Raw genomic sequence first — 144,179 nt, 5'->3', positions numbered from 1 at the left:
ATATAAATAACTTTTTTTTAACAAGCTTCTTAGTTATGCATGATGAACAATTGACTCTTCTGAAATGGGTATTTATTTGTTAGGGAAATGTATGTCAATCACATTCCTCTGTCGAAATGTTGCACTATTTGTTAAGAAATTCAATATTGCTAAACAGGTTAAAAATCGTCATTAATAGGAGATGAGGTGAACTTTAGAAGATGAACATTTTCTAATTTGATTAACAACTGCATAATAGTTGTAGATGAGCATCATTTGACATAATGGTCAATTTGTCAATATTACATAAAGAAACCACAAGAAGTTATTTAGAAACTATCACTATGTAATACAATATGCCATTCATTCTAACATTCAAGTACTAGTCATCTGTAACACCACCCTCATCCACGTACCTACAACACACCCTTGCTTCTTGAAAGAGACATAGTGCATAGAGTATCTCGCAATACCCCACACACACATTGTTCAGTATTAACTCCTTACACATGATTAGCTCAAACCTAGGAGCATTCACCTTTTGGATACTGGCATACAAGTCCTCCTGGTGGCTTCAACATATGTTCGACGTTTCTGTGGAAGGGGCAAATGAACTATTCACCACCATTGGTCTATAATCACAAACCACAAAGAGCATAATGGTCGCATTAAACTTCTGGGATCCAAGCACAAATTGGGCACCTATCTATTCCCCTAACACCCACCACCTAGGGCAAGTGAAGGCATGAGCACTAACTGGACATCACCACCATTAATTAGCTTAGCAAGGCCATGCTTCTCCTCTAAGCTCTCGAATTTGCTATAATGCAAAGTAAGTCAGTTATTTCCTCTTCGTAATGGATGTGAAGAATATTTAACCATTGAATATTAATACAATGTTTCGCCTATCAACTAACACATGGACCAGTCAGCTCCTACAAGTGCAACAATGCACACAAGCCTAGAAAATAGGGTGCAAGTTTATATGCTCACACAATTTATGGCCCTATTTCGGTCTTGGACTAATACCATTTTGATACTATCAACTAAAATTGAACAAAGAGAAAAAAGAGAAATCGATCAATCGCGTCTTAGCCTAGTGATTAAGGCTAAAGTCCCATAAATCACTTTAAGGGCATGGATTCAAGTTCCTCTAGATAAGTCAGTATTTATCTTACTTTATGTAAGTTTATTGTTATTTAGCCATAGTTCTTTGTTATATCAATAAATTGATTGAACCGATATATTATTCAATTACTAAGATTATTAAAATATTGATGTAAACATAGAATTATTTTCTCTCAAAAGAGAAAAAAGTAGAATTGAATATATAGGTATATTAACAGGGTTGCAACAAAAGAAAAAAAAAACTGACCAAATAAAATATATAAACTTCTTATTGACATGATGTTAATAAAACTTGACTCCGTTAATATGTATATAAATTGCATCACAGATCAAGAAAGATGTAATTACATAAATTTTTTATTTTTTATATTTCACATACTAATGCTTTCCAACTCTGTTACAAGCGATGGGGCGAAAAGAAAAGAAACACTAGTGTACACAGCACATACATAACTAGAGACTATCCTATTTTCCTTCTGCTACTACCTTGGTACTTCTTTGAGATAAATCAAATATCCAACACACTTCTCCTAATACACACCAAAAGCAAGAAAAAGCAAAAAATATGAAATGGTGATTTCAGTATTGCATGGATGCCTACCAGAACATCAGGAGGAGAAGTAGTTGGTACTACCTGAGCTTCCAGTTGCACTCGGCACATCACGAACAAGGAACTTCACGGTGTGAGTGCCGAGAAAATCTAATATTTCAAGGCATTCATGAAGATCCGAATCGTTCACCAGCATCACCCATTCCTCATCATCGTCTCGATACTTGAGTTGAAACTGCCCTCGCTCGAGTCTGAACCTTTTCCCCACTTCTTCATACAATTCAAAACACCCACGAGATGGCTCAAACTTGAACCGAATCGTATCATCTCTGTACACGGCTTTTACAGTAATTTTAGTCCCACTATCACCACAGCTCACCTCATTCTTTGGAGGCGCCTTTTCATCGCAACTTCTTGTGCTGCATGAATTGGACGAGTCTGTCATGACTGACGTTGGATGGCTATGTTCAACGACTACGTCGTCCCCATCAACTATCGTGCTTCCTTTCAACCTCGTATCAATCTCATTGGTAGCAAAAATGGCACTTGAGCATCCAGAAATGAGACGAGATTCATAACCCTCTGCACCGATATTGCCACCACATACTTCCCAACCGTTATGTTCTTTCGAAAGGAAAAATTCTACCGGACCCATCGATGAAGTCGTCCAAGGCACAGTATTTAGACTGGCTGGCCATGATGGTCCTGTATCTAATGCAGCCAATCTGGAATTGTCAAAAGTTTCCACGAGATTATCTTTGGGTTTACATTTCTCGTTCAAAGAACAACGAACATGTTGTCCGTATTCTTCTTTGATTTTCACATCAGTTGCTTCAGAGCTAAAGCAAGATGTTGAGGATGTTGATATTGTATTTTGGATAATCGAATGTGGTTGTTTGGAAAGACTACCTGTATTGGTCAAGAGAAAACTTTTACTCGTGTCAAATTCTTGGAGGTACGAGCCAGCAGTTATAAGCCCTCCTGTGTTAGGATCAAACTTGAGTCCTCTTTCTACACCATGAACAGATTCAAGCACACTTTGTATTTTCTTCAATGAACGATGCACCTTATTTATCTTGCGGGAAGGCCATCTAGAGATCCCGTGTTGTCGGCATATCCTCTTGAGAGTAGTTGGGCAGACTGCATAAATGTGATTCACAAAATTAAGGGTGTTGTACGAAGTCTTTAAAAGATTATTTACTCTAATTACCATATGAATAAACTAGAAACAATGACATACGACAGAAGTGCAGAAACATATTTTTAAAGGTAAATATATCATTTCTAGTTAGTTATAAAAATTATTAAGTTTATCATATTATTAATGTTTCGGTCATTGAACCATTAGTACATACAATAATATTTTCAAATAAATTGATAATAATATTTTAATTGATAAGGAAACTAGTTGGTACTAATATATAAAACTAGTAACATTCAAAAATCCAATATTAATAAATAGTAAAAGATCCTTATTTTAGATTTACAAAAACATCCAATTTAATAAAATTGATTAATTTTTATTTGTAGGTTGCATTACACCTGTTTGCTATGTTTTTAATTTTGTTTTACTTTTTGTTATATTATTCTGTGTATGAAATATAATTTCTTTTGCTACTATATCTTGAACGTCATTTATTTTAATTTATTGTCATTATACTATTTCAAACTAATTATTTATTAACTATTGTTAATAAAAATATAATCTAATCGAACCATTATATATTGGTATTGCAAGTTCCTATAAAGTAAGCTAATTATATTTCAATATCAGTTTTAAATATTGTCAAAGTATTGTTTACATGCTTTTATTAATTAAATTTTAAATTTTAAAATATTATTGCATAAAAATTTTATTTTCGGCTTTATATTGCAATTTATAATTTCATATTTTAGTTTGACTTCTTGATCTTATTCATATACATCTACTTATTTCTATATTATTTTACAACTTATCTTTTGTATTATATTTGTTATTGTAATACTTTTATGCTATTAACATAAAAAGAAATAGATGTAAAAGTTATAATATGTATTTAGAATTACTCAATACTAAAATAATTAAATAATAAGAGATTCACTTAATAATTGAATTTTATAAACAATTTCTATTTAATAAGTTGGTGCTTTTACTTTCACATATAAATTTTATTTTTAGTACTGTTAAACTTTTAAGTTATTTTTATAAATATATATATTCCTGAAAAACATATTTCTCTTTGATTTATTTATTTACTATCTTTTATTTCTAGTTTCAACATAATTAACTCATTTTCTATTTATTATTTTGTTGTTACTAAGTTGATTTAGAATTTGTTAACTTACTTAATATAAAAATATAATTATAGAATTAAAATTTAGTCTATAACTATTGTGTTAATATACAATTATCTTAAAGTCTTACTTTTATCGTAATATAAATCATACACCATATATTTCTTTTTTGCTTTTATGAATATTTTTTTGTTTCTAAATATTTTTAAATTTAATTGATATACCACATTAATTATATTTAATAAAAATAATTCAAATTGAATAAACCCTTTAAATTGTTACTTTTTATCGATATCTTTTACTTCTACTTTTTTGCTAATTGATTCATGATGTTATCGAATGGTTTACTTATTTTTTTAATAGAAATTTAATTTAAATTGACTAAACTCTTTCAAAGTGTCACGAGAGCCTATGAATTATGTCAATTGTATTTACTACTCTATAAATTAATTTTAAATTAGTTATTTATAATATTATTGTCTACACTATTCTTCAATCTCAAGGGGGCATGGTATATTTTACCTACTAATATTAAAATAAAATCTATCAGAAGTCACTATTTTTATTTTTTTTAATAGCAATTCTAATTTAATAAGGTTGATATTTTATATTCGCAATCAAATTTTGGTATTTATTCGTTATTATATATAAATTAGATTAGATTTAAGTTTAGATTAATATTTTATATATTAGTTATGCATTATTTATTTTAACTTTTAATGTGCCATAATAAATTATTTTTTCCTAAAATAATTAAAAAAATTAGCAAAGTAATTGCATAGAAATATTATATGCACATTTATTCCTTTTAATTGAATATATTATTCATTTTCGACGTAGTTGGAAGCAATTAGAAATTTCGGACTATTAAACATTTTCTTGTTTTAATAAAATTTTATTTTTATAACTAATTTTATTTATTATTAAAATGAGTGCTTAAGTAAGGGTAATTTAGTATTTTATATATTATTCATATGTTATTTATTTTAAATTTTATTGTGCCTAGTAAATTAATTTTTTCTTAAAACAATCAAGATTTCTTCAAGCAAAGTGATTGTGTTAGAAATATTATTTGCATATTCATTTATTTTAGTTGGATATATTATTAATTCTCTAAGTGGTTTAGAGTAATTAGAACTACTAAATTATTTTCTTTTTTCTTTATATATCAAATTTTTTTATAACTAATTTTTATTAAATATTAAAAGGAGTACTTAAGTAAAAGTATAAATATTTGTGGATTCATACTTTATATATAATATAGATCTATAATAGCTTTCCTCATTTTTAGAAAACTTTTACAACAGATAGGCTTAGTTATATGATTCATATGAAGTACTTTATGGTTTGATTCACATTTTATCTACTAATTTAAGTAAGCAACTTAGTTATATGACTGAGTTACCAATATAGAAAAAATGGTTGGATCAAACTTTGTGGACTATGCAACTACATTAATGACTCACCGCCAAGGCTTTTTGCAGCATCCTTAAGGCTGCCAGAAAAATATTGCTGAAGAACACTTAAGCTAAAGTGTTTCTCAGACGTGCTTCTCTTCTTCTCCACCTGTCTCTTTAATCGAACCATTGTCTGCAAGGAAACAATTCTGTTTAGGGACACCAAGTGGATCAAGTAATCATAGTTGTTAGAAGACCAAAAACAAGAAAGTAACGTTGTAATGTTTTTTGTATTTAATTCAATCATTTATAATGAAATTATTAAAGTTTCAACAACCCAAGACCAGTCGTATAATGTAACTATTTTTGTTTCTTAATTTACAAGAAAAATGCTTATGTTCAAATAGCAAAATATTTTATCAAACATATTATGTTGAAATAACAGGGGTATTGCTAAAAACTAACATCCTTGCAGGTAGAAAGATGTATAAGATTCAATCGTATGTAAATAGAAAAGCAAATTTATAAGTACCTGTTCAGGAGGACCATCGTCTTTTATTTCTTTAGTCTTTGATACAGATATGTGTTCAGGTGCTCTACCAACGGATTTAAGATTATCAATTATGAGAGACGGTTCAGAACTCTTCATGAATGATGCAAAAGTTGACCCATCTTTTGTTGCACCATCAGGTAACCTGACCTTACAATTGTTTGTCCCGAGCAATTCTGCATCCGACACTTTTCTCAAACTCGTGCAAAGCTTCTGCATGGTATTCGAGAGGTTATTAAGTAAGAGCTGTTGTTCTATTCTCCCTTTCATGTTTACGGGAAGAAAGAACTCCAATATGTAGTCATCATCGCCCGTGTAAGTACTTCTTAGCCTAATTGCGACAGCGGCATTTAGTCCAAATCTCCGAGCATGATGAACGAGTGGATATTCAGTTATATGGTATTCCTTTACGTCAGGGTAGAAGAAGGGCTGATTTGATTGAAAAGATTTTCCCACTACACCTTGTCCTTCCTCAAGATAATGCTTCGAACATGCATGCACAAACCCATACATATTTGTGTCACCCCAATAGCAGGCAGTTTCTTCAATGAACAGTACATATTTTTCGCTCGGGCTTGTATTTTGTCCTCTGACACGTACAGTCTCACAACCAGAATCTGCCTTGTAACTACAAGGAATCCATGTTTGCGCAAGTGGCAAACGATGAGCATGGCAAATAGCACGTAAAACAGCTGTTATCTCTGCTAAAGCCGCTTTATGATTCTTTGAGAGACTCTGCTAAGTAACAACATAATTTAAAAAGTAGTTGAATATATGATGATGAAGGAATTCAATTGATCAAACAAAAACCTTTATCAAACCTGGGAAGGGAGTCGAGGAGGTTGAGTGCTGCTCAAATCCACGGCCTAGAAATGTGAACAACTAAGTGTTAAAAAAATTTAAGTGGCATAATATGATTTTAGTTTGATATTAGAAAGAAGAGAATCTAGAATTATTTAAATTGAATCCCCTCTACAGCTGAGAAGCACAAAGTAAATGCAAAACAATTAGACCTAAATTACTTATATAGTTACTATTAGATGCTAAGTTGTTTACAATATCTCCTAGTTCACTTATGCAACCAGACAAAATGATGAGTTATACTCCTATAACCATTACTAAAATTTCAACTAGCCCAAATGACATAGCAAAACTTAAGCATAAAATCAATTATAGTTAGGGCTAGGTGTTCGGGTAGGATAATTCAGGGTTTCGACCCAATTTGATCAAATTTGAATTTTTTATTATATTTTTTAAAAAAAATTAAGTATCGAGTAACCCGATATCCGACTTTAAAAATTCAAGCCGGGGTTCAGGTAGGGGAGTCCTACCTGAATAGCTCAGGTAGTTGACATTAAAAAAACAATCTTTTTTTATCCTTTCAAATCTTCTTCTTTTTCCTTCCTAATAAACAATCCTTTCCAAAAATTCTTTTAATTTCTTTTTGTTCCTATAATTTGTGTTTCAATAAGTCCTAAAATATCTCAAGGAAAAGGTGAAATAAATTTATCAAACCCAAAAGCTAGTCCTTAATATCCAGTTTTGTTATATTTTAGTTTATAATGGTTAAATAAAATTTATTCCAACATTTTATTGTTTAATTTGGTAAATTAGAGTTAAATTTTTCTAGTTTCTACTTCTTCATAATATACTAAATAATTAGAATAGTTGCTAAAATATTTATAATTTATAAAATTTGAAACTAAAATTATAATAAATTAAAAAAAAATGTTTTAGTTCAAAACAAGGCTGTTTGAACGGCCTCTGTCTTAACAGCCAAGGCAGAAAAATGATTTCAGAGGCATATGCACATCTTTGTGCCTCAAAATGCTATTTAGAAAAAAAAAAATATTTTAAAACATTAAATTTAAGAAAAAGAAAAAATGGGTACCCAATCTACCCAACTATCGGGTACCCAAAACTTTTGGGTACCAACAAATTTTGGGTTAGGATTGGGTTGATATTTTAGCTATCCAAAATTATGGGTACCCGACCCGAACCACCCGAACCCGCAATACCCAACCCAATTGAAGTATTGATTACTACGCTAAACTAAGGTTTTATATCTGCCACTGCCACCAATGCCTCTTCCTATCCTAATCATGTCCTCAAACGGTTAAATATACCAATTTATTTGTTCTACTTATTTCCTGTCACGAGGATGGGGGAAGGGGGGGTCCTAAAGGTCCAAACTAAAAGCAAATTCAACATTAACTGAGAAAAAAAATACCTGCAATGCCCGACAAATATGTTCCATCTCCAAGTCAAAATTTGGTTTCTCCTTTGTGGTAACAAGTTCTAAAACAGCACAACATGACCTGTCAAGTGAATCATCTTCAAACACAGGCAACGCAATAGATCCACGGACTTCATGATCAATAGCATATTGTATCCGTAAGTACTCAGCTTTATTGTAGTATATCACATTTGATGTCCACTCTGGAATTTTGGAGGTAAACACACGTCCTGGAAGCCCGGGAAAAGAACCTGGACTAGGTTCTGCAGCAAAGGTAAATAATCTAGACACTTCACGATACCCAGAAAGTTTCTGGTCATGTAAACAAGGTTGTTCACAAGTGGTCAAGATGTAATTGCCACCATTCTTCATTGGAGCCCACACCTGGGCCAAAATACCTCCTCCTGACCACTCTTTAAAAAGATGTAGAGCTCTAAGCATTTTCTCATTCAGTGATGGTCTTAGAGGCCTTGGGATCACACCATTTCCTATATTAGCCGTTGCATTAAGCTTTCTTGAGCTAATATCTCCCATCTCCATAACTTCAATCGTATCATCTGTAGAATCCATTAGAAAAGGGAACTGTCTTTCCATTTGCTGAAACATCATTCTATCTCCACCAGGCAACAAACCTCCTGTAACATCGGAATCCTTTACAAAATTTCTTGAAATATATTGTTCCATGAAGATGAGTCTGTCTAAGGGTCCGGAGTTTGTGGGGGAAGCAGACGGCATGGCAAGACAGGGAAACATTTGATTCGACAAATCACCCGGGCTGTTGTGCCATCCATCACATGACTCATAGTTCATCAGCTCAACGACATTACTCAATGCATCCCCTAAATTCGAGCCTCGTAGACTTTCTTCCATTGAAGTCACAACCATACCATCCATCTGCCTCGATGTTTAGGCGAAATAACCAGTACTCAAGAAGGAGTACTCTATTACAACCTACAAGACAATACATAAATAACATCCAAACAATCCTCAAAACAAATTTTAACGGACTATAGAACAGTTGAATTCATACAGCCGACTTCGTATTTTATTCATCTAAATCAACATATCCCCAAAGTTTCAACCGAGTTTCCCAGTACACCTACTCTTATTCAAACAGAAAAAGTCCAGTAACAACCATAAACTAGAATCACTCTACTTTCTTTTTGATAAACAAATGTAGACATGACATAGTTTTCTACTAGTAGTAATTGAGAAAATGACAAATAACATCTATTCTGGACTCACCTCACTGATTCAGAGATATAGCTGGAAAAGCTGCAAACTTCAACCGACTAATAAAAAGCCAGAAGTCTTAGTTAACCAAGAGAGGGGGTCTCCTGCAATATTCCAAATATTCACCAAGCAAACAACGAATCAAATCACCAAAAGAACCACACACTGAAACCCATCCGAATTCATATCACACTGCAAGCCATATGAGTACAAAGGCCACACATTCATTCAAGTATTAGAATAGCATTAAACAAAAATGAGCACTAGATATTGAGACAATAAATCTTGGATATCCCCCTGCTCCCTGTTCCGGTAAGAAACACCAACTAAATGGTTGTCCAAGTCTTCTTTTCTCTATGAATTAAATAACCTTGTGGAGCATTTATTCCTCAATCAAACCACAAAAAGAGCAAACGGGTTGCCTCAATATTACCTCAACTAATTGACTTACTTGCAACAAGAACTAGAGAAAGACCTCAAATTTTGATACAGTTCTTCTCGGAGTATATTTATTTATGAATGAGAGCATTAGTTTCTGTAAAACCCATTCGAGCCCACAAACTGAAACCTCGTAATCTCATTCTTAACCCCCCCGATATTCAAGAAAATAACTGGAAAAAGAGCAAGAAGGCGGTCGAAACGAATGAGCCCTCCTGTCAGAAATAGAAAAATGACGAATGCATAGCTATAGAGGGAAAGTGGGAGGAGAGTATAGAGATCTAGTTGTCGTCAGTACCTCAGATTTTATTACTATAATTAGAAGCTCTTGAACTGGTTTCCAATTTCAGCTGTAATTCTTTCCCGTGACCAAAACGTCTGACGCCCGCATACAACCAGTCTCTCTCTCTCTCTCCATCCGAGGCTGGGAGAAGGAACGAAACGAGAGTGCATGTTGTGTCTGCGTTATGAGAGAGAGAGAGAGAGAGAGAGAGAGGTCTTGAGTGTGATATTGTGTTGGCTGTGGTTTGAGATCTCAATCTAAACTAGTGATGAAGGGCGTAATATTGGTGTAATAATGGCAAGTGAAGAGATCCTCCTATGTTAATGATGCAAATTAAGGTAATTTATTCATCTCTACTTTGTGCAAACTAAATATACTAATAATATAATATTTCTTATATTTTTATACTATAGAGATTAAAATTATTCGGACACTCGCGAAGCCAACTCGGTTGATTTTATCTATTTCCAGAATGGTCCCATCAGTTCTGATGACATTGGGATCCTACAATTTATCGATTCATATAAGGGATGATAATATTATATGCAAATCTATTAAATGTATCGAAAATGTTGATATTAACAAAAAAATTATGATCATTTTTACACTTTGGTATTTAAACTGTTTTTGTTTGTTAACTTACCATTTCAATTAAACAAAATTTGCACTTTGTCATATATGATGTATTTTTTGTTGATTTTTTTTTGCAGAAAAAACATCACTTGTTATATATATGTGAAAAATACCACATTTATAACCTTTAAGTATCACATGTCCAGTGCATGTGATATTTTTTTGACAAAATATTTGGTGAAAAAACAGTTCCAAATGGCAAAGTGCAAAACTTTCATAAAGTTGAGATGACAAGTTAACACAAAAGAAAAATTTAGATGCCAAATGCAAAAACAATCGTTGTTTGAATGTCAAAATGTAATTAATACCCTATAATTTTTTATCCGGTCTTTAGTTAATATTAACAATTCGATAAATTTCACGGACAAACTTATCTGTTAGATGAAAGCAAACCTTATGGGTATTAACTATAATTTGTCAAATCATAAAATATCTGTGTAATTATATCAAATTTCAGAAAAATATATATATATATATAATTATCCCTATTTTTAATCATTCTACGCTTCAACATTCAAATATTATGCTTAAATATTAATTATTATATACACATCTTGACAATATTGTATCATTGTTTCATGCTATATGTAGGGTCAATAGTGTGTTGCTTGAGTTGATTCCTTCATATATATATATATAAGTAGATCCCTTCATATATATATATATCCTAATTAAGCTAGGTGTAGAGAATATAAGTAGATCCCTCCTCCCTCTACATATATAATTTCTTTCTCATAAGTTTTAACTATATATTATTTATATTTATATGTTAATATAGATACTTTTTGATTAAAAAAAATATATCAATTTCAATTAAAATTATGATATAATAATATTACTAATGACTTCCGGACATTATTTTTGAAAATAATAAAATAATATATAAATGCATTAAACTTTCATGACTTCTTACTTTTAGTCGGAGATTTTATATCATGCGTGTGAACAGTATAAAAACATTAGTTATTAATTACCGGCTCTTCCGATGACTAAAAGAACAAATATCTTATACTTATATACGCGATTTCAATACGAACAAGACATGCAAGTTGAGATACAAATATAAATATATTAATTTAAACAAAAATCTCAAGATATAATATACCTTCTTGATACACGATAATTTTTTCTCACTTATTCTAAAAACTATATGTATATAAAAAAAAGAAAATAAACAAAAATAATTTGAAGGAAGAGTATTACTTTGTTCAAACTCCTTTCTAGTGCTTAATTTGCATTAATATTTTTATAAATCTATTGTGAAAAACATAAATATATGTACACTTATACGTATACGTATATGTACATATACATATTCATATACATATACATGTGAATATATATTCACATAAATATCTACCTAATAAAAAAACATTTATATTGATTCAACTATAGTGTCAAAATCTTACCATATGTTTAGAGTACTTAAAAAAGTATATATATATATATATATATATATATATGCGTCAATTACATACTAATATCGTGTTTGTAGATAATGGGCTGGAGGTGAGTAAATGCGAGTCACTATATAAAGCGACGACGACTTGATTCTGAGAATCTAAAGCACGAGGACAGCATTAGATTCTAAACACGCTATTAGGTTAATTAACACAACTTGGTATCTTACGCCAACCAAACAAACAGCTGTCACTCAAGTACATGTCTCAAAATCTCTCCATCTCCTTATTTTAATCAGTCTGCAGCTGAGTGATGTCAGAGGGCCTTGGAATTCACTACGTGGGTGCCCCTGTGGCCCCCCACCATGACAACATCTGTTTAAGCTTATATAGAAAAAAGTGATTATTTTAAGGTTAATTACAAGTCAATTTTGTGTTGGTTGTCTCGACCTAAATATTAACATATTAATATTGGATCATTATATTTTTCTCTCTTGAAATTCGATATAGTTACATATAGATTTTTTGTCATTTAAAAAAATTACATTTAGCACTTTTAAAATTTGCTTTTGTCTAATACATAGTTTGTTAGTCAAAATTTACTAAATTTATTGATATTAATAAAAGAACTAAATAAAAAATAATATTTACACTCACTTGAACTTATTATAGATCAAAAATAGTTTTTTTCGACTAAACTACCCTTATAACGATGAAAATATACCTGCTCAAATTCATTAACAATTTCAAATAGACCAGATTATAGACCTATCTCTTAAAGGCAGCATTATAGAGTACTAAAATCTCCCTCCGCATTCTGTCTCTGAGTCCTCTGCACCCGCAACTTAGCCATCGCCTCCTTATACTCAACATAGGTGCACTAAGCGTAGTCCGAATGAATTCTGTTCGATGTGCTTTCCAAGATTGAATTCGAACCCCCCCCCCCCCCACAAGTAAAAACCCTCCTATTTCATTAGACATAAAATATATTAGTAATAAGTTGATTAAGGGTAATTAATATATATATATATATTCTCCCATTCTTTTGTTAATATCATTAAATTCGGTGAGTTTTGTTTAACGGATGGACTTACAGAAATGAACTTTAGGGGTGCTAAATGTAATTTTTCAAATTACAGAAAACTACGTGTAATTGCATCAAACCTCAGGGGGAGGGGGATCAATTATCCCTATTAATATTAAATTACTCTTCATTTATAATTAAAATTTAGGGAAATTACACTCCCCTCATCTGAAGTTTGGTGTAATTACATATAGGACCATGTGGTTTGGATAATTACATTTAGCACTCCTGAAATTTATTTCCGTCTAAAAAAAAATGCCTCTATTAGTCAAAATTAATTGAACTTGCTGATATTAAAAAAAATAAATGAAAATTAATATTTAGCCTCGATTGACTTATTACTAACTTATTGCAGGTCAAATAATTTTTTCGGATTAAACTACCTTATAACGATGAAGATGTACCTCCTCACGTGCATTAATGCGTGATGACGAATAAGGGTATAATTTGGTTTTAAAATAATTTATTTGACCTGCAATAAGTTAGTAATAAGTCAATTGGGGTAAATATAGAATTTTTTTTCTATAGTGAATTTTGGCAAATGAAGGGACTAAGTGTAATTACTTCAAACCTTAGGAGATGAGAATGTTTGATTATTTAATATGGTATTAGAGTAATGTGAAGTAAAAAATTTGAATAAGAATATTATTATTGTCACTAATTTACTAGGAAAAATATAGAACTTGCAAGAGAATTGAATATGATAAGATTTAATTAACCCTTAAAATGAGTTAGTCGTCTATCAGATAACGAAGCTTGGGATTGTCTGACTTTAGCTTTAATTTCAATTTGGTGTTGAACTGACCTCCAACATTGACTTTTGGTGATATATTGTAATTTAGTGACAATAATAGAGCTTTGAGGTATTAATTAATGGGTTGGAAATGGATAAAAGCCAAAGTGTGTAGTGTTCTGATGTATACATCTAGAAGTATTAAATTAAAGGATTAATTATATTTATATTTTTTCTTAAATAATTTTTTAAATTACGCTTACACCTTCTCTGAAAATTTACCGTTTACATCTGACCCCGTTTATAGAATTTGAACGAAAAATACTGAAGTTAGCAATAAAAATTGCTTAAATTTTCTATTTTACCCTTCATTTAACATTTTAATGTAATAATTCGAATTTTCAATTGTATAAATGCTCATTAACCTTTGTACTAGATAGTCCTGTACCCAAAATACCTCTTATATGATCACCTCAATAATCAATAAATAATGAAAGCACAATGACATGATATCAGATTACTATGGTGCATCAAACCATACAACGAATCTTAAACTATCTTGTCAGGGAATTCTCGATTTGATGTTGTCGTTCCAATAGAGAGTTTCCTATCGAGTCATTCAATGCGCTTATTCCAAATAAACATCCTCACACACGAGCCAATATCTCTACACCTATATCCATGAAATGAGACATTCTCCTCATCTCAAAGATTCTTGTCATGGATATTATGACAACCCAAATTTCGTACATCCATGTCAAATGAGTAAGAAGATATCTGGACTAGTCATAGGTAACACATCACACGTAACTTGAGCAGAGTAGTCAACCATTTAGATAGAAACAAAGCAACACGTAGGTACGGGCAACGATGTTTCTCCAATTGCTATAATTTTATAATGATAATATTTTATTATAATTATACTTTTTTTATTATATATATATATATTATATTTACCCTCTTACATGTTTATTTGTTACTTTCAAGGAACAAGCGACCCCCTCCCTCACTACTAACTGATCCTCCGGCTGCAAACTTGTTTGTAAGCCAAGACCAAATCCGATCTGCCTATTCCGAACAGAGAGAGGAATAGAATAGCAGCTCTACTGCTCTATTACCCTGGAGTTATCCCTACACTCTCAAACCGAACCCTTGGGCCATGACGCTTTTGGCAAGGTTTCATACATATGGTCTAGAAATCGTGGCAGGCAGTTTCGTCATAGACGGAGTGGTGGAGTCGAAATTACTATGAGAAAATATGCTAAAGTGGGGGTTATCCTGCACTTGGAAGAAGAAGTAGAAAAAGGAATAAAATTTTAAATAAGGAGTAAAATTAAAAATTTATATATATATATTTTGTTAAAATTAATCTGGAGAAAAGTGTTATTTTTTATTTTAAAAAGGAATTTAAGTATAATTAACTCTATATTTTCGGTTTGTTTTTATCTATAGAGTTGAAAAATATAATTTAGATAAATATTATGTTTTAATTGAATTTCAAAAACTATTTAGGTACGTGAGATGTGTCACAACTTACTAAAGAGTTATATGATTGACTAATCCGCAATGCTCTTCGCTGCTTAGAGTGATGTGGATTTTGTGAAGTGTCTCTGTTAATGACCAAACTCACTACATAAATAGTGATAAGTTAATTGGGGGTAAATATAATTTTTTTTTTTGAATTTTTTGTTAATATATGCGAATTCAGTGAATATTGATTAACGGGGAACTTATTTTATTTGTTAGACAAAAACAAACTTTAGGAGTGCTAGATGTAATTTTCCAAGCTATAGTATAAAACTGAAATAAGTTATTTATTTTGAAAAGAGAGAAAAAAAAAATAATTTATCAATTAACGTAAATTTTGAAAAGTGAAATAAGTTAATTATTTTGTCGTAAAAGGGCCTTTTTGACTTCATAAAAAATTGGTGCGGCGATTTAATTAGTATGCTAAATTAATTTAATCACTCTATTTATTTGTTAACTTTCTATCCCCCACTCGTTTACATCCCCAAACCACTCTTCTAAACTCCTACATTCAATGTTTTCAGAATTAGATCGGAGATCGAACCCGTCAAGTTACTGGATCACTGTATCACTGGTCTGACCGGTCGGATCGAATTCTAAAAATCAATTTACCCGAAACCTATTATATATATGTATATATACATACATAATACAAAAATACATCGTATATCAATTAGTTAACCAAAAAGATGAGAAAAATAAAACTAAACTTAAAACAAATAACATTCAATTCAATACAATAAATGCATAAGCTCAAAAATAGTACTAACAATTATTAACATAATTAAATATTATATCAATGGTAGTGATCCTCTCTCAACAATTCTTATCTCTCTCTCTCTTGAGATTGAAATCATCGGGAAAAGAATTCTGATATGCCAAAAACCGCTTCGCACATCCCCAGATACTTCTCACTTTCAGCTCTACTTTCCTTTTCCAAGGCCTACTGAAGGTCGGTCGATGCCGTCATTATCTATTTTTTCACATGAATTAGACGTCATTATTTAATTATTTTTATCATTTCAAAAGGAAAATATACTTTTGGTGAATATCTGTAAGGGAGCAGTACTCCTTTTTTTTACAGTTTTTTAGAAATGATAGAGAGTCAGTACTCCCCTTTGTAAATTTGCTTGTTTTCTGATCTTAATAAAGAAGGGTTGGGGACTCCGGAAAAGCCTGTCTTTATTAAATATTAATATTTGATCAAAATAATTATAATTTATTTATTTTAATTAATCGTAGTGGAAAATCATATTTTCTCTAGTGAACTCTTTCCAGAATATTATTCAAATTATTATAAAATTTTTACTTCATACTCTTTACATAATTGTTTAAAAACTTACATATGTTGCATAGGTAAACACTTACATGGGTACAATGGTTCATAAAATATTGTCAATACAACTTTCAAACAAAGTCATATATAAGTAATCTATAATATTTCACAATAATATGAAATATTTTAAATATTTCTTCTGAAATTGAATATAAAATATATAATTATACAATAACATACAAATTTATATTTATAAAATTATATGCATGATATATATGCTCACATCACAAATTATACATAGTTAATTATGAGTATTTTTATATAAATAATTTTTAAAACATAATTGCAGATATTGAGCTTATAATTAATTCTATACTATACAATTTATGAAACTATGATGTATAAAATTCTAAAAATCATCCTTCTTAGATGAAAATTTTAATAAAACTTGGAAATAATTAAAACCTAAAGATACTTTAGAAAGATAAATGAAAAGCTTATATATAGGTGGTAAGTCGAAAAACTATTTTTTTGGTCCTATCAATGTCATTTTGTTTGGGAACTTTTTGTTATTTTTCATACTTTTAGGGGGTGGAATGCAATTATAACCTCTACAAAATTATGAAATTTTATTGTTTTGAGATGCTCTAATATTTTTAAATTAAAGTGATGCTATATATGATACTATTAATTTTTAGTTATTATTTTGGAAAACATAAAAAGAATGTACTTTTCAGGTTTTCATATGAGATTCGGTATTCGGTGTTTGTGAGAATTTCTACTTTTAGTGAAATGCTTACTTCGGAATAGTTGAAAGTTACGATAGAATCAAAAGTTGGAAGTGTTTAAAAAACTAGCAAGAAATAGATAAACGATAAATTAGGAGCATTTGGGAAAAAACGTTTTCGGAAAGAGATTTAATGGTTAAAGATTTTTTGTCTTGTGTGTTTTAAATGATATTGTTATTGTGATATATTGCGAATATAATATAGTTGTCTAATAAGTAATAAAATTTATTTCCATTTTCATATTTCATATTGAATTATTTACAAATAACTATCATTTATATTATTAGGATATTAAATAATAATTATAAAAGAACTAATTCATATTTGATTAAATAATATTCCAACCAACTAATATGACTGTTAAATAAGTAAATTTACATGGTTCTAAAACAACAATTTAATTTATATTTTCTGTAATATAGTAATAATATTAAATAATATAGAGAAAGAATATAAAAATTCAAAAATATAAAACTGTGAAACCCTCAAAATTTGAATAATTTTAAATCATGATTACAATTATTTGAATTAGAACTCAATATCAATTCTACATGTGCAAATTCGAAAATAATTTGAAGAATGGTAAGTTTTTATTAAGATAATTATCAGCTAATTATTGAAAATACGTTGAAATTTTTTTAATATAACTTTATTTTTAAACTACTTAAATTAAACCGAGTTAAAAACCAAAAGTTATCAACTTTTTTACAAATACCTCATCTAAAGTACTTGTTAATTTGAAGTCAGAGGTTAAGACACTCTCTAAAAACTGCTTCAAATATTCACAAAATATAGAACAAAAATTATACTTTTAATCACATAGAATACGAGATTTAATATTTTGAGCTTCTGCTTTATGAAATTCTTGAAATGGTTCAAAATTGAAAAAACTCAATACGTTTAGTCATGTATCCAAGTTTTCGTAAATAAAAAAAAAAATAGACGATAAGAATACGTGCAATGCGTGTGTTCGTTAGCTTAGTTGCTCATACAACTGATGGCCGCGCATATTGCACGAGCCCTCATCATCTATTTTTTTTTTTTAAGACTTGGACATGGTATTAAATCTATTGAATTTTTTTCAATCTTGGGATCATTTTAAAAATTCAATAAAGTATAGGACTAAATACGTTTAATTTGTTTTTTAAAATTTAGGTACCATTTTAAAAAGGGCAATAAAAATGCCTTGTAGGCTACACAATATTTTTATTTATTTTTTAACTGTTTTATAAAAAAAAATTATAGACTAAAAGGGCAAGAAAAAAAATTCACCTCGTCAGCTTTTTTCTAAAAGAAAAGCAAGAGCAAAGTGAAAATTTCCAGACCCCCGTCTAAAATATTATATAATATTATTAAATATCATAACAGCATTAAATATTTTTCAAAAAATAAGATCAAAATATTTATAATTATATCGAATCTAACGAGAATTTATCTTTATTTATTCAAAATAAAACAATATATGCATTAATACCAATGTATTGAATCCTAAGTTGCCTAGAAAACGTAGAACAAGCGGACCCCATCAATTATTTGAATACAATTATTAGGTAAAGTGATCACATAACAGTAGAAAGAATGATAACAGGAATCATATCAGATACTCCGAATCAATAGAGATTCAGTTCTCACACGCAGAATCAAGAACGGAATATGTTGGAATTTGCAATGATTATGACACAGTTTCCGACCAACACTGCATGTGATTCACCACTTCACATCAATCATTTAATTATTACGGTAAAATATAAATTGTCGTCTGAATTATTCTTAATGTAATGTTACTTTATTAAATTAATAAATGTAATACTTATCTCTTAAAATTAGATTTTCAGACAATATTTGTTCAAAAAATTTCTTCTTTTTAAAATAATTTTACTTTTAAGTGTAAGTAAAAAAATTTAATTGCAGAAGATATCTTCTAATTATAATGAAGTAAAATACAATCAGTGAATTAAATAGTTTGAATTTTGTTATATTTTACAAATTTAAAAGTAAGTAATGAACGAGTACAAAAACTACATAAAAAAAATTGATAAAAACTTTTTATTAATTTGGTTATAGAATTAGGTTATTAACTTTATTCTTTTAGATAAAAATAAGTAATTACATATCAATTGTTTTGGACATATTTTCTTTAAAAATTATGATAAAGTATATATATAGATATATATTTAATTTTATTAAAAAAATATGGAAGTCTTGATTAAGTGCATATATTTGTCAATTTCTTTTAAAAAGCGTATATGTTTTGTTGCTTATATTATATTTGTTGAGTATCTACACATAGATTAATTATACTCCACATTAATTTAAATTTTTTATTTATTAAAAAATAATTTGATAATAATTTAATATAAAAATACTAAAATATATTAAAAATAATATAAGTGTTCAAGATATGAGGGGTATTTTTGTCCAACTAAAATGATAAGTGCTACATTTATTAATTTAGGGGTAGATATTACATTAAGAATAGTTCATGAGGGTAAAGTGTATTTGACCCTAATAATTGTGAGGTATTTTTTTCATTCTAGTAAATAAATCTAGATATAATTATGAAAACAATGATTAATGAGAATTGATACTATAATGTAAAAGAATAATTAATATGAATTAATAAGCATATGATTTTTATATAATCATTTATAGAAAAAAATAATATGATGAGATTAAATTAGGCGGATAATTAATATAATAATAATAATAAAGAAATCTTAATGGGGATTGATATTTATATATATAGATATAGAAAAACAGTATTTTTTTTATAGTTTAAATAATACAAATACTATATTAGAGTTATGATATTCATTAGGAATAATTAGTGATAAAAAATTACACATAAAAGTATAATTATGAACAATTATTGACATATTCTAGCAACACTCAATAGCGAGAAATATAATTATCACTGTATTGTATTGTCTTTTATATTTGTATTCTCACAAATTAACACTATATATTTATTCTTAAGTATCAACAGTGATAACTTACACAAGATTCTACCAACTATATTGAGGTAGAATCAAAATTATTCTACTTAATGAATAAATTTAATAACAATTTTGAGACGAATTAATTATATGACAAGTGCAATATACTTATTGTGATGTAGAGTTCAAAAAGAATGACCAATCACATGGAAGATTTTGTATGTAGTTTGTCTAACATACATTTCAAACTTTTTCCAACCTATTGTGTCTTGCAGGACCTAAAAATTGACAAAATTCTGGCATAAAAGATTAGGTATTTCTTAAAATTATTGCATCATATTCCATTGTTACAAAATAAAAGGACTGGTTTGTAACTTTGAGAAATTTGCCCAAAAGCCAAACAACATTGCATGTTTTTTCCCTCCATTAGTACCTGTTCTAATGACCTCTTTGATGTTATTAATGTAGATATATGGCGCCATATAACCAATATTCATTATCCAATTGCACATTTATTTTGACAGTGGCAAATGACCATAGCCTTCTTAATGAAGCACAAGTCTCAGACAACATCTATTTTAGTTGCATTTCATAAGATGATCCTTACACAAATTGAGAAAAGAATTAAAGTAATTAGGCCAGATACTGGATTAAAATTTATGAGTGAACAATGTTAAGAATTCTTTAGAAATGAGCCATAACTCATCATAACACTTGCACCTACGTGCCTCAATAAAATGGGATGGTAGAAAGAAAACACCAACATCTCTTGCAAGTAGTAGGTGCATTAATGTTCCAAGCCCTTCCTAGTATGTTTTTGGCAGAACATACTTGCTACTACTTATATCTTGAATAGGCTCCCTACATCAGTTCTTAAATGGAAAACGCCTTATGAGGTGTTATATAAAATATCTTTAGTTGTTTGTATTTTTGCAACCTATACCTTTCCATATAAGACTAGGTTTGATGCTAGAGCTATAAATTGCATATTGATTGGATATGCGCATGGTCAAAAAGGTTACAGATTATTTGATTTAAACAAGAATAAAGTGATAGTTTCTAGAGATGTAGTGTTTCATAAAGACAACATTCCTTATTTAGGACAAAAACTTGATCCTATTACTTGTCCTCTTCCAGTTGATGATCATAACGTTGATACTGGTTCATCTCAATAAGAAAGTCCTAAGCATATCAGGCCTTCCGTTACAGAAGTGAGTAATGCATATATAGAATCTTTGAGAAGGTCTACTAGAATCATTTCTAAACCAATATGGATGCAAGATTTTGTGTGTGGTTTATCTCATGAAAGGCAATTAAGCTGGAGTTTCCCATCACCTTCTCCCAAACATACCATATATTGCACTCATACTACATAGATAAGTACCTCATAGACTACAAGCCATAATATTTATCAAATGGTATTGTGGTGATTGAATTAAGGATAACATACTACAATCATACGACCAGTTTCAGGTAACACTCGAATTCCACGTAAAACTACTCATGTCAGATAGTATACTCTGACACCTTTTACGCCTCATTGGAAGAACCCCATAATAGATGGCCACCAGTATACACTTCAACATTATATAGGGCTCCAGTTTTGTAAGATAAAGACAGTGATGAAGTTCAAACCCCCCTCCCCCCCCAACAAAAAACAAAATAAAAGTGTAGCAGACAAACACTATTCAAAACACCAAAAATCAAGATACTTAGTATTAAGTACTGGACATCATATGTGCTGGTGTGACATGTGACACAACCAACCAACAAAGTACCTAATTAACATAATGTCCATAAAAAACAAAATCTAGTCTGGTAAGAGCTACAATTATAGGCCCAAGACAATGTAATGACTTGGACAGCAACAACTCAATAACCAGCATGGACCTTGATGATAAAGGCCCATCAATTCCATATCACAAATGTTCATATTTTCTCTTAAACAAGAAGAAATTGAGTACATAGTAGAGGCAACTTCTAAAGTAATATCCAAGATGTAGGGCATATTTGGGCCGAAGCCCATTATTTATTTTTTATTTATTAATTTATTTTAGGCCTATTGTGTAATCATTTATTAATATAATATTCAATGGGTGCCAATGTGTAGGGCCCAATATTTAGGGTTTAGGTATAAGACATATTTTTCAATGATATCCACGTGTCTTTAGATTTAAACTTACAATTATGTAAATACTTATTTTAACAAGCGTCTCCATTATGTATGATGAATATTGTCTACTCTGAAATGAAAATTTATTTGTTAAGAATATGCATGCAGATCACATTCCTCTATTGAAATGTTGCAGTATTTGTTACGATATTCAATATTGCTAAATTGGTTAAGCATCATCATTAATATATGATTAGGTAACTTTAGCAGATGAACACTTTCCAGTATGATTGCTACCTGCATAATAGTTGTAGGTGAGCATCACATTGACATAATGCACAATCTGTTAATATTGCAGAAAGGAAACTATAAGAAGTTTTTACAAAATTATCCTAATACAAGATGCAATTCGTCCCAACATCCGAGTATTGATCATCTGTAACACCAATCTCATCCATTAACCTATAATAAACACTTATTTCTTGAATGAGACATAGGTACTGAGCTTCTCGCAATGCCTAACACACATGTTCTATATGAACTCCTTATGTAAGATTAGCTCAAACCTCCGGCCATTCACCTTTTGGGTACTAGCAATATGTCATTCGAACGGCTTCCACATATGCAAACACATCCCTAAAATTGGGCAATGAAAATTCACCACTATTGACCTATTCATAAACTATATAGACCATAATGGTCCCATTATACTCCTTAGATTCAAGCACAAATGGGCTACCACCCATAAGAAGATGCGCCTATTAAATTGTAGACTATCTAAACAAATGATGCTTTGTGCCGCTACATCCACTACCTACTCCAAGTGAAGGCATGAGCATATAACTAGCCAATACCTTACGAACATTGATTGACTTGCCAACTCTATGCTTTCATGTAAGCGTCGGATTTACTATACCGCGGTGTATGCCAGCTATTTTCCCTTCGTACTTGATGTAAATTAATATTCAAATTTTAAATAGACGTGTGGGCATGTCGAGTTACATGTGGACTAATTAGCTCCTGCATTGTGCACAATACAAATAAAACTTGAAAAATAGAGTGCAAGTTTAAATGCTCACAATATTTTCATAAGCCCTATATCGGTCTTGGACCATTACCATTTCAATTCTATACTATCAACTAAAATTGATCATAGAAAAAAGAGAAAATTATAAATCAAATCTTAGCCTAGTTGTTAAGGCTAATATCTCATGAATAAATTTGAGATTATTGGTTTTAGTCCTACCAAATGTGTGGGTATTTGTTTTACTTTATGTGAGTTTATTGTAATTTATCCATAGTTTTTTGTCATATTAATATACTGATTGAACTGATGTAGTGTTCAATTGCTTAGTTTATTAAAAGATTGATGTAATCATGTAAATACCTTTCTATCAAAAAGAAGAAAAAAAGAAAGAAATTGAATATATAGTTTTCCAATAGGGTTGGAGGAAAAAGAACTGAATGAATAAAAAATATGGAACTTCTTATTTACATGAAGTTAATAGAACTTTATCAAAATGAAGGAAGATAAAATTACCCAAATATTTATTTTTAATATTTTACATATTAATGCTTTCCAACTCTTGTTACAAGAGGGGGCCGGAGATGGGCAACAAGAAAAGAAACACTAGTGCACATATAACCAAAGATTATCCTATTTTTCTTAGCTACTAATATATCTTTGAAATAAATCAAATACCCAACACACTTATCCTAATACACACCAAAAGCTAGAAAAAAAATAGAATGAAATGGTGATTTCAATATTGCATATACGCCTAACAAAAGGTATCAGGAGTAGTTGGTGCTACTTGAACTCCTCGTCACACTTGGCACACCACAGATAAGGAACTTCGTGGTATGAGTGCCCAAAAAATCCAATATCTCAAGGCATTCATGAAGATCTGAATCATTCACCAACATCACCCATTCCTCGTTGTCGTTGAGATACTTAAGTTGGAACTATCTTCTCTCCAGTCTAAACATTTTTCCACTTCTTCATACAGTTCAAAACATCCGTTAGACGACTGAAACTTGAACCAAATTGTATCATCTCTATATACAACTTTGATTGTAATCTTAATCTAATTGTCACCAAAGTTCCCTTGCATTTTACTGCATCTTCTTGTTTCATGAATTGGATGAGTCTATCATGATTGAGGATATTGGTTGGTTACGTTCGATGACTATGTCATCCCCATTATCCATCGTGCTTTCTTTCAACCTTGTCTCAATCTCATCCATAGCAAATGTGGTACCTGAGCATTTAGAAATAACACGAGATTCATGAGCCTCTGTATTGATATTGCCACCACATACCTCCCATTTGTTATGTCCTTTGAAAAAGAAAGAATCTTTTAGGCGTGCAAGACACAATATTCAGATTGACTAGCCATGATTGCCTTATATCTAATGCAACCAGTCTAGAATCATAGAACCTTCCCAACAGAATAACTTTAGGTTTACACTTTTCGTTCAAAGAATGTCAAACATGTTGCCCATATCCTTCTTTGATTTTCACATCAGTTACCTCAGAGCTGAAGGACGATGTTGAGGTTCTAAAATTGCTATTTTAGATAATTGAATTTGATTGTTTAATTAGAAACATCACTTGTATTGGTCAAGAGAAAATGTTTACTAATGTCATTCTTAGAGGAATGAGCCAGCAGTTATAAGCCTCCTACGTTAGGATCACACTTTTTTCCAAACAGACTTTGTATTTTCTTAAATGAATAGTGCACCTTACTTATCTTGCGAGATGGCTATCTAGAGATTCTATTTGCCAACATATCTTCTTTAGCGTAGTTGGGCAGACTACAAGAATGAGATGCACAAAACTAAGGGCGTCATCTAAAGTCTTGAAGAGATATTTACTGTAATTTAACCATATAAATAAGTTTATAATAGCTTTCCTCATTTTCAGAAAACTTCTACAAGACTACAACATATAGGCGTGCATGATCTGTATAAAGTATTCTATGGTTTGACAATATATCTACTAATTTAAATATGCAACTTAGTTATATGATGAGTTACTAATTTGGAAAAAATAACTGGATTAAACTTTTGGACTATGCAACTGTGATGACTTACTGCCGAGGCTTTTGCAGCATCCTTAAGGCTCCTTGAGAAGTATTGCTAAAGAACACTTAACCTGAAGTACTTCATTCGCCTCCATTTGTCTCTTTAATCCAACTATTGTTTGTAGAAATCAATTCTATTCAAAGATACCAACTGGGTCAAGTAATCACGATTTTTAGAAGTCTAAAAATAAGAAAGTAAAGTTGTAATGTTATTTGTCTTTATGAGATCATTTCTCATAGTATCATCAAATTTCAAGCAGAGCAAGATTAGTTGTATAATGTAACTATTATTATTTCTAATTTACATGGAAAATGCCTATGTTCGAATAACAGAATAATTTGTCAAACATAATATGTTGAAAACACAAGGGTGTTTCTAAAAGCTAACATTCTCGCAGGGAGGGAGGTGCACAGGATCAACCATATCTAAGTAAACAAAAACACAAATTTATAAGTACCTTTGTGGGAAGCCGTTGTTTTTTATTTCTTTAGTCCTTGATCTAGCTGTTTCAGGGACTCTACCACTGAGTAAAGATAAAGATTATCATTTAGGAGAGACTGTTCAAAACTCATTATGGATGATGCAAAATTGATCCATGTTTTACTGCTCTACAGTAACATGACCTTGCAAGCATTTTTCCCGAGCAATTCCACCTCCGACACTTTCTCGAACTCGTGCAGAATTTTTATGTGGTACTCGGGAGGTTATTAAGAAAGAGTTGTTTTATACTCCCTTTCATGTTTACGGGAAGAAAGAACTCCAATACGTAGTCATTGTTGTACATGTAAGTACTTCTTAGCTTGATTGCAACAACAACATTTGGTACGAATCTCGGAGCATGATGAAGGAGTTGATATTCAATTCTATAGTATTCCTCCACATTAGGGTAGAAGAAGGGGCTAATTTGATTGAAAATATTTTCCCACTACACTTAGTTAGTCTTCAAGATAATGTTTCAAATATGCATGCACAAACAATACATGTTTGTGTCACTCTAATAGCAGCTAGTTTCTTCATAATACAAGTTTTTCGCTCAGGCTTGCATTTTATCCTCTGACATGTATAGTCGTACAACCAAAATCCTTCCTCAACTATAAGAAATCCAAGTTTGGGCAAATGGTGGTCGATGGGCATGGCAAATAGCACGTAAAACAATTGTTAACTCTGCTAAAGCCGCTTTATGATTCTTTGAGAGGCTCTGCAAAGTAACACTAGAATTTAGAACGTAGTTGAATACATCATGATGAATGAATTTAGATCATCAAATAAAAACTTTTATCAAAATATGAGGATGGAGTGGAGGAGGTCGACCGCTGCTCAATCCATGGCCTGGAAATGTCAACAACTAAGTGTTAAAAAGATCTAAGTGTAATATCCTTTTAGTCTGATTTTAGAAAAAAGAGTGACCAAAATAATTCAAATTGAATCTCCTCTATAGCTGAGAAGCAAGATGGGATTGGGGAGAAATTGGACCTACACTATGCTGATGTAGTTACTATTAGATGCTAAGATATTTAGAATATCTCCTCGTTTAGTTCTACGAACAAACAAAGTTATACCTTATACTCTTGTCACCATTACTAAAATTTAAGCATAAATCAGTTATAGTTACTTATGCTAATTCAAACGCAACTCTGATTGAAGTATGATTACTAAGCCAAACTAATATTTTATACCCATTACCACAACCAATGTCTCTTCCTACTCTAACCATGAACTCAAGTTGCTAAATATATCGACTTATTTGTTCTACTTATCCTTGTCTCAGGTGGGGGAAGTGGGCGAAGGGCGGTTGAAGATCCAAACTAAAAAAAAAATTAAACATTAACTGAGAAACAAACCTGTAATACCTGACAGCTATTTGCCACCTCCAAAATTGTGTTTCTCCTTTCTAGTAACAAGTTCTAAAACAACACAACTTGACCTTTCTAGTGAATTATCTTCAAACAAAGCAATGCAATAGATACCCCGACTTAGCGATCAACAGAGTATTGTATCCGTAAGTACTCAACTTTATTATAGTACATCACATTTAAGGTTCACTCTGGAACCTCGAAGGTAAACACACGCCTTGGAAGCTCCGAAAAATAATCTGGATTGGACTCTACAGCAAAGGTAAATAATCTAGACACTTTACAACATCCAGAAAGTTGCTAGTTCTTAAATTTAAAGTTAACTAAGTTAAATTAGTTTAGTTGAAGACTTTAACTTGAGAGTTAACCAAGATAAATTAGTTTAGTTAAAGATTTTAACTTGAGAGTTAACTAAATTAGTTTATTTACAGATTTTAACTAAAAGTTTCCTCAGTACGGCTAAAATTCATTTTAGTTTCCAATTTTATTTCAACTTTAAAATATTTTTTATTTTTTAATTTAAAAAATTTGGAGGATATTGTATTTTTTATTTTAATTTATTTTATATTTGGTTATAGCACTTTTTTATTTCAAATGCTGTAATTTTTTAGCCTGTCCGTAACAAAAAATGCAGCATTCTTTATTGTGTGGTACCAAAAATGCAATTTCTTCTTTTCAAATTAGTTCCTTCAGTTAACATTTTTACAAAGTAAATTATTTTAGCCATTTTCAATTTACAATTTTGTCCCTCCTCATAAATTTGAAAAGATATAACTGTTTTAATTGTGTACATATCCTACGTACACAATCACTCTACAAATACCATACTAATCCATATCTACCTTAATCAACAATTATGTCCAATCCCATGTTATTAATTATTTGAAAATCTTAGAAAAATCAAATTATGTTGAAAGGGAAAAAAAATCAACAAATTAATTATGGAAATTAGACATCTCAAATACGAACCATGGTTTTGTATATTTTAAAAAATCCCAAAATATTAAAATAATTACTCCAAAATACCCAATTAATCAAAAGTAATTGCTCTGAGATTACAAAATTATATATTATTTCTTTAATTAATTAGTTATATTGACATATCTCTATTTATGTACATTCAAGATTAGTTAATTTTATCAATTTTGAGTCAACAATTTATTTTATATTTTGTCTATTTCATTTAATTATTTTATTATGCATTCGCAAATCGGATATGTTTCGATTGCGAGTACTAATTATTAGAACGAGGGATCCGTAACGATGAATGAGTATATTGATTCACAAAATGTATATTCACATGAATACTTTTTCTCCCCAACAATCAAGTTTGAAGATTTAAATTTATCACTCAAAAAAGAGATAAAAATACACATTTTCAACTTTATATTTTCTGAAAAAGTTAGGTTAACTGTCATTCCTGTTGATGAACTGAGTTAATGGTATTCTTCTCTTTGTATGCTGTCTGTTATTATCAATTACTTTTATGCTTTTGTTAAATGTTTCAACTAAGAGACACTGCTAATAAGATCAAAGTTTAATGATTGTTATAATGGTGAGACTGTTTTTCTACTGTAGGAATTAGACCTAATACTTAGGGGTCAGCACGATGCAGATTCTGTCTCTATCTGCAATACCAGAATATAGAGTTATGACTTATTCTTGCTACAACATCTTGTAATGATACCCGTGCAAGCTGTTCCGATGGGGACGCTTCGTATGATGTACAAGGCTTCTGAACACACTGGGGGCGGGGGCATGAAAAGAATCAACATGATTGATCCATGGGTGGATGTATGAGTATGACTGACTACAGGCCATATGGTTAGTAATGTAACCTGCAAGAACCACGGTCTCATTCTAATATCATTTTGGAATATTCATGTGAATTCGTCGGGCATGCAACACCTTACACATCTATTTTTTATCTCTGCAAATCCATTTGGATTTATTTCGTGTTCATAGGTGTTAATCATTCGTGGTCTTGGAACCTCTCGCTCCTGCATCAGCTTTGCAAATGGGTTACCTGTGATTATATACACATTATTTGATCTAATTTATGGATCATGCCAACATTAGCTATATCAAAAATCACCTAGAGGTATAATCACGTAACAATTTGGCTGCTTTTAAAATTTAAGCTATGATGTTTCATCTCCTATCTACCTTCTGAGGTATAATCATTCCAAACATTTTAATCGTTGCTTATTTTACCTAATGTCAATTTCAGTCATTCTTGCATTTTCATGTTATCTTTTGGTGTTTTGCTATCCTAATTTATATACCTTGCACGCTTCGCACTGCTCTAGCCTGCTATGCACATTTGTTGAATCCTCCTCGAAAGGTGTGGATTTTTATTCCTCTAAATTCCATTTACTTTTCTTTCTTATGTCATGTTAGATTTCTGAAAGTAAGGGGTTCCTCTTTCTCGCCAAAACCTTAAAAATGGCACCGGGCTTCTTTGATTGCATCAGCTGCTCATGCGGCTGAAACTAGCCAAGTTTAAAGGCTTAAATTCTTGTCATCCCCACAGGGAAAGGTAAATTGGCTTTCACTTCACATCTATCTTCTCGTTCTTGTTTTTAGATGTAATGTTATGAGTTGTATAGTTGTTGCTTGATGTGCCTTGCGATATTTTTTGAAGCCTTGATTCAATCTGCATTTTATTCTCTATTTAGGATGAATATGCTCACTGGATTGTGGGCAATCTGAGAAGTCTCCTGGATAATTTTTTTATAATTTTTAAAATTTTTTCATCCATTCCGTTTGATTTTTTATAATTTTTTATAATAATGGTAAAATTAATAATTCCATACCTCCATCCAAGGATATTACATAATTTCATTAAACATCAGGAAAGTATTTAAAATTTTTCAAACAACAAGAAAATATTCATAATTATGTCAAACCCCGGGGAAGGCCGTTGTAATTTACCCTTTGAAAAATGCATTCATTTGGTAGAAAATATTGCTAGTCATGCGTTTACACAGCAAAATCATACCACTCTACCATTAATGACAACAGATTGCTCGATTTTGCAATGATGAACAATTAAATAAGCCCGTCTTTCTCCAACATGCAGTGCAAATTTCTGCACCTGCAACAGTTTCTCATTTCAATCAACATTTATGGCGGTAAACTCATGAGTGCACGCAGGGTTTCATTAAATTACAAGAACACCAAGCGCAAATATCAAGCTCACGGAACCATTTTCTGAGGATACCATGAGACTCAGGAGAACACCCCTCAGATGCCAATGCTCCATGATATGAAAATATAATGAATTTCAACGAATATCCATCTATAGTCCCTTGTTTTCTTTCCCATTTTTCATTCTGGCGTGCTGACGAGGACTTCCAAGGGATGGAGTGCATACCTCGATGTTAATTGACTCATTGGGCTGATCTGAGTTCCTCTCTTTCAGCTGATTATTACTCGTCAAAGTAGAGCGCATCGCTCTTGGTAACTTCAAAGGAATATCAATTTCTCCATTAGTTTTTGCTTGCTCCGGGACGTCAACATTCTGGGTTTGAGACTCAATTGGCGTGGCAGGTACCAACTGAATGACTGATTTGCGCCATTTTTTCCTCAGATTAGGTTTTGGGACACTAGCATTTGCCTGAGACATAATAAAAGTAGTCACAGGATAGTATTTCAATGTTTATATAATCTTGTCAAGCTACAATATAGATTTCAAAACCAGAAACTTTGAGATCAAGATACACATGATCATCTATACGTCACTTTGGTAGGTTTAAAGTCAAATAAATCTTCCAAATCATTGTCAGACACCTTGCCAACACTTACCAGGTTATTCCCAATGTCAGATAATGGTTTCCTTGTGACTCCATCATTTGCGTTGACAGGCTTCTCAGACAAAGCAGTTTGAAGTAGCATTGCACCATGAGAAGCAAGGTTTTTACTTCTTTCTTTTTCATCTATGTCTAACATATTTCCAGCAGTCTCTGGCTGCAATAAGTCCTTTGCACTAACTTCTCCCCTGTTGCTGCATTTGGTTGGTCCGCAGCTACAGGACGGAGTACAATTACCACTTGCAGCTCGGCATTCGCATCTTGATGTCTTGCATGAAGAACTTTTGCTGCACGAGCAACATACTCGCTCAGTTGAGGTCGCCACAACTAAGTGTTCTAAATCAACAGCCGTTCCAACATGGCTACCCGTTTTTGAGTTCCTTTTCCTAGCTTGGCGTTTTTTTCTCTCTCTTGTGCGTACCCACTCGCCGTCCATATCATCTGATAGCCTTGGATGTTCTCGTTGATCATCATCAGATGTGTCCATGTCTTCTAGCTCAAATGCATATACTCCACTATTGAGAACACTGGAGTTTTGGGAACTCTGAAGTGAAAAACCAAGTGCATGAGCTGTTGAAAATAAATAATCTCCGTACATTTGCAAAATATACTCCACTATTAAAAACACTGGAGCATTGGGATCCCTAAAGTATGGAAAACCAAGCGCCTGAGCTATTGAAATCAATAATCTCCGTACATTTGCAAAATATATGGCATCATAAGTTTACACAATGGACCTATGTTAGTAGAAAACAATACTAAGATCTGATAGTATTAGTTGCAACACAAATTATGTCATAATATACCTTGGGTTGTAAGTCATAAGCATGCCCGTCGCTGTTGTTCATCACACGAGCTCCATAGGCTTCATTCATTTCGTTGGTATGTCTCTCCAAAGCCAACTTCTGTAAAAAATCCCAACTGAATTCAAGAACAGCTTTGCACAAAAAACATCAATATCCCATAAATGAGTAAATCAAAGAACTAAATAAAACAAAGATCACCTTAATAGCAACAACTAGGTGTAGTTACTAGAATTAGCATATTACATCTAATTACTCCATGATATCCAAGTATTAGACGTTACAAGACTATGAATTAAGTTTCCCTTTAATACTTTTCCACATAAGTCCACAAAGAACAAAAGGAAATTCTCAACCCACATTAGAACATTGCAAACAAATGCAAGGAACGTAACAAAATTTGATACAAGTTATTTTTTAAAAGTGCCGTGCTAAATAGTGCTCATCTTGCAAGGAAAATATCCTGTACTGATTAGTTACAGAACCAATAGCTTAAACTAATGATTCAACCAGTAGAAATACCTTTAATTAATGACAGTTACATAGTCATGCACCAACACTTCAGAGTTAATGACATGACCGAGGAGGCTTCACAACAAAGTGGTATAACCATGAAACAATAAAGTATGCCACTAAAAAATAGTGTGTTCACCACTAAATTTTCCTGACGGCTGAGTTCAGACTTTTGAAGCTCTACTTGTCTAATCAAGTTGACTACTTTCTCCTTCAAATCTCTAATTTCTGCATCCTTCTCTCTGCAGTCAACTTCTCTATCCCTTAGCTGGCACCTGTTGGGTGGAGTGGGTGGGAATTGTGAGACTAACTACAGAAGTCAAATGTGACTACCAGAAAGGCTATACCACTTAAGAGCCAGTTACCGGGAGGATGCTGCCAGGTTAAAGAGGAAGTTCATGATATTTTTTGCTTCAGCAACAGAGCGAACTTGGTTCCATCTCCCTCTACCACTAAATGCTCGTTCACGCTCCTCTGCTTCTGATAATTGAGATGCCATGGAAACAAGGGTACTTGAGGAAGTGGCAAGCATATTCTCAAGAGCAAAAATCCTCGAATTTCTAGCACCAGGAGACATCGACTGTGGGAATTCACTACAATGGAGTAAACCGTTAAGTGCTTAGTTAATTAGTTAATAATACTCAACTATTCTGTAAAAAATAAACTGAAAAGCATACAACTCAAAACAATTCGGCTGTCACTTCAGACCTTAAGTTCTGCTGCTTTCCTATAAGCGCTTCCTCTTTCAATCTTGCAACTTCTTCACCCATTTTAGCCCTCCTACACATAGATAGAGATTGAAATTACAAATAGCAAGGGAGTCTTTTAACTTCAATCATCACTTCATCACAATTCATGAGGTCATTATTGTTTCTGTTTAGCTGTCAATTTATATATACCCAACTGACAAGCAAAAATAGAGGTAACCAATTACAAGAGTCCCTAAACACCATCATATTACCATCCGAGTTCGACATATTATAACAGATGGAAAACAAACATAAGGGTATAAAGGTTCCTCGTATAATAAATCAAAAGGGAGTTTGAAGTTATAGTCCTTAGGTAGAAACTTCAGTGAAATGTGTCCACCACCATCAGCACATGATCAAGCAATTTCTTTTGCCACAACTGGACAGCATACATTGGAGAAATAGCAAACATAATGATACATACTAGGTATCTTTGTTTTTTGTTATTTCACTTTCCATGGATCACAACTTCCCCGACATGCAACTGATTTACGAATGTGAAAGACCTCAGTAGCCAATTCAAGGGACAGAAAACCTAGTCGCACACAACATTTCTTTGATTATTTTCTAGATAATTGAGATTAGTAAGCTATGGTATGTCAACATTCAATATGTTAAGGAAAATATATAGATATTATGCTTGATTTTCCCAAGGACAAAAGGATTCAAAGAAAGCAATTTGTAAAAATCTGTACAAAGAAAGAAATTTGTAAACATATATAGATATTTATTAAAGAGTGAGCGTCATTTACTCTTTCATTTGCCTCTCATACTCTGACCGCACTTCATGTACTCCTACAGTAACCTCAAGTTCATGCTCAATAGTCTGCACTAATGCCTTGGAAACAACAGAAAAGATGTTAATAATATTAAAGATACTGATGGACAAATCCTTTACCGGATGCAATTACAGTGTACGCTAAGTTATATGCATAGTGGAAACACAAAAACTCTAGCAAGCACACAGAGTAGCAGCGGGTACCTGAATTCCAGGACCTTTGTTACTTCCTCCACCTGCGTTCATGCAAAAGAATCAATACATCACGGAAAGTATCTGTTAGTATTCATCAAAGCAACAATCCGGTCTATTCTAACCAGGTGTTTCACGTGAAGCTTTCCGAGTATCTAACAACTCCTTCAGTCGTTTTGTAGCCATAGCAGCTTCTTCAGTCTTCCGCTGTAATACCTGATATGCCACATATATTGTATGATTCAAATCGCCATAATTATAGAAAACAAAGGATTAATCCAAGACAAGAAATTACCAGCTTTTGCCTCTGGTTGAGTGCCAACAGCTTATGCATCTCATATTCATTTCTTCTTCCCTCTTTTTTTAGCTATAGATAAGACATCCCCAGAAAGTTATTATTTTCAGACTGTAAGACATAATAAAGCCATTTGATGCTGTATTTGTAGTTTTATGCTTTTTCAGGATGAGATAGCAAGACTGAAGCATCGCGGTGCTGGACTTATTGACATAAACATTTAAAAGGAAACACAATGAAACGCAAAAGGAGTTTAGTTGAGTGGAGACTCAGTATGTTACTGAGTAAAGTAAATATTAAATAATATGCAACTACCTGAAGCACTTCTTTTTCTCGAGATGCTTTCCATAGCCTGAACTGCTCAGATTCTTGTTTTATCTTTTGTTGTAATTGAACCTTTACACAAAAAGTATGATAAATGACACAGCAAAGATAAACACTTATGTTTTCAAGTTTTAAGATACCAGAAAGTAGCACCTTTTGTGTCTTTATTCTCTGGATCTCATCCTGCAGTCTTCTTGCAGCTTCATCACTTTTCTGTTTTTGTCTTAGGAGTTGAGCTTGAGCATCTTGTTTTTTCTTCAATTCAGCAACCTGTATGGAGAATGAGGTTATAACAACAATATTAATTGGAAAGACAACTTTTTACAATGAGTTACCTGTGTCTCGAGGACATTGAGTTTTTTAAGATACTCTTCCTTCAGCTTTTGAGCACTATCATCAGAATGGGAAGAGATATTGGCAAGATTATGCTTAAGGGCTTCAATCTCCTTCTACAGAAACAGGAAGAAAAAAAAAACCAAAAACAAAAAAAAAGGGGGAAGAAAAAGAAGAAGATACTTAAAGAAAGACATTTCAATAGAACACCATAGATACAAGTATCATAAATGAAAATCTACCTGTAAAGCACTCTTTTCCAATTCCAAGTCTTGAACCTTCTTCTCATAGTGCTGCTTAAGAACTGAAGTATCAACACTTGCAAACCGCTTCATTTCAGCCTTCAAGAAGAGATAAAAATAGTTACACCCAAATGTTGTCCGTCCAAGAGATTAAAATTCATATATTAAGATGCTTTAATCAAGCATGCTATTCAGGTTCATCGACTCCATGCTTTACACCAACTAAAATATATCCCGAGTTTCATGTCGCTAGTTTCTTTAGATAATAATTTCATGATAAAATTTTAACTCCAATGAATATACAAGAAAAGGCATTCATATGTACTCAAGTTCTTTTGAAGCTTGTTCATATGACATGTTACTATGAGCAAACAGACGAAAGATGTTCAGACGTTCATATGCATAAGTGGAGTGAAAATTGTAACATCATTACATTATGCTCCTGGTATAAGCAGATTTACTAATATTTTAAAAGCATAGAAAAGTGAGGATCAACATTTCTGAAACATTGAGAAAATCCAGAGGGTTTTTGGTGTGTGCAGTCTGATAGGTAATTTTCTTTTGTCAAATCAGAGACCAAAAACATAAGAAAATGAAAAGTAGATGGCAATTTAATGGTCAATGCCATTAAATAGACAGAACTCTGCAATCCATCGAATAACACAGAGTTGGCATATTAAGGAATATAATTCCCAATTTCTGGAAATATCACATCCACTTAAACAAAAACTTCAGATGAAAATGCCTTCAGAACAACTAATATTCAAAAACTAGGAAAACATACATGCAAATAAATGAAAATAACTTCAGATATGATAAATTCCTACAAAGAGTATTATTTTGACTAAGTCTGATCACTTCATTCATTAATTTTCTTTGTTTATAAGCTCCTTGGGAACCTGGATGCTACTTTGTTCAGCATCAAAGCAACAAGTAGATGACACAACCCTAAACTTTGGATTTAAATACTACAGGAAGATAGTTACCTCTTTCTGTTCAAGTTTTTTGTCTAACTCTTTCAGTTCCTTGTCCAATTTTTCTTGAAAAGAAGAATGCTCAAGCTCTTTTTCCACATCTTCAACCACACCTACAAGATGTCAAGAGTTATGTTATGCACCTATAATCCCTAACATGATATATGTATACAAAAACCAGTAGGGTACACCAAAACCTCATGCAGAATTACTTCAACATTAATACACATCATTATGAAGCATCAGCCAAAGAGCAAGCTGCCACAAACTTTGAACTGCCCACAAGCTGGTGGTAGCTTACCATCTGTTTCTACAGTTTTTATGTCAGAATCCATGATATTCAAATTTCTTGAGTGACTCCCATCATCTTCCGAATCGAGATAATCATCAGAATTCTCACGTCTTAAACGATTCAAATTTCGTATTCTGATCAGTTCATTCTCTAGTTCTTGAATCTTGGTAATATAACTTTTCACAATATCGAAATCCTGAAGAACAAAGAAAAGCAAATTTTAGAAGAGAGCTAGAGAGAGGAAAAACAAAATCAATCTTCAACCACAATAGTTCACAAAATAATCTGTGATTGGACAGTTCAAGCAATCAAACCTTATCTGATTTGGTGTCAGTCTCATCCCAAGGTTTTCCATTTTGTACTGATTCAATTTTCATAATCAGTCTATCCCTTTCCACCTGAGACATAACCAATTAGATTGATAAGGCAGACTAAGCATTTCCTCAAACTCTGCCATTTTCCTTTTATTTCTGGGGTCAACAGTAAGTCAATTCCAGACCAAATAGGACCAACCTGAGCTTCGATAGCCCGCTGTGTCAAATGCTCATAACTGATTCGACATTCTTGAAGCGCCTCCTGTAGTTCCATTTTACTTGCTTCAAGCAAAGATATTTTATGCTTCAGGATCTGTAACCAAGAAATATGGAGTAAATACCAAAACTAGAACCATATTGTTGTATAATCACCTATATTAACATATACACATACAATATATACATGTATATGTAACAAAAATGTAGTGAACAAATATACACAGCTTCATTTAGAAATCCACATTTCTTGGAAATGACCGGAAAACAGAACTTTTTTTTTTTGTGGAAATAGGTTGATACTGTATGTACACTCAATATTGATGCTTGGAAGAAACTAGCATAGTTAGTTTGCATGATTATACTTTAATTTCTTCAGATGGTGCATTGGAGTCTCCACGGAAGTAAAGCAACTCAGCTTGCAATTGTTCAATTTCACTCCGCATCCTTTGCATCTGAGCTGTCATTGGATCACGATTGATCTACAAATATAAAGAAATATAAGAAGGAAATACCTCAGTAATTTATTTTTCATGAAAATGGTAACATATTTTGATAACGAAATACTAATTACTTATATAGGAGGAAACATACAATAGCTTTATTCTGAATGTTCCGCGCACGATTTGCATATTTCAGCGTGTTAAGTGTCTCCTCAGCATTTGTATCAGCAGGGCTAACACAAGCTGTAAACATGAAAGTTAATTACTAGATAATAATGAAGAATAGTCTATACCATTTCTTAGAAAATGGAGATGTTTTGTCGTCAATCTTAAGCCAATGCTGATAAGGATTACACAGATAAACTAGTGTCTTCTAGTAAGAAAATGAGGAATGCATGCAAAAGCATACCGATCATAATTGTTTTGCTATTTCCACCGAGTGAATCCTGTAAAGAATGAAGTACTAATTAGCATGATAAGCATATCTATGAAAAATATATACTATTTGTGGAAGACTTAAAGGAAGCAATATACATCTTAAATATGAAATCTCTTGATGAATGAAAGACGAGTAGTGTTAATGTTAAGGATTTTATAGCAAAAGATGAAATCAACTCTTACATAGTTTCCATTATGATTCAATGGGCTTAACTAGCAAAGGCCAAAGAATTCAAGATGCTATCCAAATTATCTTTTCCGAGCCATAGCTCTGAAGCTACTTAGGAATCAACTAGTCAAAGTTAATGTTGATACAAATAATTAGCCAAACAACATCATTTTCATTTTAAATGCAAAAGTTAAGACTCTGGCAATTCATCTCCATACAAGTATCTTGCCCCTCATTAGAGGACATCAATAAATCAAAATATATCCTTGCCTGTAATATGCGTGTTAACTTGCTGTCACGGTAAGGAACATGACCTCCTTCTTTCCGCTTCTTTTCATCTCCCAACGCACTGATAACATTACCAAGAGCCAACAACCCCTTATTGATGTGAATACCTAAGCCACATGGAATTAAAAGATAAAAAGTCATTCAGTCTTCCAACCAAATAGAAAAAACTAGGATTTGCATAAATATAGGCAGCTCTCATTTGGTAAAACAACAACTTAAGCATTGAAAATCACTCCATTAATCAGACACAGAAAAATAAGAACAAAACAAAATTCCATAGCTCAAGCAATGACCGTGAGAGCAACCGTTCATTAACTAAAAACAACTCAGAATCCTGACATCTTTGTGGTGAATCAAGAATTATATTGCTATATACAATAAATAGGTAAACAACTCTCAAAGGCCACATAAGTTGGACCAATGCATAAAATATTAACAAACCACCTTACCTTCCTGCATGCGTGTCCCATCTGCACCTGTTCGTTTTGCACGCTCAGAACCTGCAAGGTCCACCAGGTGAAGCTTCGCATGCAAAACATCGTCGCCAACTTCATCTCGAGCCAAATTATTAGATATTCTCCTTTGTTCCATAGATATTGTAAAAATGGCATGTGAACGACTGGAGAAACAGGAAAAATATATGTGAGAAGGTTATTATGCATATTGAGGTCAAAATTAAGAAACCCCTATTCAAACACTAAGGTTTACCAAATAAAATGAGTTAATTCCATACATAACTTGATGTAAGTGTAACTTCAAAACCACATTGTGGCAACCTAGTTTACTGCTTCAACTAAACACCACCAAGAAGTTGATAATACCTTGATTGACTATTCATATTTGTGCTCCCTGTGGCACGAGCAAATGAACCTTGCAGCAGGTATGAAGCCATCTCTTCTTTAGTCCTGACCTCTGCCTCTGTAACCCCAGCGAGTGTAATCCCTCCACTCACTCTTTCTCTGATTTGAATGGGGACTCTTGCAGGCCCTGTCGTTCTTTGATCAAGCAAATCAAAGACCTCTTCCTTGAAAATCTACAACATGAAGATTGGAGAATAAGCAAATTGAAAATTGGGAATTCCCATATTCAAAGTGAAACTTGCAATTTATATTTGATACCTCAATAAAAGATACTCTAATCAAATATTCTGTACACTCCTTCATAGCCTCCACTTTTGAAAAAATAGTATCCATTACTTTGGGGATGACACCGCTCTTTTGCTCTTCGCCATTATAATTGGTACCCATGGTATAAGTTTTCCCAGACCCAGTCTAGAAACGAATTATCAAATATAACAAATGAGTTTGCATGTTATTTCGGTTTTCCAAAAGCATGAGCCTTAAATAAGAACAGTACCAATAATGTAGACTAATAACAATAGTTGGAAACACCTTATGATTAAGATGACAAAACATTGTAAATCTTGATCAAGCAGTTAAACTGAATACCTGGCCATATGCAAGTACAGTGCCATTATAGCCATGAAACAAGGCATCAACTAAAGGAGCAACACATTCATCAAATATTGATGAACACGGGCTTCCCCTACTACCAAAGATGTTGTCAAATGTGAAGGCATGAGATCCAATTTGAACCTGTTTCATGCACCAATTGCAACAATACCAACAAAAACCAGTCAACACAAAAGCTTCTTCCTTAATTCAATTTTAAGTGAGAACAAATATAGTTGCACGTGTACAATAAAAAATTCCGCTAACTTAAACTAGTAAGGAAACAATATAGTCAAACATCAATACCCGCACGCTTCATACTATCTTTATTCATCAAAAACAACATGAAAATATTAATCTAAAATGAAGAAAGTAGTCATGGTTGAAATGAAAACCTGCTTTTCAGCGGGATAGACAGTAATGCAGTCAGTACAGCCCACAAGAAGCTCAGAAGTAACAAGCGGCCTAATATTGACTGCAACCCTCACACTCTGCGACGACTCAGAATTATCCATCTTCCCCAGATCAGAAGCCGCCCACCAACAACAATAAAATGATATCTGAAGAAAGAAAAAATCAAAATGATATCTCAACAAAACATTATCCCACCATCTGCAACCCACATTTCAGTTACATTCATAGAACCCCCCACCCGAACCAAAAAAAAGAAAACAGAAAACCATCAGAGCACGAAAAGGGACTAAGAGATAGCGCTACGTACATTTCTTAGCTGATGAAGGAAGAGTAATTCTGAACTGAAAGAGAGGGAAATGGAGGTTGAAGGAGAGAGAGAGAGAGAGAGAACGGCTATTTCATTTGAATCTGGAAAGGAAAAGAGGCGAAAAAAGAAAGAGAGAAGGGACTTGGCACCAAAGGGGGCAAAGCAATTAGTTTAGGAGCTATTTAATTTTTTATTATTAAAAAAAACTATATTATTATAATTTTTTTAATTATATAATAAAAATATGACGAGTCGCGATTTAACGTTGATAAAATACGCTGGAAAAATGCAAAAGTTTCAAGTCGGGATATAAAATCCCGACTCGAAAATAATGACTCCAAAAAATAATTTTTTTTTTTAAAAAAAACATGCCCAAGTCGTGATTATGAACATCACATTTGATATAAACAATTAAACATCACATTTGCTATAAAAATGATATAGTTGGTTAATTAAATTATTAAATTTGTTATATTTAACCAAATACGTAATTTTATGTATTGTTGTTTAATTAAATTATATAGTAATGACAAATTGATAAAAAATTCGTAGAAATATTTCAAAAATTCTTCTATACAATCAGATGTGCCGGTATCTGGTTGTCAAGAATAATTGTATACTTCATTGTATTTTTTACAACAGTACAAAAAAATATACATTATTACATTTGTAACTTAATTATAATTTTTTAAATTAATATAATTTTAATTAATTATATATAATTAAATAAAATTATAATTTTAATATGTTAATTAATACAACTGTAATTTTAATATGTTATATTATAATTAAACAAAATTATATAATTAAATTATTCAAAATTTAATTAAATGAAAAAAAAAAACGAAAAACAAGCCCAAGTCGTGATTATGAACACGACTTGGGCTTTTCTTTAAAAAAAAATTTTGCCCAAGTCGTGATTCATAATACGACTTGGGCATGTTTTTTAAAAAAAAAGAAAAAATTATTTTTTGGAGTCATTATTTTGGAGTCGGGATTTTATATCCCGACTTGAAACTTTTGCATTTTTCGGTATATTTTATTGACGAGTCGTGATTTGAAATCGGGACTCGTCATATTTTTATTATATAATTAAAAAAAATATAATAATATAATTTTTTTTAATAATAAAAAATTAAATAACTCATTAGTTTAGCCCTATGGCAATAGATAATGAGAAGACTGAATTCATTCACCTTAAATGTGAGAAGTGAGAGGTTTGGATGCAATTGAAAGAGATAGTGTTGGTTGCCTTAATTTTTAGAACATGTATTTGTGATACAGAGTCCGTTAGATCAAGATGTTTCAGTTATGTATTTTAAATAAATACTCATATCCTTTCCTAACCTCCTTTCATCCTTCCTAACAGGAACGAGTTGTGAGGTCAAACTCTTTTAAGAATTAACTCAAACCAGCTACGAAAGCCCTAAGAGATTGAAGAGTAAATTCACAAGAAAAAGTCTTATGAAAGACGTATCTTAGATATTTTATCCAACCGTTCGTAACCTCACTCCTTTGGCTTGCCCTTGGGTGTCCTAATAACAAAACTCTTCAATAGACGAGGATATAACGAAACTAAAAAAGACCACATAATTGAATTGGAGAAAGGGCGGTTGGGTCCAAAATTCAAATTTTCAAACGTCACGTGCACTCCACGTGCGCTTAGCCTCAATGTCAATTGGGACAAGTCAAATTTATTTATTTATTACACACCTCTGCCACAACATCCAAATTTTAAAATATTATTTTATTCTTATTTTAAGTAATATAATTGTTTTAATTGATAGAATTTTTTGTTTCCTTATTATTTCTTTTTATTAAGAGTGCAGTCCAAAACAAGTAGTATTTAAAGTTTAAAAAAAGAGAAAAAGAATCCTAAAAAATGATCATTTCTACTAAAAAAATTAAAACTGTGAATCATTCATGAAGATCTGAACCATTCACCAGCATCACCCATTCCTCGTTATCGATGAGATACTTAAGTTGGAACTATCTTCTCTCCAGTCTAAACATTTTCGCACTTCTTCATACAGTTCAAAACACTCGTTAGACGACTGAAACTTGAACCAAATTGTATCATCTCTATACACAACTTTGATTGTAATCTTAATCTAATTGTCACCAAAGCTCACTTGCATTTTACTGCAACTTCTTGTTGCATGAATTGGATGAGTCTATCATGATTGAGGCTATTGGTTGGTTGCATTCGATGACTATGTCATCCCCATTAACCATCGTGCTTTCTTTCAACCTCGTCTCAATCTCATCCACAGCAAATGTGGTACCTAAGCATTTAGAAAAAACATGAGATTCATGAGCCTCTGCATTGACATTGCCACTACATACCTCCCATTTGTTATGTCCTTTGGGAAAGAAAGAATCTTCTAGGTGTGCAAGACACAATATTCAGATTGACTAGCCATGATTGCCTTATATCTAATGCAACCAGTCTAGAATCATCGAACCTTCCCAAGAGAATAACTTTAGGTCTACACTTTTCGTTCAAAGAATGTCGAACATGTTTCCCATATCCTTCTTTGATTTTCACATCAGTTGCCTCAGAGCTGAAGGACGATGTTGAGGCTCTAAAATTGCAATTTTAGATAATTGAATTTGATTGTTTAATTAGAAAGATTACTTGTACTCGTCAAGAGAAAATGTTAACTCATGTCAAATTCTTGGAGAAATGAGCCAGCAGCTATAAGCCTCCTATGTTAGAATCACACTTTTTTCCACACCATGAATAGATTCAAGACACTTTGTATTTTCTCAAATGAATGGCGCACATTACTTATCTTGTGAGATGGCTATCTGGAGATTCTATTTGCCAACATATCCTCTTTAGCGTAGTTGGGCAAACTACAAGAATGAGATGCACAAAACTAAGGATGTCATCTAAAGTCTTGAAAAGATTATTTACTGTAATTTAACCATTAAATAAATTTACAATAGCTTTCCTCATTTTCAGAAAACTTCTACAAGATATAGGCATGCATGATCTGTATGAAGTATTCTATGGTTTGACAATGTATCTACCAATTTAAATATCCAACTTAGTTATATGACTGAGTTATTGATTTTAAAAAAAATAATTGGATCAAACTTTTGGACTATGCAACTATGATGACTTACTGCCGAGGCTTTTTGCAGCATCCTTAAGACTCCCTTAGAAGTATTGCTAAAGAACACTTAAGTTGAAGTACCTCATTCGCCTCCATTTGTCTCTTTAATCCAACTATTATTTGTAGAAATCAATTCTATTCAAAGATACCAACTAGGTCAAGTAATCATTATTGTTAGAAGTCTAAAATTAAGGAAGTGAAGTTGTAATGTTATTTGTCCTTATGAGATCATTTCTCATGGTATCGACAAATTTCAAGCGGAGCAAGATTAGTTGTATAATGTAACTATTATTGTTTTTAATTTACATTAAAAATGCTTATGTTCAAATTAAAGAATAATTTGTCAAACATTATATGTTGAAATCACAAGGGTTTTTCTAAACGCTAACATTCTCGCAGGGAGGGAGGTGCACAGGATTCAACCATATCTAAGTAAATAAAAGCACAAATTTATAAGTACCTTTATGGGAGGCCGTTGTTTTTTATTTCTTTAGTCCTTGATCTAGCTGTTTCAGGGACTCTACCACTAAGTAAAGATAAAGATTATCATTTATGAGAGAGTGCTCAAAACTCATTATGGATGATGCAAAATTGATCCATCTTTTATTGCTCTACAGTAACATGACCTTGCAAGCATTTTTCCCGAGCAATTCCACATCCGACACTTTCTCAAACTCATGTAGAACTTTTATGTGATACTCGGGAGGTTATTAAGAAAAAGTTGTTTTATACTCCCTTTCATGTTTACAGGAAGAAAGAACTCCAATACGTAGTCATTGCCGTACATGTAAGTATTTCTTAGCTTGATTGCAACAACAACATTTGGTATGAATCTCGGAGCATGATGAAGGAGTTGATATTCAATTCTATAGTATTCCTCCACATTAGGGTAGAAGAAGGGGCTAATTTGATTGAAAATATTTTTCCATTACACTTAGTCCATCTTCAAGATAATGTTTCAAATATGCATGCACAAATAATACATATTTATGTCACTCTAATAGCAACTAGTTTTTTCACAATACAAATTTTTCGCTCAGGCTTGTATTTTATGCTCTGACATGTATAGTCGTACAACCAGAATCCACCTTCAACTATAAGGAATCCAAGTTTGGGCAAATGGCGGTCGATGGGCATGGCAAATAGCACCTAAAACAATTGTTAACTCTACTAAAGCCGCTCTATGATTCTTTGAGAGACTCTGTAAAGTAACAATAGAATTTAGAAGGTAGTTGAATATATCATGAATGAATTTAGATTATCAAACAAAAATCTTTATCAAAACATGGGGATGGAGTGGAGGAGGTCGAGTGTTGCTCAGATCCATGGCCTGGAAGTGTCAACAACTAAGTGTTAAAAAGATTTGAGTGTAATATCCTTTTAGTCTGATTTTAGAAAAAAAAAAGTAACCAAAATAATTCAAATTGAATCTCCTTTATAGTTGAGAAGCAAGAAGGAATTAGGGAGCAATTGGACCTACACTATGTTGACGTAGTTACTATTAGATGCTAAGATATTTAGAATGTCTCATCGTTTAGTTCTACGAACAAACAAAGTTATAGCTTATACTCTTGTAACCATCACTAAAATTTAAGCATAAAATCAGTTATAGTTACTTATGCTAATTCAAGAGCAACTCTGATTGAAGTATGATTACTAAGCCAAACTAATGTTTTATACCCATTACTACGACCAATGTCTCTTCCTACTCTAACCATGAACTCAAGTTGCTAAATATATCAACTTATTTGTTCTATTTATTCTTGTTGTGAGGGTGGGGGAAGGGGGATTGAAGATCCAAACTAAAAGAAAATTAAACATTAACTGAGAAACAAACCTGTAATACCTGACAGATATTTGCCACCTCCAAGATTATGTTTCTCCTTTCTAGTAACAAGCTCTAAAACAAAATTTGATAATGAAGGATCCTAAAGGTTAAATGATCTAAAAGAGAACAAAATTTTGCGGAAGTAAATAGTATCTTTATGCTTAAGGAACTAGACAATAGCAAAGAACTCAATCATAAGTAGATTATTCCATTTAGCATCATTGCTCTTTTAATAAAGAAAGCAAGAGGATGATCCTCTTGGCTTAAACTTTGCCAATGCCAGTACCAAATGTATCACAAATGGTCTCATACTTTGGAGACATTAAGATGGTGTTGAGTTGGATTGTGCTAGGTAACATAGTGGAAATTTGATTTTTTAACTCTAAATTAAACATGCATAACAATTATACATAAATCTTTCTCCTAAACGACAATAGAACATGTGCAGGATACAAAATATATCCACACTTTGGTTGTTGCAGCTAAATTTAAACATGTAAATCGTTATCGTACCATGAAAAAATCATTCCAAGATTTGCGTTAATTCCTATACTAATAAGTGATTATCCCTTAAGCCTAATTCACCCAAGAAACAAACAATGCCTAGCACAATCTAATTATGTATGATTTTGGAATAGAATATCCATGCAATTAAGGCCCCGACATGAATTGTTAGAGTCCTTGTTGACTCAATAACTTTGCATACTTCCTTTATTGACTTAATCAAACGGTCACCTTAAGAAACACCATACTGAATGACTCAATTAATAACTTTGCCCACTTCCTTTATTGACTTAATCAAACGGTTACCTTAAGAAACCCCATACCAAGTCATTGTGATGCCTTGGCCAAGAATGTTGTAATCAAAAAATAATAAAGAGCATAACAGATCTCCTGTTCATCTAGTAAGTTGATGAATCATTTGAATGCCACTCATTAACCTTCATTGTAGATAGTCTTGTGCCAAAGTATCTCTTATATGATCATTTCGATAACTAAAAAATAAATCAAAGCACAATGAGGCCTAATATAATATTGTTGCGGTGCCTCAATTCGAATGACTAAGCACTATCATGTTAGGAAATTCTTAATTCAGCATTATCATTTCAATAGAGAGTTTCCTCTAAATTCATTCAATGTGCTTTTTCCAAATAAATATTCTCACATGAATTAGTGTCTCTACAACAATTTTTATGAAATGAGTCATTATCCTTACGAACATGTGTTGTGTGAGAAAACTCTATGAGATATTTGATAACTCCATCCCAAAGATCCTTAATTTGAGAACATTTAAAGCAAGGGCCTTTGACATATATTTCATAATCACCATCATATACATTACCATGTGCCATAGACATGTGTGGCTTAAGGATTTCATTTTATGTTATAGTTTTGCAAATAAATATGAATGGAGAATGTCAAATTTTAGAACAGGATATTATATAATGCAATCTAACTAGCATCCTACAACCTTGTTGGCATACTTGGCACAATCCTAACAGATAAAGTAGGACATGCGCTTGAGATAAACGTAATTTATTTTTATCAAAGGCTTTAGAATAAGGTTATCACCACTCAAAATTTTCTTGTTTCATGTACTTAGTAATAAGAGTCATAATGTGACTAAACTTTTGGAAGAAATATGGGTAAAAGGTAACTAAATATGAAAATCACAAATCTCAGTAGCATATATATATATATATATATATATATAAGTGTAAGTCAAGTGTCATAATTTTTACTTTTATGGAATTTTATGGGATTGATAGATATAGCTTCAACTGAAGTTTTGTATCCTAAAAAGACTACACATGATAGTAGAAATCAATACGTCTTACTATTAATCTAAAATTTGGCATTGCTAAGTTTTAAGAAAATTTTACAAAAGTGATCTAAATCTCATTCCATACATGGCTCACTATATAAGATGTCATCGAAGCAAACAACAAAGGTGCCCAAACAAGAATGCAACAATTCAATCATGACATAGGTGAAGGTATTAGGAGCATTGAAAAATCCAAAAGGCATGACTAACTACTTAAAATAGACATTCACGGTACTGAATGAGGCTTTCGATTCATTATGAGGATGAATCTTGATTTGGTGATAACCCTCTTGAAGGTCGAGTCTGAAGAAATAACAAGACCGGCGAATCAATATGATATATCATCAAGTCTAAGAATATGAAATCCATAATTGACAATAAGCCTGTTTACATCACGACTATTTACACACAATTTTTAAAACCTGTCTTTCTTAGGTATTAAGAGTGCAGTACAATAAAGGGACTATAACTCAGTTGAATATGCCTTTTTAAGCAAGCCTTCCACCTATCATTATATTTTAAGCGTTTTTTGGGGTAAAATCTATAATGAGTGAGGTTTGGGGAGTTAGGAACTAGAAGCGAGACTAATAACATGTCGAATATTACTCAAATATTCAAGTTTAAAAAAAAATCTCAAGTACAAATAAGATTAATTTGTTCATAGCAACCCAAATAAATCATAACAGTTTTCAAATTGAAACAATTCATATTAATTAAACATTCGTAACAACTTCTTCATCTTTCTACTCATCGAGTTTTGTGTGCATACAAACTTTTAAATATATATATATATATATATATATATTAAATTAGTTCTAGCAAAATGGGTCCTTATAGACCCGAGACCCCTACCGAGAGAGTCCTAATATGTAGGATATGCTATCACTCCGGTCTCTTCTAGCTTTGGAAGTTCGTGCAATCAATCGAGGGTAGATATTAATTATCATTCAATTTTTTTATTAATATTAATAAATTCAACAAATTTTAACTAAAGAAGGAACTTATTTGTTAGATAGAAACAAACCTTAGAAATACTAGATATAATTTTTCAAACCATAAAAATTTTACATATAATTACACCAAATCTCAAGATTGAAAAATGTAACTATCCCTATAAACAATAAAGTTGATATCTTATAAAGTCTGACTGCAGAAGATATTTTCCTATATTAACACTCATATTAAAATGATTGCCTTTTATACCAGCACAGACAAGATTCGTCCTGCTACATGTATGATTCAATTTTATTACTAGAAGTAAATTAATTTATTTTACTCTATATATGTTACGATATTAAATATTAAATGATTATATTTTTTAAAAATTTAAATTTTTAAATAAAGTATTGATCATTTGAATGTGAAGAGACATGTCAAAATATTATATAGTAAATTTTTTCTTTATTAATTTAAACTTTTGATGAGTTGATCAATTAATAGTATAATACGATCAAAAGAAAAAAAAAAGCATGAAAAGATCGTCCTTGAATAAATAGACACTACATATAAATGACCATAACTTAAAAAGTATGCATAGTAAATCAATACTATTAACCACGGTAAAATAAAATTAATACAAAAATTTATTAAATTTTTTACAATAGTTGATTGGTATTTACCATGATTTTGAACTATAGCAAAAATATTTCTTCTGATTTTAGCCATGTTAATGTTTTTGTTTCGCTTATCGAAACAACATTGGCTAATAGCCGTGTGGAGCCGTGATTAATTTGAATTGAACACATTTTTTTTTTACCATAATGATTAATTGTATAAAAATATACACTTTTTCTAGTCAGATTAACCGTGCTAAGTGAAAAAAATATTAAACAAATTATTATCTTATGGAAATTTAGAAAAAAATGTATTTATTTGTATGGTTAATCACTATGGCTATAAAGTATCTTGCAGAATATAAAAACTTAACTATGAGATACTGTTAGGCTGCATGATTATGAAAACTTACATGAAAACTACAACCACCTCCTCTAAAGTTTAACATAATTATAAAATTTTTTTTATTATTTGAAAAATTATAAATACTACCCTGATATCTGATGAAATTATACAATCCTAAAATGAAGGTATGAAATTATCAATTTTGCTTTTACTGTAATTTTTTCTTTTTTAAAAAGAATTAAAATTTTGTAAAAAAATCGAATGGGGTGATTGAAAACTTTGAAAAATTATCCACTTAATCCATAAAAAAATTAATAATTTTTAAAAAAATAAATAAAATTTATAGTGTCAGTCCAAAAGTATTTTGGTCAGTTCATTACAAAATATAAAGCGGAGACTAACGGATTAGGCTGATTGTTAGACGGCCGTAAAAATCAGGTAATTTTTCAAACAACGAGTGGCATTCGTAATTATATCAAACTTCAAGAGATGTTGTTGTATTAATTTTTTTTTTGTTAATATTTTCCTAGTGAAAATAAGGGATTAGCATACACTTGGGACGATCTAACGTCTTCTTTTTGTTTTGTATATAACACCTATTATCAGCTAAATCTCTGCATAATACTAACATATTTCCAGCGGGCTTGGGCTTTATTTACTGCTATATTCCAAGAGATGGGCCCGAGTCAGATACTTTATATCAATTTAGGTCTCGTTTATTTTGAGTGAGAGAATTAAGTTGAAATAAATTAGCGATGGATAATAAAATGTGGGATGAGATTAAATTATCACATTATATACCCCCTTTCACTTGTGCTAATAAATTTTGGATAAAAAAATTTAAATTTCTGCTACTCCTTTTTTTTTTTTTTTGGGTAAATATAAGTTTCATTAATAAAACAAGATCGTAAGTACAACATTGCTCAATTGGTGGTTTCTCCCTCGACAGGCCAAGGGATACGCCATAATCTATATAAAGCACATGAACTAACAGAACGAGATAAATCAACACTGATAATCCTCTGTCTAATATCTTCCACAATGATAGTGGCTATGATGCTCGGTGATCGCTCTGCATGCTCAAAGCGTCTCAAATTTTGTTCCTTCTAAATGTGGTAAATGCAAGCAGCAAAGATTCTGCTACGCCTTCCGTCCCATATCTAATCTAACAACATTTAAGTAGATAAATTTATGTCTATTTATCTTTATAAAAATATTAACCACATCTTTTTGATAAAGTATGTTTTTTTATTTAAATTTAAATAAGCATGATTGACTATCTTTATTAAAAAAATTACAGATTTTAAGAGATAAATTTTAAATTATTTAGTAACATTATTTAAATTTATTTTAAATCTACAACACTTGGTGTTATATTTTTATATTAAAATTTAAATTATTTACCAATTACTTTCTTATATACTATAAAATTTAAATTATTTATATATATTTTTTTACTTATTAATTTGTACAAAAATATCATACTAACTAGAAAAACTCAGTAAAATACAAAAGGAATTTTTACCCAAATATTTAAAACAAATCTCCATTTTAGGTAGAGTATAAATATAGATTATTAGCTTATCTAAAATCTTTATTTACCCTATTTCCTGATCTGCCCTCTTTTCATACTGTAACTTGTTGAAATCACATCTGACCCACCAAATTCCAGGGTACAAATTAAGATCGGTTTCCAAATATAAATTTATATTTGATTTTGGTGAAATAAATAAAAGAAAAAAAATCAAGAAAAGAAACAATCTTTGCGTGTTAATGGCGTCTCAGGTCATACGCACGACCTCCTCTGATCTCTGTTCGTCAGAGGTATTTCAGTTTTCACATTTTTGTCCTTCAGGTAAATTTCTGTATACCGTCAGTGTCACCCCTCTTGGATGTACGTACACTGATCCCATGAAGTGGTTTGTGGTTGTGTGATAGCAGTTTTTGTTTCTGGTGATTTATTTGTATTTTGTGAACAAGAAAACTGGAGGGTTTTCTTTTCTGCCAGTGATGTTAATGTTAGTGTATTTTGTGCTTTTCTTTTATTGGAAATTGGATCTGATGTTGGGAAGCAGTTGAGCCTGATGGGAAAGTCTCATTGTTTTGCTTTTGTTTATCGTATGATTGATTAGTGGATATTCATGTCTCATTCTACTGTGATTAGTATTAGTTTTGGACGAAATTGTACTTTTTTGCTTATTTGCAAGATTTTTCGGTTTTCATGTGATTTATGAGTTGGATGATGGATTAATTGATGATTATGAATGTTGATAGAGAGTGAGAGCTGAGGAGTTAAGTACATACGAATAGAAGGGACTGGTGTTTGTGTGATGTCTTTTGACGGAGTTGAGAAGCAATGGAAATGTGCAATGGGAGGTCCGGTGAATTTTCAGAAAGTAAGTTCCATTGTTCGCGATATTGGGGAGCCTTGTCTTCATCAATCACCAATAAAGGTTGTTATAGCTGTAAGAATCTCAGTACTCCTTTTCTTTTCCTGTCATATTTTATCTGTCTGTCTGATGTGGCTTTAAATTCTGTTCGATTATTCATATGTTTTAAGTACGTCATTTGCTTGTTTGTTTTGGAATGGGAGGACTGGTGTATTTTAATTATTCCTTACTTCATAAACATCTAGAATATATAGTCTTGATGACAATGTTGTATGTATAGATTCTACCGACTGCAATACTGGTTCAAACTTGTTGTTTTGCCAGTTCTTGTTGGTGGCTTATGAATGTTAGCTTCTAGGATAACATGAACCCATAGTTTTTTTAACGAAAATGGTCTATATTTTCAATTTTGCAAGGAATATGTGAGTAATGGAGCAGGTAATTAGTAGTGCCTGGTTAAAGCTTGTCGTAATAAATGTGTGCCTCTTTGATATTAGATGTAAATCTATGGGCTCTGCTATTTTGTTGGATTCGCTCAGTGTTTGTGTGTGTGCATGCTTGCAGTGTCTATATGAACTCCAGACCCAGGATAAATTATCTGGATCATGATTAGGAAACAAATGAATGCACAAGGCTGAAAGTTTATTGCCTTCACCTCATGTTCACATGAATAGTTGTATTTCTAGGAGTACAGAGAAGTTAGTAAAAATGAATCTTCCATTTTATCCACAGTCCAGCTAAATTAATATAACCTGACATCTCTTACAGTGTGGATATGAATCAGTAGCAATATGGCCACATATCTCTCGGTTCTAATTTCATTGGTTGTATAATCTGTGAAAAGATTTGCAATTGTTATGTGATTTGAAACATTTAATCTTCAGTGAACAAGTGAATAATAAAGATGAATTGATATAATTCATAGCTTTCACAAATTGGTGGATGAGGCTTAGGAGTTGGCAATGCATCTTTCTTCCTTTTTATTTATTGATTTTTTTTTTTTGGGGGGGGGGTTCCAATTACATGAACGTGAGTTTGGGCCCACTTTTATAGATGCCTTACAGAACTACAGTTTGCATCTAGCTGGACGAAAGCAATCATCTGGCTGATAGTGTATCTATTTTTTCCAGGGGGGGGGGACTAGCTTTAGTATAACTTTGGTCTTATGCTATAGATGCTTAAATTGGGATAATTTATGTGTGCTTATATGAGATTGAATGATGTTATGGATATTTCTTGACGTGTTTGGGTTTAAACTATACAACTATAGAAGCAAGAAGAAAAGATGAAGTAATTTTTGGATTACCAAGTGCAGATGATTTGATGTACTTAAATTTATTCTTCAGATTAAGGCATTAAAAATGTTCTAGATTTTGATGTGTCTAATGATCAAGTTTTTTTATAGTAATGCAGTGGGGTTTTGTTGTTCTAAAAACTAAATTTTTAAAGAAGACAGACTAGTTCTCAAAAATTGTTTTCATTTATTCAAGGGGAGAAAAAGGAAGTGATTTGTTTGCATAAGATAAAAAGATCAGAAGAAGAATCCAGATACATCCTTAATGATGTGAATACTGATCAATGTAGATTCTTGAAGTTTCTTTAACAGTGAAAACCGGAGACCTCTTTCACGACAGCAAAAGCTAACTGTTCATGGAACATTTCTTTTTTCTCTTAGATATTTTTTTCCATCTCATCTTTCGCGTTTAATTTTTTCTAAACAATGTTATCTAAATTATGTAGTTTGCAGCTGCTATAACACCTTTTAATATTAGCTGGAAAAATTGTTTCATTTATTTGATTGATACTTCTGTTGAAAGTTGATCCTTGCGGAAGTTACTGGGTCAATTTGGAAATGCTACAAGATGGGCTGATTGGTAATTCAAATGATAGAAAATGCTGTTGAATTAGAATCCAGAACTGTAATCATGTTTTGAGTCTTTTGACTTTGGCACGGAAATGAAATAGTTAAAGTTTAGTTTTTCACTGTGCAAGTATGAGTGAAATTTATTTTGAAGATTGTTATGATACTTATGTAGGGCTTGTTCCTTTTTGGCTTTTCAAATCATACAGGTAAGCAAAATGCTTAAGCCAGATAAGTGGCAGGCGACCTTTGACAATGATGGAAAGATTTTTGGTTTCCAGAAAGCGCTGAAATTGATAATTCTGGGTGTAAGTGCTTTTATAGGAGGTCGCAATCTTTTATTCTGATTGTCTTATTTCATGCTACAGAGTTAAGACTTGGCTAAATGCAAACTTAGGGTACCAATGATAATGACTTTGTGGCATTATTTTAATAAATTCTTTATCTCTTTATGGTCCTATCCTATATAATATCTTAGAGGTTAATGCATATTGTTTCCCGTATTTTTTGTGTGTATCTCAGGATACAGGGTTTTTTTTCCCATAAAGTGGTGGTTAAAATGTGATGCAGCCTGTGTCCAACATCAATGTTATTATAATGTTGAGGCTATTTTTGTTATATTAATTTGATAGACCTGAGACTAGAAATTGATTTTACCCCTTTTCTTGGCAGCCCTATATTGATTTTAAGTAGAGAAAATTAGGTAGGACGAAATTGTACATGTGAATGAATAGTTGGAAAATTGTAGAAGATTTATCATGCTTCTTATGTTTATTTCCACGTATCTTTGCTATTATATTGACGAGCTAATAATATGAATTACTAGATAGGGTTGGCAGTTGGCACCAAACATAAAAGCCTCAGACCCTACCTGACTAATTGGTTTCAGCTCACTAGTTATTCAGATATGGAGGAGTTTTCTGGTTGGTTTTGTGGATTTTTCATGTGAACTGTCAAAAACCTCTCCATTTTAAACTCTGTGTTAAATCCTCTTAGAACCCAAAAGTTTATCATAACTATTGATGGAAAGGCAAATGGTCTTACATTAAAGTCCCTAATTTCCAAATAAGGAAATTTGTTATTACCTGATGCTCCAGCTTATGTAGTTTTATTCCAGTCCTCAAGATTCTTTCAAACCTCAAACTCTAAATAGAGAGGTGCTTTCGTCACTGCCTAAAGGTGCTAGCTATGACTCTTATTTGCTCTCTTTTATTGGTAAGAGTGGCCCAGGCGAAGTACTTGGATGATTGCTGAAGTGTCCAAGATTTCATATCGAACACTTAACAAACAACACAAGTTGCTTTCTGGGAGTTTCCTGGGCTTGTTTGATACGTCCTGTGAATATTAAACTTTTGGAGCCTGAGAACAAGTCTGACCTTAGTATTGACCCTGAAGCCTAAGCTATCTGAATTTTTGACATAACAAATATGTATTTCCTCTTAAGCTGATCTCAAACGTATGTTTGACCAGCAGAATTTATTTATAACTCGAGAAACAATTCCTATGCCCATTATTGTTTTTTCATCTCAATTTATTCAACTATCAGTATTATTGCGGATGGGAGTTTGGGTAAGCGCTAAGTTTTGGTTTTAGCTTTTAGATATCTATTATGTAGTTGATTTTTCTTTTTATTTAGTTGATAGCTGGTTTGGAGGTTGCTAAAATTAAAGGTTCCGAGTTCTTGACAACCTCTGTGTTTGACTATATTGGCCTGTGCTTGTTAATATCTACAGAAAAGATGGGATAAAGTTTGTCTCCGAGCCATTGTTCAAACTGTAACCTTACATTCAGTGCTAAAATCACCAATTTGACATACAGGGCGTGGATCCATCTATAAGACCTGAAGTCTGGGAATTTCTTTTGGGGTGTTACTCTTTGAGCAGTACTGCTGAATATCGCAGGCAACTAAGGACAGCAAGGAGGTAATGGCCTTACTAGTTACTGCTTTAGTTGGATCCCTTCTTATTGACTGTTTCGGTCTCTGCTTGCTCATAATCTTTAGAGAATCTTTATCTTAACTTCCCAGTTCTTCCGTATACAAAGTTTGTATCATAATGATATGGTTTAGTTAATGATTTTGTGAGGTTAGATGATCCATCTATTTGCCTATCTAATGCAGGCAGAATTTAAATGTCTGAGATGGAAATCATTTTCTTGCCTATTTATTTGCAATCATAAGTTTCTTGCTTTAATTTCTAGTCTAATTGAAAGCTCGCTCAGTAGATTTGTTTTCTTCGTGATGTTGATGGGGTAAAAAGTAGCAGTTGATATGTGTTAGTGGTGTGCGCAGTATCTGCATCTGGAAAATAAAATTTATTATTCTTTGGTACTTTGACTTTTTGGTCCATGTTGTGGAAATATTCCTTTTTTTCTTCCTTTTTGAGAAAGTTCATTTCCTTTCTCTATCCCTTTTAGGTTTAGGAGATAAATTTTGCTATTGAATGAAATTAAATATCCACTTACTTCACTGACACTTGATGTTACGTAGAAAAATAGATGTTGATAGCTATTATATCACTTACGACTTTAGTGGATTTCAAATGAACATTTTGGCTGGCAAGTGTTTAAAATTTTTCATGGTATTACATGGTTCTGCATTATTATGGATTCAAATTTTAGGCAAATCTTTGTTAATTCTTTAGGCCATTCTAAATGTGAATTCTTTCTAATTGGAGTAATATGAATTTCTCTCTGGTGCTATGTCTGTGTATTGTTTCAAAAGAATGCATCTATAGAATCTATGGCAAAAACTAGTGGATTTGAAATACTTTTAAGCTCCATCTATTGTCCATGCCCAATGCCTTAAAATTCAATTGCAATCTTAGTGTCTACATTCTTTGGTTACTCAGTTTGAATACATTTTAATATGTGAGAGGGATGGTTTTAAGCTACATGAGAAGTGTCCAATATATGTGCTTCAGTAACTAGCCAATAACCCATCAGGAAAGACGAAGATTTTAGCTGATGAAAATATGAGGTCGAGGTCATTAGTGAAGTGGTCAGATGCTGTTGTAACACTTTACACATTCAATTGGTTTTAATGAGTTTGAACCTGAAGATATGTGACTGTAGACCTCTAAGGGTCTGTTTCAGTCAGCAGGGGGTTCTTTGATTTCATTTTTCTGTTATCTTTTTTTCTTTTTTTTTTTTTTTCAAATTTTCATGTAAGTTGTTTTGAACCCATAAATATTTGGATCTGACATTTTTCAAGGAAAAGTTTTTGTTTTCATTCATCAATCCATTTTCACTCCTACATATAGAAGGTCCCCATCACACTGTATGTTGTGTTCTCGCTCATCGAGAACTGGGCCGGAAGAAAATACTCAAAGAGTAGGTGTAAGGTATATTGTCTACTGGATTTGCTTTCATGGTAATTTTCAACCCCACAACAAATAAAGTCATATTGGTCCATATTAACAGTGCCTTTTGCTGCTACACGATTCGTATGGGTTATATGTACCATAGTCTGGTATTTTGTACTTAGCAAAGTGTCACTGTTTTCCCTCAAGCTGCAAATATTAAGCCAAAATGTTTTCACATTTTTGTGGGGTTCAAAACAACAAAGCACATTTTAATTTTTCAACTAATGCATCATGCAGATGAAAATGTTTAGACCAATGGATTCACTGCATGACGCGTCAGGTTAAAAAAGGTGAAATGTGTTTCTTATTTTGAAGCCAATGCAGTTTGTGAAAATGCCTTTGGTCTTACTGTTTCCAACTCAAGGGAAAAGTAACAAACTTAATTAAAGTACAAAATGTTGGGCTATGGCGAGGAATCCACTTCGACTATGTAGTCTGACTGCAATGTGGTGTTTGGAGGCTGTTCTTCTGTCAAACTTGGTGGGATCAGTACTCAGCAGTTCGAGCTATGTAATATGTACCTGGAAACGAATAAATCTGATATGGTTGCAGCATGGGTCTATATTCTGATTGTATGGGCCGTCATTTGAGCCCCAATTAGACACGTTCTGCATTTTCTATATGTTTGGGAGGATTAGGCGCTTCTGGTGTAACTACTGCCCCACCGTCTCCGACATGGACAGTGAAATTGAATTCTCTCTCTGGTTTGGAGTACAGCTTCAACTCCGTTTTCTGTATTGTGTTGTCCTTTATAGCGTACAGAGGAAATACAAGCTTTCTTGTAGCATGCATGAGTTCAGAAACCACTTTCGCTTAAAGTTCACCAAGATCTTTCCTGCCTAGTAGTTCTCACTGGTAGGCCATAGGGAAACTCGGTGAAATTGCTGGTGGTTCCTTTTTTGGCCTTTGTCCGTACCGTAGGTGACCTCTTTTCTTATCCAATCCACATTCCACTTTCTGTATAGTAGAGACGACTCTGTGTCTCGGACTTTTCAGCCTTTGGTGGAACTATTATGTGATAGAATAGTACCTATCAGAGGCATAACAGTGTGACAAGTCCTGTGCGCTAAAAGTATGGCGGTTTACTGTTGGTCAGGAAATTGACATTGCAACCCTTTACTATACACCTCCGTTTATATGAGTACACAACAGCATCTCTCTTCGAACCTAACAATTGGGCAATGGTGGTGCTATCCATTTTTATGGTTGGCTGTATTTATTCGTCGTTGGCTTCAGCTTTTAAGGTGGTGTAATGGCAAGAAATAGTGAAGCTGCAAAATGCACGGATTTTGCATCTGCCAGAGAGGCCACTGATTGGGATGATGGGGTTTAAGGTAGAGATAAGACGGTTTGCTAATTGAGAGCACAACATAGCACATGTTTGTTATTTTTTTCCATTTTTGTCAATTTTGATTTTTTTCATTTTGCCATTGCCTTATTAAGGTATTTTTTTTGGTTATCTGATTTACCTGGAATTTTTTACATTTCTGCTTATGTTCGCTGCCTTTTCTTTACTGTTCCAGTATTTGAAGTTAATGAAACTAACAATAGAATTTAGCTGCAAATTATTTTCCAATCCTGTATGCTACTAGGTGCTGCAAATTGATTAACTGCAAACCTTTACAGGGAACGTTATAGAGATCTTGTGAAGCAATGTCAGATGATGCACCCAAGCATTGGGACTGGTTCCTTGGCCTATGTTGTAGGGTCTAAAGTCATGGACATGAGGATGAGTTCCAAAGAGGATGGGAGAAAGGATGCTGAAGTCCAAAGTGGACGGATTTCGGAAGCCAGTACTAACAAAATGGATAACAACTGTGTTCGAGATAGCAAATGTACAGATAAACATTATGCATCTCAAAGGGAAAGTTCTAGTGATTTTGGTGATCTTGTAAGTGTAAGAGGAAGCACTGTGGATGGAGCATATGATTCCTCTGGTCTTGGGCCTTTTCCTGATCCATGCAACTGCAGTTCCGCAACTGATCATGACACACATGAGCCAAGTTATGAAGTTGAACATTATTTGGATTTCCCTCCTTTACCTGTTACAAATTTGTTTGAAGAGAATAATGAAGATAAGAAAGTACTTAGGTCACATGAGGACAAATGCTCAACACAACGTAAAATGAGATATGAAGATGGGCATATGCACAGTTTTCGTATTAACAACAATGCAGATCTTGTTGTGGAATCAAATAGTTTCCCATCTAATGATGTCTCTCAATGTGCTAACTCCAAAAGTGAAATACTCCGTCCTGGTGTTCATGAGTCTCTTTCTCGGTCAAATAATTTCGATTATGAAGCAGAAATACACAATAGGATTATAATATCAGATGCACCAGAAACACCAACCAAATATGCAACCACGTCACAGGGAGGAGCTTCTAGTGAAGACAGAGTTTCTGAATGGCTTTGGACGCTGCACCGAATAGGTAAACAAGTCCATTTGTTCTGCCCCTTGTCTTCTTAGCTAAACCAAGGTCCAACAACCTAAAAATGCCTTTATTACCATTTACTTGGGGGTAAAATAGGTCCTTTTTTCAGTTGTTGATGTAGTAAGAACAGATAGTCATCTGGAGTTTTATCAGGACGCCAAAAATTTGGCTCGGATGTCAGATATTCTTGCTGTCTATGCATGGGTTGATCCTGCAACAGGATATTGCCAAGGTTGTGCCTTTCTTTTATTAATCTTACTGATTTATTGTAATACCAATCCTGGTAATGAACATTGGCCTTGACTTCATATTCTTGCTGATCTGCAGGCATGAGTGATTTATTATCCCCCTTTGTTGTTCTTTTTGAGGATAATGCTGATGCATTTTGGTGCTTTGAGATGCTTTTAAGGAGAATGGTAAGTATGTAACAAATTGTTGTTTAATTGACCTCTTTTCTGCTTTATGCTTTTGGTTTGTTTACTAAAATGCAATGTGCATAATTTTTTAGCGGGAAAACTTTAGGATGGAAGGGCCGACTGGTGTCATGAAGCAGTTGCAAGCGCTATGGCATATATTAGAACTTACAGACAGGGAAATATTTTCTCACTTGTCCCGTATAGGTGCTGAAAGCCTTCACTTTGCTTTCCGTATGCTGCTGGTGCTCTTCCGTCGGGAGCTATCTTTCAATGAAGCTCTTTGTATGTGGGAGGTTTGTTCTTAAAATTGTACACCTTCATCCCTCCTCGTTAGTCTATATACCCCGATAACATGCCAATAGCTTCAGTTTAGCATCTGGCATTTCAGAAAAGCCACTGCTCTTAGACTACAGTGTTGGGCTCTAAGGCGAACATATGGCTATGTTTATGACTTCGCCCAATCATGAAAATGTTGCTACGCTTTGATTAATAAAGATTGATTCATAGCATGGTTGATATATCCAAGGGTGTTACTTGAGGATGTTCTGTTAAAAAAAAAAATGAAAAGATAATGACTCCTGAAGAAGCATTGGAGTTTCTGATTTGATTTTCATTGTCATAGTACCTTGTGGTTGCTACCAATGGTATATGTTCTCCATTGGTGGATGAAGATTAGCAGGGTTGCATGAGTTATAATTCGATGTTTTCAATATGGTTATTTTACAATGTGACGCTGAAAATCAAGATGTTTTCTTTGATGTTTTGCAGTCACCCAAACATGTTTCTGTCGATGGTGTCCTTTTCCTTTTTATAAGCCAATTGATGTTCTTATTTTCCGTTCGCGATTCCAATTACTGTCCTGTCCTGTCTGTGATGAGAGATGCATTTCAAGTTTGAACCATATGATCTTTTGTGAGATTGATAGAAAACATGTACATTAAAACTCCCATTTACATAGGTGAACCTGTTACCTAAAATTAACATATTGAATAAGGATGACTTGTGATAGTGACCTACAAGCCAGATGATTGGAAAGGCAGAAGTTGTTGGCCCAAAGGAATGATGAAAGAATGGTGTAAGAAATATGTGTGTTTAATAAAGATTTGGAAATCTGTGATCCAATGGGTATGTGGTAAAGCGGCGGTCGAGGGGTAAAAAGAAGAGGCAAAAGATTACTGTAAAGTGTTTTACAAGCTTATGTGGTTTTATAATGTCTTAATTAGGTTGTAATTATACTCTTAGAGCGAGGTTTGCTGTCATTGGCAATTGTGAGCAGGAATTTATCAGACTAAAATGCATTATACAAGGTTTAAATCTAACATGGTCTATTTTTATAAAATAAAAATTAAAATACAAAAAATAAACTGAGCATTTTCTTTTGAAATCACAAAAAATTAACTGAACATACAATGATAAATAGAATTTCATTTGGTATCTAACCGTAGAATTGACAATGAAATTTTGTAATTGTGTGATTTCAATTTTCGCTTAAGTCATTTCTTTCAATCGTACATCTCATAACATCTTCAATTGCTTAGTCCATGTAAAAAATGGCAGCCTGGTCGGGATAATTTTCCAGATGAAAATAGTAGCTTTCTCTATACTGGAGGATGTGGTTTTTAATAGTTTTTATTAAGTTGTATAGTTTTGATGGAAGTCAATAAACTCTATGGTTCAGAAATTCAGGTGGTGTTGCCACTGTTGAGGAGGACATGTATAGCAGTGCAATAGCTTCCTACATGTCTTTCACATATAATTCATTATCTATAGTGGATCATCACATGATTCTAGCTGCAGATTAAGGTTGTCAATCATGTCTACCTTAACAGTTCTGTTTTTGCCTGTTAAACTACGATTTATATGATGCATTAATAGTCATGTATTGAGGCATAAGTGTTGGCTATTATTGTGACATTATTTCTTATATTTCTCAGTTTATCTTTGACTTCTGTAGGCCATTTGTCGGATGAAATTTGGTTAGGCTTTTTCCTTTTTCCCCTTGTGTTTTCAGAAGTTCAGATAAAGATTCCCCTGGAAAAAGTACTCAGATACAACTGTAAAGTACATTTGATATTATATGTTTTCTTCTTCCAACAGGAAAAATGCATGTCTAACCAGCCTTGCTTAAGAATGAGGATGGAATATGAAATCTTGAATAAATTGCATTATCATGTTCTCCAGCCATTTTTTCTGTTCATTACGATTTGATCACCAATAATTTCCCACTTTCATCACTCCATTGCTTGTTTCTTAATGCATCTAATTGCTGATAACCAACTTTTTGCATATTCATTTACGGTTTACCCTTTCTCTTACTGGCATAACATTGTTGTTCCCTCTTGTCTTATATATAATTCTCACCCTCACTTATATTAAAAATGCTGTCACCTTGTTTCTTGTAAGCCAGAGTGGGTGCTAGCCAACCAAGTTACCATGTCTGTATTTAACTCCCATCTTCTCTGCTAATAATTAATAGCACATCTGCTAGGTCTGATCCCTCTTTCTTCATAGTTGCGTGTATTGACTTTCTCCATCTCTTTTTCATCCGTGGCCATAGAAAATCAAATTCGCTTGCTTTCTTCTCCTTAATTGAGATAGATGTTGATTATCTATTAATGAAAAATAATGCTTGAACAGTGAAACAGTTCTACTAGCAAGTATGTCCGGCAACCGTGGTGGTTTTACCCACTGAATTAAACTTTTTCCATAGCCTTATTTGGGGATAATTTCACTTTTCATATTCAAAGTATACATCTTTTTCAGTTTCTGTACCCAGGTTTCCAAGTCTAATGACTTGGTACCCGAAGTTTATGATTTTCATGCGTGTGAGTATCCTCCACATCCGTTGAGTTGATCTTTAGAAAAAATGGTCAACTCAAGTTTGGATAATTAGGTTGGAGCTTGTCAATACGAGGGTATGTTTGGCTGCCATTTCATTAGCCACACAAAATAGAGGTGAAAGAGTGGAATTGAGGAAACTTTTGCAAAAAAGGAGAGGGATGAGGAGAAATCAGTTTTCATCTTGTTCAAATTCAAGTATGGGTTCATCTAATGAGAATATTTACATGGTATCGAGCTACCATTGAAGTCTTCTTGTACCAAAATAAATCCAAAAAGAAGGTTTTGGGCATGTGCTAATTAAAGGGTAAATTTGTGCTTTGTTATTTTATTTTGTTTGTGTTATTATTTACCATTAATTTTTGCTTTTAACTTTTTTGTTCATAACAAACATTGAACACACAAGAATACAAATGCATATAGCAACACATTTGTTTTTCTTCCTCAAATTATGAACTTCATTTTCAAGCACTTTTTCTATACTTTTTGCATTTCTTCAATTCAACTTCAAAGGTTTTGTTTTTTGCTTTGAACACATTTATTTCGTGTTCAAGATGGTTGGTTTTTCTCAATAAACCAGGAATAATTTGCTTCAATCTTGTGCACATTTCCGAATCAAACCATTTAAATACTCCACAATATTCCTTTTGTGTGAACAAAAAATTAAAAGCAAAAAGTTAGTGTTAAATAATAACACAAACAAAATAATAAGAACAAAGCACCAATTTATCCCGTAATTGAAACATGCCAAAACCTTCTTCCCGGGTTTATTTTTGTTCAAGAAGTTTTCAATGGTAGCTTTGTTCTACACTCACAATATATTTTTTTGTGAATCCATACTCGAATTTGAGTAAGATGGAAACTGATTTCTCCCTATTCCTCTCGCTTTTTGAAAAATTTCTTCAGTTCCTCTCTTTCAACTCTATTTTGTGTGGTGAATGAAATAACAGCCAAACATGCCCCTTATATAGACAAGCTCCTGCCTAATTTTGCCTCAAAAATTGGGTTGACGGTTTGTTTTAACGGTTAAAGAAAGGTACTTCAGCGGATGAAAATCATAAATTTTGGGTACCAAGCCTAGGGTAGTAAAACTGAAAACGAGGTATACTTTGGGTATTGTTAGGGAAAAGACAACAATCATCTAACGTGGTCTTTGGCTCTTGTGGTAGAGTTATTGAGGTTTTAGTGGGTCCTGAAGATACATGGTTGCTTCCGACATTGATTGTGTTGTATTGCATGCTGAACGGATAATTTGGTTTTGATAAAAAGAAGTTCAAAGCAATATAGTTCATGGCTTCATCATGTTAAGGCATATATATGCTATTTGTGGAATTCTATTTACATCTCTTGATACTTCCTCTATGCATATGTCAATAGTTATGAATAATGATCTTCTAAAATGAGAATGCTCATTATTTGTTGACCTTTTCATGCAGATGATTTGGGCTGCTGATTTTGATGTATCATTGACCTCGCTTCTGGATGATAATTGCCCAGAAGTTTTGGCTATACAGTTACCCAGGGAAGCAGAAACTGAATCGGGAGAAGAAAGCATTTATGGTAATACTATTGGTTGCAAGAGTGGCTTTCCATCGAAACATGGAACTGTAGGACGCCCCATCTCTGACAACTCAGTAATCAGATCCAGACCAACTAGACCATTTTGTGGCTTGACAAAAACTTTCTGGTCAAGGAATGACCGCTTTCAGATTCGTACCTTTATATCAGCAAGAAGAAATCATGACGATGAATTGCCTGTTTTTTGTGTAGCAGCAATCCTCATTATGAACCGTCAGAAAATTATCAAAGAAACACGTTCCATTGATGACCTAATAAAGGCATGTGATATTTTTTGTTATCTGTGCAATACTCTCTTATGCTGGTTCATGATTATGTAGTTAAACAGAGCTAATTCATCTTCCAGGACCTATTATTGATATAACTCTATCTTTTTGTGTAACATATAGTTGGTCAGGGTTTTTTTCCCCGCAATGAGCTTCATCTAATTTTAGCCGTATTTGTTGAATGAAATTTTGTGGTTGGCAACACTCCCAGGATTCATTCTTTGCATTTATTCGAAGGAACTTATGACTTCCACACTTCTTTTGAAGTACTATTCTGTCATTTAAATCAGGTATTAATTAAGGATCTTACATTAGGAGTTCAATAAGTTAAAGCCAGTCAACATTCCAGGTTGACTTAATAATGTTTTATTCTGCTGCAGTTTTTCTATCCATGTCTTGTGCATTTGTGAGTATATACTAGTCTCCTGCTTATTTGTTGTTAAGTTTTCCATTAATTTGACATATGAAAAGTAAGTCATTCCTCTTACCAGTTTAATGCTACAGCTCCTTTCTGATCTGAAACTTGATTAGATGTTGAGATAGTATTAATAGGTTGAACATTTGTAGTCTATGAAATAACTCTTTTCTCTTGTCCTTTTTCTCTAACTCTATCTCTCTTGATGTCTTATTGTGAACCATTCTGCAGATATTCAATGATAATATGTTAAAGATCAGAGTCAAGAGATGTGTACGTACAGCCATTAAACTGCGAAAGAAGTACTTTAACAAGGCAGGTTTAGTAATTGTTCGTGTTGTTTTTCTGTCTTACATCATTGCCTGGGTAGGTATATGAATAAGTTCTGATGGTTTCTTATATCTTTTCTTTCTAGAACCTCGTTATCCAACATTATGTTTATTGATATTCTTGTTCATATTTCTTTGCATATGTTACTAGCATTTCAACTATAAAATTGAAGCATTAAGATGACATTTTAAATTTGGATGTTTTACCTGCTAAATTTAGCTACACATTGTTGTTTCACAAAATGAACTTCAATTTAAATTTGAGGCATGCCATATATTGTTGTTTAGCATAATGAAATTCCATATATTATGGTGTTGTCGTTTAACATAATGAAATTCCATATATGTTAATAGCTCAACTTTGTATTCCTTTCTTCCATGCATAGCTAGCAAGCTAAATATTTACATCCTACTTGTAACAGCTAATCAAGAATAGGAGTTCAGTAGCTCGGAATGGCAGTTAAATTCCAATATGAGAAATGCATTTCCATTGCACTCTGAAAGGCTGCTGATGATTTGAGGAAGAATTTTTGAGCGAAAGCTTTTGATCATAGACTTATATTTTGGAGGAACTCATAACTAAGTGCACAAGCCATCTAAAAGGTCATGCCCGTTTTGTGCCCAGAAGAAGCACACAACTCTTTAACCAGGTATTGGTATCATTTCTCTTCTTCAAAATGAAATATTATCTCCAATATTCGGTGGTTATATTTTTATATTGGAAGCCACTAATTATGGCAGTTAGTCCTGCTGCTTCAAAACCATGTTATAGATTATCGCTCTCGTGAACTTGTTCTCGGTTGAATGTTGTCGAAGAGTGTTGATAAGCAATGTTATTAGGTCATTTTTGGAGGTTTTTGAGTTCTAATTCATTGACATTTAAGTTTTAGTTCCGATTAACCTCTGGGTATGAATTGATTGTCAGCCTTTGTATGACCTAGCTTTTCTGTTTTATTGACTGTATGCTATACTTTTTTGTGTTTAAATGGGGAAACTTTTTATTAAGATCTAGACAACAACTTGTACAAAAATTTTCAGCTGTTAAATTCAAATGTATAAGATCCAGCAGTATGGCAGGACAGCTGTGCTACCCCATGTCGAGTTTTATTATTTCATAGCATTTTCACAAAGTGCTGGTTGGCATGATCAGTATGTAAGAAACAACTTGTATCAAGTATGAACAATAGAATACATGGTGAATTTTGTTTGTATTGAAAGCTACAAAAGCAAAACTTTGATTAATAACTACTATTTGAGTTAGATATAGGAAAGACATATACAAGCTTCTTTAATTAACTTTAACTTTCCAATATAAGCATCTATGAGTTGTCAGTTCGAAGAATGCTAACTTAAACTATTATAGGTGTAGAATAATGGGGCGTGTATCAGTTAAAACCTAGAGTAAGTAAAAACCTTGTTAGGTTAACATTGCTAGGTGCTTTTCCAAGTTCATGCAGCTCCATAATTTGGTAACAAATAACTAATGCCTCTTTCTTATTATATGTAAAGATTAAATATCATACAATCATGGTCTCAAATTTCTTGGACGTAGGTACTTAAATGTGCTCGGGAGTGAAGAACTATATCACTGGTGTCCTTGATTAAAGTCACTGTCTACAGATGTCCATTTTACACGAACTGTTTTCTCATTTTCTTTCACTATTTTGGAATGGGAATCACCTCAGAGGAGTGGGAAACAAGGCGTAAAACCTAGGCAAATTTGGTTGTCGACTTTCAGAAGTGTATTAGAAATGTTTCAAAGACTGTAAGCCCATTTTGCTATTAAGACATTGGGGCTAATTAGAATAGTTTCAGATTTTTATGCATTACATGCAGTAATATTGTCTTGAAGTTCTTCAATAGGCCTTGGTTTTCGTTATACTTTATTTCCACATGAATGCATATTTCTTCTTGGGGTGTCAACAGAGTTCTTCATTTCCTGAAATAGCATTTTTCACCTCATTCTCATCAACAATTTCATACCAATTCAAACATTACCTTGTCTCTCGCGGGAGTGCCCCACTGGTATACATATCTGCATAAAGAGTTCACGTAAATTCAGGAAAATAAATGTCCTAATTTTCTAATTTCTTCAGCTAGTTGTTTGTATGGAATAACGCTGCCTTATAAATTCGTGGCTTTAATCAGTCAACTATGGTGAGAAAATAACAGATCATCTTACTTTGTTGCTTATGCTAAATACCATCACGCTGGGAGTCTGGGACTACTGAGCTTTGTTCTAAAAGACGAGTTTGCTACTAAATATGATGCTATATAACAGAATTATTGTGGCTGCTTTCTGTACAGGTTCTTTTCTTTCTAATGCTTGCTTAGGACTACAGTTTATGTGACAGTTTCTCCTTTCACCTCAGGACTATGAAGTGGACCGTTTCCTTTGCTTGGTCTGTTCAGAATGCCGATGCAGGTTAGGATAGTAGGCACTTTCAAGATTCGTTATATACTCGAAGAGTTCTATCATCAATTTTGGTACTGTCAAAACTATCTCATTGATATGAGAAAGTATACAAACTATTACAAACCAATGCAAATTTTACATAATCCTTTTCTCTTATAAGAAATCAATATATAAAATGCTTTTCTCTCTTATTTAATCAGTTGAATTTCCTTCTGCATTATATGATAACTCCTTCCCACTTCACCCATAGATCCGTCCTACTTGATCTTGGGATTATTCTTGTTTGTGAAACGGCAGTTCCTGCGAATCTCCCCTTGCTTTCCTGTCAAAACTTTGAGGCCTCCCATCCTGCTCATCGATAGGGCAAATCCCTGCCGGAACTCCTCAAATTTGCCCGCATACTCGAGCACTTTTGGGCTTGTGTTCTTGTTGAACAGTAGCTGCTGATCAACTCTAAGAACTGAATCTTTCGATAGTACGTTAGAGTAGTAGGCGTTGCTGAACGTGTAATTAGGACCGTACTTGTCAGTCAGAAAGACCGTCGGATCCTCCTGGCCCTTCTTCAGTGATGAAGGGCATTGTCGTCTGAGTTTGTCCAACGTGGATTTGCTCATTGTTGGATCTGGTTTACCGGTTTTGTTGAAGTTGTAGAGACGATTGCGTATGTATGAGCAGTGTGCTTTTCCTATTGTATGTGATCCTGAAAGTGGAACAGCAGATGAAGGTAACTTAGATTTTCTTTCGGAAGGCAGGTAAAGGAATTGGTAAGTAGAGATTAAGCAGTCACCTAGGAGTGTGACATAATCCTGTGCATCTAAACCCTTGGACCTGAAATATGCCAAGCCTCCTTCCGAAGAGATTGAGGGTGATGGTAGATCCACCCATGCTGCATTTGACCCTAGACCGTCCCTTCTACCCAGGTACACTGGATATGATGGTGCACCTGCCTGTATGTTGATATCATGCAACACAGTTTACTAGCCTGGTGTATGGTGAGTAGAGTATGAAAAGGTCAAATATTTATAACGAGTTCGATGGTGTTTGGCTAAGCTTATTTAATATAAAGTTTATAAGATCTAATATTTTATTCATTAATGAATTTTTGAAGCATTTGAATAATTTAGATTATGAAACTTATAAGATATTATTAATGATAATTTTGTAATTAATATTACCAAAATTTGATGGAGTTTAGTTAAAATTTTGAAAATAAATTAGGGACTTGTTACTATTCTTTTGACCACATATATTTAAATTTTTATAAACTTCTTTTCTAGAAGATATACAAGACTTCAACGCTTTACAAGTTTTTCGAAACAACTTACCCAAACATCCTTCGTCTATGATTCAGTTGCCCGAACATTTAAACTTGCGTATTAGAATAAAATTAAGTTGTTAATGACTAGGCGCTTTTTTGATTTATTAATTATACGTTGAATATAAGAACTGTCTAAGTTTGGTCGAACGAAAATCAAGGTAGAGTTCCCCACGTACTGTATTTTTACGCACAAGTGAGTAGAAAAGGAAGAGAGGATACCAGATGAAGGGCGTCCCGAACAGCAAGGTTAAGAATATCAGCACAGGAAACCACCGGTCCTTTGCATCGGTCATCGACTACCGTCTTAATCTTGTCGATAAGTCTAAATCCATCGACGCTTAGATCTTGTATCGCTTTTTTCTCCGTGTGAGGCCCGTCTAGCAGGATCGACGCATCACATCCCTAGTTTCATTTTTCACATAAAATCACCAAAGTTTGTGCACAAGAAAGAGGAAGAAGCAAAACACCTTGTAGTAAAATGTCCTCTTCTATGACATTTGGATGGGAAATTTGAATTTATGAGAAAAAATTGGAGCAAGAATTTTAAATGATCCCTTATTAAAATAAATTTCAAATTTATCAATATTATTCAAAACCAGAGTTTCTTTAAAATCTTTCATATTCAAAATTATCCATATAAATAAAACAATTTCAAAGTAGGGAGTTCTAAATACGTGATTCTATATCTACCAATCCCAATGCAGTTTTAATAAACTTAATTGGAAAAACAATTATAAACCGTTTGTGGAATTATTTCTATTTCGACTACACGTTTTCAAATATATATATATATATATATATATAAGCATACATAAGATATTGTTAAAATTTTCTTTTATTTTTCCTCAAAATATTCCTTTTTATATATTAAAAATTAATGAAAACATTAATAATTAAATTACATATGATAAAACCAAATTAATTATTCTGATAATATATGCTACGTTTGATATGCCTTTAATATATTTCCACTCCCAAATACATATGAAAACTTTCCAAATCATTCACCAAAATTAAAATAATAATAAATAATTAAATAATACAATTTTATAGGATTAGATCTAAGATGATGATGCAGATTGTTGTAGCTTTTATTTTAATATATTCAGATCTTCAGAAGTATCTCTTCCCAGATCGACACGTGTCCTTTCTGGGATTACCATATTTTCAAATATTGAAAATTGTGCAAACATGGAACTTTGTGTTATATTTATTGCTAGAAAAATCAACTATGATAAGATCTCAACCCAAGCAAAGGCTGATTTTTGTAATTAAAATAAATATTTTTAATTTATTATCGAAGAAAAAATGTTTAATTTATAGTTTTTAATTATGGATTATTTAATTAAATTGAGCTGATTTTTAAGTAAATAATTATAAACAATTACTTAGCGACAATGCAGTTCATTGATAAAATCATAAATATTCCCAAAATATTTTGATATAAATTTTTTTAGTTTCAAGCACCATTATTTTTTATTATTATTTAACTTCAATTTATTTAAACTAAAAAGCAGAAACTATTGCAAACGCCCCATAAATATGAATTATATTTATAACATGTTTGAACAATTTCAAGACGAAGTTTTTGTTAAAAAAAAAAAGAATCTTACATTTCATATAATTATTTTCCAAAGACTATACAATTAAATAATCAAGGATACTATATATACAATCTTGGGATAAGTATTTAATTTTAAAAAATGTAATTAATTTTTTGAGAAATAGGAATTATGTGTACAAGCATTTCTTATACACTCTATACGTGTGTTTAATTTTTTGTTAAATTATTTATGTGAAATTAAAATATTTCTGTAAGATTTTACAATGCACAAATAAAATAACTCATATAATATTTACGATACAAATATAAATATAAGAAAAGAAAATAGAAAAAATACCAATATAATAACTTTTGATCATATATAATCACAAAAAAATAAATAAAATAATAGATGGACAAGAAACATACATATATATAATTTTTATATAACCCACTCGCATTAATTACCAAAAAATAAATTATTTATCACACTTTCACAAGTCAAAAAAAAAAATAATAACTTAGATTGATATATACCACAGTAAATAACATCGATTCGAAAAAATTAGTTTTGATCATAATCGACCGATATTTATCATGGTTTTAGCTATAATTAGCCGCAATATTTATCATAATTTTTAATTATAATTAGTATTTTAACTTTTCTTGTAGAAACAATGACTAATAATAATCGTTGTACAGTTGCAATTAATCAGCATTTGCTACAACTTTTTTATCTTTTGCCACATTAATTAATTGTAACAAAGATTCATATTTCATTTAGTGCCAATATATATATATATATATATATATATCATGCCCATGCAAGATTTAAGTGACCAAAACCTCTCAAGGAGTTTGAAAATAATATTGTATACGAGACATATACAATATACATAGTGTATGAAATACGAGATAAAATACGGAAAGAATACGTACGTTAATCATGCAATCTGCGTAGAGGATCTTGAGCAGCTTGGGTGCGATGCTCTTGTCCTTATCCCACCATAACTTGACTTGATGTTGCACAAAGGCTTCCACATTAGCACAAGTGTTGAGCTTCTTGTAGTACTGGCGCTTCAACGGCCGGGACTCCGGCGGCAGCGTCACCGCCGCCTGCATCCGCCCCACGTACAGGCTCAGCCCTACAGCCACTACTAGGGTTATTGCCATCACATTCCACCCTTCTCTTTGATCCATTCTTTTCTACTTCCAAATATTCTCTCTAAGTTTGCGTTCAAATTGGAGTGCTCAGATGAGATCACCTTCAATATGTATATATATATATATATATATATATATATATAAGGTTGCATCTACAATAGGAAACTCATATTTCATTTATTTTATTTTTAGGATTAATTACATTAACATCCCTCTCAAAATATAAAATTATAGTTTTTTCTCATAAACTTTTGAAATTGACCCTTTTCGAGAATTCTCTATTTACAATTATACCCTTTCTATTAGGGTTTGGAGACAAAATTTCGATGTTAGCAAAAAAGAAATACATAAACTTATAATTTTACGTCCCATTCAATGTATACGATTCTTGACAGTTTATTAGTATTTTCATTGCTCAACAACTGCTTTTTCAATGACAATGATTCGGAATAATATTTTATTACAATTATACCATTTTAACTTAATATATATACATTTATACCATTACAAGTATGAAAGTATTACTATGGTATTTTTCTAATAAATTATAGGAAATGGTGTTGAATGAGGGGTAAAACTGAAAGTTCATTTAATTTTTTTGACGTCAGCATTTTTAATCCAAGCTTTTACAGAAGTAGTATAGTTGTAAATCGAGAATTCATTGATGGGGTGTATAAGTGTAATTTCAAAAAAAAAAATTGAAAAAAAAGTATAATTTGCATTTTGAGAGGGGTATAAGCGTAATTAACCCATTATTTCATTTTATTCTTTTGGTGTTTTAATTAAGCTTTGGGTTGGCCAATCATAGCGCCACCCTTGAAGGAATTTAATTAAAGGGGGATTTTGGGTGGATCGAGGTACTTTATTATTTTAATTAATTTTAAATGATAATAATCATTTTATATTAATATAATTTATATCTACATTAAATGCAAGAATATTTAATTTTAGATTAAGGTTACGAGTATATTTCAAGTCATTTTAAAGAATTCAAACATTTATATTTGAGTACATTTTACTCCGTTTTCCATTTAATGCCTCTCGGATTTTTCGACGTACGTATTTCCGTTTTTTTTTTAATAAAAAATAATTTATAAGTGTGTTTGGATCCATCTAATTCGCTCTTGAAATTTGAATTAATAATTTTAAATTTGAATAAATACAAATTAATATTTGTAATTCTAATCACTCAAGAATTGAAGGAAATAAAATTTAAGCTCTTGGTTAATTTCAATTAGTACTGTCGTATGTATAAGTTTAAGTATACTTTACATTTTTTATTTTTTTTATTTTTTTTATTTTTTGAGGATATATTTAAAACTATCAACAATGCATGATTATTAATTTAAATTTTTTTAAACTATTATCAAATTTGAAAAAAAAGTATGTTTAAACTGAGTTGGGTTATTGATTGAGTCAAACTCGAACGACTTCTAATCGAATTGAATATGAGATGAGCTTGAATAATTTGATGTTTTCGAGCGTATATTATTATTCTTATTCAAATATGATCTGTTAAGTTTAACTAATCGAGTTAAAATAAATATTTATCGATTGATCACAATTAATTGTCAAATAATTTTGATTAATTCTGATCTAGACATGTTTATGTCTTCTTGATCTCAATAGAATTTGTTGAGTTCATACCAACACATATGCACCGAACATCATCGGAACTTCAAAGTTAGGCGTGCTTAAGACAACAGTAATATTAAGATAAATGACCGCCTGAAAACAGATAAATGATCGTCTGAAAACTTCTCATATTACCCCTTTTTCCTTAAAAAAAAATAAAAAGTAGAATGCATACATTAGATGTTCGTTTTTTAACTATTAAAATCTTGGGCTGTTATATACTTTAGCAAAGGCCAATGTTATATATATACATATATATATATATATGCTTTATGTTAACATTTTGTTCCTCGTATTTAGGTCTTATTCCACACCCAAACACAAACACAACACACACACCCATATATTTTTATATTTAATGTTGTCTATATTTGGTATTAAAGTGTATTCACTTTACCATTATGTAACTCCTTCACTAGCTGTTCTCCTCAAAGCAAGCCGATTTCTGCTCATCAACTTGGCAACTTGGAGTCCTTACAATTTAGCCTATGGGGAGACACCGTGTTTATGTACACACACACACACACACATATATATATATATATATATATCATTGATTTTATTTTTTTTATTTTGATCGTTTATGAAGTAATCGATTGCAATTATATTATAAATTTTAATATTATTAGTTATAATTAATTATTATATTTAAACTCTTTCTAAAATTATATTATTTTTTAAAGAAGTTTGAAATTACACTTACACCCCCTTTAAAAATTCTCTATTTACATCTGACCTCCTTTGGTTAGGGTTTGGACGGAAAATATTGAAGTTAATAAAAAATATTATATAAATATTTAATTTTCACCTCATTTAGCTTTCTCGAGTATATTTTTGTACTTATAAGAGGATAAATGTAATATATATATATATAAAGGCAGGTTAGCATCATTATATTTTTTCCCTTATAAGTACAAAATTACTATATGGCAATTCTGAACGAGGGAAAAAGTTGAAAATTTTTGTAATTTTTTTTTGCTAGTGTCAATATTTTTTGTGCAAATCCTAACGAAAGCGGGCCAAATGTAATTGGATTTTCAGGAGAGTAAGTGTAATTTCAAAACTTTTTGAGCGAAAGTATAATTTTATATTTTTAGAGGAGATTTAAGTGTAATTAACTCTATTAATTAAAAGAATCAACATGTCAGTTATCGCCATCTAATAATATTAATGAGCTAATAGACAGAGAGAGCTTTGACGTACTAAAATAGATTAATATCGGCTTATATGTGGAATTTAAATTTAGAATTTCATAATTATAGATATCAATTTTATCAACTAAATTAGACCTGATCGACCAAATGACGAGCCCATTATCAATAATCAGGGTATAAGATTAATTGCCCCCAAATAACTAATAAAAATCACTAAATAAACAAAGAAATTAAGGGACAAATGGTGAAGAAATAAAGGGTTTATAAACATGATGATGCCCTTGAAATAACTCGGAACTCACATGTCATAGTGTACTATGATCCATTATGGGTACCTTTTTTCTCCATACAATAAGGGTACTTTATGCTACTAAAATTATAGTACAATCCACTTTAAATATACCACTAAACTCAACTATAAGTACTTCACTTCAATAAGAAAAATGTGCATCCATTTCGTAATTGTAATACACTTTCCTTGCAACGACACCATCTTTACTAATTTCAATTGATTTAGGTATCGAAAAGTTTTAATTTACGAATCTTGCGCTCTTATATTGTTTATGTTGTGTATTGAAGTCGAAAAGAGCTAAATTTTAGTATTGACTTTAGATGACTATAACAACTTAATATCAACGTTCCTTGGATGCGGACTTGACTAGATGCACGACACAGTGGGATTAATATATTTTGGCATTTATATGTTAGAGACTTGCTAAGTTTTGCTATATGTGCGAGAAACTTGGACATATTATCCAACTATACTAGCTTTATGTCGAAAAAGGTTCCATTGATCCAAGTGAAGACACTTCGTTTGGTCCTTGGTTAACAAGGCAGGGGTTCAGGTAACAATCAAGATTTGGACACCATGAACGTCTTAAGTTCAGTGGTAGCTACTAGGAATGGAAAAACAAGAACAAGAAGGGAAAGATTAAAATTTTGCACACACATTTAACTGTATTCTACTGTTTTGTATGCATATTCTCATTATTTCTACTCTCATATCACTATTGACTTGATCGTCGAAGTGCTAACCCTGTTTTGTAGGATTCTCATTTAGAAGTTTGAAAAAAGCCCAAATACTTGAATACAACTTATTGGGCCGTGTTTTGCATTTTTGCTCGCATCAACTGTCATCACATATTAATCATTCTCTTTATTTTAGAGAGTATCTTTTTTATGTTTATATATATTTTTAAATTGACTTCATACATAATTAAATTCAGAAATAAAAATTTATTCTAAAAAAGTTTATTAACAAAAATGATATACTCCAAAAATTACTAAATATTTTTATACTTATTCATACTTTATCAATAATATTCGGATGTACCAAATTATGTGTAAATATCACATAATTTAATGTGGGATTTTATACACATTTACTAATTAAGTTATTACTAAACTAATCTCCAATATATAATCAAAATGATTAAACAGTTACTTATTTCCACCATTTAGTTAATCAAGTACTTTAACACTTTAAATTTTTTAAATAATTAATTAAAGAAATATTTAAAGTATTGTTACAAATTTGCTTTGGTATTAATTGCCATATACTTTTATAGATAAATCAAGAATATTTTTATTATTAAATACTAGATAAAATTTTCTTTTATCAATCTAATGTACTTAATAAATATTTAAAAAATAATAACTTTTAATACTTATTTCATATTACTGTTTAATAATTTAAAATTTTACTGAATGAGCTCCATCTCCAACCAATAAAACAAGTTGAAAAAGAGCTAATATTGAAATTGAGTTTGAGCTAAAAAAAATAACCTCATCAAACTAGAACCTTAAAATTAACTTATTTTGTGGCGCTCGATTCGAACTCAATTCAATTCATTTCAACCCCCTATTTTGGCTCATAATCAGGGTAGGATTCTGAAAGTTTACTTAAACCTATCAATAAACTCAAACTTTAAGTTTTGGTATATTATTTGATGGGAAAAGTATTATTTTAGTCCGTTAAGTATGCTTAATTTTAATTTTAGTCCGATAACTATGTCCATTTTTGTTTAGGTCTAGTAACTTACGAAATTGCTTACTTTTAGTCATCTGGCAGATTTTTGAAAAATTTTACCTCTATGAGTGCATATGGACTAAAACTGCCTTTTAAAAGTTGCATAGAAGTAAAATTGTCCGAAAATCTGCCAAAGGACTAAAAGGAAGCAATTTCGTAAGTTACTGGACCTAAACAAAAATAAACATAATTATCGGACTAAAATTAAAATTAAACATACTTAGCAGACTAAAATAATACTTTTTCCTTATTTGATTGAAAGATAATATATTTATGAGTCTTATTGAACTCTTCCATTCGAAATACATGGTATTTATCAGGTAAATTCATTTTGATCCCAACTTTTGTATTTAACTATAAATTATTTATCTCATGAGATATTTGGCTCACTAATTTCCCGCCAAACAAGGCGAGTTTTCTCATAGGGTAAATTGCAAATTACCTCCTATATTACGTAAAATGTTCACATAAGTTTTTGTGAAAATAAAATACCTTTTTATCCCTCTATATTTTCTAATAAGGAGCAAAATGGCTCCCTGGCGAGGGGAATAATTTGCTTCTTTTTGACAAAACATAGTGGATAAAATGATAGTTTATTTTTCATAGGAACTTATATAAATATTTTGAATAACACGAGAGGTAGTCCGTAATTTACCATTTTCTCATATAAAACTTTACTTTTTTAATTAAAAATCGTTGATACGGAATATTTTATAATTAGTTGATTGATATCTTGTATATTATCATTGGTTGATTTATAGGTGTGTAATTACACACAACAAAACCTCGTGCTTTTAATTTGTGAAAGAAAAACAATACTAAAAAAATTAGAATCAAGAGATAAATCGCACTAGCGTTTTACAAGAAAAAGTACAATTCTATACATTTTGAGAGGTAAACAAAGATGAAATACAAGCAAATATGTTAAATAAATACTATGTTGACTTAATATTTGCACTTGTGTTTTGTTAATATTAATTATTTTTTTTAAAAAAAACAATTTTATTTTGATTATAATATATCAGATTTAATTTTTTTTTCCAAACACTTGTCATTTTATATTATTGAAATATTGAATACTATTAGAAAAAAGTGAATGTTTGATTCAATAATGCTCTCACAAGTAATATAATTGTTCATTCATACAAAATAAATAAACTTGCATGATTGCCAAAAATATTTTTATTGCAATTTAATTTGTATTTTTCTATGCAATTAGAATAATTTCAGATAAGAAAAAATTATAAAAATGATAAAATATTAAATACGTGAAATTATAAATTTTATTAGTGTTAAATTATTCCAATTATTTATAAACGCTAACATCGATGTTAGATGAAAAAAATTGAAAATAATTTAAAAAGGACAAATGTGAATTAAAATTATTAGATTGAGGGCAAAGTAGTCTAAAAGGAAGTTCAATTTATTTACCAAAAAACAAAAAAAATCAAAGCACTTGGAAGCACCCGCTAAGGTAACTTTTGGCTTAAAAGCTTTTTGTAGCGATTTTGAAAACAGAAGATGACATCCCAAACACCTAAAACATGTCTTTTTGAGATCAGAAACTGAAAAGCACATAAGATACCAATAAATAAATAAGGGTAAATTACATTCACACTTCTTAAGTTTTAGTCTATAATTACAAATATGTTTCTATTAGATTTTAAAAATTATAATAAACCTGCTTCACATTTGTTCCGTCTTACATACAACTCACTTAATAGGGTTCCGGCAAATTTTACTTGTGATACTGCAAAATTATTCCTTATAAAATTTTGATTGTAATTTGATTCTTTTTTGGACTAAACGGCACTTTGATAGGTGTCGGATGTTAATATCTATTTCTGGGATTTTCGTCTTCGCCAATTTTTATTCAATATTTCTTCGGTTTTTCTTTCTATTGGTAAAGGGTGAGGATACTTAAATACTTTTACACTTTTCCGATTGCGCTGGTGATTTTCTTGCAAGCGTTAAGGGATTAGTTATAATTTTCGATCTAATAGGATGTATTTATAATTAAACTAAATTTTTTAAAAAAAAGAATGTATTTTACCCAATAAATAAATATAAAACAAATAAATTGAAAATGTTAATTATTAATTTCACTCTGATTATTCAAATTTCATCACACGCCTCATTTTTTCAGAAAAAAAATCAATAATTATATCGTCAAATCAATAATTTAGTAAATAAAACTTTTATTCAACGCATCCATTATTACATTAATGTCTTTCAATTAATGATTCACTTTATACATACGTTATTGTATCAATAATTCAATAAATAATTTATTTAATTCATATTTTGAATATTGGGATTACAAACTCCATAAATGAAAAAAGACTTTATGTTGTGATAATTCAATCCCTCAATGCCACCACATACATAAGTTAGATTTGAAGTATTGGTCTCTTGTCAACTTAATAACAAAAAGTGTTTGAACAGTAATTCCAAAAATAAGAAAGTCCACAAAGACAAAGAAACATACAAAGAAAGTAGTTAAAAGGAAAAATACCATAAATCACACTTTCTTCAAATGGTTAATTATACGTATGACTTTCTTTAAAAATACAAAATCATACTTTCCTCTGAAATAGTTTTGAAATTATACTTACACCTACTCCAAAAACTATCCGTATACACCTGTCCCCCTTTTTTTAGGCTGTGGACGAAAAATATTGGCATTAGCAAAAGAATTACATAAATTTTCTTTGCCCCTCATTTAAATTGGACAAAATTGAAAATTCATATAATTTCTTTTGCTAACTCCAACATTTTTAGTTTAAACAGTAACGGAAGGGGGTCAGATGTAAACGAAAAAATTTCAGAGGGGATGTAAGTATAATTTTTTAACTTATTTGAAAAAAAAGTATAATTTCGCATTTTTAGGGGGTCTAAGTGTAATTAACCCTAAAGAAAATCAGAACAACACTTAAGAGGGTGTTTGGGTGAGCTTATTATCTCCTCAAACATCTCATAAGATTGATGTCTGAGAGCTTATAAGATGCTATGAAATATTTGGTAATTTTTTAGAGAAATATTTTATAGATCTAAAAATAAAATGTTAAGAACTTAAGTAATCAACATTTACCATATTTTTGGTTATAGTGAATACATATACTAATACTATGATTTTAGCGGGATAATTACAGTTTTGGTCCTCATATATTTTCACTAATTCGTTTTCAATCCCGAAATATATTGAAGTTTATTTTAGTCCTTCAACTTTTAGAATATTAACAGTTTCAATCCTTAGGTCTAATTAATGACCATTTTGCCCTTTCAAAGAAAACATATAGTCCAACTTTCTTTTTCTTATGCTCATGATCAGGCCCAATATGCTTTCAAAAATAAAATTAAGCCCCCATAATTCATACACTAGAAAAAAATTTACTATTAGCTACAATATTAATGGCTATGGCTAAAACACTGGTAAATGCTGCTATTAACTGCTGTTAAATAAAACTGATGTAAAAAATTAGCTTTTTATTTGAATGAAATTAATAATTATGTTTTTTTAGTGATTTGGAATTATTAGTGATGTAATATCGTTGCATTATAAAGAAAATATTAATTATTAGTTTATTAAGTTAGTGATTGAAAAAGTTGTATATGTACGTTATACATAAAAAGTAATAATTGGGATAAGAATGAAGGTAAAAGTTTCTTTTTTTTTTTTTATGAATCAATTATAATTAAATTATGAATTTCTTTTTTATAGCAATTAGATCATGAATTTTAAATATCGACAATCGATATATAAATTATCAATATCAAATATTTATAATTAAATAACAAGAGATTAATAATTAATTACTATTAAAATAGATTAACACCTACACATTAATAGAATTCAAAACCAGTACCTCATAACTATGAAGCCTAAACGTCAAATGAGAATATCTTTACTAAGAATATCAATAAAAAAATTATACGGATAATTATATTTCCCTCTCCTGAGGTTTGATGTAATTACACGTAAACTTTTTACAATTTGTAATTACATCCAACACTTTGAAATTTGCTTTCTAACAAATAAATTCTTTCATTAGTCAAAAATCACTGAATTCGTTTATATCAACGAAAAAATTGAATGAAAATTGATATTTACTATCGATTGACTTATTAATGACTTAATGTAGGTCAAATAATAATTGTTTTCAAACTAAAGTATCATTCTATTAGTGAAGTTATACCTCCTCACATGCATTAACGCGTAAAGACATTTGAGGGTAATATGGTGATAAAAAGATTTATTTGAATTGAATTAAGTCAGTATAAGCCAGTCGAAATTAAACATAGATTTTTTTTTTATTAATATAAGAAAATTCGATAAATTTTGTGTAACGAAGATATTTATTTGTTAGATAAAAAATAAATTTCAAGGAAGCTAAATACAATTATTTTAAAAAATAAAAAATTTACAAATAATTATATTAAATCTCATAGGAAGAGTAATTGTCCGAAAAATATATATTTTCACTCCCATGAGAAATTGAAAATTGAAAATAAAACAAAAAGATGTGTTGATGTGCGTGAAACCAAACTCCAATGATGTTCATATCATTACAGGTCTGTAAATGTCAATTTTCCCACCACAGAAGAGAAATATTAAAGTTCGATGGCACCTGACTTTAAAGCCAAGAGCCCTTTTCTTCTGGCCAATAACTGAGCAAGACAAAGTATAAAGAAGCTCCAAATCTTTTCTTCTTTTTAAAAGGAAAAACAAGAAAAATATGCCATAGAAATGCTATGCTGTCAGTGCGTCAGCTCCTTCCACTTCCCCTTTTTCACAAAAGGAAAAATCTTTTTTCCTCTCCGCTCCAAACCCAGAAATTTTTCCACTTTATGTTGCTGAATTCCATCTGGGAAAAGAAAATTACATACATATATACATGTATATGTATATGTATATGTATGTGTATGATGTTGTCCCATATTCACACGCGTGCAACCAAAATATATAAATAGGCACACCATAAAGTTGCTTCCATTTGTATACTACTACCTTCTTTTTTCCTTCCTACGTGCACTTCAGATTCCCCCTTACTTTTTCCCCCCCACCCTCTTCGCCTTCTTACCACTTCAATTCATTAGCTTAGAGAATCTTTTGAGCTTAACTCTTGTTCTAATCCTTAATCCTCGGTTTCTCCGCAAAAGGGTCTTCGTTGTTTTGTTTATATATTCATGTTTTTCCTCTTTTCTTGAGCCCCTAAACGAGTTAAATCTTGATCCCGTAATATAATAGTGTTGTTTGGTTGTGCATGTTTGTGCTCTGATGGCTAGCTCAAGTGGGACTTATAAGGAAGGGAGTAATCAGCAGGGCCATGGCCCTGCCTCTCCTTACAATGGCAACTCCGTGCATGGAGAGTGGGGTGTGCCAACTTTCCAGCACCAGCAGACCATCTCCATGGACTGGACTCCTGAGGAACAAACCATATTGGAGGAGGGTTTGGCCAAGTGAGTGAATCTTGTGTTTCTTCTTTTGTGATTTATTGATTTTTCTAGGAAAGTTTAATTCTTTGTAGTTATGGAACTTATTGCTGGTTTTTCTGTGTGGTTTATTGATGTTGTCGTTTGGTTCTTGTTATTTGGACAGGTTTTGATTGATTGTGTGGTTTTTCTAGTTTTGATTCACATCGAGTAGCTAGATTTCGGTGAAGAGATTTAATAGATGCATGTGATTTGTGCATATTTTGCAGAGGAGATTTGTGCGTGGTTAAGGAAAACAGACACGTATTATTTCTTGGTCAGCTTGGAATCTTGAAGTGATTTGTTTTTCTTCTTTTTTGTTTTCTTGTGTTAAATTAAGTAGCCTTCTCTGCTTTCGAGTTTGATTGGCTTCTGATGAATTTCTTTCCCAGATCGGTTAGTGCAGTTATTGCTTTCGTTCAATTTAATAGTTTCCTTCTTTGTCGCCAACTCCTTTTTCTTTTTCAGTTGGAGTCTGCTTTATATCTCAATAAAGTAGAATGGGATGTATGAGCTTTAGAAAAATTAAGATTGAAGATAATACGCGTGATGTATGAGGTTTAGAAAATTTAAGATCGAAGATAACGCGCGTGATGGGTGTTCATTTATTTGACTTCAGATTAATGTTTCCAATGGAAGTATTTTGTATGTTTGAGTACTAATTTCTTTACTTGGATCTAATAATTTAGAGAATAAATTCCTTTTCTTTAATGTTCCTGAACTACATCTTTAATGGGTCCCAAGTTGGAGTGCTTGGATTTCCTTTCTTCGGGGGGTGGGATGGGGGTGTTTGAACAGGAGAGGGGGATCAAGATGGAGAGATAAGATGGCTCTCTGCAAGTTCAGATTATTATTCCCACATCATTTATTCTGGGACCTTAAACTCTTATCTGTCATTAGTTTTTCCCCTTCGCTCGTTCGACAAGCATATCTTCACATCATAGTACTTTGGTACTAGGGGTCAAGTTTCAATCTTATGGTAATGGTATTACTTGTGTCATTTCAAATGGTTATGCTCCTAACATCTTGTGTTATCTATATGAACACTCCATGTAGATTTGGTCGCACTTTCTGGTAATGGAGGATGGATGTGGGGTTTTCAAATTTTAGCGTCAATGCAGTGCACTAACTGCGTAGCTGAACCCAGAGCCCAGAGCATTTTCTGTTCTCAATGCAAGATTTCAGAAATTCATATATTTTACAATTCTTGTTTCCTAGAATGCTTGCTTTTGTTCCTCCGTCAAGAAATATGGTGGTATGGATTACAACATCTTTACCCAGTCTGGTTAAAAGAACTTATACAATAGATCATGCTTTTTAGTTATATGATATTTAGGTTTATTAGTTTACACTCTGAAGAGAACTACGTCGTGCTACTTCTTTGGCAGATGATAAGCTAAAGTAATTACTTAAGTTATATAGACTTTTTTTGCCCGCCTTCTCAACTTAGTGAGTTGCCTTAGATCAATCATAAGATGACTTGAAGAAAGGAGAAGGGAAAATTACATTTTGGCCTGTTAATCACATCATACGCCATAGTTATATCTCAATTAACAATGGTAGCTTCGATGATTTCACCGTCATCCCCTGCCACCATCTTGTTATACTTTTTACAGTTTCTACAATTTAAAAAATCATTTATTATCAATTATATTCTCTAACATGTAATTATATTTCTCTAGGAACAAAATTCGCTCTCAGAAAGTTTTTTGGCATTTGAAGTAGAATCCTGAATTCCTGATTATGGTCAATAGATTCTATGCTACACTTTTAAACTCCTAGGAGACCGGTATAAAGTATCATAGCTTGTGATGTTAAAACTACCATTTGTTTTGATGACGAAATTCTGTTATAAAAATATCAGCATACTTCCTCTCGAAGCTGCTTATGGAAAGAACCCCTATTTTCAAATTCTTTTTCGTTAACGAAGATTGACAAGGTGCTACCCATTCGAGGAATGTATCCAATACCATATTCAAGGGAAAGTTGAAAAGTAATGCGACGTTAATGCTGAAAGACGCATTTGGAGATCCCGATATGCAAATTCAACCTGTAAACAATGATAATATGATGGCAAGTGGCATTATTCAAAGTTTATAATCAGCATCCTTGTTGGCAACTCTCTTTTCATTGATGGGAAGTAGAGACATGTCATTGGCAGTGGGAAGGAGAATAAATACCATCTAAAAGTCACTTGAAAATGATGGGATATTAAGACTCAGATGTATTTTCTGGCTATTATCCGCCCAACTTTCCAAGGTTGAAAACACTTTTCTCTTAACTTCTCATGCCGGACTTTCTTGTGTCGCCTCAAGCTTCCACTAACGCTAATTGTTTTGCTGCTAATCTTGACTGTTGATTATGATTCTGACTCTCGACCACTTGTCAGAAATATTTGAACCTTGGTAACTAGAAATAAGTTTCCGAGAGTATTTCTTTTTTCTCTGTTTTTTCAATTCCATTAAGTCAATATTAGTTTTATTTAGTTTCTCTTTGTTGCAGTTTGCATATATTTGAAGTTTTTACTATTGCGTAGTTAGTGCCTCTGCAAGTCATCATCCTGGATTTGATTTATATCATACCTGTAACCTGTTTCTTTTGCAACTGGATTAGATTGACTTTCCTATTACTGTCAATGCCTGTAGATATGCCTCTGAGTCAAACATAATCCGCTATGCAAAGATTGCTGTGCAGCTAAAGAATAAGACGGTGCGAGATGTGGCATTGCGCTGCAGATGGATGACAGTGAGTTTTATCATCTGGATTCTGCTAAATTGTTGATCTTGAATACTTTAGCTGCATTATTATTATTCATCTTCTGGAAGTGGCAAAGTGTGGAGATATGGGAGTTTCACATTTGTCCGCTGGTTGATTGCAACAATTTAGTGGACAACACATGGCCTAACTATTGTTTTTGGATACCATTTAACTATTGTCCAAGACTTGCTGAATTTCTTTTCCTTTAATTGGTGAAACAGCTATTTTGTCAAACTTAGCAATGCTATTATTCAGATTGGAAGATTGAGAAAAATAATTTATGACTTGCGATTTCTAATTGAGAATAGTGGAAACAACTCCCTTGAGAGATAATGTGTGGGAAGGATAACCATAAGTTGGTTCTAATTATCATCTATGCATAATATATTTTTTAGTGTTGTTATCTTGAATGATTCATTTAACTCTGCAGAAGAAAGAAATTAGCAAGAGAAGAAAAGAGGATTTCAGTGCAAGGAAATGTAAAGATAGAAAGGTAAGCAATTTCATTCCATATGCAGCTTTGGTGTGCTGTTTTTCCCACTTTTATAACTTTTCTACTTCTTTGTATGTATATATTCAATAGCATACCCGAGAAAAAATTTTAATGTTGCCAAGGCTATTAGAGATATAGTGGATAAAAGCTGCAAGACTCCTGCTTCAAGTAATGGATAGTGTACAATACATTAAGAAATCGTAATGCACATTCTGAAATGTGCAAAAAACGAGAAGGATTAATTAAATACAAGAACATATAAACTTTTTACGTGGTTTTGAGCAATCCTTGTACATCAACAATCACTAAAAAGTGCTTTTGATAGGATAAAACTTTATAAAATTATGATAAATAAACCACCATCGATTATTTATACTAGATTGTCTGAAAAACATTGCAATTAGAAAATTCATAAAATGTATGCCGATAAATTTATTTCATATATACTAGAAATTACTAAGGCAGGTATACAAAAAGTTATGGTGGCTTATTTAGAAGTCTGTATTTCTCCTGCTGCTGATGTTGTCTTCCTTGACCTCATCTCTAATACAGGGGTTTGTGCTAAATGCTTTGTATGAGATCCTTTTAGCCCAGGAAATAGCTGGAATGCGATGTTTCCATGTTTGCAGTCGAATTGTAAATAAATGGAATTGGCTGAGGACAGGCCACCAGTTAATACTGGAGTCTATGTAGGACTTGATGCATCCTTAAATAGAATATCCTAATTACTTTATAAATAAAGATAAATTAAACGTTCACTTCATTAGTTTACCCGGACACCTGCAATATTGCGTATGCATGCAATGTAAAGAAATTTCACCTCAAAGATGATATGGATGCAATACAGTACCACAGTTTGTGTTAGATGCATATATTCCAAGATGATGTTATCTTTACAATCCAAAAAAAGGGGAAACATCAAATGGTTACTCAACTAAACAAAGTCTTCTGTTTCCATAACACAGGCTACCAAATACCTTTTTACGAAAATGGACATGGAATTCAGACGTCAGTGTTTCAAATAATGACTCCGTAAAGTAGACGTTCTCAGGAGGGCCTTTGAGCATCTCATTTGTTGTGTGATATTCGTGAAATACTTCAGTCCTTAGCTGTTCATTGATTTTGATATTCTTTAATCACTTGTTGCCATTTGGGGTTGACCGACTACTATTATGAGAACTCCGTAAACTATTTGTTCCTGTTGAGGATCCTATTCCTGCTACTTTCTATATGCTTACGTTGATTCTATGTAGACTTTCTGGACTCGAGTAATACGTTACCTACTTTTTCCAGGAAAAGGTTGTTGATTCTTTGGCAAAGCCTTCTCGCTTATCCATCCAGTCAGGATTCTCTCATGCACCAGGAATGGTTTCTAATTGCACCGACGATACCATCTCATACAATGGTTGGCTCATTTTCTAAATGACTAATGATCTGGGTTATAAAAATAATACTATTATATATACATATATATTAAGCATGAACTAATCATTAGTCGTGAACTTTCATACTTGCTTATGGATTAAATTGCTTGATTGAGTCTAAAGTATTTCCATTATCATAAACTCATCGAGGCCACATGATATACTTAGAAAGTTTATAAAAAAATATTTTTTGAGTCCTTTCATTTGATGCATTTTGCAAGGATACTAGTAAACAAAGAGACTATCTATGGTTCTCATTTATGAAACTTTTTGACAGGACATTGTATGTCATTTCGATTTTTCCTTTCTTGATATACATACAGCTATAAGATATCAGATAGATGGCGCATCTTCTATTACTATTATTTTTAGCAGATAGCTGGTCAAATTGAAAGTCTTGATTTATCATCTAACATAACATAGTTCTTTAAAAACATATAAGAAGTGGATTTCATAGTTACTGTTTAGGGACTTTTGCTGTTATGTGAGATCAGATTACTACAACGAAGTGAAGAAAAAAGAACACATAATAGTCATGGTATGATATACACTAATTTAGTATCCTCACATATTTACTCAACCAGAGTTTCAACGAATTTTTCGATTTGCCAGGTCCTATTATGACAAGTTGTGATGCATCAATGGAGAACTATGAATTAGGACATTCAATTTGACACTTAAATATGCTTGAACGGATAAATTGCAATAAATGAGAATATAAGGTTTTGGCATACGCCTTACTCCAGCTCAACCCAAAAAAGAAGAATGATGCAGAAGATTAATGTCGATTGTTAATAGATGAAGAAAACTTTCCACTTCTGATGAACCATCATGACATAAAAACAGAACCTAATAAATCATTTATGCAGTAAGTACTGAAGAAAAGAGTAATAAGGTAATATCTTGAGCTTTATTTTTCTTTGTTTCTAATTATAGCAATAAAATGGAGAATGTTGTATGGAAAATAACGTAATAAGAAAATAAGTAACCAAGTAGTGATCTAATATCTGTTCATTGGACGACTGTCTGGACACAGTCGGTTGTCTCCAATCATGCTTTATTCCAGATACCTGATATGCGGGAAAGACAAAAAGAAAGTTAAAGAAATTGTGTATTCAAAAGATAAGCTATACCACTAATTAAACTTTACTGAAGGAAATTGCAAGTTTCTTCGGTTCTTGAGTATATCAGAATCTTTTGTAGATTTATAGATTAACCTTCTTGCTAATGATGACATACAAAATTTTAGTGATATTGACGGATTTCAATGAATAAAAGCATATACAGGTTGGTTAAATTATGTTTACTTCATCCACAATGAAGTCGACGCATTGTTGGGAGTCTTCAGTCCCCTATAGTTGGTTCTTTTAGCCTTTGAGTTTCGCTGGTTAATTATCTCAATAACCAATTGCTACTGGACTTACAAGAAAAAATTAAGAACAGAGGCAAGTTTCTATAGTTTAGTTGAGATGCAAAAAGATATGCATGATGTGCTAAACATACGTGACTTGAAATACTGCTAAGTTATTTTCCTTTTTGCCTAATTCATTTGCAGACACCGTATCACATATAATATCTCCTAGTACCTAAGGTGGATTAGATGTATATGTCGATAGATATTATCTAAGAGAATCTCCTTACTAGGTTGCATGCAGGTAAACCTCTCCCAAGAATTAATTAGTATTTCCATTCTGATCAAGGCATTAACACATGTGAGACTGTGGTCCTATACATTTGGTTGTGATCATTTGAATAGAGAGAGTCTAGGTTTCGCTTTTGATGATACAGGTGGATGCTTTCCGCGTGAGTAGATGTAGCAATAGTTAATTTCCAAAGATTAACATTTCGAAAAATTGCTGAAAGGAGTTGACATAACCTCACATTTGTAATAAAATCAAAACATGCTTCTGCAACTCTTATTTTATGTAACAATTTAAAATCACGTCTTTTGATTTAGTTAAAGAAACTAGGAAGTGAAATTTTGGTTGCTAAGATAGTGAAAGAGTTTTCTTATCTCAAAAAGAGAAGGAGGATTCATGCAACATCGTTTTCCCAACAGCGGGAAGCATTTTAATGGTGCTGTATGAAAAATGTATAAAGAGATACAGTATATATATAAATATATATGCACGGCTAATTGTTTTACAGACAAGCTCTTAAATCGCCTAAGCTATTAAAGTTCTGAAGGATATTGGCCTCTTGGAATGAGATAATTGGAAGACTAGCATATTGTAGTGTGTTCTGTAGGATAAAGTGACTTCTGAGTAGGTTTTGTAAATTAAGAAAGTTGCCAAAACAGACGTCATAGTCACACTTCGGTTTTAGTTAAAGATGTGTTAAAGATTCGTTCCTTTTCATATTGCAGTATGTTCTCCAAGATCAGATGAATATAGAAACCGTAAAGGGCTCATACACTTCGGTAGGCACAGACAATATAGCCTAGTAATCACAGTTAAGATTAAGCTAATTATAATGTACTCATTGTGCTCGAGGAGCACAGTCTCAAATGTAAGGCATTCTTCTTCATCGCATTTGGTAAAGGAGTTTGACACCCATTCTTCTAACAGTACTGCTTGATTGAGCATTTCTGTGAAAGGGAAACCCTACTTTTAGACAATTATTATAGGTCACTTATTCACAGGTCTAAAATGAGATCAGATGGACATACTATTCCCCTAAGAAAGGTGTTCAGAGAAACAGCCAAAGGCACAAGATCGTTCGTTACTGAGGAAATGGTTCTTTTCTTTAAAACATTTCTTTCGAGAGTGGTTTGTCTTTGGGGCCTAGAGAAGCAATGCAACTATAATGTCACCAATCAAACCGGCGTACACGCTTTCATTTTAAAAAGACAGATTTGCAGCTAAAAACATGGAATTTACATTTGAAATGTTAAAATGGTGATTAAATATTGTGACTAACCAATTTTCTGTATCAGCATACTAACTTATCTCTACCTTCTATGCAGACATTGCTGGGATCACCCGGCAGCTTCTTCAGCAGAATGCTTGGGCTTTTAAACAGATATCTGCAAATCTTGCCACTCATCAGGTTAAGCTTTTGTATGCCATTCTGTATATTTTCCTCTTAACTTTCCTAGTCGTCTTGGCACATTTATTAATGATTGGTTTAACATGTCTTGTGTAAGAACAAATATATAAATGAAAGTAATAATGTGTTCTTAGCTGTCACAGTTAGGTATACTTTTGTCTAGGGGAAAATAACGAAAGAAATTCCTATATATATACTGATTAAACTGTCTTTACACATTTTACCAGACATGTCTGCATCTCCTCGACTGGCATACTCCCTTCTTTAATATGTAAGATAGACGCTGATACAATCGCTTTCTTGAATTCGCATCAAATGTTGGGCATCTGTTAACCATTTGATTAACAATTATTAATCATGTCTGCCGAGCATTGCCTACGTAAGATTATGGAGATGCTTAGATTTGTTGTGTTAACGAATTATAATCATACTCTGTGTAATCTTAATGCCAATAGTTATAGATAAGCTGCAGCAAGTTCAAATTTGTGTCATTGTGTATACATATTATGTCTTATGATCAGGACTTGCATCTTTCGTTCTGGTTGTTTTACATTGTCCAAGTTGCTTAACAAGTGTTATAGAAAACAGGTTATGAGATCTTTTGATGGAAATAACTGACGCACTCTCTCTCTCTCACTCACTCAGATACATGAAAACATTGGTCTTCTTAGTCAAGCTCGAGATAATATCTTGAAAATTTTGACCAAGTACGTCTCTATCCTCTTCATTATGCTGTTTTCATGGCTTTGTTTGCTTTAATTTCGTACCTTAAAAGTATATCCGTGCTAAATATCACTTGATGCATCAGATTCTCTCGTAATAATTTCATGATATCCAGTGCTTGCTCTTTGTTTGGCGATCTGTTCTTCACAAACCCCATCCCTTTGCCTTCACCACATCAAAGACTTTAACTCTACTTTAATATGAAGTAGCATTGAGGTTGAGAAAATAGCAATGATGGGTATAGCAGAAAGTCGCAACAAATATATCTTTTTGTTTCTGTTTTTCATCTTACGTTGCATGCGTTCATCACTGTGGATTTGCATCGTCATCCAGCTTGAACGACATGGGCCCGACAATGAAGAAAATGCCTCCGCTTCCCAAACTGAACGAGGAGCTCGCCAACTCCATCCTCCCTCCCACAACGTTCCAAATCCAATGATAATCGAGCCGCTAATATTGCTACTGATTGCCGGACTTTAACAGAAGTTCCACACAGAAGAGCTGTTGAAGCAAGCTCCTCGGATCATCTTCCCTGACAGCAAAGGTGAAAGCTCTATGTGCTGAAATTAGTGCTTGTTATCTGTTCTTTCCACATTGGGTGGGGAGGAATATTTTGTACCTTAATACTCTCAAAGTTTAGTTGATTCATAGCAGAGTAAGAAGGTGACAACATCGGATCGTATGTCAGTTGTAAAAACATTACATCCTGATAAAGAAAGCATGCATTATGTAGTTTGTTACTTTTCAAGAACTTGGACCAACTTTATGCTTGAGTACGTCCTAATGTTTCGGCCAGTCGAATTCATACATACGTATATCAGCGTCTACGTATATATGAACCAGCCTACCCAAACAATGCTTTTTGCAACGAATTTTATAAGTAATACGTCCTAAATATAAATTTGCGATAGGTTTTGCAACTCTTTTGCTGCCTCTGATTTCAAGTAATATTCGTCCCAAATGCATTCAATCCCATTGTATGTTCGTCACAGATTAACATCATCATTTTTGCGTCCTCAAATTTCAAGTAATATTCGTTCCAAATACATTCCATCCCATTGTATGTTTGTTACAAATTAACATCATCATTGCCGCTGCCAAATCCATCAAGGACTGAGCTAAATTTAGCGATAGTTTGGACAGAAATGCCTCCTCCAATAGCGTGCCAAATTTGCTAGAAAATTTGCGATGGAAGTCCGTGTCAAAATTTCATCAACACATAGCAACTATTTCGCAACAGTCTGAGTATATCGATTTCATCTGCCGCTAACCTTGTCGCAAAATCTGTCGCAAAATCCGTCATAATTTGCAAATACTTGTTAACCGTTGCAATTTTCCGTCGAAAAAACCATTTTTTTTTGTAGTGCGGACATGAAAAAAGAAGTGATAGAGGGGAAGAACAGTGTATGCTTCTAGTGATTCTGGTGTTTGTGCAGAGTATATGTAACTTGTGAATTATGATAAACAATCTCTTCACTCATACTAGGAACATATTAATAGTGTGTTTTTGCAGTCTCTTGCCAATTACATACCCAAATTTACTGCTGAATCAATGCCTGAAGTTTCACAAATGATATATAAGTCTTTGGAGAATTTACAGCTACCTCTTTTAAGATTGGACATAATTACGAATATCTTCTTTTTATTTCAGAAATAAAAAATACCCCCTCAAATAAAAAATAATTATGTCGCCTCTAGAAGGTGAGGTGGGAATGAGTACCTTACTCTTTCTAATTTTTTTTAAACGTCCGAAAAATTGTAATTAAAAATTGAGGTGAGTAAAGTAAATAATTCGTAATATTAGTCCATAATAATATTTTAAAAAAATTTAAAACCAAAAGAAAAATTGGATAAAAATCTAAAAGCTAACGGAATAATCTCGTTGTTAATAAATATTAAAATAAGGGGGATATCTGTAATTTCACAAACAATAAAGTATATGTAATTATATCAGGTATCAAGAAAGGTAGACGTAATTTACCTAAGTTTTACCATAAATGTGGAGTAGATAAATGAGCTTTTAACAAATGCTGTAATTGGATACTCGAAAATAGCTGTAATTTAATTTCAATCACTAATTCAATTCAATTACGATGATTATATCTATATGAAAAAACTTATATTAACATCATCATTATATGCTTAATTTTGGTAAAAGAATTATTTTAGTTTGTAAGAGGTCTTTTGATTAATTAGATATGAAACTCTTATTAATGATTTATTTCTTGATTGATTATGAATTACATATTTACATCAATTTCAGAGAATTAATGTATATATATATATATATATATATGTTACTAGAATGTATTATGCACATGTATATATATATATATATTTAAAGACGAATATATCACTTATTAACTATAAAAAAATGTTAAGTTCATAATTGTATTTATATTTATATTATTGAAACATTACTATATACAATTAGACTTTCAAAGAAATTGATAGTAATTGTTGATGAGGAAAGTTCTATTATGTGTAATTCAATTCTAAATTTAATAAATATTGTAAAATAAAAAAATTAATCCTTAAAATTGAATTTTGAATTTTGTATATACTAATTATTATATTTCATGATTTTGTACTGGGACAATTTAATGCCAAAGTAAAATATAACATATAAAAATACAATACTTCAATAAAATTAATTAATCAAAGTCACTTATTTTTTAATTCTTTATAAGAGATTTCAATTTAATAAAATTGAGCATGTTATTATTTTACGTCCATTATATTATGAAAAAATATAATTTTAAAAATAACATTTAATATTAATATCAAGATAAAATTAATAAGTTGAAAGTTATTTGATTTAAATTTTTCGATAACACTTTTAATTTAATAAAATTAAGGATTTTTCTTATATTTATTTTATATTATATGTTCATTTTTCAAGTTTTAATTAATTTTAATATGTTGCTCATATACTATTCAATTTTAACTTTACTGTGCCCTAGTAAATTATTTTTTAAATAAATATTCAAGATATTTTCTAGAAAATTAAGCATGTCAAAATATTATCCCTATTTATCTTTTAATTAGATGAATTAGAAATACCAAAAATATTTTTCTTCTTTGTAGAATTAAATATTATAATTGATCTTTGAAGTTTTTGTTAGAATCACTTTAGTCACTCAAGTTCATTTATTAACGTTGGCATTTTCAAGCTTTAGATATATTGTATATGGACTAACTGCTGGAACAAATAATATATATGATGTAATAAAATGAACTCATTGCTAAAATATTTTTTCTCCCTTAGAAATATTTGTAAATAGTTGAAATTTTTTTATAAATTTGTGATTGAAGAAGACTTTTGATAAAATATGACTCTGGGACGAAAACATGATATTGGAGATGAAACATAGCTTGACGTGTTTTTTGTTTGTTCGCGCATTGAAATACTACATTGAAGAACACAACTTTATATAACTCGGTCTTTATCTGTAACTTTTGGTTTGAATATAGAATGTGATCGTTTGGAGAACACGCTCGTAATCATAGAGCAAGAGTAGGCAGTATTTAATATATATATATATATAAAAGTATATATAAATACATAATGACAAAATAACCCCTACAGACTAGGCCATGTGTCCTTCACATGACCATTTTCCTGCTATATTTTTATTAAAGAATGGTCAGAGGAACCTATCTAAGACAAAAACTAAAATATATGGATGCTAACGTTAAGAATTGAACTTTAGGAACTAAAATGATTCTAAGCACAAACTTAATGGATCAAATAATATTTAACATTTATATAACTAATTTTTATTTATTAATGAAAAGAGTAGTTCTGTTAAGGTATTAGTATCTGTCCTGAATAGGAATAAACATTTAAGAGATTCTCATTTTTATATACTTTAGGATTAAAGTGATTCTAAATACAAATTTAAGGGACCAACTATAATATTTATCCTTTATATAACTAATTCTTATTTATTATTGAAAAAAGTACTTATGTGGATGTACAAATGTAGTTTTTTAAAATAGGAATAAATATTTAAAAAATATTCTCACTTTTATATTTAATCATAATCATAAGTCACACTTTTTTATATATATATTTGATATATTTATTAATGAAAAGAGTACTTCTGTAAAGAATTTAAAACTTTCTTCTAACAAATAAATCACGTAAAAATATCAATTATCTAGTATTTTTTTTTAATTAGACTAGTCGTTGTGGCACGTTGTTTCTACATGTATATAATAAATAATCTTTCTCTCTTTAAAATATATTATAAATAAGTGTAAAATATATAAATCAGTACATTACATTAATAAAAATAAAGAAAGAAAAAATAATAATTAAATTAATATAAATTTTGAAAAGTTAAATAAATTAGTTATTTTATTATGAACGACATTTTTCACTTCATAAAAAATTAGTGCGGCGGTGTCATTAACTGCAGTTTGTGAGTATGGGGGGACTTTTTTTTTTATATTAGTGTAGATACTATATAACCTTTATAAATTAACACTCGATAAATGAATAACTTCTCTAAAATAATATTTTTTTCTCGGTCCCGACTTGGGCCCAAGATCTAAATTAGTAACTTCTATAGATTAATAAGATAATAATTTTTAAAAAACCCTTATATAAATTTATGATCCCTTTAATATTATAAATTAATAATCCTATAAAATTACAATATAACTAGGACAACTTATTGAAATATGACTTGTTTGCTTCTTAAAATTTAAATCTGATGTGGTTGTGATTTTAACAAAAGGATGAAATGAAAATTTTACTTACGCACAATTGCGGAGCAGGTGAAATTATGCAGTTTACGAGAGGATTTTTGGTATGTATGAGAGGTCAAAATCAATAAATACTAGTTGGTGTTAAAAAAATTATATTTTTGGTATTTATAATGGTATTGAAAGTTATATGATGTGGTAGTTATATGTGCTTAACACGTGCGTCATGTATGTTAAGTTACTTTGTTACCCTTGCAAGTAACTGTTTATTACCAATATACGTCAAAATTTAATTGTATTTCATCTCTAACTTTCCTTACTCCATCCAAAAGTTTCAGTGTTGCGTTCTCATATTGCAACAAAAACTTGCAAAGAGTTGTTGCCGCTTTGAGTGCTTCCTTCAGTGTACAGTACAATGAATTTTGTTTTTTTTTTTAGGAAAATGCATTATATTTAATTAATCACATTGTGCATGAATATTATTCAATTAATCAATACAATACATATATTTTATTCATGAAGAATAATGTAGGTTTGTTGAATCAAAAAAATTACTTTAAATTAATAAATTATTACGTGGTCCCAACATTATTAATTTATAAAGGTTTTTATGTATATTTATCATTATCTACTTAGTAGTCTTTTATATTTTTTAGAATTTTATTTTTTAAAACTAATTTTAAATTATCTATACTAATATAAAAAGAAAAACCCTTGCACAATCACAACGGTGGTTAATGACACCACCTCACCAATTTGTTGTCAAGTCAAAAATATCTTTCATGATAAAATAACTAACTTGTTCAACTTTCAAAATTTACATTAATTGGTATTATTTTTTTTCTTTCTTTCTTTTATTAATGTAATGTTCTGGTTTACATATATTACTCTTATTTAGAGTATATCTATACTAATATAAAAAAAAATGCACGTTCACTTTCACAAACGACAGTTAATAGTACTGTTGCAGTAACTTTTTGTGAAGTAAAAAATGTCCTTCATAATAAATAACTAACTTATTCAACTTTTCAAAATTTACATTAATTAATATATTATTATTTTCTTTAATTCTTCCTTTTTATTATTGTAATGTACTGGTTTATTTACTCTTATTTATAGGAAAAAATCCAAGAACACCCCTGTGATATTGAGAATGTTCAAAAAGCTTCCTGAGAAAAATAAAGTATCAATTACACCCCTTGTTATATGAAAAAAATTCAAAAAATCCCTGAAGTCAGAATTGGTTGTACATGCGTGCTGACTGCGAATATGGGTTTGAACGCACATTTTTTTTTGACAATTTTGCCTTATCTCTCTCATAATATAATATTATATAACATATATTATATAAATTTAATAAATCTTAAAATAATATATAAATACTTATATAATAATAAAATATATTTTATATGTAAATATATAATTATATTAATATTTTTAATTATATAATTAAAATTAATTTCCTACAAAAAATGGCAGCGTCACCGCCGCTGCAGAGGAGGGCAATCGCCCAGCACGACAAGGCTACCACCATCGCCTATCCATTCAAGGCGATGTCGTCGCCCATGGGAGCAAGGGTGATGCCGATCACCCAAACCATTTCTGGACAACGGCGCAACCATTGTCCCCTCTTCAAGGGCCGCACAGGGGTGGAGATTATTATTTTTTAAAATAATATTTTTATTTTTATAAATTATAATAATACTATAAATTTTATCCAACGTGTCATCTAACTCATTGTCTAAAGCCACGTAGAACTAAAAAACCCCAAAAAGTATTTAACTGACATGCCATGTCATTTTTCGACAAAATTCAAAATTTCGGGCCACTAAAGGACTAAATTTTATTAATTTTTAAAATTTAATGCATAAAAAATAGACATAATTATCGAATTAAAATTAATATTGGGCATATTTAACAAACCAAAAAAATAATTTTTTTCATTTAGAAATTTTAATTTTATATATTATAGATATATTATAGGTATATTTTAATCAAAAGTTATATAATATACTATATAAATGTAAAAAATTTCCTCACATACATGGATGGACATTTTAGTCATTGTCCTTAAAAGAATAGATCCAAGTTCACCACAGGGCTGTGTGAGTCATTATTTATAACATAAAGTGATTTTTTATATTTAAATTTTCACAGTAGGTTTTTTAATATTTTTTCATATCACAGGGGGTCAAAATGAATTTAACTCTTTATTTATAATATACTTTATGACGTAAAAAATTATTTATTATATGCACATAAAAATTAAGTACCACAATGGCTAGTTATTAAAAAAAATTACTTAAGTAAAGATACGAGTATCGTCTCACAATGGGAAACAAACACAGGCTTTTTGCATCCCTCTCTTGGACACAAACACAGTATAGATTCTCAAGCATAATATGATATATATCCCTCGCTTGGACATTACTTGCTCTTTTACCGACTTTTTTCTATCTAAACGGTAAAATTACACTTTTAGCCCTCTGCCATTACACGTGCCGTTAATCAACACTACCTCAAAATCTGTACTCGTCAATTTCTATAAGTCTATCATAAATGATATAATCTCAGGATCTGTATTTATAATTTTTTAAAAAACGTCTTCGTAATTAGACTTAAATAGAGACCAAAATGTAAAGGTCAACCAACTATTCAAAAGGGGAAACCTATTCACTCTCCAATATTCACTACCTCCTTTTCTATTATTAGTTAAGAGAAATTCTTTTTTTATATAAACCAAACGAAAAATAACTACCTCTACCATTAAGAAACATAAACTTTTTTTTTTATTTATTTCTATTCCTAAAAAATAAAAAAAGAAAAAAAGAAAAGAAAAATGCAGTCCCACCATGAAGAAGAAGCCAGGGAAGCAAATTCCCTTATTTCACAGAGCCTGAATTATCTTCAAACCTGCTTCTTTGCAACTGCACACCATCTATCACCCCATGAGCCGGTAAGACTTCATAATCTAATTAATTAAATAAATTATTTTCATAATTATTAATTAATTAATCATTGCTATGATCATCATATATATATTTACATACATATATATAATTTGGTTCTTTCCATTACATATATATATATATATATATATTCATGCATATTTCACAATTATTGAAATGAAATATTGCATTATGCTTATGACGAAATCATTATATGTAAAAGTGCTAACTAATCGAGCAGAAATACATATACGATATGGTGATTTGGGTTTTCTTGTTCGATCTTCAATTTAGATCTTAAATTTAAATATCCGATAGCATGAATCGATGAAAATTCCAACGTAAGAGGAACGATACGATGTTCTGACATCTTGTTTATGCGTGCCAGAATCATAAACTAGCTATGCTACTAACATCATAGGCTTGCTTCTGATTTGGCGACGAGAAAAGAAATATTCCGGTAAGCGGATTCAAACTTTTCTTATTGCGATTTTATATGTATTAGGGTTATTATTCATATATATACATATACGTATTTCTGTTTATATAAATATGTTTCGTGAAAATTGTTATGATGATCGTTCTTAATTTTATTTTTTTCACATATTTAAACTAAGAAAATACACTAAATACTTTCATTTCTATTATTATGTATAAGACTGTAAAGATGATTTGACATTTATTATTTGAGTTACAAGAGAATAGCTTGGTTGGAATCTGATATTTTGCACATAAACAAACTCATGAAATGCTTATATATGGATTTATATTTAGACACCAAAGAAAGCATGGATTTTCGCAAGGGTTAATTATTAAAGTTAAAAATTAAAAATCGTAACACAGTTAATTATAGTTAAACAATGGCTGTCATCGTCGTTTTTGCAAACGAGACCAAAACATTAGCTGCAGTTTAAAATGTGACAAATATTTCAGCCACAGGTAAAATTATGGTGAAAGTTGATTAACTGTGGTAAAAACTTAAATTTTTGTACCGAGTTTTGTTTGGTCATGGTATATAGTATTAATTTGCCATTATTTTTAAGTCGTAGTGATTTGTAGCGTAGATAATAATCCATTTTCCGTAGTGAGATTATTTACAATTAAGCTGCAAATAAAACCTTATTAAAATTAAGTATTTTAGATTAGAAAATTCAAAGAAGAATATTACTAGCTAGTATATATGTAATAAACTAATAGTTATTGCTACATCAATTTTAATTTAAGTTTAAAGTCAGGAGAAAATACGACTCTTTGCTATGGTGAATTACTATATTTAAAAATAAAAAATTATAGTGAATAATAATTTAATCATATAATTGTGTAACAACTCTGCAAATGAATCTAAAAGTCATAGCTAATGATCATGGCAAGTGTTTTCGCCATAACCAAAACCATTAGAAAATGTCAATTAATTAATCATATATGATCAAAATTTAATTTTTCGTATTATTTTGTATGACTACGATAGAACGTATTCATTTATCATAAATTTTAAATTATAATTATTTATAATACAGGAAATAATTCATATTTTTATAGTCGTTGTATATTATTTAGATTCCAACTTGAACTCTAAGTTTAAACACAAGGTAATAGAAAAATTCAAACTATAACTAGTTGAATAAAGCTAGAAGAACTTGCATTAATTACTTGAGAATTAGGTTGTACGTACTTGCTTAATTTTAGCTTTTTATTCAATTTCGGACAATTTTACTATGCAGATGAACAATTTTACATCTCGTAGCTAATGCTCGCCTAGAATGGTATAAGAGTCTAAGTTTATTGAAAAAATATTTATTTATATCATACTTAGAGCATTATGACGGACTATTTATTAGCTTTTGTCATTAAAAGGACAAAAGAGTCATAAATTAGACTAAAAAGAACCAAATCCACGCAAAATTAATAGATAAAGGACTAAATCTAATATTGTCAAAGATAAAGAACCAAAATTATAGGACGGAAATTTTCATTTTTCCATAAAAAAGACCCAAATATTTTCACTACTTTTAAGAAAATATATATATCACATCAATTATAACTATTATGTATATTTTTTCACCTATTAAACGTCAGATTAATTATCATGATTATACTTTAAATGCACATATAATCATATATTAAAAAAATATGTATATATATATATATATATCATGTAAACCATACTCATTTTCTCTAACGGCGACGTTCGTTGTTGAAGGTACTCCATTTGACTTCATTTCACAAGCTGTTGATCGAATTATTCAAAAATAACATATGTGTCTGTGTATGTATAAGATTTGCTGAAGGAGTGAGAGTTCATTTTCCGGTGAGCTTTTTTATGAATTTAAATTTATTTTCCTTTTCTGTATAAATCTACTTAGCTTGCAAGTTTTCTCAATTAATGTACAACAAAATTAATTTAAAGTGGATTACATTGAGATATTCTAATGTTAGGTCTGATTATAAAAATACGTACCCTATATATTTTTTTGTAAAATTACAAGTACGTACATCAATTGATATTGTAGTTGTAATTACAAGTACGTACACTCTCTATTTAGTTGCGAAACTTTACACAAACACTTCTGGGCTATATTGAATTAACAACCTTCAAGGGATGTATTTATAATTTAATAAAGAACAAAGGGTATTTGTGTAATTAGAGAAAGTACAAGTTTCCAACTTATTGTTAAGATATTAACAAGTTTTTTTATCGACACTATTTACAAAATTGCCGTTGCTAGCATTTTACAAGATCCATAATCTTATTTTATCTAAATTCTTTAATAATTTATTTATAAAATAGCATTTAATATTTGGGATAATTACCTTCCCCTCCTGTAAAGTTTGGTGTAATTACACTTACACCTCCTGTGATTTGAGAAATTACACTTAACACCCTTGAGGTTTGCTTTCGTTTAACAAATAAGTCCCTCTGTTGGTCAAAATTCACCAAACTTGCTGATATTAATTTAAAAATTGAATAAAAATTGATATTTACCCTCGATCGACTTATTACTGTCTTATTACATATTAAATAAATCTTTTTAAGATCAAATTACCCTCATACGACCTCATATATTAATGCTTATGAGGAGGTATATCTTCACCATTGTAAAGATAATTTAGTTCGAAAAAAATTATTTGACCTGCAGTATAAGCTCAGGAGAGGGGAGTGTAAATATAAGCTAGCTCTAACAACATTTTACAGGATGTAAAAAGATCTTCTGAATAAACTTATCCCGAACCCTCTCGCTCTTGATCATAAAGTAGATCTTTCCCCACTGCTCAGCAAATTGGATTTTCTATTACAATTCATATTGCATTTTCTACTCCATTTCACATATACATGGCAGGTGTATAAAAAATCTTAGTTAGATAAAGCCAACAGTGTAATCTTTATATACATGGTGTGTACGTATATATTAAATAGAATATAAGATGGAACTAGAATTGCAATACAAAATCCAGTCCAACTTCCAGTAACTTGATAGCTTTAATCGTGGTGTGGGAAAATTCTATCTCGAACTCGACTTGGAGAGATTTAAACTAATTATACGACAAGTGTATTACATAATAAATATAATATATTTTCTGTGTGAATTATTCGATTAGATTCCATGAGACCTAATTTGAATAAGAATTTTCCGTCACCTGTAAGTGCATATCCAGGCATGCATGAGCACGAACATAAGCAGGCATGGCTTCTACTTTACATGTTGCAAGTGTGAAAACTTGGTAACTTCTTGTCCATAACATTGCACATCAAACATCATTAACAACTTATTCCACAGGTAAAACAAATGGGCTTTTCGATGGTGAAGTGTGTCATTCTAGTGACTCTACTCTTGGCCTTAAACTTCACACAACTTGCAGGACTACAAATCTTGTCAGGAGGCCCTGAATTAGGTAATAAGGGTAGAATTGTAAATGATTTGAATCGAGACGAACATATCATTGGTCCAAACTTATTTGAATTATTATCGAGTTTAAAATATTGTGTTTGCACTTGATTTGATCATTGATCCAGTGCATTTGAAATATTTTCAGGGCGGTTTTTAGCAGAAACAGGCAATGTTTCGACAGAAAACAAACCTGTGGATGATACTGTAAGAGTAGACCCGTTAGACCATTTGAAGAAGTACAGAGGAGGGTACAATATAACAAATCCACATTATTTGGGCGTAAGTATCTGCATCGTTACATACGTTCCCTTGAAACCATTAGACTTTGTGATGCATAAATTTTAAATAAAATATAATTACACTCGTTAACTATAATAAAATTACAAAAACCACCCCTAATGTTTCAAAATTACTCTGGGACCCCATCTGCGTGATATTTATGTTCGCTATACATTGTCGCTCATTATTACTAATAATATTTTTATTGTACGGAAACCACCTCGTCACTGTATAACGAAAACATAAATGACAAAGAGTGTTTGTGTAATTACTTATCACTAACTATATATATTTGCTCTCTTGCACACAGTCAACTGTGTTTACAGGCATATATGGATTTGCCCTTGCAGCATTATGGTTACTATGTGGTCTGGGATATGGAGTAATTCGTCTTGTAATGATTATTTGCTGTAAGAGCCGCAAAAAGCACAAGAAGAGAGAAGATAGTCATATGAAGTGTCTTCTTTTGGCTCTTGTCTTCACACTCCTTGCTATGTAAGTAAGAGTATGTTATAATCTGAAAATTATAATTTTAATCCTGTAATTATATATAGAGGGTGTCAAGTTTAGTTATATAATGAATACTCATAATTTTGTCCTATCAGTTTAAAATTTCCGTACATTGAGGATAAATATGGCAGGAATTTGCTAAGATGTCGAAAAAGTACACCCAATTAAGCTGGTGAAGTACACCTTTTCAGCCATTTTTGTCCTCAATGTGCAATTTTTTTAAAATTACATGATAAAATTACTTAAATGAATTCGTACATGACTAAAATTGTCACTTTCCATACTTACAGGACTAAAATTATAATTTTTCCTAATCAACCTTTTCCTTTATTGTCTTTGAGAAAGAAATAGAAGAAAAAAAAAAAGAAGCAGTAATTAAGAGTAAATGTACTTTACGTGAATACCCTCTGAAATTAGATCTAATTACACAAATCCCCTTATTCTTTGCAAATATTACAAGTACAATATTTTAGAGGTTGTCGAAGTAGATTTTTTCTCAGGGTGGTTGTTTAAATTTTTGGCCCCAACGAAGTACATACGTAAATTACAACTACAAACCCTTTAGGTATACTTGTAATTTCTCAAATGATATGGAATACTTATATAGTCAGACCTAACCTCAGAAAATGTCAATGTAATCTACCTAAAGGTAAATATATGCATGTAGCATCCTTAAGCATAGACATAATAATTATGACGATCGTTTCAGAGCAGCGTGTGGGCTGGTCCTAGGAGGAGATGCAAAGTTCCATTCTAGAGCAAAGATGATCATAAAGGTTATTATTGGTAGGGTGGGTGCGGCTTCAAACACGATATACAAAACAACTGGAGCGATGAAAAACGTCAGCAGCAGTTTGAGTGAAGTCGGCACACTCACCGAAGCCACTGCCTTCCTGAACTCGACATCGCTAAAGCTCGACGCTCAGGCTGCCGATATAGAAAGGCAAGCCTATGGGAACAGGCAATTGATAGAGAAGGGCCTAAAGCGAGTGTATGTTTTCTTGAACTCTTTCTTTTAAATATAACTTGAATACTGATGAACATTTGAAATTGTAGTTTTAGCCCTGCATGTTAGGGGGTGGTGATCATTGTCCAGTAAGTAATGAACTGGAAATTTTAATCCTTTATGTAGAAATCAACTTGAAATATGCAGGAGTAATTTAGGATTTTGGGGAAACTGGAGGCGCTTTTGCCAAGTGGATGCTAATTTTGGACGTGGCAGCCTATGGGGCATTAGGTCTAGCCATTTCGGAGGGAAAATAATTTTGCGTAAAATTAAATTTGGCGTTGTCCCTCTTTTTTACATAATTTTATTCAAAATGGGAGGAAGCGGGAAAAGGGGTGTTAGTTTCCCTCGAAAATGGCTAAACCTAATGCCATTCAAGTTGCTACGTCCAAATTTGACATCCAATTAGTTGAAAAAAACTCCCAATATCTCTTATATTCTCAATTGCTTTAACATATTTCTGATTGTTTTCCACTAGAACGAGGAAAGTTGTCACAAAATCGTAAATTATACAACCAAAATTACCAGTGTTTACTTACATACAATGGTCACAACCCCTACTAACATATATGGCCAAAATTGTAATTTTTCCTATTTAATATATTATATGGGATTATATAGTGATATAATCATGTTATTGATCGTTTTATATCTTATTTTTTATGAAATATCCAATACATGCATTGTCCTGAATAATATATTTGGCAATGGAATTTACACTTTTTTTTTCTTGGTTATTTGATTTACTTGATGAATTGTAATATACAGAGTGAATGCTTATTGTTATTGTTGTTACGGTATACAGAATTAAAGCGTTCTGTCTGACAATATTATTTTGTTTAATTGTATTCTAAAGTATTTTACTATGTATTGATAAGTGGTAATTCGTGGTATTCATATATTTCTATAATTTTCCTTTCTTTTTTTTTTTTTTTTTGGGGGGGGGGGGGGGGGGAATTAGCATCCTTTATATAATGCATTTGTTTTGTCTCATTTGATTAGGGAAGAATACAATTTTGGTCCCATAGATATAAGGGTGGTGGTATTTTTGGTCATTCTGATTTCAAATTTGTAATTGAGTACTATATATAATTAAAAAAAAGCATATTTAGTTCAAATATCACTGAACAATACTCATTTTTGCTAGAAATTAGAACATATTTAGCACGTGACCCCTGAGCTTTAACCTGAAAATGTGCTGATATATGACATTTTAATTTACCTCGATGATATTTGGACTAAATGTGTTGATATTTTGTAATTACAATCCTCAATTACAATAATATGCATCGTAAAGGACCAAAAATGCCACCCTCTATAGTTATAGGACTAAAATTGCATTTGCCGCTTATGTTCTCCCCGATAGAGTTAAAGAAAAAACGCCAAAGCATGTACTACTTTTCGGTGCCACATGCCATGAATATGCTATTTTCGACGAGTTTAGCATTTTTCAACGACATTTACACTAAATGTGCTATTTGTCTTTTTTTAAATACTCAATCACAAGTTCAAAATCAGAGAGGAGCATAAGTACCACCTTCTGTAATTACACGACAAAAAATGCATTTTTCAACATTAGATTATACCCAACAAGTTGCATCCAATATGAAAAAGAAAACCAACTGAAATCATCATTGATAATCTTTTGAGTATGTATGTAAGTGTGCATCTGTGCAGAAAAATGAAATTTTGACTTTGATATTTGCAGGTATACAGTAACAATGACAATTTTCTCATTGACTTTAACTGCTGTGATTGCTCTACTAGGTAAGGCCAAAGTAATATCTGCCCTCCATTTTTACTCAGAAAAAAATGAACTCATTCATGGCCAGAAAATGTAGAGTTGCATTTGTCTACGCGGGCCAGTACATTTTTCGATCTATTAATTACGAGCTAATTAATGGTAATAAGTTGTAAAAATTCTTATTTTTAGTCCTTTTGTCTGATTCCGATATTATTTTGATTGGAAAAGGCGTGTGCTAAGTATGTGGCCGCCAATTCGTCAGCATTCTTGATAACAGAGCTTGTCTTTCCCATTAAAATACTAATGAAATCTGATGAAAGGATTAAAAGTTAGAAAGTTTTTATAGCTTTTTCCCCAGAAAAATGTGTTAAGTTAGTTAACATCATAGCTGTTTGTTTCTTGCATGTTTGTGCTGTCTCTCCAACATAAACTCTCCTTCAAATGTAGCCTTCGGGTTCCTAAAGTTTCGGAGAACTCTTCAAATGTAAGTACACAAAATCAGAGCTTCTACTACCAATAGTTAGGAAAAAATGCAATTTATTCCCTGTGATATGATAAACGAGTAAAAAATTCTTTGTGAAAAATGAAATAGTAAATTATCCTATGTGTTTTGGAAAAAAAAAAGCAATTTAAACCCTATCTAAACCTTTAAGAGGAGGGTAATTTGCTTCATTTTTAAAATACGGGGATAATTTGCTAATTCTGTTTTTATAAAGGTTATTTATTTTTTTCACATATGAGAGGGGTAAATTGCATTTAACACAATTTCGTTATATATACCGAAATGCAGAACATTTTTGTGATCTTATCTCCCTCTTGTAGATTAATTGGGATTTGCTGGATTTTCACTATTGTGTCCTGGGTGTTCTTCGGGATTTTTTTTGTCATACAAAAGTACGTTAAGTCTTTTCGTTCCTTTTAATTTCATCCCGTATTTTAGGTTCAGTATACCTTTAGTCTCATTAGTTACATGATTCTGATCAATGATCCAATAAGTTAGAAAGATTCTCACTGTTGGTAATTTGGTCAAATTCTGTTAGTATTTTGATGAAAAGTGCTACGTAGCCGTTAACTGTTCGACATTCTTGATAACGGTCATGTAGCATTTTTCTGTCGAAATACTAATAGAATCCGACGAAAGAATTAATAGTGAGATTTTTGGTAACTTATAAATAAGTGTGTTTATGAGAATTCTCATCACATGACGTAATGGAACGGAAAGTGTATTGAGCCTAAGATATGGGACAAAAAGTTTCAATTTTCCCATTATGATCACATGGAAAATTTTGGTTCGAACCAAATCTGAATCAATTATACTGCAAGTGTTGACGTTAACAGGATATAACTTTTGCAGCTTTGCGGGAGACACATGCACAGCATTAGAAGGCTTCCAAAAGGATCCCTACAACAACAGTTTGAGTCACCTTCTGCCTTGTGAAAAGTTGCTTTCTGCAAAACCAGTCCTAACTAATGTTAGCATAGGAGTACATGAGCTGGTGAACAAGGTAAGAAACTCAACATCTCAAAGTAAAAGTATTGTGTACAAATGAAAACATGCATCTATATGACAACCTTGTCTTTTCTTTTTGGAGAATTTTTATGTTTAGTTCAAACACATTGTTGTATATATGTACGTCGAACGTATTGTGGTACCGTTCATGGTCGTACGAACTTGTATGATTAGTTCTTGCAAAGGGATGCTTGGAAAACATGATGTTTTATGTAAACAGTAATTACTGGTCGTTTATCGTCTCAACGATGTATATATATATATATATATAAACCCCTTTCATCATTTTCTCATCATGCAATAATGACAATGTTCCGACATGGTATGAAAATTCATTTGTTGTTCAGTATGATCCTTAAAAGTTTATAAGCTTATGCTCTTAAGACAAATGGTTGCAGGTGAATACTGACATATCTAATACATTCGGAGATATTCTTCAGCTTTGCAATCCTTTCGCTGACGCACCTAACTATGAATATCAACCATGGAATTGTCCAGCCACCTCAATCCGAATAGGAGACATTCCCCGGGTATTTTTACACAAACACACACTCAATAGCCCTCTCTGTGTATTTCTCCCAGGGGAATTGTGCTTTTCGTCTTGTATCATACGGCCTATAGTATATTTTTCATCCCATTAGTTACAGAATTCTCATTAATGGTCCCATAAGTTACAAAAAAATCTTACTTCTAGTACTTTTGTCATAATCTATTAGTATTTTGACGAAAAATACACGTGCTAAACATGTGACCATTGTCGAGAATAGTAAAGGAATGTGACAAAAGGACTACAAGTGAGATTTTTTTAACTTATAGGACCATGAACGAGAATCTCATAATTAATAGGACTAAAAGTGCTAGGCACGTGACCAAAAGTGGCTGAAGAGCTAATAGCTACATGCTCAGTACATGCCTTTTTCGTCATAATACTAGCGGAATATAATGAAAAACACTGACTGAGATTTTTTATAACTTACGGCACCATAATGAGAATCCTCTTCCCAAGTGGACGAAAGATGTATTAGCCCTAACATACAGAAAGACGAACATTTGGTAAATTATGTGTCATGTGATTCGCTCCCGGTATATATTGAAGGTATTGAGATTGATCGCTTGTCCTGATTCCGAGAGTACAACCTGTGTGGGAGGAATCATGATTCCTGGGCAGCAATTCAAGATGGTAGAAGCATACTCTAGTTCTGTACAAAAGCTACTGGATGCTTATCCTGGTGTTGAAAGCCTAATCAAGTGCCAGCCAATTATGGATACTTTCTCTGAAATCCTTCAAAAACACTGCACGCCGTTAAAAAGACACCTCCGATTGATCTGGGCAGCGCTGGTGTTCCTATCGGTGGCCCTAATGGCGTTGGTTACCGTTTGGACAGTTGGAGTGCACTACGAGCAAGATAACAACGGCTCGATAATACCCGATGATGGCAATATGCTGGAATGTGGAGTAATTAAGCCCACGGATGGTGTCCAAACCTAAACCTAACACAAACTATATATAGTAACTAGAAATTTAAATCATGGTAGCAAACTACAAACTACATACTCATCTTCTTCAGAATCTCTAATGAGATTAATATGCAAATAGGCATGTCATGATGTACAAGTCACTGGACAAGAGAGATCAAAAATATATACCCAAGTATAGGAACAAAATTCCAGCTTTTTCCTATTCTATGTGAGGATTATTACAACATGTTGGACTTGGCAAGCATATTGAATTTTCCAAGCGAATATGAAATAATTATTTGATTTATTTATTAATCCGCAATGTTTTCTTTTTCGATAAAAGTAGTAATTGCATGATAATATCAATATTTTTAATAAATTGAGCAGTATATTCGTTATATCAATATAATAAAATATTATGAATTTAATTATAATAAATTTATATAAAGTTGTATATACTCCCAGATATCCAATTGGATTCGAACCTATTACCTCGAATTTATTCATGATCAAACCTTAATTTTAACCACTAAATCAAAACACGACTTGCTTTTGATTGGGTACTATTGTTGTTTCTGTAGTATTATCCTCCCATAAAAATTAATACTTAATTGTGGTTAGTTGGTATGATTAAAAATAAATAATTATAATAAATAATCATCGACCGTGTCCCTGTAATAATTGTGGGACGTGATTTTCGTAAACGTAACTAAAACATATATCATGGCTAAATACCATATTATATATTTGCTATGGTTCATAATTATGAAAAAAATAGTTTTCATAGTGGATAATCTAAATTTTTGTTGAGAATTTTATTTAATCACAATTAATAATAACTATTTATCATAATTTTAAACCAAAACCAATAAAATCATAATCAATTTTTCTGTATTTTTTAAAATGAAATAATTTATCTCTTTAGACAAGAAGGTAAATTCATTATTGTGACCAAAAAAAAAAAAAAAAAAACTTTTATACTCACAAACGGCAGTTAATAACACCATCACACCAATTTTTTTTAAATCAAAATGCCCTCCCATTAATAAGAAAACTTACTTATTTAATTCACCAAATTTTACATTTGACTGATAAATATTTTTTTTTAAAATACTATGTTGATTTATATATTTTATTCTTATTTATAATATACTTTAAAGCATAAAAAATTATTTATTATATGCATAGAAACAGCACACTAGGCTAGTTAGAAAAAAATGATTCGTTCATTTAAATTTTGGTGTAGTTGATCTTCTCCGTTCCTAAACTCCAATAATTGCAGTAACGAAGTGGAATATTAATCAATGATGTTATGTGAAAACCACAAGTTTAGCGTGATCTTTCAAATTAAAAGCTCACATATCAGTCAAAAGTTAAGAGCCAAAAGCCCATGTACAATGCATATTTATTTCAAATTGCCCATCTTCTGGAAAAGAAAATGAGAGAGCTATAGGAGATATTCATATGCATATGCCGCAACAGGTCAGGACTTCATCCAAGATTTCCTCCGTCCTACAAGAAGCATTACAGTACAGCTGTGAGCTTAGATGCATGATTCCCAAATAAATAAACCTGAACAGATGAATTAAACTATCTGAGGAAAACAAAACCTAAGCAAGATTGCCCAGAGAAACCTACCCAGCGCCTAAGATGGATGCTCACAATCTTACCCAGAGAAAGAAAAAACAACAGATGCAAATAGGCACACACATATAATATGCTATCATGTTACTCGGTTCCTTTTTTCCCATTATTTCGCCAAGGATGCGTAAGTCATATTAACTCAAATATTCAGGTGGTCCTTTCCATGATCAAGAATAAATTGGCAATAATCCGCATACCGTAACAACTTAAATAGCTTAGGTGTTTTCCAGAGGAGGCAAATTTTGTTGATGAAGCAAAGGATTATATAATGAAGCATTGAATGGGACTTGATGCATTTAGGCCTCCGTCCACCAAAATTCAGATGGCCAGTCATTCAAGATGTTTGATTATGGCTTAACCTCCAAAAGCATAGTGATTACAATCGCTGCCAAGTACCTTCCACCAGAGATTGCTCATGCCACCTAATAGAGGGGTCATGTATTGCAGCGAACTTCTGCCTTAATTAAAATTTTCCAGAATAACGTCCGAAATATATTATCACTGGTAATACGATGAAGGTGGGACTATTATACGGCCTTCAGCTCAGATCTTCCGAAGGTGGGCAGGTTTAAGATTTGGGGATACATCTCCCAAGAATGAAATGCAGCCAAAATGCCTCTCCTTGCCTTGGAAACAGGTGAGTATGAGGTGGGTGGGAGAATTGGTAGTTTTCTTTTCTTCTGCATGTGTGGACCAACAGATGGTGCATTAAGGCAGTCTTTATCAGTGGTTCTAATCACAAATGAGCTCTTGGATATCAGGGACTTTACACCTTTGAGCTCATACACAAAATTAATACTAGTAAATTGTATTCCAATCACTAATAAGCTTGCCGGTCCTATAACTACAGTACCTTGAAATGTCATTCATTCAGACTTGATATTGAAAAGAAAGGGAGCATGACCATGTTAGTTCAAGTCAAAAAAGCAATGGTTTGGGCTCCCCCCTGTCAAATTGTCCGAGTGATTGATGAAGCCTTACCGCATTAACAGAATTTAGGGGTATCAACAAGCAATCCACTGTCACCCACATAATTTAGGGGATTTTTGCAATCATTTAGAAAAGTGATTCAGCTTTTTGCTTAAAAGAAGCTAGAAATAAGTGCTTGGTTTTAGTCATTATAGAATTAGGGAAAATAGCATTTTTTATCCCATAAATTTGACTTATTCCACCTTTGGTTCCAGCCATTACAGGATTAACACTTTTAGTCCCATAACTTACAAAAATTAGCACTTTTGGTCCTTATCCACTTTTCCGTCTACAATTTAACACCGTAGGCCACGTGCTGGTCCGTTAAGTATTTTTTACTGGAGGAAAAATTGACGTGTTTTCCAACTTGGGACCACTTTTGGGAGAAAATATAACTACATTTGAGAAGTAAAACAAATCTTGAAAGGAAGTAGGGAAAGAAAAAAGGAGCGGGATTTCCTCTTTGTTCATAAAAATTAAATCCCACCGTTCCCATATTTCTGTAAATTGAAGCCAAATCGAAGCAGCACACAGAATCACGTCTTCAACAAGTGAATCAATTAGGCCTAGTGCAGCATCATATGCTTCTGTGGGAAGGACCAATTTTCCCTCCAGCCAAAAATACTTAAAAGGTCATGTGCCTTACACCATTAAATTATAGACGGAAAAGTAGATGAGGACCGAAAGTATATTTTTTGTTAGTTACGGGACTAAAAGTACTAATAACATAATGAATGGAACCACAAGTGGGACGGGCCTAACTTATAGGACCAAAAATGCTATTTCCACTATAGAATTATCCCCAATTGCAAAATCTTATTGCAACCTATTTAGGTTTATTTACTGTCCAACTTCACCACCACCATGACTATCACCACCACATTAAATATACATATCTATACATAAATATAGATATATATGTAATTATATATAACCATATATATGCATAAAGAAAAATATATGTTTGCATACATCCATATACATAATCATATAAAAGTAGTTTACATATACACATCCACATATATATGTTTACATGTGTATAGGGGGGGAGATCATCGTGATGTGGGATCGCATGGAATTTTCAGGCGAGAAATGATGGCTGGGAAGGAATTTGTTGGGGTTGAGAATGGTGGGTTGAAGTGCAAGATCAAGGAACAAAAAGGGGTACAGAGGAAGAAGAGAAAAGAGGAAATAAGTGAAAAGGAGAAGAAACCATGACAAGTCAAAAGAAAGAAGGAAAGAGTAAGAAAAAAAAAAGAAAGAAGGAAAGAGTAAGAAAAAAAAGAAATAAAAAAAGAAGAAAGAGTTATGGAAAAAATGATTTAGCCAACATCTTTGCGGCTTATTTCCATTCTTCATCCACACTGTACAACCACTCCCAACTTTTAGTTCTATTTCAACTTTTGACTTCTTCTATAGTTTATTACTTATCTAAAAGCAAAGTTTTGGCAAACACTCTCATAGCAGTCTTACTTATACCAGCCTCCCCTATTACTATGGATAACTACAAACCTCCATCTAGTTTTAAAATTAGAAGTGCCACAAATCTAACATTGGAACTTGGTCAAAATGGATGGAACTTAAGAAATATACTTTACCTTGCTAAGATTTATCAGTTACATGGGGTAATTGTAATATTTTGTTAAGTGGAAGGAGGTGTAAATTTCAATTTTTCAATGGTGTTTCTTTCTTTGTTTTCTTTTACACAAGAAGTCATTTAAGTCATAGATGAATCTGGTTCCTTGTGTAATTAACAGAAAATATGATAGACAAGCATACAAACTTGAAATAAGTTAATGACTAAAATTTTGATAAGTTCATTATATGAAGTAATACAATGATCGTAGAATGTCTAACAATTTAAAGAAAAGATATTGCGCTCAAGGGTAAAAAAATATAGACTTATACACTGAATGGAGCTTCCATATACCCATTCATACAGTGGACCTTCTGATGTTGCTTTCATGGATCACATCGTCCATGGTTTTGGATTCAACAAAATATTGATTAGATAATTAAGTGCATAATGTAAATTGTTTTACCCATTTTTTCATCAGGGGGCATCTTTCTATACAACAAGTACTTTATTAATAAATTATCAGGTGGTTCAAATTAACTGGATGTGATTGTTATCTTTAACTTTTTGTAAGTTTACAAGTTTATGAAGTAATGGGAGATAATCTTTACAGACACCTGGAAGTTAGGTTCAAAGTCTTATTGGCAGATAATTGTAACACTTTTAGATAACATAATTAAAATATGTGCATTATGGAAAATTTACAAAATTTCTAATGGTGACATCATGAAGTACCATATGATGGCCACCAAGGAGAGGTGATCATTAGCTGGAGATAAGTAATAAGGGATGATGTTGTAATTTCCCAGAAAGAATGATTTGTGTGATTAACCAAGTGAGAAGTCCGGCAGTGTAATTATTCCTATACAGCACTGCAGCTCAGCAAATGCATGAAGGTAAGCAAAGGCGTCAGTTTAGGCTCCACTCGAAATATAAATGTTTCTCTCCACCACTGTTGTTTGCTGATGGCAATCTTACAGGGAAGGAAATTCAGGAATTAATTTTAGAAAATAAAATACTCCAGAAACTTTCGTAGAACTTTTCCGTGATTTATAACACCCGTGCTTCTAAATAATTTGTGGAAAGCAGATTTTTTGTCTAAGGAGGTACCAAAACTTAGTGGTTACTACTGATTGTAGAATTTCATAGACATCTTCTTACGACTTACCTTAGTTGGCCATTTTATATCATATTAAGACAAGTATTATCTGGAACTATATTGTGGAGATTTGAAAGTGACTCAGAAGGAAAGAAGTTAAAATTTAGCCTAGGAGCATTCATTCTTGAATTCCTGATTGCATTAGTGAGTCAGTTGGGAAGAGGTTTGATCACTTACAAATGGATTCGCTATGGGAAGGAAAGAAAGAGGATATTTCAGATGGGTGGTCTTGGGGTTAGAGTGTCAGGAAGCCAGTTACTCGTAATGTGGCTCTTGTACATAAATGATTATGGACATATTCTATGAGAAAAATTATTTCACGCAAGAAGGGATCAGAAGGAAAACTGTGTTACTCGTTGGACATTGTCATATAATATTAGGCTTATAGCATGAATACAAGGTCCTAGAGGATGAGTTCACCCACCTAACTGAGAAAACTGGGATAATTAAGATTCAGTGTTTTTGGAATGAAGCGCAATATCTTCAAATTTCAAAAGAAACTTGGAGGATCATAAAAGCAAGGAGAACCAAATATTTCTTATGGATCTTTCTGAAGTACAAGTAATCCTCTAACTGGTTTCATAAGGGCAGAAGACACGAACTGTGTTTCCTGTTTACTTCTTAGTTCTTACCACGCTTTATTATCGAAAAGGTGGATTGAATATTTTTAGGGAAAAGCATATGGGAAATATAAGCCCCTACAGATAGTTGACATTTTGTATGAACTACTGCTGAGGAGGCCCTCCTGCTTATACTCGAAAAACCGGTGCTTTGAGTAGAGAAAGATGGGAAATAGGAATCCTTTCTAACATAACTCTTTATCGTGCTAACATGTCTCTACATTTCTACTCGCAAGAGTAGTCCAATAACTGACTCAAAATCGGTGAAGTCATTTCTACTACAATTACAGTTTACACCAAAAGTGACATCTCTCTCCTTCCCATGCCTTTCACTCGATTTGGAGCACCGGTCACTTATTTTATCAAGAGAATGAAAACTCACTCAAGACTTGGCCACAGCTCATTGGTGCACTTACAAACTACAAATTACCATTTCTGCAGGAACCCGAATCCCCAAGTGAAGGTAATTGCAGTTCTCTTCTTATCAACCAGCACACAATATTTATGACCAAAAATTGAACCAGCAGGGGAACATAGCCAAGCCACAAGAAATTCAGTTTCTACGCATAAACAAAATAGAGTTCCAGCTATTTTCTTTGTGTGACTTGGCAACATCATTCCCGATTCTAGTCAAGCACCATAAGTTAAAAGTACGAAATAACAATGCAGAATGAGTGGGAAAAAACAAAAAACACGAAATTGTACCTGAGACGAAGTGGGTCTTCTGGGAATATCGGATTCCAGATTGGACACTCGGGTCTCCAAAGAATTAAACTTTTCCTTCACCTGCACATACAAAAACCAAAAACATAGAGAGAAAAAAATTATGTAAGAAATGGAAACCAGTTGATAAATTCCATACAAAATATACACAACCCAAGTTAAAAGCGAACCTGAAAAGCCAGGGATTCGAGATCGACGAAGAGATCTTTGAGAATAAATTGGGCAATTGCTCCAGATGTAGATGCAAGGCCCAGACTGAACCATAGAAACCTCGTCCGCATCATTTTCAATTTTTTCTCTGTTTTTCGCTGGCTTCTTTGAGAATTATGCAGAGCTGAAGAACCAGACTACCAGAGGTTTATATCCCAGCAACGAAGCACAATCAACGTGCGTTCATAATTTAAACTTTTTAATATATTTATTTAATTCAATAAAATAATTAAAATAAATTAATTTTAACTGTATATGAATACAAAATTATTGATATAAATTAGAAAATATTAATAAATAAAAATACATTAAATATTTAACTAATTTTTAATAACTAATAAGTTCAAAATTTTATATATAAATGGAAGGAAAATGTGAAAACAAAAATATTATAAAATTACTGATAATTTAATAATTACAAATTACAAATTTTAATAATACCTCGAGCCCTACAAATCCGTAGTTGACATTGTGGTCGAGGTTTTCTTTTTCATGAGCTACTTGTTCTGTTGGTTCATTTTGTTTTTGATCATCATATTCGATATGAATTTGTAATTGACTTGATAATGTTGTAGAGCTTGACTCTTATTACGGAAATTGGATTGATGAAACATTATGTCATGTTGCATATATTTGAGTGACGCCAAGACCAAGACTAATGCATGATCTATCTATAATTATAATCAAGATCATGATCGCGAGGTAGTATTGTGACGTACTTGAACACATCATGTATGATCTCTTAACAATTTTATTTTAAAGAGATATATGCACCAAACATTTGAAATGACATAATTGGTTGATTTCACAGTACCTCTATTTGTATTTTTTTAAACAAATAAATATCAAATTATTTTTCTTAATTTGATTGACCGTACGTATAGTTTGCATCTTAACGCCTTCTTTTTTCTTCTCATACGAGTTATTTAACAAAGACTTGCCAGTCCATATTGCATTAATCTTTGACTGTAAAACATAATTTAATTGACAAAACACTTGAATTTTGGCATTTGTCAGCAATTAATGATTTGATTACAAAAATCTCATCTCGATTCTAGTAACTCATCTAAGAGTGGGGGACTATATGATAATTATATCAATATGCACAAATTATCTATAAGGGTAAGAAAGTAATTTTTTATACCTAAAATACACAATAAATATATACTGGCCTTATGCTTAATGCCCTCTCAAAATCACAAATATTATATAGCACAAAGAAAGATCTCTTCAGTAGTATATGGGAAAATGAAGAAAAGCCAGATTCACCCTGAAGAGTAATATATAGCACAATGTATGCTTCATACCTGAACACACATCACCAGGCACTCTTTTCCAGACAAGAAATTTCTCATGCATCAAATTTTATAGGTGATTTGGAAGTCAATTAGATTGGCTTTTATATAATTTATTTGACAAACTCGATGTAATGTAATATTATTGGAATGAATAAACATGAGTATTCATTCTTGGTTTTATCTTTGTTACGCTTATTTAGTTACGTTAAAATTTTGTCAACATCACAACAAAGTTCACATACCATTTAGACAACCTATGCAGTTGGGCCACGCATTGAATGATGGTTATGAAATCAACTGATAAGGTTCGAGTCTGAAACGTTCCAAGTTAAGGCCCTCGAGATTGAGCGTCGAGTGTCCTATTGAAACTTGCCACTAAGCATCGTATTCATTGGATGAGTATTATGCTTCATCGGTAACAGACGTTGGACGTCTATACGCTCTCAGTGGTTGGTTGACTACGTGTCATACCGATTGAACTGACTTACAGGGATCGACATAATGGAAAATCCTAGAAGCTTGATCGGTATGACTGGAATTCCCCGGCTCTGATGGTACAAGAGCAATTCTCATACTTGAGAAACCATGGCAGTCACGTACACGCGATGACTGTATCTCAGATCTAGCGAGAGGTGATTGTATCACGAACATGATCATTATAAGCCTTGTCAAGTGCAGTCAGAATTGTAGTGAGAACGATGGATTTCAAGAAGAGGATTTGCCTCCTGTTAACATGTGACGGAGGTATTTCCTATGCGCTTGGAGACGGGTTCACACTTTCTGAACTCATGGCCACAGTGGTTGTCGAATAAGAAATGGTTTACTATGTCAAATAATGAAGCAAAATGCAGTCTCCAACATTAAAGCATAAATGCCTAGTCCAGGATGGGAATCAATACCAAATTCCTTGCCCTAGACTAAGATCGGAAGATGGTAGATGAAAGAACCATACCCGTATGAAATTCGAGAGTCTAAATATTCACACATATATTCACCTAACCTCTAGTGTCATGGACCGTTGCTAAATGACCAACCATAGTAGCGAGCTCTCCTGATTAATGGTTAATCATGAATGATTAATTAAATTGAATCTAATTAATCTATCCTATTGGATACTAGCCCAAATTTAGCTGAAAGTGAACCTAAAGAGTCATACACATATCACCGAGGAGGAAAAAGAATTAGTTTGAAATTAATTTCTAAAGATGTAAATAATTAGATTATTTACACGTGGGATGATCCATTGGATGAATAATATGAGATTAAATTAATTTGATTAATTTAATTGAGTTTATCTTAATAAATAAATTAAATTTATTAATTAGAGATTTTTGAGTTTATGTCTTTAATTGGATTAAATGTCAATGGACCTAATTTAGTTTGGATTTTATTAAATTTAATTTAATTAAATTTATTGGACCTTCGGGATTGTTTTAATTTATTTAAAATGAAGCATGGTCCGTCAAATTAAGGCTCATCATCTAAAGGACTCCTCTACTTGAAAACTAAAATTGGCCGAGTTGCACTTTTGAAAAGTGCAAACTAGGCCAGATATGATGCCCCTTCTACATGGTAGATCTAATCATACCATGTAGAAGGGGGCTTGGCTCGTGAGATTGAGTAGAATGTATCTAAACACATTTCTACTCTCCCATACAAATCATATATTTGTGTTGATATATACTATGACTTAAGACACACACAACTCTCTAACCTTACAAGACAAAATCGGTCCACCCCTTATCTCTCTCTCTCTCTCTATTCCACTTATTCTCTTGCTCTCTTTGATCTAGTATCAAGTGTAGTGCTGATAAGAATTGTGATAAAGAGAATACACTAACTTATGATTCTTTTTTTTAACATCTTCTTTCAAATGGATTTTGATTTTCTCTATTAAGGATATTCAAATCGTACTTTCCTTGATGTGGTGTGGATCATATCTAAAGGGCTTCTTTTTTGGAGTCTAAGGTGAATAAATTGGAGATACACTTGCCGGTTGAATCTAAAAATAAAAGAGGTAATAACTATTTACATTATTTGTCTCTTTTGTACATTTTGTTAGCTATAGCCTTCTATGCATGGATATATATTCTTGTTATAATCCTCATAGTACGTCGAATGTCCGGGAACCACCAAAGGTACACCCCTTGATTGGATCGACTTTCTCGCTCTCATTTTTGTTTACTGTGCTTCCGCGGCACGTTTCCTGGCAAATCCACTTCCTTCAATTGATCCAATCAAGCTCAAATGACCTTTAATTAGATCAAACATGAGTCAAGCTCGAGTATGTGTTATATTTGTATATTTTTACTATGTTTACACAAATCAAATTGAGCTCTAACTGAGCTCAAAAGCTCATAGAACAAAACTTTTGTCCAAGTTTGGTTAATTAAGATTAACAAATTAAATTCAAACAAGCCTTTATTGATCGATTTCAATCGAGTAGTGATTAATTTAATTTATTTTTCACCCATAAGAATAATCGAAAAATGCTATTATAGTAAACAAACATATTAATATTAAAAAAACTTAAACCAATGTATTATTAAGACTTGAACTTGTAATCTCGTAATTATGTGGCCTTAACTTCACCTAACTAAACTAGGCCTCACGAACTCCAATGGAGAAATTGCATTTTTCGTCCTATATCTTAGAGCAAGTACAATTTTCACCCCATTAATTACGAAATTCTGATTAATGATCTCATAAATTATAAAAAAAAAAATGCATTATTTTTCATCATTTTCGTCAAATTCCGTTAGTATTTTATGGAGGAAGTATGTATTAAGCACATGGTTGTTAAATCTTTGACCTTTTGGATAATCACGTGCTTAGCACATACCTTTTCTATCATGAATATGCTGAAAGACCTAAAAATGAGATTTTCTTATAACTTATGGACTATTTATAAAATCTAATAACTAATATGATGAAAAACGTACTCACTCGAAAATACGAAACCAAAAATACTACTTCCACACAAAAATCAATTTCCATCAAATATGCTATCTTGGTTAAAACACAATTTGACACATACTTCTATTGTCTCAATATTAAAATTTCCTTTGATTTGGAATAAAATTTTACATAAAATTAAAATTATCCTATTTCTCTCTCAAAATTAATTATTTTCACATAAGTGGTCTAAATGAGATTATACTTTTAGGGGAAAAAAAAAGAAATTATTATTTTAAAAAATAAAGTCGTAAGTTCCATAAGCTAAGACATTAAAAGCCTTTCTTGACCCATTCTTGACATGTCGATGGGCTGCCTGCAATGCCCACAAATGTGCCAAATGTACCATGACATGAATCTACCTTAATCACATTATTCCCTTCATTTTTTTTTGGCTAAAACTGATCAACTCTGCCGGCTATCTCAATGTTTGTTTCATTGTCTTTTTGCACATATTTCATGTCACTATACCTCTACATGGGAATTCATATACCCCACTTTCCTGCCCAACAATTAGAACAACCACAAGGTATAATCATCTTATAAGTGTTGGAGAAAGGAAAAAGAACGTTAGAAATTGATCAGACGAGAAACGCAAGAACGTTCATCAGTGGGATCATTGTGAAACTAGTAATAATGATGAACAGGAAAGAAGTGGGTGAGGGTTTTCGTGCACCTAGGAGGATTTCTAATTGCTTCAAGGACAGAGACGAGGAGCTCTCGTTCTTTCGGGACCTCCAGAAACGCCAGAAAGATCAAGTCGCCAGCCTTCTTCAGCCTGTTTCTGAAGAGTTTGAAGAAGCAAATGGTGAGTCCCTGCATCTACCTATTTCATGTCGTTTTCACCTAAAGTATGAGGCCTATGTATTTGCTCCAGGGAAAAGAAACACATCCATATATGTGTCTGTGCGTCAAGCATCGTTGCACACGCTAATCTGAACTTGCATAATTGCGTTGATCTATTTAGTAGTACTATTTTTGGAAAGTAACACGCGTGCGCGCGCACACACACATGTAGAATTGTCTGTCTATCATCGTTCGACGTTGTGATTGTGTTAGTGAAGTAGTACAGGAAACTATGGGCTCTACAGAATGGATTCAGGAGGAAGAAAAGGGAGTGGGCTTGAATTTCTTGGTGAGAGTGGCAAAAATGACCTCAACTGGTAAGGGAGAAGTGGTTTCGGCACCTTTCTATAATTTGGGAAAAAATGCATAAAACCCCCTATATTTAAAAATCGGCTAAAAACTCCTTTCTGTTTTAAAAATAGGCTAAAACCCCCCTGTATTTTGTAAAACTCAACAACAAACACCCCTTCTGTTAGTTAGAAAATACAGGGGGGGGGGGGTTTTGGAATATTTTTAAAACAGAAAGGGATTTTTAACCGACTTTTTAAAATATAGGGGGTTTATACATTTTGTCCAATAATTTGCATTAACAGATGAATGTTGTTAACTGGTTTGTGTTGTTTTTTAACTTTCTGCAAGGTTGAAAACACCGCCAGCAACGCCTCTCTTTCCGTCCCTTGAGATGGAAACAAACGGCCAAGAACTTGTAGTTCAGAGAGAGTTACCAATCATCCAGCCTCGTACGAGGGTAGGTCTTCCAAGATCTTGATTAGATGGGATTAAGAATTTCGAGTATAATTATCGTTTATTGATTAAAAAGGTGTTTAGTGCTTGTTGAAAAATCTTACAAGATGTATGAGCTTATAATTTTTTTTTTAAAATATTGATTGGATGGACATCGTATGATTCATTCAATGAACTAGTAAAATAAGTGCAAATATCTAATAAAAGTATTGTACATTATCAGTTTGCAGCTAATCCAGAAGGAACAAAAACAGGGCTGAACAGATCAACGTCCCCCATTCCAAAGTCAAAACTTCCCCAACGACACAAGACACCTAATGGGAGGCCGAGCTTATCATCGTTAATTGACAAGAAAAGCATGAAAAGCGCACCAACGATGATCCAGACAACCAGCACGGTTCCTGATAAAACGAAGCAAGTTATCAACCCAGTTGTTAAGGCCACCATCCACAAAGAAAGCCACCCGAACTTTCCAGCTTCAAACCTGTCAAAAAGCATGGGAACAGAACCAAATTCAAGTGCAACGCCCAAAAGCAAAGGCGTTTCACCTTTCGTTAGGCAAAAGATCCCCGGATTTTCAGACGAGACGCCTCCTAATCTCAGAACGACAAATAGGCCAGCATCAGCAACTCGAGGAAGGCCGACGAATCAAAATCTTTCAACCCCACAAAAAGAGGACAGGATTTTGAAGATCAGTAGGCAATCATGCTCCCCAAGTGTGACCAGGGGTCGGAAATTGGAGGCGAATGGAAACACAAGTGATCAAACTAACGCTGTTGGCAAAGCTCGACAAGCTGGAAACAGGGCACAAGTTTTAGGTAGTCGGATGGTGGACAGGTTTATGAATGCAAGAATCTCCAATGCAGAAGAGATACGAGCAAAAATAAAACTGAACGGATCGATGAACGAGAATTCCACAGTTCCCAAAGGTGAAGCAAGACAAGTTAACGTTAAGTTGAATGATTCCATGAATGAGAACTCAGGCTTTGGAAGGTTGATGTCAAGGAGTTCACTTGATATGGCTCTCAAACACATGGTATATGCCTCTCAAACACCTTGTATTTTTAGTCCCATAACTTACGTCTAGCACATTTTCAGTCCGATTGATTACGAATCCTAAAAGGTAGTTCAAATAACTTGCATAAATTCTCATTTTCAGTCAATTTCTTAAGAGAAATTGGCAGAAGGAATGAAAGTGAAAATATTTTAAAGCTACAAGACTATTTTCAAAAATTTCGTAAGCAGCGAGACTAAGAATATACTGATTCTAAGTTATAGAATGAAAATTGCAATTTTGCCTTACCTCCACCTTGTGAATTGCAGGAATTTGAAAGAGATGGAAGCAGTAGCCGCAAGCATGGCATGGTACCTGGAAGAAAATATTGAGCCATCAAGAGCATCTCAAGACTGCTGCAAAAAGGGAAATGAGGCATATATATATAGCTAGAGAGAACTGCTCAAACCAAAATCACTTCACTATATAAACAAGAGAGAGGAGAATTACATATGTTAGTTCACTCCTTTAATTTAGGGCTTAATGGAATCTACCCACGTGATATTACAAACGATCAAATTATCTCTTTACGATAAGAAAAGAATAATAATTTAACTCCATGTACTTTTTAAAATAGTGTGATTTACCTCTCTATTTAAGGGGGTAAATTGCTGCATTTTGAAAAACACAGAGGGATAAATTGTTGTATTATAAAAAATATAGGAGCTAAATTGCTATATTTTTCATTAGGAGGTAATTTGCTCATTTGTAATATTAAATGGAGTTGCTTGCGTTTTTTTCCCTCAATTAATCACTTCCCTGATTTGTGATGAATGGACGTATCATATTCATCTAAGTGAATTAAATTATTATAATGTGTTGATGATAATACAATTTAGGGTAAACTACGCACCTCTTAAGATTAGGTTTAATTACACAATTTTCTATTATTATTTGTAAAATTATAAGTACATTCGTTGAGGTTGTAGTTCTTATTACAAATATCTCCCTATTCAGTTGCGAAATTTTACGCAAATAATCCCTGAGGCACGTCACAATAACATCTTTTAAATAAATATACAATACACCTATAATTTTAAAAAGAACAATACGTATTTGTGTAATTTACCCTACAATTATATACATTCGAGTTTTTTGAACAAACTTTTTGTAACTAAAAAAGTTCCAATTAGAAGAAATTGTAACAAATTATTTTTCTTGATTTGACTAATACAAAATTTGATAAATATTATGATTTGTGTATTTTTTTATTTTTCTTACACAACTTAAAGTTATGTCTAATTATATAAACACTTCCGTATTTTACAAAATTAGAGAGGGTATTGTTAGCATTTGCAAAATTAAGTACACACTCTAAGAGGAATCAATGTATTTTACTTTAAGAGGCGTTTGTATAATTTTTTGTGTATGAGAGAGTGTCCATGTAAATTATAATATAATTTTAGAAAATATATATAATTTTATAAAACATACAATATATAGATATATATAATTGGATCTATTTTTTGAGGGGTGTCAACTGTAATTTACCTGATCTTAAGTCTAACATTCTTAAGATATTAAATAAGGAAATAGGTCTATATAGAAAAAAATTTGAAGGCAAAAATAATAATGATGTCAATAAGAATAAGGGGGCCCATAAATGTATAGGCGCTCCAAAAAAAAACAAGAGGTTTCAAAAATCTAAAAGGAATGCAAGGTTTAAGATGTCCTCCCAAGAGACTCAGTTCGGGTAAGGACTCAGAATGCTCCCAAAAAATCCATTCAAAATAAAAATTTTAGAGAGTCTGATAAGATGTGCCCTTAACAAGTAAATCACCCTAAAGAGGCCTGACGACCCAGATCCGTGAAAGCCCAAATTCAAGAGTACCTCGTAGGCCTACAATAAAATATGAGGGCTTGAAATTCCCAGCCAAAGTAGAAGTCTATATTATGTGGTGTCCACGAGTGATTTAGGTGGCATTCACATAGGACCTATGAGGTACATCCCACAAAATTAGATAAGGAGTAGGGGCTTCGAAGGGAACATGTAGTGCCTCTAGTCCGAAGAAACCTTAAATCCTTAAACCTTGGACTTTGATTAGGGGAAGCCATCTCCTCAACCACATTGTCGATAATTCTAGAAGATACCCTCATTTGCAGCAGACTCCGACCGCCTCAAGGATCGCGGGTTTTTAGCCGTTAGGGAATAGTCCTCCCTCAAATTCAATGGGGATTCAATCTTATCCAACCACTTTAGATAATGTTCCACCAAATCTGTGAGAATCCTCCACCGAATTCGTAGTGAATTCGATTTTATCCAATCAATTGGAGTTGCTTCTAAACCAGTGGGAGAAGCTAACTTTTACTTTCATACTACAACTTTGACTGCGGTAACATTATTTCTTACTTAGAGTTTTATGCATCATCATTACTTGTACACAGTAACGAACAGTTCCAGTCATCAATTTATGTTATAGCATTTTATATTATTATTTTGTACTTCAATTAGATCTGAGTATTATTTTTTGCCCACAATCAAATAATATACTCAATTTGGAAATATAATTAACGGCATTCAAGTCAACTTGTCTTTTACTAATCAGTGTAACTAATAGCTTATTCACACTCGATGCATGAACATGTATAAATATAATTTTTGGAAATATAAAGTTGAAAAATGTGTATAATAGACTGTTTGAAAATGTGTATTTTAGTTGGGAGTTCAGCTGTATTTAGGTGGATGCAAACCCCCCGGACAAAGGAGATGTACATGAACGGAGCTTCATAGTCAACTAGAAGAGTAAACGTCAGTCCGACAACCAATGGAGCCACTACCACCGTCACCTTCATCGTCGCCGCCGTCAGGAGGAGGTTCGCCGCTCCAATTGGAAGACTGCATTGAAGAGGTGCTGAAATTGACACTCATGTCCTCCATACAAGGTAAACTCCACACCGGCCTCTCTAATGAATATTGCGCCAACCTCCTCAGAGACGATCCCTCCGATCCCCTTCCAACTAACAACGGTACTACTCTGTCTTTTTAACGAAGTATAATCTTTTTATGGTTGACAGTTTTCCGTGAGAAGTTGTACTCTTTGCACAGCCAGTTTACCTTTAGGTTTTCAGTTGAACTATTTTGCTATTGTACTTTTTACCACTGGCTTTCAAGTTTCGAAATGGTCGCAGAGCTCTCTCTTTCCGGTTTTTCATCAATTCATTTGTTGATTATTAGCAGTGGTTGCTGTTTTATGTTTGATCCGGCTTGAATATGCTACCTGGATCGACGATCTAGATACAGCCACGTATCCTCCCCAGATTTGTGATGGGTTGGGATCGTCCCCGCCGAAGACCATCTAATGCCCAAATTAGTTGGTGGTCGTGATAGAAATATGCGATTTGAAGTTAAAGAGTCAAAGTAATAAATGCCCGTTACTTACCGTCAGAACTGAGTATCTATCTATGGTGACTAATTTGACACTTTAGATCAATAGCCTTCCCTAGCTTTAATCTTGCGGTGCTTAGCCAGCTTCATGCTCTGGGTCAACCCGGGGGTTGTCGCTTCTTGCGCGGATCCTTGGCGAAATGTTTACTATACCTTAATGAAGGACTGTTTCATCTTTTAATAATTAAACCCCTGTCACTGTTGCATGCATAAAATTTCTTTTATGTATCAAGTGTACCAGACCTCATAACTCCAGTTTGTGTAATAAAGAAAATGCTAGATTGCACCGCAGCTCTAAAACATGACGTCTATGTTGTCTGACATGCCAGGTGTTGTGCCCATAACTATCAAGTTCTGATACGGCTGATGGTTACATCATATGCATTTTAATGGCATTTGTAATACACTTCCACGTGTTGTTGAATATTCCTTTCAGATAGAATGAATTATCTTATAATATATTGTAGAAACTGCAGACAACAAAACTATACAAATGTAATGTTTCCTATTACAATTTAAAATAGTTTATATCATTTTCTTGATTGAATTTTTTAGTTGACTTATTTTTCTTTATAATTGCAGTAGTGCACCAATAGCTCTATAAATTTGAAATGCACATGGATATATTTGTGTGTATTTGTGTGAATACTTATAATATATGAATATTTGTGTTATCGACAATGGTTTAGGAGCCTTGTCATGTCCTAATACTTTAAAGAATTGCCTCGTCCCATGTCTATGTTGTATTGTGTTTGTGCCTCCATGACTGTGTCCATGCTTCATAAAGAAGATGCTTATAATTTACATCCATGTGTGAAGCCAAAAGTTTCATTCTCAAAATGTTCTGGCAAAAGCTGGGGCGATTGTATTTCCAAAACAGAACTGAGAAACTGAACTGTATGTTAGATAGAATGATGTTGGTAAATGAATCTAAACGAATGATGTTAGTAAATGATCTAAAAGAACGAGAGAAGGGTAAAGTAGTTGAGGTAGAATGAAGCTTAATCAGTAATTATTTACTTCACCATTTCAAACTACCAACGTGTTCTATTCAAATACCGCAACTTAAATAAAATTGTTTATGTTCGTGAGTTTTGGGGTTGACAATCTGTCTCGTTAGGTAGATTCTTCATTAGGCATCTTGTCTCGTTGCTTTTTCTTTACGTAAATATCTACACATTTTTAATACTAGAAAGTATCATTGCGTTTCATGTGTAGGCATATATATTTATAAGTAAACATAGTACTGATTCATGGTTAAATTTTGAGATTCAGGTATTCAAATTGTTGATTTTTCTTAACTGTAAAAATTATTCTTGAATGTAATTTAGTGTGGCTTTGCTTATCTGCTACTGTGCTACACAAGCAGAATACTTCACTTAGATGAACATCATTGGACAGGACTCATAAATGAGATTCGCTACCGTAAAGGACTCATAAATGATGTGCTTCACTCAAGCTTTGAAGTTAATTAGGTCAAAATTGGATGATGAAGAAATTAAATAACCAAATTGGTTTCTTTCTGTACCATGGTGTACCTGGTCATTTATGAAAACACACAAGGTCCCTCCAACATTAGGAATAAATCACAGGAGAATTTGATTCAAAATCTAATATCTGAATTCTTGTTGGTTAGAAGATTACCTAGGATTCTCTTCCTCTTCCTTAGACAATTATGATTATTATTATTTCAAAATCCTAATTTTTAATGCAACTGCATTTGAATGAGGCTTATATGTCTTCTCACATTGTGAACTAACATCAAGGGAATCACACTCATATATACAGTCTATACTTGCACACTAACTATTTCAATATGCACACATGGATTTTTGGACATGAAGATTTATGTACTTCTACATAAGAACAAAATATGAAGGAATTTCAGAGGTGAAATTTTGCCTTTGAAAAAAGTCAACATTTGCACCTGAATGAAGAACATGAATATATTTGAACTTTCTTTTTCATTCCAGATATAATTAACTTCTTTTCATCGTTGTAAATTGAGCTTCGTTTTCCCCCTATCTTGGTTTAGATATATCATCAAATTCACTCAGATGTACTAATAGTTTAGTGCCATTTTGGTCAGAAGTACCTAAAGGAGTTATATGCTATCCTTTATACAAGCGCCTAGCATTGTCTCTTTGCCAGTCTATACATTCTGGAGCCCTCTGTACAGAATGTGAAGAAGTTATACCAGTGCATGAAGACCAATCCTCAAAGAACAAAGACAAAGAATGGAATAAGCTGATTGTGGGAGAGGGTTCTGCTTTACTGCAAGTAACTATTAGGAATTATTATTTTGTTTTCAGATTATTGCAAATCTTAGTGATTTTAGTCAGTGCTGAAATTTTGTTTCTATAGATTCTGAAAGAAGTGGACTTTGAGCTTGATGTTCAGGAGCCTTTCTTTTCTCAGCTGAGTGGTATGCATTTGTTGGTTTCCTTTATTTTCTTTGTTGGTTATTGCCAAAGGTTTCCATCTATCTTTATCAGATATTTCCTATCTTGTTTAGCAAACTCTTTCCTCCTATGCAGATGGACTCAAAACAATTGAAGGAAGGTGTGCTGTTGGTAAATATAAGAGGTATGACACATTTTAGTTACTTTCCACTTTGCACATACTGAAGAGAGAACTCTTACGCATGCAGCGGTGCCTATTGAAAACAAAGCAGAATGGACAAAGCATCTAAAATAAAGATCAAGGCAAGAAATTGATAATAAATGCATGAAATCATTATAAACTAGTTCCTTAACAGATTCATCCTTATGAAACTCTAGAAGTTGTACGGCAAATAAATTCCTGAAGCTAAATGTTTGGAGAATGGAGATGAACAACATTTGAATCTGAAATCCCAGGATGAGAATATCCTCAATTTCAGATATATCTGAAATAATTCATTCTCTTATATGAACTGGATAGTGAATAAAATTCCCTGTTCAACCTTAATGGAAGCTGGGACATTATTACTACTGCTACTACTACTTTTCAGTCAAAACCTGCCCGAGCTACCTATCCTGTATTCTGGTTATGGGGTTATGGGCTTGATGGCCCAGTTATGGATGAACTAACCTTTAGTATCATGTTCTAGGCTTTTAGCTTGAGTAACTGTTCGAGCAGAGTAAAGTAAATGCATTACATCCATGGTTTTCTGTGCAAATTAGGATGCATTGATTTTGATACAATAATGCGAAGACAAATCAGTCTCATTTGATATTGTATGGATGAAAGTTGTCAACAATTTAATTTTCAAAAAATTTTCTGAGAGGTCTTTGAGATGGAGTTTATGTGTCTCCATTTTTTGTTGTTCAAGAGGAAACCCATTTACTTAGGTTTCTCATACACCTTAATTATGTTGTCAGTGACATGAGCCTGCTTCCATATATCATTAGATAATTATACTAACCATTTCTCATGTTTGAGAACTTTATACGTTCAGAAGCAACACAATCCTTTAACAGAGAATTAGGAAGGACATATAACAGAAAGAAAAATTCCTTTATCACATAATTAGGAGATTAAAAACATACTTAAAACCTTTTACGAATCTGTAAATTTTCACATTATTCTTTGGGTGTTATTAACCTCTCTATTTTTGTCTCTGCCTATGCCTTGTATATTATTGGATGCCAGATTTCAATCCGGACATTTTCTACTCTTTAACAAATGCTTGATGGCTCAAGTTCAGGTGCTAGTACATTTGATACAGTTTCTTTATGAGATCTTCAGGAGTCCACTGTACTAAAGCTCTAGCATTTTCAGGATGTCCGGCAATATGCTTCATTTCATGAAATGTTGGAAACAGAAGGCCTTTCGAAAGTTCTTCCTGGAGTAACAAGCATTGAAGAAGGTAAAAGCGGTATTGGATATGTTTTTGATGAACTGGCAATCTATGCACAATCATGTGCAGGAATCTGATTTAAACTTTTTGACTGAACATGTGTTTCTCATACATGAAATTCTACAATTGGTTTTAAGAGTGAAATAGAACTCCATTTTTTGACCAAGAAATTTCTGTGCATTAGTTAACCTTTGATAGACTCAAATTGCCAGTGAAAGCCTTGTTGCTCTGTTTCTGTCACTGTTGACATATTCATCCAACTGAGCCAGACTCAGAGGAGGGAGAGAGAGGATAATTTTGTACATGGCGCAGCACAAATAACATTTACCATTGCACTGGCACAGATATATTCATGTTCATAAATTATTAGTGTCTCCCAACACACTATATCTTGTTTTCTCACAAAGTCTACATGTTTGTTTCCTTACATATTTTTATTCTGTCTGTGTCTTTGTGCTTCACATGCTAGCTTGTACTTATTGTTCATATTTACATTACTGCCATATAGCTTCTTAAGAGATCCACAACATATATATATATATATATATATATATATATATGCGTGTGTGTGTGTGGGTGGGTGTGGGTGTGGGTGTGCGTGGGTGTGTAATACATTACCAAGGTTACCTAGTCTGAACCATTACCTGTTGTACCATGGTCCTTAAATTTGTTTTATAGCTTTTAAGGCGTAATCAGCTCCTGATGCTCCCTATTATTAATAAGCCTTCAAATTTCTCTAACGTCAGAGCTGATTACGGTAGAGCAAGTATAAATGAATCAGTAAGTGCTTGAGAAGTTACTTCCTATGAATTTCTTGCTTGGACGATTAGCTACATGGTTCAAAAGCTGGTCATTAAGCTTAACATCCAAGTGAGAAATTCATTGAAAATAACTTCTTTAAGCATGGAAAAAATATCTGCATATCCCCTTATTCTTCCTGGAATATTTACGATTGTTGTTCTGGACTCATCAGGTGTGCAAGTCTATAGAAGATTCTACTCAGAAGAAAAGGAGAGGTCAAATGGTGTTCTTGCAATATGTGTTAGCATACCAACTTCCCAGCTTTATGTTGTTATGGCCTCCATACTTTCAGTGAGTGTTCTAGCAGCTTGCAATGTTCTTCTTTAGATTCTATTGTCTTGATTCCTGTGATAAGCTGAAGCTTCACTGTTTTCATTTTTGTATTTGCTTGTGATTCCGACTCTCAAGAATTCAACCTGAAATTTACCCTAATATTTTCACAAGTGCTCTGCTCCAAGGGAGATTTTAACTTTCATAGTTGGGATGCTGTTAGTGAGAAAGTTGATGTCCATCATGATTTTATACACTCTTTGATATATGACCTGTTACCTTATATTCAGAAATACGAGGTCACTGATGATCTTGAGTGTGATAAATGTTAACATGCCAGTCTTGTTAATTTCATTGAAAAGTGGGACCCAGAAAAAAATTTTCAGCAATTTTAAATGAAGAATGACAAGTCTAGAGAATTGATGCACGCCAATGAGATAAGGAGCTGATAGTCCAATTTTATTAAAAAATTCTGATTGAACATCAACTACTTCTTTCCTATGTTTTAAGTGACTACTTTATAAGCATTTCCACATCCAAGTTCTGCCATTCATTTCTCTTTGTTGGAGAAAGTTGCATTCTTTCGTTGGTTCTCGGTTCCATTTTCCAGAGCCTAAACGACACTTCATTTTCAGTAGTAGTTTTGCAATATCAGCGAAAGAACCAAATGTCCTATGTTCATGCAATATGCTTTTCTGTATCTTGTGACTGGTCATGTTTATGGCTTTTTCAATTCCCTTGGTAAAGGGGATCTGTACTTTTCCCCTATAAACTGAAAAGGGTTAGGTGAAGTCACTAAGTGAAACCAATGTTTGAAATTCTTGGAGCATCTCTTTCCAGATGATCTGACACTTGTATAACTGCAAAAGACATAAAATGCGCGTGTCACAGAATCTATGATATATGATTTATCAACATATGAAGCTTGTGTCCAAGCTTAACAGGAGGAATCCTTTACAGTTGTTTCACGTGCTTTGTATATCATATGATATCTGATTTCAGCATTTTTCCTCAAGGTGCATCTTTGAGGCCAGCTGTATTTTAAGCCTGGTTGTATACTCTTGCAGGGGTTGAGCTATAGTGGTATTCAGAAACTTCTGGGCTTTGTGCAGACCATTGGAACAAATCCAGAATCACTTCCTCCCCCATCATCAACTCTGCTGTCGACATTTTTGGCACCAAATAATCCTGATGTATGATTGTGCCTCATGACAGTCTTCTGGAACTTTAACGTAGTCTTTGAATATTATGTCCTCGTTATATTTACTTCCTCATTAATATTCTTTTGTGTATTATAGTTTTGAGAATTTAAAGAAGCCTTAGACAAATTGATCAGAGAACAGCTAAAAAATTGTTTCTCCTGAAACTAAGTCTCTGGTGTTTTATTGCTGGCAATGTAGGTTATGTGGTTGACACGTCTTTCATTTTTGTGCCTGCCATCTTGGTCCAACCCAAGCATTGAACAAATCGACCAATTATTCATTTTTAGCGATTTACCTAATGGCAATACCATTCCAGGATTGCATTTTATGAATGATTGTCATTCTTGCAACTGCTTCATGTTGTGAGTTCAATTGTTACATTTCTGGTTTTTGGTGAATGATGCTACATCATTTGTGGCTGCTTAATGTTTTCTCCTTTTTGGCTTGAGGTTAAAGGTTCAACCTTGACAAATGGCGCCAGGGCCCTAGCAAAGCATGCCAACAGAAGCAGTGAGGGGTACTGGGGTGCTCCAAGAGGAAATGGTCCCTTTATAATCTCTCTTTCAAAGTTGTTTCCTGTAAATGCAAGTGATTATTGTTAATAACCATAAATGTTGCATAATCCAAAAGCTGGAGCAAGAGATAGAAATGGAAATGTGTAAGAGTAGATCTTGTAAATATTACAAGTTTATTAAATATACTATGTAGATTGAAAAAGTGATTATCCAGACCATTCTACTTACATACCTTTGAGGCACCCAAATCCTTCTCATGTTTTTCTCCATGCCCCTTGGAATTAAATTAGTACTGAATACCCAGCAAATGTACCTGACTTTTTCCTTCGGCTTCCCCTTTCCTCTAAGTCAAGTGGCTGGCAAAGTATATTATCAAGAAATTATCTTTCTTTCCACAAGTGTCTCTTTGTCTCTCTCTCTCTCTCTCTAGATTAGTTTCTGTCTACTTCTCTCTAAATTACCTTTCTATCACATTTTGTATAACGTTCAGGTCACATGCTCCCTTCTTGAATATTATTAGACCATTACAAACTGCATCTTCAGAAGAATGCAAAAACTCAGTTTAAAGGTAACAAATGGCAACTAGGAGTCATTTACAGCTTATTTCCTTAGGATTTAATTGCAATTCTTGAATCCGTTGGTCATCCATAACAAGTAATGAAGAAGATATTGGTATTTATCACTCTTTACCAAAGAAGTAAATCCAATGCATGTAACTCTAACAAGAACTTAAAAAAATCAGAATAGGATAAGTCGTCGCAATAGGGATGTGTGGTGTTTACGTCTGTCATTGAGTTGGTAGGTTATGCAGTTAGTTATCTGGATCCATCGAATCATGAGCTCTCTTTTTATCCAATGTTTATGATACAGAGACAGACCTACCATAATGAAGATTTCTTTTTGTCAAATGTAAATGTAACATATGCTTTGCATGGAATCTTCAAATATTTGAGATTTTTCACTTTTAAGCTACGCTTGCAGACTCCGAGAAAAATAAGCATGCTATGGACGTCATCATTCGCCTGTTGACTCAATGTAGCTGGATGAACATGCATATTGTTCCACCACATGGCATCGTCTTTGAGATAAGGAACGATGATGGCTATGGCGCGCGTTGGTCTGGAGATGGAACTAAGGTATGTATAGTTTGCCAAAGTCTTAACAATGCCCTCAAATTGTCGTGCATCGCCTATCAAAAGTACACACAGACGTCTCTGAAAGCAACTGTAGCAAATACATTCATGGGAATACTATTTGGCAAAGATAGACTCAAAATCCACATTATGTGAATACCATCTGGCAACGATAGACTTAAAATTCACATCTTAAGCAAATGAAATATTGTTGCCTGCAGTTTATAGGATTTCTGGAGCCGTACACGGTGGATGGGCACTCAAACCGCTGGAAGCATTAGTTCACTTCACTGTATTTGGTACGGAGGAATCGAAGTCTTGGAATTGGAACCAAAACTTAATCACACGATCTCATCACACTGTCACTAAGCTCAGAAGGCCATAAACCAAACACCAAAGAGAGACCGATGTTAAACTCTCTTGAACCCGAAATAATCCTTCCTCTTGTTGTTTCACCACCGTTGTTGGACATGTTCAGACAGGTAATTTCCTTCAGCAGGGCGTGTTTGCACTTTGCAGTATGCTCTTAAAGTCTTGTGGAGAGTGACCCCTCGCGGTGGTCTTTCTGTGTGTGATGACTCTGTATTTAGTGAAAGAGCAGAAACAAGCAGCATATCCTTGACTTCCTATTTGTACTCTTGATGTTGGGTGGTATTGGCACCTCCTACTGTGTGAGAAATTTCGCCGACTTTTGGTTCGAGAACAAAAAAGGCATCTCTGAAGTACCCTATTGTTGTTTTGCCCTTAAAGAATAAAGTTGCAATTGCCTTGAGTCCATATGTTATAATTAAATTTACTTTCTTTTATTTTTCATATATTCTTTTGCGTGGACTACTGTATGGGTTGTTATTTACTTGGTAGGATACATTTTGAGATATAACTTTGAAGTGGCCAAATTGCCCCCAACACTTCTTTTTCTTTTAAACTGTGTTTACTTTAAGTGATTGGGTCGGATATTCCAAGATATCCAGCTTTATCACTCGTTTACTTGTAAATATCCTTACATGTTGTTAATTCCATAAACTCGTTATAGGCCTTGATAAATGCATTATATGAATCATGTCCAGCCTGATGCGATATATTATCCCATGAGACCTATATGCGTGGGCTCAAAACTCAAATTATAAATAGCTCTTACTTATAAAAACAAGCCCGCTTTGTCTCTTCTCTTGGAAATTTGTTGGTCATGGATTTTAATGGGAGGGTAATTTTAGAAATTGATAAAATATCACTTATTTTATTCCAAATTATTGGTACAAGTAAATAAGGTATATAATATGATAATTTTATTTCATTTTATACTTAATTCATAATCAATTTATACCTATATAATTCCATCACTCGAAGTAAATCAACTTTTAGTGACAAAACGGGCGTAACAGTTTTATGGACAACTCATAAGGCATAATCCAATGACCATACCAGGCCACATGACTACGACTGGGGCTCTAAATTTTGCATTAAACATTGTGTCAGGGTGGATTGTGGTTAGCTCATCTAGACGGGTCCTTATTGTGCAGGATACAATTTGAGATCTTGAACACCTATTGATTAGATTAAATTGCGTAAATGAACTGAAAAGGAATTCTGTAAAATGAATAGGGTAGTTAATTGATGTAAATTAAATGATATATAGACATAAATAAGACTCATTTTGTTCATTTATTCATACTATTTAACTAGCTACTACATTTATTGATACCGTATATGCATATTGCTAATTGACATATATGGTTCAAGCCATTGACTTGAAAAATTATAACTAAATTCTTCAACGACCTTAACAAATACAGCAGAAACTTTGGATTTCCTCAAATGCCTGTTTGCCATTTGATATTTCTAACAAACAACTTTGGAATACTTACTTCTTCTTTTGTATACTTAACCAAACAAATCATAGCATTGACAAAACGTGATTAAACGATCATATTGAAGAAAGTGGATTGGCCCAAGAAGTGCGACAGAAGCACGAAAAATTAAATATTAATGTGATTAAGCATGTACCAGCTACCAAATAAAAGTAACTAAACCAATACCAAATTTTCATAAAAACATAAATTAATACTAAATTTATGGATTCAAATTTGGTATATATCGAATTTTTTTTATTTTTTATTCAATTTGATCTGCTCATGTAATTGTAGACACTCTTAACTCCTATAAGGGCCCATTTACTTTTATGTATAAGCCTGTTTAAGAAAAATAGTATAAGTACTACAAGTTTACTTTGATGTATAGAGGCCCGGTATAAAACCAAGGCCATGTACTAATTACTTTTGAATTAGAGTACTCATCCCACTTTTGGAGGTGGAAAAAGAATAAACCGAAGCTGGCCCTCAACTTAAATGACCATTGTACCCTTGAAATTTGTTTGAAAAACTTACATTCACCTTACCTACTTTTCTCAGACATTTTCTTCTTCCAAACATTTCTGTCTTCACTCTCTCAAAGCAGCAAAGGAGGTTGAGCTTATGCCAGGATAATGCAGCTTCCATTTTCTTCTTTTTTTGGTCTTAACTCCCTGCTCTTTATCTTACTTACAAGCTTCATCCATCTTGGGATATTGATTTTTATTGTTAATTTTTCGAATTTGTTGATCCTATGTTTTTTTTTTTAAATTATAGATAAGTAATAAATAGAATCCTATAAAAAGTTAGATCTGAGCTCTAGTTGAAGGTAATTTTGTTATTATAATTTTTTCATAATTTATTTTTCATAAACTTTGAGTTCTTTGATGTATTTCTGAAGTGATATTATCAGCTTTCTTGTTCCTTAATTATGTGATTTTTGTTGCCTGATAGGAATTTTGCGAGATTTGGGATGTACATGTTGTTTATGGCTCTATACTAGCGCGAAGGGTAAGAACGAGTCATCTCTGGCAAGTTGATTGAGTTAAATGAAAACAATTAAAATGAAGAGGAAGAAGGAAGAGCTAAGTGTTCTATACGGAAATTGCTTTGTTGGTTCGATTTTTAAAGGGCAAAAAGCTGTTGAAAAATGAAAGACTGTGTCGTGGAAAACCACTGCTTTGAAATCAAAATTTCGGTACTATCGTGGTGCAGATAGTATAAATCGATCGCTCCCCAAGGTTAACACAGCTATTACTTTCTTACACGGGCACTCGTGGAAGAAAGCTTGGAACAACGAACAAAAATAATACTCAAAAGTGAAAGAAGAGAAAGGAGCTAGAAGAGAAGAAGAGGCTCTCAATTTTGGTGTGTAAAATGAAATGAACTTAAATCCTATTTATAGAGCCATACATTAGTTGTTGGAAAAAATGGGACTCTATCACATCCACAAAAAATCCAACGGATTTATTTTGATATTTTAAGAGCAAAAAATGGATTTAGAAGTCTTAGGGGATTAGGAGTCCAAAACCCATTAGTCATTCCCAACAATCCCCCACAAATGACTAATGTAGATGAAGAATATGATTTGTGAGTGAATGAAGAAATATACTTAAGCATTAATATCTTTCGATTGAATTAATGCGTAGTGAAGGGAGGCAATCAATTTGGTTAACGAGAGTGATATGCTCAAATTGAGACCCCCCACAATCACGTATGAATTCCTTAGTGTTCGTTGTTCCGCGATAAAGTTCCGACCGCTATTAATGGAATGCGCTTATACCTTGGGTTCTAATGGGTGCTCTAGAAAGAACTTTCATTTTTCTTTCATAGAAGGCGACCCACCTCCACACTCATCCAGATAGCTTCATCAAGTCTATAGACCACTCAACAATTGATCTATGAGGTTATCTTCCCGAACAAAGTCAGAGTTATCCATCAAGTCCTTATTAAGACCACCCAAACACAGGGCTATGGATTTATATGGTCAATACCATATTTCATCAATTAAGGGATTTTTACATCATTGCTCTCGAAGACTCAAAGATAATCTCCTGGTTAGTCCTTTTTGAGAGGATCTGCCAAGTTCCTCTCGGACCTCACATAATCCAAGGAGATTATCCCATTCTTTAGGAGTTTTTTTACTGCTTCATGTCTGATATGAATATGTCTCCTTTTGCCATTGTAAACATAGTTCTTGGCAATTCCAATAGCAGCTTGAGAGTTACAGTGCAGAGACACTGGCACAGTTGACCCCTACAAAGGCACATCTTCCAATAAGTTTCTCAGTCACTCTGCTTCTTGACCTGCTAATTCAAGAGCTATAAATTCAGATTCCATAGTAGAGCGAGCTATACAAGTTTGTTTTGTAGATTTCCAAGAAATAGCTCCCCCACCCAAAGTAAAGATGAATTCACTAGTTGAGCTTACTTCATCATTATCGGTAACTCAATTTGCATCACAAAATCCTTCTAACACTAGGGGAAATTTATTAAAGTGTAAACTAAAGTTTATAGTCCCCTTTAGATATATTAACAAGCGATGTAGTGCATTCCAATGTTCATTAGTGGAATTATGGGTATACCGACTTAGTCTACTCATAGCATAAGCTATATCAGGTCTGGTATAGTTCATGAGAAACATGACACTCCCTATGATTTTTGCATACTCAGCTTGTGACACACTATCACATTTATTCTTTTTGAGACATATACTCGGGTCATAGGGTGTTTTGACTGGTATTTCATCTTGACCACCGAACTTATCCAAGATTTTTTTTATGTAGTGGGAGTCACAAAGAGAGAACCCATTTTTTGTTTTTCTAATTTTAATGCCTAGGATTACATCAGCTTCTCCTAGATCTTTCACATCAAATTGGTGCTGATAAAAATTTTGGTTTCATCAATTATTTCTATGTTGCTGCCAAAAATCAGCATATCATCGACATATAGGTATATAATAACACATTCTGTCTCAAACAATTTTGAGTATACGCATGTATCTGATACATTTGTTTTGTATCTATTAGTTTTTAAAGTATGATCAAACTTTTAATACCATTGTTTGGGTGCTTGTTTTAATCCATATAGTGATTTTCTAAGTTTACAAACTTTATTTTCTTGGCTAGGTATAATAAACCCTTCTGCTTGTTCCATATATATTTCTTCTTCCAGGTTTAGATTTAGAAGGCTGTTTTTACATCTATTTGATGGATTATTAGCCAAGAATAGCTGATAGTGCAACTAGAGTTCTAATAGTTGCAATCTTTGTTACAGGTGAATATGTGCCAAAATAGTCTATGTCTTTCTTTTGTGTATAACCCACAACCACTAATCGTGCCTTAAATTTGTCTATTGATCCATCTGGTTTCAATTTTTTGTTGAAGACCCATTTGCATTTTATAGGCTTACTTCCTATAGGCAAATCTACTAAATCCCAAGTATGATTTAACATTATAGAATCTAGTTCATTTTTAACGGCTTCCTTCCAGAAACTAGAGTCTATGGAGGTTACTGCTTCCGTATATGTTTTAGGATCATCTTCAACCAAAAACATTGAAACAAAGTCTTCATTTGTCTTTCGTTGGTCTTCCGTTAGGAAAGCAGTTAGAAAGTCTGGTCCAAAATTATGTCCAGTTTTTTGTCTTTTACTTCTTCTAGGTTCATTCACAATAGAATTAGAGGAAGTTAACAAAGGTTTATTGCTTGACGAGGCTATGTCCGTTCTAGAAGTTTTAATTAATGGAAAAACTAGTTCAAAAAATTAGCATCTCTTGATTCACAAAGAGAGTTATCATTTAAACACATGAATCTATATGCGGCACTAATTTGGGCATATCCAATAAACACACAGTCAAAGGTTTTAGGTCTTATGTTTGTTTTCTTAAATTCAGGATATGCTACTTTAGCTAGACAACCCCACACCTTAAGAAGTTTAAAGTTAGGAGCAAACGCTCTCCATAATTCATAAGGGGTTTATTCATTTTTTTATGTGAGACTCTATTAAGGATATAGCATGCAGATAAAGCTGCTTCCCCCCCACATATTATCAGGCACACCTGAGCTTAAAAGCATAGCATTCATCATTTCTTTCAGAGTTCTATTTTTCCGTTCGGCTATGCTATTTTGTTGAGGTGTATGTGGAGCAGACATTTCATGGATTATTCCATTAATCTCACAAAATTCTTTTGAGAATTTAGTATTGTATTCTCCATATGTATCAGATCTAAGTCTTTTAATCTTCTAATCTAATTGATTTTCAACTTCAGCCTTAAATTTCAAAAATATTTCAGCAGTCTCATCTTTTGATTTTAGTAGATAAATCCTAGTGTATCTAGAAAAATCATCAACGAAGGAGATATAATATTTTTTACCACCCTTGATTAATATGTTTTTGAAATCAGCTAGATCCGAGCGGATTAATTCTAGTAATTCAGTACTTCTAGATGTGATGGGTTTAAAAGGTTTCTTTTCGTATTTTGCCTCTACACAGACTCCACATTTAGAGCATCCATTTGTGTCAGAAATATTTATAAGATTCATAGTTTTCAACCTTTTAATAGAGAAATAGTTTACATGTCCTAATCTACCATGCCAAATATCAACAGATTCCATCAAATAAGCAGAACTGGAAGAAATTTCATTAATGGCAGTGGAAACAGTGTTTAGAACAAATAAACCATCAAATAAGTATCCCTTTCCTACAAAGTTATTATTCCTAGTGATTATAACCTTATCAAATTCTAACACAATTTTCAAGCCAGCTTTATTCAATAAACTACCAGAAACTAGATTTTTACGTAAGGAGGGCACATATAGTACGTCATTCAAAGCAAGTGTTTTGCCAGAAGTAAGTTTAAGGAAGATCTTTCATTTACCCAAGACTCTGGCGATTGTAGAGTTTCCCATGAAGGCACACTCGCCGTCTGTTGCATCACTAAGTTCATGGAATAGTGCTTTGTTGGAGCAGAAGAGGCTCTCAATTTTGGTGTGTAAAATGAGATGAACTTAAGCCCTATTTATAGAGCCATACATTAGTTGTTGGAAAAAATGGGACTCTATCCCATCCACAAAAAATCCAACGGATTTATTTTGATATTTTAAGAGCAAAAAATGGATTTAGGAGTCTTAGGTGATTAGGAGTCCAAAACCCATTAGTCATTCCCAGCAAAAGCTGACTACACAAGTCTCCAAAAAATGACTACACATCCCATACACCAATATGCTTGCATGCTTATGAGACAAAATAAAGAATATCGTCAGTCTTTACTGTTTTGAATAGTTACCATAAAGATTGTCATTTCCATGCCTATTTACCTTACCCAAAATATCAAGCAAGCATTGAAACTTGGACGCAAAGTGAGAAAAGAAAATAAGTCAAATTATATAAACAATTGGAACTGAAAATTCAATTCATACATGATTATTCACATCCATTTCTTTGTTAGGCCTATTTCGGCACCGAGTATATCACCTTCATCATCTTTGGCTTCATCACATACAGGGTGCCTAAACATGATTACCATAGACTTCCAGGAAGGATCAAGAAGATTCATGTATGTCCTTGCATTGCGGCACTTCTGAACATATGGAATTTATTAACATTTTAACGAAACTGTTAAATTAGACAAACACATAGAATTAAGTAAGATATTTTTACCTCGATGATAAGGTCCAAAACATGTTGTCAACTAACAGATCCTTTGTTGTACTATTGTAAGACACACTAGAAAAATTAAAAATCCATGAAAATGGAAGGAATCGATTAAACAAATGCCTTACTCTAGATTCGTGAAAATTATAATCGAATAATAGCCCATGTTCTCTGTTGGTTTCACGCATTCTTGGAGGATGGAATAAGAATCCGGATACCCGGGCTCATCTAGACCGATTGAAAAATCTATTCTATCATAGTGTTAATGAAGGTTTTCTCCATTTCTATCGTCCAGTTTGTGTTGTAAAACATTCTATGTTGCAATATAGCGGGCTCTGAACCCATTTCTACTCTGTGTATTCACAATACATGAGTATATACAACCAAAGCCAACCTTTATACATAGCGACAAGCAGTGCAAGAAAATAAAACAAAATATTGGACTGTGCGATCAATACAATGTGAAATATAGAGTGAAAGACGAATTGTCAAGCCTTGCATGTATTGAAATTTGGAGTCTTTCACGTGATTCAACTAGTAAACAATAGACATGATTGATAAGAGGTACAAGGCTACATTTTCATGGAATATATTCCAATGTAAAAGCGTATGCCTAATGCTACAAACACACACTACAATAAAGTATTATACTCCTATTCTCAACATGCATGAGTGTTCGTTTCAAGTCCCTAACTGCAACATATTTATTAAAAATTGATCTTTTTCAATAAACTAGGAATTATAGCTACACCACAATCGCACATCAAGGGTCTATCCATTAAAAAATATCACAGTAATCACCCTGAATGTAGACAAATATATCATAATAGTGAACAAGGAAATAATGCTCTAAGATGAAATTTACAAATTTAAATTCTAAAGAAAATTGAACATTACACATTTGCGCCAGAGCAACCTCAAAATCAACAACTTGGGTTTGCGTTGGTCCAAGACGTCTTAGTGACCAGAGGTTCACTACACAAGCACACTCAGTCTACTGTCGGACATTCGAAGCCGTGCGACGAGGACTATTCCTAGTTCCTCTGACAGAATCATAGCTCTCCGACCAATCACTACCTCACATATTTGATATTTTCGATAAAGCTGTAACAAAATCCCAACTTGAAATTATAATTTGCCCTTAAGTTACCGAAAATTGTTAAACAAATTTTCTCAGAGGGGGATTTGGGAGAAAAGTTTTGTTATCTATTAAATTTATAAACACTGACTCATAGGTAATTTTTCGATCAAAAGCATGTTAATCCATTAAATTTAACATTTGAAAAGATTTATTGATTTCGGTAATATATATAAATAAACACCTTACCAATTTATACCAAACTTTTTTATCATGCATTTAATTAAAAATAATTGTATCAAAATATCAGGTGCAGCATTTTACAAGAGATTAAATAAAAGAAAAGCCCATAAGAATGACAATTAAATCATAATGGGCCTTTGGAAAACCACAGGCCCAGTAGGGTTTTATTCACAAAAATTGGGCAGTATATAAAAACTCCATACTAATCGACGAAGCCCCAGACTTAGGGTTTCGGAATTTCCGCACTCTTCCTCGCCAGCATCCGCCTCTGCCATACTTCGTCTGCGAAAATGGTACCCAAACTCTTACCTGTCTGCGAATTTGCTACGGTTGTACGAAATGAACTGTTTTTTTTTTCTTTTTCTTTTTGTGTTTTTTTGGTATTTGACCTTGATTTTGTGCCGTTTAGTAATCTTTCTGCGCTAGATTGTTTTGCATTTTTCGTTGCTGGGGACGAGGTTTTATTTCTCCGTATTTTAGGGTGAATTTGGTGAAGTAGAGTGGTCTATTTCTTTAGTAATGAGTCGATGGTATAATTTGTGTGTAATGCTGCAATGAATTTTGTTTTTTAATGTGAAAAAAGGGGCGTTGAGCTGGATTTAGACGAAAAATTGAATGGGGCTGAAGTGAGTGATTTAGCCACTTTAACATGAAAAAGCGGATCTAGTTTTTCGGATTCAAAATTTTGCAGGATTCTTTCTTGCAATGAAGCAAAAGAAAGATGAGAACTTTTTTCTTATTAATTCAACTGTGATTTTTTAATTGAAGTATATATGCGATATACCAAATAGCCATGCTTTTTCTGTATCTCGCGTTGCTTGCGTTTTCTTTGAATTTGTTGCAATGTTGTGTATATATCTGTATTTGGCACGGTTCCCCTTATTTATTTATTTTTCTTTTCAAAAGCTAAAGACATTGATCCCGAAATATCCATGGAAATTTAATATTGTAATGCTTCATTTGTGCCTTCTTAACTGTTCATATTTTTATACTAGTTTAGCCTGGATGCTACAGAATGCAGCACATGGTAACATGAACTTGGATGTAGACTGTCATTTTGGTTTAGGATTTGTATACTGGGACTGGTTTCTGAGTTATTTTGTTATCTGAAAGCATCTTATTGATTATTTGTATGGTTTTTGAAAGGCTATGCTCTGGTTGATATCCTGGAGATGCCAACTAGGATTTAGATTATGTCCGTCCGACAAGTTTTTGCATGTTTTCTGACTCTTTTGTTTTCATAATGTTATCATCTCCAGCCGAAGCAGATTCATGAGATAAAGGACTTTTTGCTCACAGCTAGGAGGAAGGATGCACGATCTGTGAAGATCAAGAGGAGCAAAGATGTGGTGAAGTTCAAGGTTAGGTGCTCAAAGTACCTGTACACCCTCTGTGTCTTTGATCCGGAGAAGGCTGACAAATTGAAGCAATCCCTTCCACCAGGTCCGTTGGCTAGAACCTATTATCCCATTAACTTGTCTGCTTGAAGCAATTTTAAAGTTCTAATTTTAGAGACTCTGCAATTTGTCCAAACTTTGTCAAGAAAGAACATGACAAGTAAAGTGAATATCTTACCTGGTAAAATATATTCTTGAATATCTCAGGATCCTTGTTTAAACAATATTTGAAGTTTGTTAGGTTTTCCTCTTGTTGAAAAACTGAAAAAAAAGATCAAGTTGAAGTTTGTCTTGTTCTTGAGAGATTTCTGGTTTTTACCAACAATTAATTAGATATTGGCAAAATACTGCTTTTGGTTGGCTCTTATGTTTTTGCT

At 32.5% G+C, this 144,179-nt stretch overlaps 10 protein-coding genes and 1 long non-coding RNA gene across 23 annotated transcripts in view; 6 read left to right on the top strand and 5 right to left on the bottom strand.

Annotated features, from left to right (window-relative positions):
- Positions 1-1,451: 1,451 nt before the first annotated feature.
- LOC105171999 (protein NLP9) lies at positions 1,452-10,385 on the bottom strand. 4 transcript variants are annotated; one of them, XM_011093305.3, is made up of 7 exons: positions 10,084-10,385; positions 9,360-9,451; positions 8,109-9,065; positions 6,700-6,744; positions 5,861-6,613; positions 5,398-5,521; positions 1,452-2,797 (listed from the first exon to the last, which is right to left on the bottom strand). In XM_011093305.3, the coding sequence occupies exons 3-7, from the start codon at positions 9,006-9,008 to the stop codon at positions 1,716-1,718; spliced, it is 2,904 nt and encodes a 967-aa protein (XP_011091607.1). In that variant the 5' UTR covers positions 9,009-9,065; positions 9,360-9,451; positions 10,084-10,385; the 3' UTR covers positions 1,452-1,715. The 4 variants fall into 4 exon arrangements, with proteins under 4 accessions (XP_011091607.1, XP_088742118.1, XP_088742119.1 ...); XM_088885992.1 differs by lacking the exon at positions 10,084-10,385 and adding an exon at positions 9,781-10,059; XM_088885993.1 differs by lacking the exon at positions 10,084-10,385 and adding an exon at positions 9,799-10,059.
- Positions 10,386-30,564: 20,179 nt separating this feature from the next.
- LOC105172000 (kinesin-like protein KIN-4C) lies at positions 30,565-40,988 on the bottom strand. The gene is made up of 28 exons (XM_011093310.3): positions 40,846-40,988; positions 40,520-40,684; positions 40,122-40,268; positions 39,792-39,944; positions 39,495-39,706; positions 39,123-39,292; positions 38,656-38,780; positions 38,188-38,224; positions 37,930-38,021; positions 37,701-37,817; positions 37,319-37,432; positions 37,120-37,203; positions 36,815-37,001; positions 36,526-36,626; positions 35,540-35,638; positions 35,300-35,413; positions 35,118-35,234; positions 34,956-35,036; positions 34,641-34,712; positions 34,471-34,561; positions 34,358-34,389; positions 34,128-34,213; positions 33,335-33,406; positions 32,992-33,219; positions 32,766-32,901; positions 32,117-32,215; positions 31,306-31,854; positions 30,565-31,117 (listed from the first exon to the last, which is right to left on the bottom strand). The coding sequence occupies exons 2-28, from the start codon at positions 40,637-40,639 to the stop codon at positions 30,800-30,802; spliced, it is 3,753 nt and encodes a 1,250-aa protein (XP_011091612.2). The 5' UTR covers positions 40,640-40,684; positions 40,846-40,988; the 3' UTR covers positions 30,565-30,799.
- Positions 40,989-51,141: 10,153 nt separating this feature from the next.
- LOC105172001 (rab GTPase-activating protein 22) lies at positions 51,142-68,016 on the top strand. 6 transcript variants are annotated; one of them, XM_088885813.1, is made up of 13 exons: positions 51,143-51,374; positions 51,794-51,984; positions 53,980-54,078; positions 55,589-55,692; positions 58,759-59,564; positions 59,677-59,799; positions 59,895-59,983; positions 60,076-60,276; positions 64,258-64,659; positions 65,312-65,395; positions 65,832-66,059; positions 66,962-67,174; positions 67,782-68,016. In XM_088885813.1, the coding sequence occupies exons 2-11, from the start codon at positions 51,850-51,852 to the stop codon at positions 65,871-65,873; spliced, it is 2,085 nt and encodes a 694-aa protein (XP_088741939.1). In that variant the 5' UTR covers positions 51,143-51,374; positions 51,794-51,849; the 3' UTR covers positions 65,874-66,059; positions 66,962-67,174; positions 67,782-68,016. The 6 variants fall into 6 exon arrangements, with proteins under 6 accessions (XP_088741941.1, XP_088741939.1, XP_011091613.2 ...); XM_088885815.1 differs by lacking the exon at positions 67,782-68,016 and having other exon boundaries at positions 51,142-51,343; positions 66,962-67,332; XM_011093311.3 differs by lacking the exon at positions 66,962-67,174.
- Positions 68,009-71,925, bottom strand: LOC105172108 (putative peroxidase 26). The gene is made up of 4 exons (XM_011093446.3): positions 71,626-71,925; positions 69,363-69,545; positions 68,613-68,772; positions 68,009-68,525 (listed from the first exon to the last, which is right to left on the bottom strand). Exons 1-4 carry the CDS (start codon positions 71,884-71,886, stop codon positions 68,083-68,085), a joined length of 1,047 nt encoding a protein of 348 aa, XP_011091748.2. The 5' UTR covers positions 71,887-71,925; the 3' UTR covers positions 68,009-68,082.
- Positions 71,926-81,420: 9,495 nt separating this feature from the next.
- On the top strand, positions 81,421-91,336 carry LOC105172002 (uncharacterized). Of its 2 annotated transcripts, XM_088886047.1 has the most exons (8): positions 81,421-82,128; positions 84,786-84,885; positions 85,328-85,390; positions 86,684-86,795; positions 89,780-89,862; positions 90,090-90,133; positions 90,508-90,569; positions 90,919-91,336. In XM_088886047.1, exons 1-7 carry the CDS (start codon positions 81,947-81,949, stop codon positions 90,554-90,556), a joined length of 633 nt encoding a protein of 210 aa, XP_088742173.1. In that variant the 5' UTR covers positions 81,421-81,946; the 3' UTR covers positions 90,557-90,569; positions 90,919-91,336. The 2 variants fall into 2 exon arrangements, with proteins under 2 accessions (XP_088742173.1, XP_011091621.2); XM_011093319.3 differs by lacking the exon at positions 90,090-90,133 and having other exon boundaries at positions 81,434-82,128.
- A 7,126-nt stretch (positions 91,337-98,462) lies between these two features.
- Positions 98,463-108,896, top strand: LOC105172003 (uncharacterized). The gene is made up of 12 exons (XM_088886075.1): positions 98,463-98,706; positions 100,447-100,554; positions 102,023-102,137; positions 102,279-102,412; positions 102,723-102,907; positions 103,632-103,913; positions 105,637-105,695; positions 106,120-106,156; positions 106,495-106,566; positions 107,027-107,177; positions 107,581-107,712; positions 108,279-108,896. The coding sequence occupies exons 3-12, from the start codon at positions 102,032-102,034 to the stop codon at positions 108,669-108,671; spliced, it is 1,551 nt and encodes a 516-aa protein (XP_088742201.1). The 5' UTR covers positions 98,463-98,706; positions 100,447-100,554; positions 102,023-102,031; the 3' UTR covers positions 108,672-108,896.
- A 1,054-nt stretch (positions 108,897-109,950) lies between these two features.
- Positions 109,951-115,712, bottom strand: LOC105172004 (fanconi anemia group D2 protein). The gene is made up of 3 exons (XM_011093321.3): positions 115,502-115,712; positions 115,314-115,394; positions 109,951-110,152 (listed from the first exon to the last, which is right to left on the bottom strand). Exons 1-3 carry the CDS (start codon positions 115,613-115,615, stop codon positions 110,132-110,134), a joined length of 216 nt encoding a protein of 71 aa, XP_011091623.1. The 5' UTR covers positions 115,616-115,712; the 3' UTR covers positions 109,951-110,131.
- A 4,559-nt stretch (positions 115,713-120,271) lies between these two features.
- Positions 120,272-122,849, top strand: LOC105172109 (uncharacterized). Its single transcript, XM_011093447.3, has 5 exons — positions 120,272-120,602; positions 120,867-120,957; positions 121,280-121,388; positions 121,608-122,420; positions 122,708-122,849. Exons 1-5 carry the CDS (start codon positions 120,431-120,433, stop codon positions 122,768-122,770), a joined length of 1,248 nt encoding a protein of 415 aa, XP_011091749.2. The 5' UTR covers positions 120,272-120,430; the 3' UTR covers positions 122,771-122,849.
- On the bottom strand, positions 121,547-122,805 carry LOC148786725 (uncharacterized). Its single transcript, XR_016067905.1, has 2 exons — positions 122,688-122,805; positions 121,547-121,785 (listed from the first exon to the last, which is right to left on the bottom strand). It is a non-coding gene; the product is annotated as an uncharacterized LOC148786725 (long non-coding RNA).
- Positions 122,850-125,070: 2,221 nt separating the features above from the next.
- On the top strand, positions 125,071-134,400 carry LOC105172005 (RNA-binding ASCH domain protein). Of its 4 annotated transcripts, none has more exons than XM_011093323.3 (11): positions 125,071-125,405; positions 127,916-128,103; positions 128,188-128,248; positions 128,361-128,409; positions 129,457-129,511; positions 129,586-129,673; positions 130,638-130,756; positions 131,803-131,928; positions 132,387-132,480; positions 133,434-133,588; positions 133,807-134,400. In XM_011093323.3, the coding sequence occupies exons 1-11, from the start codon at positions 125,204-125,206 to the stop codon at positions 133,864-133,866; spliced, it is 1,197 nt and encodes a 398-aa protein (XP_011091625.1). In that variant the 5' UTR covers positions 125,071-125,203; the 3' UTR covers positions 133,867-134,400. The 4 variants fall into 4 exon arrangements, with proteins under 4 accessions (XP_011091625.1, XP_011091624.1, XP_011091626.1 ...); XM_011093322.3 differs by having other exon boundaries at positions 125,072-125,405; positions 127,913-128,103; XM_011093324.3 differs by lacking the exon at positions 133,807-134,400 and adding an exon at positions 132,136-132,299 and having other exon boundaries at positions 125,073-125,405; positions 127,913-128,103; positions 132,394-132,480; positions 133,434-133,573.
- An 8,157-nt stretch (positions 134,401-142,557) lies between these two features.
- The window catches only part of LOC105172007 (Ribosomal L38e protein family), a 1,869-nt gene continuing 247 nt past the window's right edge, over positions 142,558-144,179 (top strand). Inside the window, exons 1-2 of the mRNA XM_011093326.3 lie at positions 142,558-142,698; positions 143,665-143,848. Of these exons, the coding sequence (XP_011091628.1) occupies positions 142,696-142,698; positions 143,665-143,848 (187 nt within the window). The 5' untranslated portion in view covers positions 142,558-142,695. The remainder of the gene's footprint in view (positions 142,699-143,664; positions 143,849-144,179) is intronic.

Source organism: Sesamum indicum, linkage group LG10, assembly GCF_026168435.1.
Source record: "Sesamum indicum cultivar Baizhima isolate 11 linkage group LG10, ASM2616843v1, whole genome shotgun sequence".
NCBI classification, from domain to species: Eukaryota; Viridiplantae; Streptophyta; class Magnoliopsida; order Lamiales; family Pedaliaceae; genus Sesamum; species Sesamum indicum.
The sequence above is the reverse complement of the archived record's forward strand: the minus strand, read 5'-3'. Positions and strand labels throughout refer to the sequence as shown.

Excerpts from the sequence above, each read along its gene's own strand:
- LOC105171999 (XM_011093305.3), bottom strand. The coding sequence starts at position 9,008 with ATGGATGGTATGGTTGTGACTTCAATGGAAGAAAGTCTACGAGGCTCG. Across the intron at positions 6,614-6,699 it reads CTCCTCGACTCCCTTCCCAG|AGTCTCTCAAAGAATCATAA; the intron begins GTTTGATAAAGG and ends GTTACTTAGCAG. Across the intron at positions 5,522-5,860 it reads ACGATGGTCCTCCTGAACAG|ACAATGGTTCGATTAAAGAG; the intron begins GTACTTATAAAT and ends GTTTCCTTGCAG.
- LOC105172000 (XM_011093310.3), bottom strand. The coding sequence starts at position 40,639 with ATGGATAATTCTGAGTCGTCGCAGAGTGTGAGGGTTGCAGTCAATATT. Across the intron at positions 40,269-40,519 it reads TCTATCCCGCTGAAAAGCAG|GTTCAAATTGGATCTCATGC; the intron begins GTTTTCATTTCA and ends TGCATGAAACAG. Across the intron at positions 35,414-35,539 it reads TGGAAAAGAGTGCTTTACAG|AAGGAGATTGAAGCCCTTAA; the intron begins GTAGATTTTCAT and ends CTGTTTCTGTAG.
- LOC105172001 (XM_011093311.3), top strand. The coding sequence starts at position 51,850 with ATGTCTTTTGACGGAGTTGAGAAGCAATGGAAATGTGCAATGGGAGGT. Across the intron at positions 60,277-64,257 it reads AAGCTCTTTGTATGTGGGAG|ATGATTTGGGCTGCTGATTT; the intron begins GTTTGTTCTTAA and ends CTTTTCATGCAG. Across the intron at positions 65,396-65,831 it reads GAAAGAAGTACTTTAACAAG|CTAATCAAGAATAGGAGTTC; the intron begins GCAGGTTTAGTA and ends TACTTGTAACAG.
- LOC105172108 (XM_011093446.3), bottom strand. The coding sequence starts at position 71,886 with ATGGATCAAAGAGAAGGGTGGAATGTGATGGCAATAACCCTAGTAGTG. Across the intron at positions 69,546-71,625 it reads ACGCAGATTGCATGATTAAC|GGATGTGATGCGTCGATCCT; the intron begins GTACGTATTCTT and ends AAATGAAACTAG. Across the intron at positions 68,526-68,612 it reads GGATTATGTCACACTCCTAG|GATCACATACAATAGGAAAA; the intron begins GTGACTGCTTAA and ends TTCCACTTTCAG.
- LOC105172002 (XM_011093319.3), top strand. The coding sequence starts at position 81,947 with ATGGCTAGCTCAAGTGGGACTTATAAGGAAGGGAGTAATCAGCAGGGC. Across the intron at positions 82,129-84,785 it reads TTGGAGGAGGGTTTGGCCAA|ATATGCCTCTGAGTCAAACA; the intron begins GTGAGTGAATCT and ends CAATGCCTGTAG. Across the intron at positions 85,391-86,683 it reads GGAAATGTAAAGATAGAAAG|GAAAAGGTTGTTGATTCTTT; the intron begins GTAAGCAATTTC and ends TACTTTTTCCAG.
- LOC105172003 (XM_088886075.1), top strand. The coding sequence starts at position 102,032 with ATGGGCTTTTCGATGGTGAAGTGTGTCATTCTAGTGACTCTACTCTTG. Across the intron at positions 106,567-107,026 it reads ATTTTTTTTGTCATACAAAA|CTTTGCGGGAGACACATGCA; the intron begins GTACGTTAAGTC and ends TAACTTTTGCAG. Across the intron at positions 107,178-107,580 it reads TACATGAGCTGGTGAACAAG|GTGAATACTGACATATCTAA; the intron begins GTAAGAAACTCA and ends AAATGGTTGCAG.
- LOC105172004 (XM_011093321.3), bottom strand. The coding sequence starts at position 115,615 with ATGATGCGGACGAGGTTTCTATGGTTCAGTCTGGGCCTTGCATCTACA. Across the intron at positions 115,395-115,501 it reads TCGAATCCCTGGCTTTTCAG|GTGAAGGAAAAGTTTAATTC; the intron begins GTTCGCTTTTAA and ends TTGTATGTGCAG. Across the intron at positions 110,153-115,313 it reads GAAGACCCACTTCGTCTCAG|GACGGAGGAAATCTTGGATG; the intron begins GTACAATTTCGT and ends TGCTTCTTGTAG.
- LOC105172109 (XM_011093447.3), top strand. The coding sequence starts at position 120,431 with ATGATGAACAGGAAAGAAGTGGGTGAGGGTTTTCGTGCACCTAGGAGG. Across the intron at positions 121,389-121,607 it reads TCATCCAGCCTCGTACGAGG|TTTGCAGCTAATCCAGAAGG; the intron begins GTAGGTCTTCCA and ends GTACATTATCAG. Across the intron at positions 122,421-122,707 it reads ATATGGCTCTCAAACACATG|GAATTTGAAAGAGATGGAAG; the intron begins GTATATGCCTCT and ends TGTGAATTGCAG.
- LOC105172005 (XM_011093322.3), top strand. The coding sequence starts at position 125,204 with ATGGAGCCACTACCACCGTCACCTTCATCGTCGCCGCCGTCAGGAGGA. Across the intron at positions 125,406-127,912 it reads TCCCCTTCCAACTAACAACG|AAGTACCTAAAGGAGTTATA; the intron begins GTACTACTCTGT and ends CATTTTGGTCAG. Across the intron at positions 131,929-132,386 it reads TGGCACCAAATAATCCTGAT|GTTAAAGGTTCAACCTTGAC; the intron begins GTATGATTGTGC and ends TTTTGGCTTGAG.